This window comes from Amblyomma maculatum, chromosome 2 (assembly GCF_055883805.1).
Source record: "Amblyomma maculatum isolate TAMU_Amacu chromosome 2, ASM5588380v1, whole genome shotgun sequence".
Taxonomy (NCBI): domain Eukaryota; kingdom Metazoa; phylum Arthropoda; class Arachnida; order Ixodida; family Ixodidae; genus Amblyomma; species Amblyomma maculatum.
The window spans coordinates 165,532,155-165,676,333 of record NC_139345.1 but is presented as its reverse complement, the minus strand read 5'-3'; the positions used below and the strand labels follow the sequence as shown (position 1 = coordinate 165,676,333).

Below are 144,179 nucleotides of genomic sequence, written 5' to 3'. Positions count from 1 at the left end.
AATCGCTGTATCTCCGAATGACTTACACTTCTGCTCAAATCGAAAACAAATGGCTTGGGCGCGGTCAGGTATCTGTGTTACACTGCAACATCCGGAGTGCTAGGAAAAACCTCGATCATTTGGTTGCTTATCTGTCACATTACTCGTATCGTTTTGATGTTATTGCGCTGACAGAAACATGGCTCAAGCAAGGTGAAACTGTTGAAATTCCTGGGTACAATTTCCTCTCGCGACCGCGGGATAGTGTATCACGTGGTGGTGGCCTCGCACTTTTTGTTCGAAAAGGGATCGACTACTGCTGTAAATGCAATGCTAGTTATGAAGCAGGTGTAGTTGAAACACTGTTCATTGAAATGAAGTGTGGCATCATTATAGGTGTTGTTTACCGCCCACCTAGCGCTTGTCTAAACAAATTCTATTCCGTAATGGAAACTACGCTATTATCACTTGCGACGGGTAAATCGTCTTTGATTGTCTGTGGTGATTTCAACATTGATTTGTTGAAAGATTATTGCCGTGATTACCTCTTGCTAATACAGTCCTTTAACTTGACAAATGACCCCTCCGGGGTGGCACAGTGGTTACGACGCTCGACTACTGTTCCCAAGTACGCGGGATCGAATCCCGGCCTCGGCGGCAGCTTTTCGGTGGAGGCGAAAAGCAAGGCGTCCGTGTGCTGTGCGATGTCAGTGCACGTTAAAGAACCCCAGGTGGTCGAAATTTCCGGAGTCCTCCACTACGGCGTCTCTCATAGCCCGAGTCGCTTTGGGACGTTAAACCCCACAAACCAAACCAAACCTAACTTGACAAATGTTATAGATGAGCCAACTCGAGTCACTAACCAATCCGCCTCTCTGATTGACCATGTGCTTTGCAACAAGGACATAAATGTGTTTGCTGGTGTGTGCGACATTGCCATCTCAGACCACAATCCCATCTTTATTCTTTATCCCTGTGACCCTTTGCTTTATCCTCCCAAGCAGTTTAAAAAACGTACCACCCGAATCGATTACGCTCAAGTGCGATCGCTGCTTCAGTGCACTGATTTCGAAGGCGTGCATGATGATGACATAGATATTGAGTATCAATACCTGGTAAGGAAAATCACAGACGTCATTGACCGATCCACTTACACATACACTAGGCGTAACTACGACCATGGTATATGCCCTTGGATGACAAAAGCTATACTTGAAGTCTTGAAAAAGAAAGATTCATACTATCATAAGTGGAAAAACAATCGGACTAATAGGTATTACCGGGAACAGTTTCGATGCTACAGAAACAAATCGGTCGCCATGATGAGGAACTCAAAGAAACAATACTACACTAATCTAATTATGAGACAGGAAGGAAATTCCAAAAAGTTATGGGGAATTGTGAGCGATGTTGTTGGATTAAAGAAAAAAGAACATATCCTTCCAGACTTAATCTCAGAGGAGATGGCTGATACCTTCAATAATAATTTCGTCGATCGAGGAAGAAAACTGGTTAATGGCTTTCCTTCAACAACGCCTCACCTAGGAAGACCTATTGCAACAAATGATACCTTCGCTTTCCGGGAGATAACTGAAGAAGAAATGAGGTCAGTAGTTAAAAATCTGCGAGAAAACAAAGCTTGTGGTTATGACGGAATACCATCGAAGGTGTTAAAAGACAATATCGACATTCTTTGCACCCCCTTATGCAACATAATTAACCATGCGATGGTTAGCTCTCAGTATCCAATAAGCTTGAAGATTGCGAAAGTTGTGCCAGTCTACAAGACAGGAGATCCCAATGACCCCAGTAGTTACAGACCCATATCTGTGCTTAGCATAATCAATACTGTCTTTGAAAAATTAATATCCTTACAATTGAACAAGTTTCTGCTTGATAATAATGTAATCTGTGCTGAGCAGCATGGCTTTATCTCAGCCAAATCAACAACCACTGCTGTCACATCACTTTCTCACCATATTAACACTGCTCTTCACAGAAATCAAGTTGCAATAGTAATATTCCTCGACATAAAAAAGGCATTTGAGTGCGTCTGTCACTCAGAGTTATTGGAAAAATTAAAATCGTGTGGTATTGCTAATGCCTCTCTCCAGTTTTTTGATAGCTACCTTTCCGCTAGAAAACAAAAAGTAGTGCTTAATGACAGACACTCCACACTACTACCCGTGACTTGCGGGGTCCCGCAAGGATCTGTATTGGGTCCTGTTTTGTTTTCCATTTTCGTGAACGACCTACCGCAGGCCGTTCAATTTTCAAAAGTCTTTATGTATGCAGATGACACTGCTCTTTTGTTCACATCTAAGTCACTCTTGGGCCTAGAAAATACGATAACGTCCGAACTGTTTAATGTTTCAGAATGGTTTCGTGCTAATAAACTAACAATAAATGTAGATAAAACTAAATATGTAGTATTCCACTCCAAGAGAAGAAACATTGACCCTAGTACGATTCACATATCTCTAAACAACGATTGTGTTCAGCAAGTTTGTTCTTTCAAATACCTTGGTATCATCTTTGACCAACACTTGCACTGGCAAGAGCAGATAGATAAGCTATCTAAAAAGCTAGCTTTCAGTTGTTACGCGCTTACCAAGGCGAAAAGGTTTTTCCCGTACACCATACTACGTTCCCTGTATTTTTCGTTATTTCACTGCCACATCAGCTACTGCTGTGAATCTTGGGGACAAACGTACAAAACTTATCTACTTCCCTTACAGAGACTGCAGAAGAGAGCATTGCGTATAATATACCGCGTATCTTTCAACTGCAGCAACAATAATTTATTTCTAGAAAATCGAGTACTTTCATTAGAATCAATGCTTAAATACAAAATCTGTGTATTGGTAAATAACATCATTAATACTAGTATTCCTCTGCCACTTCATATTTTCTTGTGGCCATCTCGCAATACAAGACACGCATTAAATGGCAATTTCAACCTCCCTGCCTGTCACAATGTGTACGGAGAACGTTTAGTACAATTTTCTGGAGCAAAACATTGGAACACGTTGCCTATTAATGTGAAACTTGCAGGTAACTTTAAAATGAGTTGTAAAATGTTCTTTATTAACAGCCAAGAAGAGTTATGATCCCCTCCCCGCCCCCCCCCCCCCCCCCCCCCCCCATTTTTTTTTTGTGTGCGCTTGCGTTTTGTATTAATTGCCTATGAATTGCTTGCTGAAAAGTATTTTTCTCCGTGCCTGTTGATTCTTTTTGCTTGTCTGTTTTAGTCGTTTTTTTTTGTATGTGTGTGTGTGTGTGTGTGTTTGTATGCGCTCATTACGGCTGCCTGACCAAGTTTATTCTGTACTGGACCGTCTACTAGCCCCGCGGCTATCGGTCCAAATATTCTTTATGTATTTCGTTTCCTACAAATAAAGATCACTTTGATTGATTGATTGATTTTTTTTTCGCTGTGCATCGGGACGATGCTGCTTTCGGAAGGGAGGCAGTGTAACGCCCGAAGATGAAGAAGCGCGATCGCTTCTTGCTTCGACAAAGTCGATGCTGCTGCTGGGACCCGCACGCGTGCTATTTCCGCTGCGACTGTGTCTGTGATGAGTAATCAGTTTCGGCGCTTATTGGGACGCAAAGTGATGTTTGAATATGACCGTGCTTCAACGTTTTGTGGTGTGCCCAGGCAGCACCAGCCATCGGCCCAATATTGGGGATTAATTCACCCATATCCGTTATTGGCATTCAACTGGCTAAACGTGGTCAATAATGCATATTGAACAGCTTGCCATTATTGTATACACAATGAGACAACCTGGTCATTATTGGCCAACCAGCTACAATGGTTTGCCAATATCTTCCACACCATGGTATAACCTGGTAGATATTGTCCGGTCAATAACAAGTGCTTCTCAATATTGAATTTTTCTAGGCATAGAGTGGTCAAGAATGTCCGACCAACTTTGGCGGCTTACTAATATTGTAATATCTTGGTTTCTATGTGATTCGGCTAATGATTTATGCATTCGTCATATTGAGGGTTTCGCGTTCCGACAGCCCATGGACAATGCCTACTGCGACAACTCCGTCTCAATCCACCCATCGCCACCCCAGCAAGTGCTACACCTTTCATGATCTCTCCGGGCACGCAGGATCACATATACCAGAAGCCACCCTACCACGCAACATGGGCGCTTGCCTTTATCAGGGAAGGCGGAAAGTTAGAGCCAGCACCAAAAGATACTGCAACCGCTCTGATATCCTCTATGCCGACGCGGCAGGCAATTCTAAAGTAGGATTTTTCACTGCAGCCGCTGCCTACGAAGATGGCAGAGTGGGGCCGCCGCCACTATCCGAACCAATTCACCTGCAGAAGCGGAAGAAGCCGCCATCGCACTCGCGCTGGCCCATTCAGCCATTGACAAAGACATTACCGAAATTTGCACAGATTCTCAGGCGGCATACCGCCGCTACCTAAATGGCGTAGCGACACCGGCCGCGCATCATATTCTTACCACCGCCACCTTTCTCGTCCGAACGGTTAATCTAACATGGATCCCAGGGCATGCCTCGATCCCCGGTAATGTGCGCGTTCATGCGATGGCTCGAGAACTCTCTACCCGAGCCCCGGATGATCAGGCACAAACGACACTGCCACCACCCCACAGCACCTTGTCACCCTTATGCAGTGCTACATGGCGACAATTGCAGACGGATTGTTTCATTTCCCCCTACCATCTCTCATGCCTTCACCCTGGCTTGCCCCCTCACTGCGACACCTGTGGCGAGCCAACATCCTCACTTTTCCACTACCTGTGGGAATGTCCTTCCCCCCAGGCAGTGCCCCCATCCCCCATCCCACCTTTTCTTCCTGGGAGGCTGCTTTGCGGACAGCTCAACCCGCCGGTCAGAAATGGCTGGTGGATCGGGCTCTATGTGAAGCAAAAGCCCGTGGACTCCTGGACTAGTAGGAGACCACCCTGGAAGACTCTTTTATTAATAAATAAAGTTGCTTCCATCCATCTAACTTGGTTTCTACTGGTCGATATTGTATAATGAGCCTTGATGGCTGGCCAGCATTGCACATATCATGCCATAGGTTGGGCAATAATGTTCTGCCAATATGGCTGTCTTGTCAACATTGAATATATATTGGCATGCATTGGTCATACTTGTTCTGACAGTCATGCTGGCATGCCAACAATGTATACAGATCGGCCTTTAGTGGTCAATATTGTTTGATGGACTGTGATGGCTGACCAGCATTAGACATAATAAGGCATAGCTTGGTTAGTATTGTCCGGCCATTATGGTTGTCCCACCAGCTTTGGTGGCATCCCAACATTGCATATATCTTGGTTTATAGTGGTCAATATTGTGTAATGAGCTTTGATGGCTGGCCAGCGTTGCCCATATGATGGCATAAATGGGTTAAAATTGTCCGGCCATTAAAGTTGTCTTTGTCAGCTGTAAATAAATCGTGCCTGCCAACAATTATTGTTCAATATTGTTCGATGGACTGTGATGGCTAGCCAGCATTGCAGCCTAATGGCATAGGTTGGGCAATAATGTTCTGCCAATATAGATGGCTTGTCAACATGAAATATATCTTGACATAGATTGGTCAATATTGTCCCATCAGATTTGGTGGCATGCCAATATTGTATATATCATGGTTTCTAGTAGTCAATATTGTCTAACGAGCTTTGATGGCTGGTCACCATTGCACATTTCAGGCTGCGGCGGCGCTAAAAAAACAGTAGAAGCAGCTCTGACCGACACATACATTTTTCAATGTGCATGTATCCCAATTTGAACTAATTTCGTCCCAACTAAATTTTTCGCTTGCCCGGACATCAGTTTACGTTCAAATGTAGAAGATATTCATACACCATACGTAATTTGGGCCACCATATATATATAATGTTTTTTGGGATTAATGTACAGATTCTTAAAATTGTTTGACTGAGCTGACCACACAAAATGCACAGAAGCGCCCATCGCGGAAAATGTAGAATATATTTTTCTGAATATAATTTCCGTGATTCACTAATTGTTGCGGATGACCTGCGATTATATTTGACAATTTTGGTAGAGTAATCTTTTATTTACGATTTCAGGCACAAATTATTGTTATCTAAAATTCTGCATATAAGATCTTCGAGACAATTCCTGCAGACTAGAGGGCCGGATGTCGATAACGCGTGGACGTAGCTAATACAGATAGTGTTCCAAACTTTAGCCAAGTGTTGAAAAAATTCTGACAGCACGTGGAATCTACACTGCAGAAATTTGCGAAGGCGAGAATAATGCTGCTGTATACGGTGCATCACGTATCATTATCGTTATCAACTAAACGCAGCGTCATTACCATTGATACTGCCATCATTGTCATTATCACTAATTGCCGCGTCATTCTCGTCGCTATCATCACGGTAGGCAAGGAGAATTACGTATGGTGCTAGTTTCGCGCTAGCTAGGCTAGGAGTCCGATTCCCGGTGGAGGCGATTTGTTTTTCTGATCTCGTCAAACCAGGATGATTGAAAGTGATAGACACATCAGTGCACAAATCCTGAACACATCTGGACAACTCTCGAGCATGGACAACTCTCGAGCATGAGAGAAACCCTACATATGTTCAAGCGATAGCAGAGGTGGGAGAGATCGATTGCGCTAGCCAATCAAACACTGCATGATTCGCCATTACGCTAGCTGTTTCCGGCATTCAGCATCAGCACCGACTATAGTACTAGCTGTTCTTAGAGACAGATATGTTGGGCTGCTTTCAAGGCCTTCGAGTTCTAATATCTACTAAACACAAATTTGCATCTTATTCCTGTACTCTTTAGCGCTCTGCTGTGGGCTTCAGCAATAGACAGATAAAGACTGAACGACTTTGGCCATCGGTATAACTGCGCATAAAATATTTCAGCTCAAAGAAAAAATAAAAGCAACATATATTCTACGCTATGTCTAGCTAATTCACTTGACAAGAAAAGAAATCTGAACTGTACTGGAATGGTTCGTATTCTAATGCGATGTAGATCGCCCACTGCCGAAACGTTGTGCGCATGTGGATGATAATAAAAAACATCAACAGCACTACATGTGGCAAGGCAATCGAAAATAAAAATTTAAAAGAATTACCTACAGTGCAATGAATGCGCGCTGATGTGTCGCCAGCATATATGGTAACAAAATTGAAATTGCATAATAACGATGCTCTCTATGGAAGTTATTTCTGTTCGAAAGCTGCAATACAAGGCTCATAATGATGCTTTTGACTCCAGCATTTCACAGCGTTCTCCTAAGCACGATAACCTAACGATAACGATAACCTAAACATGATAACAAAGAAAGATGTGTACCCTCTTCCAAGGATAGATGACGCCCTCGACTGCCTGCATCGTGCCAAATACGGATATTGGCAGATCTCTGTTGACGATAGAGATCGTGAAAAGACCGCTTTTGTCACCCCGGATGGCCTCTACCAATTCAAGGTGAAGCCTTTCGGCTTATGTAATTGCTCCTGCGACCTTCGAGCGCATGATTGGTTGGTTGTTTGCACGACTTTTAATTCCATCGGAAACGGGGAGTTGTGCGCCCGCGGATTAGAGGCTGGCAGGTAGCCCTTGGCTTGTTGCGGCCTCTTCCGCCAGATGGACGGTGCGGTGCTGGATCGCAGGGTCCGCGCTTCGCAGCAGGGTATCTCTACTTGTAATATTTTGTCCTATCCCTGGAGATTGTGGGGACTCCCAAATTATGTGATCGAGGATCCCTCTCGCCCCACAGTGTTTGTTGGTACATTAGTACACCCTAACTACACCGCTAAAGATCAACAGCTATGGGTGGTGATTCAACACGACACGTCAGCTGGTGCTACACATCAAATTAGCTCGAGGAATCCAGACTCTGGGCGCTCCGACAAAACGAGGGCTCCACACTGGTAAATGAACCGTAACAACATACGCGTATTGACAACAGTGTGCAGCGAAACACTACTCCTCATCTCACACTTACGAAAAATCTCACACAATGCTAGTGGTCGAACCCGCAGACCTCATTAGGCAGCGACCACTACATTATCCAAACTTCCCTCTTTTAAGCTCCATCACCCATATGTCAGAAAGCATCTCAAACTAACAGATTGGGACAAGTTCTGAAGCCTCCGAAACGATGCCCCACTCGAAAAATTTCAACATTATATAAGCAAGACGGGCGAGTTGATGGAACATATTGAATGAATAACAGCCCAAGAAACAGACACCAACGCAAAAAAACACAGGACGAGTGGTAGTGTTGTGTTTTTGTGCGTTGGTGTTTTTCTCTTATGCTGTTTTCTATTCAATCAAATAAATCACCTCGTAAACTGGATCAGTGACCTAACCAGCGACATAGCCTTTGACCACTGATTCGGGCCTGAACCCTGGCCTCTCGTCGAATTTTGCATGTGCAAAGCCCAAAAGATGATTCAAGGGGAAGCCGCCCGACTGTTTGCAAATTATGTTTAACTTTGCGCAGAGCGGCGAAGGACCCGCTTCCCAGCATCGGGGTTCCCTCCTCCTTCATATCTGTATACGAGCACCACAGCTTACAGGACAAACGAGGAAATAGGCACATGGACGCTGTAATTTCTCCATGATGACACCAATATTATAAGCTTATGCAGCATGGGAAACTGTAAAGAGCCAGACAAAGTGGTGAAGCCGTGTATTAGTCATGCGGCAGAGACCAGCGCAGTCAGTGCTCGTGTACGGCTGTGTAGTAGCAATTCCTGGAGGACGGCGGCTAACTTAGATCTGTGGCTACCCGTATCCTACCAGAATTCTACGAAAAGGCAATTGTCCTATCGCGAGTGTGGTCAGTCGCACGGTTTATGGCGCCGGCAATCCGAAGATCCGCGGTGGCACTCGGCGCGGAAAGGAGGAGAGAGGTGTAGAAAAAGGAAGCGCATTTCTGGAGAAAGGGAGTAAGAGCAGTTCCAGCAGTTACCATGCTAGGAGGCGTCCTGATTGCACTGGGCTATCCGGGCCGAGGTAGCACCAAACGCCAGAATTTCCCGGGAGACTCCGAGATAAATTTGGGTAACGATTCTTCAAAGTAACGCTGTTTGTCAGCGATAGTGTTCTGTTTGAGCTGAGAGCTAAGCAAACTGATCTTTTGTTCCAATTCCGGAGAATTACTAGTTGCTTTTTTCTTTTTCATCCGTTTCAGTTTTCTTTTTAACTGCAGTGTCGCCCGAGAAATCCATGAGTTTTTTGTTATCTTTTTAACAATAACCGGCACGTGGCAATCAATGCATTCATGTATCATAAGCTTTAAACCGGTCCCAAAGTTTGCGAACACTGTCAGTGCTATTACAAAATGTGCCAAAGTTGAAGGAAAGAACATCGACAATGGAAACATCATCACCTCGAAAGAAGTTTCTAAAATGCATTTCTGAGCAATTTTTATCAACAGTTAAGCCGGAAAGAGTAAGTAGAACGGCTTCGTGGTCAGAGATAGAGTATGACTACAAATTTAGCTGTATCTAAAATTGTGCCAGAAACAAAAAAAAAAGTTCTAGTGTGGATTTTGAACTCCCTTGTATTCGGGTTGGCTGCTCTACAGTTTGTGTCAAGTCATATGAGAAGATGGCCTCACTTGATTCAAGGTCCGGATCTGCGGTTACTACTTGTCCTAAGTAGACATAATCGCCTACTACTTCCAGTACTTCGCTACCTAATGTAAACTGCTGTTCCTTCATGAGGCTGTTGAACATTACCTTAGTCTTCTGCATATTGATTTTCAAGCCCACCTTTCTACTTTTCCTGTCTAGGTCATCAATCATTATTTGCAGTTCATCTCCCGAGTTGCTTAGCAAGGCAATGTCATCAGCAAATCGCAGATTACTGAGGTATTCTCCATCGACCCTTATCCCTAACTGCTCCCATTCCAAGTCTCTGAATACTTCCTCTAAACAAGCTGTGAATAGTACTGGGGAGATTGTGTGTCCTTGCCTCACACCTTTCTTTATGGGAATTTTGTTACTTTCTTTATGCAGAACTTTCACTTTCACTTTCACGTACGGCTCGTCTACCCCCTGATTTCGCAATGCCTGCATCACCGCCGATGTTTCAATTGAGTCAAATGCTTTTTGTAATCAATGAATGCAGGGCTGTTTATATTCCGAAATGGATATAGAGGCACATAAATTGCAGCTCCAAGTAAGGCTCATAAGGTGGCACAAATCCTTATCCTCAGCCATCAGTGAAAGTCGAGATGACCATGATGACAATTTGAAGAGATATGACCATGTAAAAGATGGCCAAGAGAAAAGTGCTGTATTTTGCTGGGTTTATTGGCGCATAAGCAACTGAGGCTATCATTCCCCAAGCTCGAGGTTAAAAAAAAACTTTTGTGTATTTATGGACTGTAACTTGTTTTCGGTAATACTGTGTGTATGATATTGGCACTTTTAAAAAAAACGTATAATGCAGGATAAGTTGACAAGGGCATTTTCACCTAGAACCAATGCTGGGTGAAAAGGAAAGTGTTCGTTGAAGAACTGTGAAATGTTTTTTCTTAGTTTTTCAAATTTTATCTTGTTTTGTGAGCAGGAACTTGTGTGTGAGATGTGTGCGGCCTATACGAAGGCGGCACACATCCACTTCTTTCCTAGTGAGTACTTGATTTCCATTCTCCGAACATAGGCTTTATCAAATGAAGTTTGTTATTTACGGCGTTATTTCAAGCGGACTACCATTTATATTTCTTTTTACAATGTGCTAACTTCATGCAATCTTTAAAATGGTACGCGTACTTTTTTATGTGTTTCTCTGGAGCTTTAGCCGCACATTCATCTGCTCTCTCGTTCTCTTTGATTCCCATGTGACTTGGTACCCAGAGTTGAAAGTTCAGTCTTGTGGTTATAGTTAGTTATATGGAGTTTTATGGCGCATACGCAACTACGGTTATCATGCGCCAAACACAGGGTTATATTTCTTGATTACTAAAGTTGGCGTAAAAACGTTGGGTTTCCTGAGAAACGTTAGAAAAGTGCTGGATGAAATGGGATGCGTTGCCTATAAAATAAAGTAAAATATTTTTTTCTCACATCGAGATATGTACATGCACTTAAAATGTGATTCACAGTGAGCTCCCAACCACAGAATTCACATAATGGCTCATCTTCCTTTGTTAGTAAAAAATTGTGCGTTCGATGTGCGTGCCCTATTATAGCCGACGTATGACTACTTTGATAAAGCGTTGTTGATGCTGACACGATTCATTCTCGTCATATTGGCCTAATAGAGTGCAGCTTATTGCTTGTTTCATTTCTCCAAGCAGTCTGCCACTTGGCTCTTGTTTTTTTGTGCCCTAATTCCTCGTAATCTTTATGTGGCATATTCACCTGTTTTATTTCCATGATTCTAGCTCGCACAGCACACACGTCTGTTCTCTCATTGTCCCTAATGTCTACGTGACTGGGAACGCAACAGAATTTTATAGTATGTTTTTGTGTATGATGCTTCTTATCAGTGGCTCAACAGCACGTTTGGAGTTTTGATGTTTTCATTTATTATTGTTACGGAGCACAGTATGGACACGACGACGACGTGCTGATGTGAAGTAGGGAAGAAGACGACGCTCAGGCCTAGCTGACTTCGTTCTGTGGTGTGCGGTGTGTCGTGTGCGCCTAACAGTGAACTAGCGTTTACCACTGTGTACTTTTCCTTGACATTTGGTGGAGGATTGCTGGAAGTACGCAAGTCGCCAAACCTGGATATCCGTAGTGGCCGCCATATTGGTGCTATCACTATGCCATCCGACGCGGCACCTCCAGAGGCACCATCAGCTCCCACCGTCGTCATGACGAAGCCTCGCGATCCAAGTACCTTTTGCGGCACCGACCACGTCGACGTAGAAGACTGGCTCGCCATGTACGAGCGGGTTAGCAAGCACAACCGTTGGGACGCAACCCTCATGCTCGCCAACGTTATCTTCCATCTGGCAGGCACGGCGCGCGTCTGGTTTGAGACGCATGAAGACGATATCACATCGTGGGAAATGTGCAAGGAGAAGCTTCGAGACCTATTTGGCAAGCCGATCGGACGCAAGCTTGGCGCACAAAAAGACCTCCGAGCATCCCGTGCCCAGTCTTCGACGGAATCGTACTTATCTTATATTCAAGACATTCTAGCCCTATGCCGAAAGGTGGACCACATTAGGTGGGCCACATATTAAAGGGAATTGCAGACGATGTTTATAATCTGCTGCTTTGCAAAGATTGCCCGATGGTCGACTCAGTTATCCAAGTTTGCCGCCAGTTTGAACAAGCAAACCATCGCCGTATTACTCACCGATTCGAACGCTTGCCAAACACAGTCCAACTTTACAGCAGCCATCTCATCCTCTCAGCAGCCAACTTGACCAGGATTGTTCGTCGAGAGATAGAAGCTATGACACCCGTTGCGTTCTCTCCTCAGCCAGCGGATGCTACAATAGCCTTAATCCAATCTGCCGTTCGCCAGGAGTTCGCAAAAGTGGGCCTCAACGCGAACGTGGGCTTCAACTCCGGCCAACCTTCCGCACAGCCCTAGCTACAGCCTAACGTTCCAGTCGTAGCTGCTGCGGCTCCTACCACGCCCTTTCAGACGCGGTACCGCTACCGCTACCGCAACCCGGAGGAATGGCGAACCTCGGATGACTGCTCACGTGTCGGCCACATTTCTCGCCATTGCCGCAGCCGTTGGGTTCCGCCACCTCAACCTCGCTACTATTGTGACCGCAGCGCCGACTATGTTCCACACCCAACCTATGTTCTTGATACGCGCACTCGTGACTTTAACTCGCCAGCCTCGCGCATGTCCAGCCGCTCACCGTCTCCTCAGACCCGGCGGTCCCGCTCGCCCCAATCTCGCCGTTCCTCATCTCCCCACTTCTCCGGCTCTCATCCGGAAAACTAACCAATGCAGCTCCCGGAGGTGATGCTGCATTGACGACGACCCGGCCTGAAAGTCCTCTGCTGACCCTCGCTCATCGCCGCAACCTTCTAGACATCTATGTGGATGGTGCACCTGTTACTGCCCTCATTGACACTGGTGCGCAAATTTCAGTCCTCAGCTCATCCTTTCGCCACCGTCTCAAAAAGGTTCCACCGCTTCATCCGCCGTTCGTGTTGCCGATGGAAGAGTCGCTGCCGTCGTGGGACTGTGCACTGCGCGCATGAGTATTTCCGGTCGCACTACCCTTGTCCTCTTCACTGTTATCGACCGCTGCCCTCGCGACGTGATCCTCGGCATCGACTTTTTAACGGCCCATTCTGCCCTGACTGATTGCTTAGACCTGCCCTACTATTCCGAAAACACCGATGTCAAGCCCCGCCTCCGATCCGCCGATTTGTTCGTTTACCACCCGAAGCTGCTATTTATGTCCCGCTGGCCCCGATCCCCGCAGTTCCTGAAGGCACATACGTCGCTTGCCCAATTACCGATGTTGTTCTCCGTCACAACGTCATACTCCCTCATACCGTCGTGACTGTCACTGCTAACCGCCCCTATCTTCCCGTACTGAACTTCTTCCCGTGCTGAAGCTGTGCCCTGCGGCTAGTAATTCGATCCTGCTGTGCCCGAACTACTGGCAGCGCTATACGTTCGACCAAACTATTAAATACACATTTCACTTAGTGGAGGTCAATCTGAGGTTCTCTGTACACATCTCGCCCTGTAACTTCGCAGCAGAACGTTGACTACCCCAATGACGGAGCCGACATCATTGCACCTAGCTCCGCCCGTCACCTGCACAGGTGCTCTTCGTCAACGGGACCCCGCTATCTCCAGTGGAAGCAGTGATGACGATGTCAACGATTGGTTGTGCACTTACGAACGTGTCAGCCGTCACAATAACTGGACGACAATCGTAAGCTCAACAATGTCATCTTTTACTTGAGCGACGTAGCTAATATGTTGTTTCGAAACCACGAGTGGGACCGGCCCGCCGTCCGAAAACTCCGCGCGGAATAGCGACCTCGGTCGCGAGTGCAGCTGACCGGTGAACGGTTCACCAGTTACACTGAGGACACTGTTGATTTGTGTCGCCTAGTTGACCCGACCACGACCGAGGCCGTTAAAATATGTCATGTCCTCACAGGAATTGATGACGGCGCCTTCGACATGCTCATCGCCAAAGGCCTCACGACAGTCAAGGTAATCTACGACCTCTACCTCAAGGTAATCTACGACGAGCTCCGCAAGGAGCGTATTTCGATTCGCCAGCCTCACGCATCGCTCGGTGGACTAGCCGCGGAGAGGGAGAGAAGCTTGGTGGCACCAAGCTTCTCTAGGTCGCGCGGCAACTGTCCCTGCAGCCATATGTTGAGGAGTCACCAACTGGCCTTGCTCCGGAGCTTCGCCGTGTAATTCAGCAACATCTCTGAAGTCGTCCCTAACCCTGCTCCTCAATCAGCACCGGTCGCACCCTCAATGCCGTTCACCATGCCCACAGTTTCATCGTCCGGCGTTGCGCCACTGAGCTACGCTCCAGCAATCGCGCCGGCTCCTGCTCAGATATTGTGCGTCGCACGTATGCCGAAGTCACTTCAAGTCTACCTCCTGCGCCAGCATATGCCTATGCTTCGCCCCCTATGCTTTCGACACCAACAGCTTTTGCTCCCTCCTTGCTTTTAGAGATCATCTCCATGGCGCACTTCAGACAACAGGCCTATTTGCTACGACTGCGGCGTCCCGGGGCACACTACACGCTACTGCCGGCGCCTTCCTACACGGCCTGCGCCACCTTATTTCGTCTCCTGCTCCTAGTCCCATTGGGCCCTCTAACAACATCGCCTGATCTTCCGGACTTCCTCGTCATTCGCAATCCCCACGTCACCGCTCCATTTCGCCAATGCGCCGACGACCCGCTACCCAGCCGGAAAACTAACCGCCACAGTTCGCGAAGCACGAAGTACGCATTCGGTAGAATTTCAAAGTCCTCATCTTAATCCCGCGAATTTTATTGCTGTCATCGTTGAAGGTGTTCGTACTCTTGCGCTCGTCGACACCGGTGCCGCTGTATCAGTTATCAGCCAAAAACTGCCGCTCCCTCCGAAAGGTGACTACGCCTCTCGAGGGACTCTTGCTTCGTACCGCATCCGCTCACAGTATACAGCCGACAGCTGCCTGCACTGCTCGCGTCGTCATTGCTGCAGCCTTGCACATCATCGAGTTCGTCGTTCTCCCCACATGTTCTCATGATGTCATCCTCGGCTGGGATTTTATCTCGACCTCGACCCAGCAGGTCGCCCGAATGATAGCACGGGTGACCAGCAAAAATATGGGGATGAAGGAGCCCGACACACTCAAACTTGTCCGGAGCCTCGTTATTAGCAGAGTAGCGTATGCTCTACCCTACTTCAATATGACCAAAGGAGAGGAAGACAGAGCGGACGCCATCATCAAAATGGCTATCAAGACCGCACTCAAGCTCCCCAAGAACACACCGAACCACAAACTAGCAGCTGTGGGTCTGCACGATACAATACAAGAATTAGCAGAAGCCCAAATCAAGTCACAGCTAAACAGACTTCTACAAACGAGGACGGGAAGACGGGTGTTGGAAAGACTGGGATATAGCACACACCTACAGGTTTATAACAAGACAAGAGAGGTATCGCGGGAAGTCAGAAATTGGTACCGAGTTCGGCCCATACCTAGAAACATGGACCCCCGCCTACACACGGGAAGAAGGCAGGCAAGGGCAGAGTATTATGAAAAAACATTTGGCCAACAAGACACGTCAAGGTTCACCGACGCAGCCTTATACGAAACCAACGCAAAGAGGGCGATAGCCACGGTCACAGACTGCGAAGGCCGGGAGGTAGTTAGCGCCTCGATCCAAAACTGTACAGTCACGGAGGCAGAAGAAGTGGCTATCGCACTGGCCATTAGGCAAGGAAGAGAAACGGGAGAGAGTCTGACGATACTGTCCGACTCTCAATCCGCATGCAGAAATTTTCAACGGGGTAAATTATCTAAGGTAGCGCACCAAATCCTTTCTTCCACAAGCGAGCCAACAAAACAATGCACTCAAACACTAGTGTGGATTCCGGGGCATGCAGGGGTCACGGGGAATTTGTACGCAGACAGGGTAGCACGAGGACATGCAACCTACCGTGCGCCCAACAGTCTCGGGACAGAGGACCTGATTCCGCTTGACCCTGACTACACCACAATACTACAACACTATAGAGGCTTGCGGAAAGTATATCCGGAGCCGCATAAAAAGCTCAGCAACGAGGAGGCCATAGATCTGAGGCGGCTACAGACGGGCACCTTCATTAATTTACACATATTACACATGATGCATCCCACGACATTCAGAGACGAGTGCCCGTGGTGCGGGAAGACCCCTACCCTGTACCACATAACATGGGAATGCAGCTCACATCAACTACAAAAAATTGAAAACCCAAATGAAAGACAGTGGGAGGCTTTGCTGGCCAGCTCTGACCCGGAGGCTCAGCTCTACCTGGTCACAAGAGCTCGCAAACTGGCGAAAGCCAGTGGTGCCCTGGACTGGGGGCGCCAACCGCTCGTCAGCCTCGGTTGAAGAGGCGAAGAAAAAGATCCCCGAGCAGTTAATAAAGTTCACTCACTCACTCACTCACTCCTGCTCCATCAGCCGTGTCCTCCTTTTGCGGCCAAACTCCTCGTAACTCATGACACAACCATTCCACCCGTTAGCGCTGTTCTGGTTAACCTCACTGCCTCTTTTACCACCGCCGCGACAGTCCTATTTGTGCCCTCTAACGTTGTCTGCCGCCGCCGCCCCTTAATGCTGCCGTTTGCCGTCCTTGAACAACGGCGCTTCCACACTTCTGGTAGCCAATCCTCTTGCGTCTCCCGCTATGTTGATCGAAGGGGACTGCGTCGGCCGCATCGAGCCCGTGGACCTTCTGTTCGCCTTTAATGATGTGTCATTCCCTGTTTGCCAAGTTGACGCCTTGACTCCAACTTGAATGGCTTCCGTTTCGCTACAGCCGGACCTTTTTGACCATTCTGTGGACAGCGCTGTAGAGCCGCGCCATCGCGAGCACTTTCTTGACCTTCTACACCAATTCCGCTCCTCCTCCGACATCCCGTAATCTTCCTTGGGCCGCACGACGACCGTATCACACCTCATCGACCCTGGCGCTCATCCCCCACTCTATCAGCGGCCGTATCGTGTGTCCCTGACTGAGCGCCGTGTTATTGCCCAACAAGTCGATGACATGCTGTAACGCAGAATAATTAGAGTATCCTGTAGTCCATGGTCGTCTCCAGTGGTGCTAGTTAAGAAGCATGGCTCAATACGATTTTGTGTTGATTATCGCCGCCTCAACAAAATTACTCGCCGTGATGTGTACCCCCTCCCACGAATCGACGATTCCCTAGACTGCTTGCAAGGCCAGAGTTTTTTTCCTCACTTGATTTGCGCTCCGGGTATTGTCAGGTGCCCATAACAGAGGCGGATCATGCTAAACCGCCTTTATATTACTCCAGACGGACTATACGAATTTTATGTTATGCCATTCGGACTCTGTAACGCCCCATCCACATTTGAAAGAATGATGGACACTGTACTGCGCGGCCTGAAATCGAACATCTGTTTATGCTACCTCAATGATATTGTCGTCTTTTAAACCGACTTCCCGACCCAGCTAACTCGACTTCGCCAGGTCTTCGCCTGCCTAACCCATGCCGGTCTTCTACTGAACCTCAAAAAGTGCCGCTTCTGTGCCTGCCAGCTCACAATGCTCGGACATGTGTGCAAAGATGGAGTTCTGCCTGATCCTGAGAAGCTGCGCGCCGTTGCTGACTTTCCGAAACCGACCACTCTGAAAACATTGCGTTTCTTCTTGGGCCTCTGCTCGTACTTTCTTCGTTGGTCCTCGTACCTCTCCTGTTGGTAGCCAGCCTGCAATGATGCATTCGCGATGTTGCGCAATGTTCTGACGTCACCGCCAATCCTTCGGCATTGCGACCCTACTGCACCTACAGAACTTCATACCGATGCCAGTGGTGTCGGCCTTGGCGCCGTCCTCGTCCAAGCGCAAGCCTGGCTTCTCCGAATACGTTCTCGCCTACGCAGGCCGTGCCGTGCGCAAGGATACGGGTCGTCACGCTCTCAGCTGGCTCGCGTATCTCAAAAATCCGTCTGGCCGTACCGCGCTGGGCTCTCAGGCTTCAGGAATACGACATTCGTGTAGTGTACCGCTCTGGCCGCAAGCACTCTGACGCCGATGCTCTTTCTCGGTCACCCGTGCGCTCACCTAACTCACCGTCCCCTCCTCAAGCATCCGCATCCTCGGGCACTCCGCCGACAGGCCTCCCAGGGACGGCCATTTGGGACGGCCTCCTCTACCGAAGGAACTGCAATTCAGATGGCAGAAAATGGCTTCTTGTCATTCCGCGCCACCTCCGCTTCGAGGTTTATGCCCAACATCACACTGACCCGCAAACCACTCATGCCGGCGTCCTGAAAGAATTCGTCAGAGGTACTACTGGCGGGGAATGTACAATTTCGTACGTCGCTACATTCGCTCTTGTACCGCCTGTCAACAACGCAAGATTTCTCGCCACCCCGCTGGCACTCTCCAGCCTTTACAATGTCCAGCTCTCCCGTTTGATTGCGTGGGAATCTACCTTTATGGTCCGCTACCATGCCGTTACGCGGAGACTGCTGCACTCCCCACGGCGACAGCCCGAGAGTAAGCCAATTTTCTTCTGCACCACTTCATTCTTCGACACGGCGCCCCTCGCGAGCTACTGAGTGATAGAGGTCGTGTCTTCCCGAAGTAGTCCAAGAGTTCCTGTCTTCTTGCAAATTAATACATCGGGCTACAACCGCGTACCACCCGCAAACAAACGTCCTCACGGAGCGCTTCAACCGTACGCTTGGGGACATGCTCGCAATATATTGCCACGTACATAGCGCCGCGCGGTCGCCGTGCTTGTTGCCGACGACGACGAAGCAGTTGTTGGCTCGAGAGGCGCGCTGGTGCTGGACACTGTCATCGGAGCTAGAAGCAAACCTGACTCCCGGGTCTTACCTTCACGGTACCGTGTATCTTCATGGCTCCCTGTGGCTTGAGTCGTGACAGTATGTTACATCTGAATCTAGGAGCTCTAACTGGGACCAGGTACTGCCATTCTTAACATTACAACACTGCCACCTAAGCAACAACTGGGTTTTCGCCCTTCTTTCTCTTTATACGGCCGAGAGCCATCTTGTACTCTGGAGTCTGGACACAATTTTGCCATACCATCCAAATGCCTCTGAATACAGTGCTCTGTCAGATATTGTACAGAAGGCCGAGGAATGCCGTCAGCTAGCTCGCACATTTACCTCCAATAATCAAGGCTATCACAAAGATCAGCATGATAGCAATATCCCTGTTCCGATGTTCCTGGCCGACAGCTTCGTTTGGATATGCGTTCCTGCCACCAGCAAACTAGAAACCAAATACCACGGACCTTGTCGCGTCTTGGAACACACATCCCCTGTAAACTACGTCATCTAGCAAGTCACCCTTTCTTCCGACCACCGCCGTCGCGACCGCGAGGTTGTCTATGTTAGCCGCCTCAAGCCTTATTACAACCCTCTGGTCGTCTTTTCCCCGTAAGTCGCCAGGATGGCGACTTCACGCACGGCAAATGTAATGAAGACAAAGAACAGACAACGCTTCTATATCGCCATCACCATCGCTTGTCTCCGTTGCCCATCTCTCGCGCTGCAGCTGTGCCTGTCGGCTAGTAATCCGATTAGGACCCTACGGCGACAGGCTGGAACACCTACGGTTAGAAAGACGAATTTTTTCACCACCACACAAACAACTTCCTTCCTCGGACGCTATAGACTGGAGAAAAATACAAACAAACACATTCCCTAATCTTCACATTTTAAATAAGATACGCCCAACAAAATACACGAGCTACTATCACTATCACATCCCTTGGGAATGCCAGGACAAGCCTGACCCAACGTTACTAGTGCCATGCCCGACACACGAGCAGTGGGAGGCGGCCCTGACCAGCGACAACCTGGACCAGCAAGCTTGGATTATCCAGCTAGTACGCAAGTCAGCTGCTGCCACTGGAGCCCTGGAATAGGGGCACCGACCACCCAGCTCCTGCGAATTCTTACTGATTATTACGCTCATTAAAAGTCCTCTCTCTCTACTGTGCGTTCTATTAGAAGAGGCAGAAGTTGGCTGCTGTCTCTCGGTGCTCCGGACCTGCTCTCCTGTGCTCTGCCTGCTAGACCAACCCACCCTTAAAAACCAACCTTCTGGTTACGGGCCTAAACGGCTACGTGACACTGGTGGAGGTGAGGCCTTGAACTCCATGTCTCGGGACTCTTGCAGCCGCTCAACAGAGTCCTTGGGCTTCACCTGTTGTCCTCGTTAAGAAGAAAGACGGAAGTTTAAGGTTCTGTGTGGACTCAATCAGGTCACAAAAAAGAGCCGCTGCCGCGCATTGATGACTCATTAGACCGGCTGCGCCACGCGCGCTACTTTTCATCGCTTGATCTTAAGAGCAGTTACTGGCATATCGAAGTCGATGAACGTGATCGCGAGAAGACAGCGTTTGTCATGCCAGATGGACTTTATGTATTCAAAGCCCTACCTTTCGGATTGTGCTCCGCTCCAGCGACATTTCAGCGAATGATGGACGCAGTTCTATCTGGTCTTAAATGGCAGATGTGTCTAGTCTACCTAGATGACGTTGTTGTGTTTTCGCCAACGTTCGAGGAACACCTTCAGCGTCTCTCCGCTGTGCTACGGGCTATCAGATCTGCCGGCCTCGCGTTAAAACCCCAAAAGTGTCACTTTGGCTATGAATAGCTCCTGTACTTGGGCCACGTCGTCAGCCATCGAGGAGTTCATCCCGATCCAGCTAAAAGATCAGCCGTCACCAAATTCCGTACTCCATGTAACAAGAAGACAGTTCGCCGTTTAATGGGCCTCTGGTCGTCTCTTCCCTGTGAGTCGCCAGGATGGCGACTTCTTCACGCGGGGCAAATGTAAAGAAGACAAAGAACAAACAAACAAACAAACAAAGGAAACGAACGCCTTGCCATCCATTCCGGGCTTCAGCGGCTACGTGTCTCCTTCAATGACCGACCGTCGCGTGCAGACTGCTTCTCCCCCGAGAAAGGCGGAGGTATATGTTGAAACGCGTATTCTTTATGTGCGCCTTTCTCTCGAAAACTGGTGCACATCATACCAAGAGGTAGTAGCAGTTACTGCGAAATGTCTGAAATGAACCGTTGTTCCTTTCAGAAACATAAGTGTTCGTCAGCCACACCACGGGTGTCCAATTTTAGTCGAAGCCGACTTTAACGCCCCTCACTCGGATTGGGGGTATCCGACTGCAAGCCCTCGTGGTAGGCGTGTGGGAGACGCCTTCACTGATGCCCTCTTTGTTCTTGCTTAATCATCCTGGGACAGCAACACGGCCTGTGCGTCACATACGTAGTGCTTGCTGCCTATGCTCCAGACGACATGGTGGTTGGAGTTGGGCGCAGGAACTCCCTCATGGCACATGGAGCCAGACTGCTGGGGAAGTGATCGCCACCCCATCATCGGTCTCCATCACTCCCGTCTCCGCCCTTTACTCCGCAAATGTTCTGTGTGATCAATTGGGACAGCTTTCGCTCATGTCTTGACAGTATGTCTTCAGATTTGCACCAGATCTCGGCCTGCTTAACATGTGGGCAGCCCGCCGTCAAGCTGACCTGGCTGCTACGCGAGACCCTACTTTGGGGCAGGCACGTACACGACTGAATTATCTTACTGCGAAGGCTCGGAGATATGAACGCGATCTCTCGCGACACCAGTTGCATGCATGGTGTGAACAATTCTCTGATAAATCATCGAATCCCTCAATCTGGCGAACGTTTCGTGCACTGGAACACGGTCGTCGTTCTGCTGACGCAGCAGCAACAGCATGCTTTGCGGCTATTCTGTCGCCGGGCGATTTCGCCAAAGAAGCTGCAGACGCATGGAAACTACCATCTGCTGCCGACGCAGATGGTATTGCGAGCCCCTTTTCGATGTCTGAGCTGCTAGCTGCAATTGACGATGCGAAACGAAAAACGGCGCTCGGCCTGAACAAAATTCAGTATGAGGCTTACAAGAACCTCAGTATTGCTGAACTTCCTGAACTACTAGACACCATAAATAAAATGTGGCGTGATGGTGTCGTGCCCAATAGCTGGAAAACCGCTGTCGTGATCCCTATTCCCAAACCTGGTAAGCCTCCAACAGACCTCGCCAGCTTACGACCAATCTTCTTAGCATCAACGCTTTGCAAGCTTGCAGAGAAAATGCTAGCCAAGCGGCTTTCTTTGTGGCTTGAACAGCACGGATTTTATCACCCTGCTCAATCAAATTGGATTTCGTCCATTCATAGGTACAGAGGACGGTTAACTGTCTTGGCATCAGCAGTTCTATCATCTACCTGCAACCGCAATGTACGTACCATATTAGCAACGCACGTTGAAAAGGCATATGACAGCATCAGTCATGCTGCAATCCTGAATGCCATTGGCATTCTTCATCTCCCTCCGAGAGTACGCACTTAAGTCGCATCATATTGGAACAGAAGAAAATTTGCAATACGCCTCAGTGGTGACACGGTTGGTTCATTCGTTTCACTACGTGGCGTGCCCCAGGGATCAGTATTGTCTCCGACGTTGTTCAATATTACTTTCATCACATCGGTGTGGCGCTTACATGATATCCCTGGAATCAAGCTTTTGCAATACGCACATGATATCACGGTATGGCAAGATGCCGCCCTTTAGTCAGCATTAGACGTAACCTCTGATTACGCATCCTCCATTGGTTTCCAACTTTCTGTGTGTAAAACTTCATACACGTCAGTCGCCAACCGCTGGGGCGCCGTAAACTTACTTCAAATCCAATTCGTCTCTCTCTATCAGGACAAGAAAGTTCGAGCCTGAAAATTCTGGGCTTAACAATTCACCAATCAGGATCAGCGACTGCTTGGCTTTCTCAGGCAAAAAAGCAAGCACTTCAAACTATGATTTTATTAAGAATTGTACCTAAAACGGGTGGCACTGGCTCGTCTGGTGCACGCCAGTTAGTGAGGGCGGTTCTGCAGCCACGTATTGTTTATCAGGCCCAGTTCCAGCATCTTACAAGAGCACAATAGTATCGCCTTGAAGCCGTAAATCGAGATGCTGTGAGGACCATAACATGCCTTCCACGACTCACACCGGTCGTAGCCTTACAGGAGAATGCGCAGCTCAACACCATCGATGAACTGTTGCCGCAGCGCCGTGATGCTCGCAGACTCAAGGCCACTTTGTCACATTTCACGCAAGTACTGAGGTCGTATGCAACGTCACACATTATTCTTCAGCCATCTGCGCCAGTTCTCCCTCCCTGGAAATTTGTACAGTTAGGAAACAACAACTCATATCCGCAGACCAACGTCTGCCAACTCGGCATCGTTGCTTCGCCAGAAATGTGAAGAGCAAGATACTCACCTGCCTCAAGATTCCATAGTAGTGTATGCCTGCAAGCCTGTCAAGCCAAAACGGCAATCTACTGTCCACGGAGACCGAGCCTGAATCAGACTACTACGTTTCAGCTTTCGGAACCACTTACATCTTTCTGCGCTGAGCTCGTGACAGTTCAGGAGGCACTCTGCTCCGTGCCTTCCATAACCGTGCTCCCTACAGCCCACATTGTCATCCGCACTGACGCACTTCAAGCAGTACGTCTGCTCCGACATGTCCGCCGGTGTCCTAAAATTTGCCAAGACATCCACCAACTTGCGACGCGCATCCCACAGTAAATACGCATTGAGTGGGACCCACGGGATCTCCTGCCTTCCCACAGTCAAGCTGATTTAGCAACCCGCCTCGTGAACCAAGACGCATCAATCCCAAGGCTCCTCGAAGTGGACGACGCTACCCTTCTTATGTCAAGAAAGGAACACCTCCGGCGCCGCACACGTGCACTTATCCCTCCGTGTGCGATATCTCTTCCCCGCGGTCTCACCCGTGCATAGGAGGTTGCGCTTAAGAGGATCCGGGTCGGTGTTGCCCTTACACCAGCTGTCACTAACTAGGACGTGGTCATACTTCCAGCACTTATATTCCCGCCCAGGGTGCCCGATCTGTAAAAGCGAAGGTGTTGAGGCCGACATCCACCACTTGCTGTGGGACTGCCCAGCACTCAAACCAACACAATTCCGGCACCTGAGCATAGCTGGCCTTTCAGCAACCAATCCTGCCTCATATGTCACTTGGACGCAGGGACCACATCGCTCACTTCTGGACTTCATAAAATCAGCCAACCTTTTTCCATTCGTTTAATTTATTCATCCTTCATCTCATACCCTACTAATGCCCTGAGGCAATAAATATTTATTAAAAAAAAACTCCCTAACCACTCGGGACAGTTTTTTCAAAGCACTCAAGGACTATTTCGGTGACCTAGCTGCAAAGAAGATACAGGCCGAGCGTAGGGCCCAGGCAGCAGGGGAAACGTGCACCACCTACATCGGGGCCGTACTCAAGCTGTGCAAGACCGTCAACAGCAAAATGATTGAGGATGATAAAGTAGGCCATCTGCTTAAGGGCATTAGGGAAGACGTCTACCACTTCCTCATTGAGTTCGGTCTCTGACGTTATGCGACACTGCCCGACATTCGAGACCCTCAAGACTCGCCGCATTACACCGAATTTCGGACGGCTTGCAAATGTCACTACAGTGGCTAGTATTGAAGAATCGCCATTTAAAAGCCTCCTGAGCGCCATCCGTGAAATTGTTGGCGATGAGATATCACAACGTGAGCAGCTTGCCCGGCCCAATAGCTTCGCAGGTGACGTATGTGCCCATCCAACCTATGGGGTTATGTGCCCGCCGAAGTCAGCTAATGTCACCGGCTTCACCTGCCGCGACGACCCGCACACCCAGCGCTGAAGACCCGACGAGAGTTAGCAACAATTATCTTACCATCAGAGCAGAGATCCTCGCTCTTACAGCAATTGTACATCACGCCGACCGCCGGACAGCTACATTGTCCCTTAACCAACATCTGGATATTTATTCGTCGCGTTCTACTGTGCAAGAACCTGCTGACACGCCCCTTTTTGATCAACCTACTCCGGTGTGCTACCGGTGTGGTGTCGCGGGTCAAATTTCCCGCCACTGCAATCAGCGCGGATCGCTCAGGAATCCTCCGACGGCATCGAACTGACGCGCCGTCCAGTCGTACACCGACACCTACTGGCCAGAGGCGCAGTTTGCAAAACGATGGACCCCGCAGCCATTCTCCAGCGTCTGGCCATAGAGTGACACCGCGTCCCTGATTTCGTGCGCGCCGTTCCCCGTCACCACGGCGCCGATCTCCGCCACACTGGCAGGAAAACTAGCCACCGCGGCCGATGGAGGTGAGGTTGCCTGACAATGTGCTTTGCTGCCTAGTATTCCTCCGCGTTTGTACATGTTAAAGAACAATTTTAATGTGGTATTTGACGGTTTGTCTACAGATAGATTTTGAAAACATTTTGAAGACCGAATAGGTTTATTTAGGACAAAACGTCTAATTTTTATGGAGTGAGTGGGAAGTTATTGTATCCGGTTGAGGTCTGCAACATTAAAGTTTCTTTGGGGGCACAGTATTTCTGGCGGAGTTTGCAATGCTACCCCAATCTACACAGACGTAATCTTGGCAATTGACTTCCTGCGTATGTGCGGCGCTACAGTCGATGAAGTCGTCGCACTGCCACATTCTGCAGCGTGCATCCAGGTATCCTGCTCCCATGTCATTAACGACTCATTTGAGGCTAATGCAGCGCCTCTTCATTCACAGTGCGTGAAGAAAAATGTGTTAGTGACGCATAGTTTCGTGTGTGTGAAAGAGGGCCTGTAAAGGGACTGTAAAGCGCTCACCAGAACCAGTTGTTTTTCCAGTGAGCTTCAAACTAGCTTCATGTAGCGCAGCTATACCGAATTATGTAGCTCTCGTCAATCCTTTTCCTTAAAACCTCGCTTCTCACTCACCCGCTGATCAGAAGCTTGTTCCAATGATCAGTGAACCTATTTTGTCAGCACGTCTCAGTCTTTGAATTTACACAGTCCGACAACTCGGAACGTTTTCCTCTGTCTCGCGCAAGCCATAGGATTGTCACGAGATTTGCCCAACCGATCCAACAAAAGCCGTACCATGTGTCGCCATCAGATCGTAAATTATCACCGAGCAAGTCCAAGACATGTTGAATAGGGGCGTAATACAGCAGTTCTCCAGTCCGTGGGCTGCTCCTTTGATATTGGTAAAGAAAAAAAACGGAACATGGATGTTCTGCATTGACTACCGTCGCCTCAACTTCATCACTAAAAACGGTGTGTATCCTCTCCTGCGCATCGATGATGCCATAGACTCCCTTTTCTCCGAGTCTTAATTCGTTCGTTTGGAATCAGGGTATTGGCAGAGTCCAATGGACCATGCTGGAAAGTAAAAAACCGCATTTGTTACGCCGAACGGCCTATTTGAATTTAACGTGATCTTCGGCTTATGTAATGCGCCGGCCCCGTTTGAAAGATTTATGGACACAATAGTTCGTCACCTCAAGTGGGAAATCTGCATAATGTTATTTTTGGCCGGACTTTTACTGAATATAACGCGCGACTCGCTATTGTTTTAGATTGTCTGCAGAAGGCTGGTGCTGCATTCTGAAAACTGCCGCTTGGCGAATGTCAAGCGCTGGTCCTCGGAATCTCGTCGACAGCAATGCAGTTCGGCCAGATCCACAGACGACTGCAGAAGTTGCAGCGTTCCAACGACCACGCACTCGAAAGGAACTCCACAGTTTTTGGGGCTGTGCTCTTACTGTCGACGATTCATCCTAAGATTTGCCGGCGTCCGCTACCCTCTGACGTCCTTTCTCTAAAAGGAAGTCCCTTTCGAGTAGACTACGGCACTTCAACCACTCCGCTTCGACGGACGTCCACACTAATGCAAGTGGGAGTAGTGTCGGCGCTGTGCATGTGCAACGTTCGGAGCCTCGCTGTAGTTTTCGCTGTTTAGTGGTTTCCGTGCTACCTCTATGGACGCTATTTCACAGTTGTGACGGGCCATCATGCCCTGTGTTGGCTGGTCAACCTTCGTGATCCATCTGGTCGTCAGGCACGCTGAGCCCTTCGCCTGCAGGAGTACAACTTCATTGTTTCGTACAAGTGTGGGCGCAAACACGCTGATCCATTGTCTTTCTTCTCTTCCTCTTCCTACCACAGAATGTAATTACTGACATCGATCACTATATCACCTCCGTCGTGCCCTAGTTTCCCGACGCCTCGGCTCTGTGGACTGCGAAAGGGACCGACATAAGCCTCAAGCCACTGCTTGCGGCGGCGCGGGATCCTACAGCTCCCAGCCTATTTTATCTCCGTGATGACCTTCTCTACAAAAAGACTTACTCAAGCACCGGCACGAATTTTCCTCTTGTGGTTTCCGAGAGCCACCGGTAGTGCATCCTGCGTGCTGTGCACGACAACCCCACTTCCGGTCATCTGGGCTCTGCATGAATGCTCCACCGTGCCCACGACCGGTTTTATTGGCCGACGATTCGCCAGACGACTGAGCGATATGTGGCGAGCTGCACTGAGTGCCAATGACACAAACATCCTATGTCCAAGCCATAGGGTCTGCTGCATCCTTTGACTTCACCATGTGGTGCATTCGAGAAAGTAGGAATCGGCCGTATGGTCCCTTTCCGAAGTCTATCGACGGAAATCATTGGATCGTAGTTTGCGTGACGACTATATGACGAGCTACTACGAAACAACCTCTCTTTCTTCAGCCACCGCCCACCACTTGTCCCTGTTCTTGCTCCCTTCTGTCATCCTCTGCGATGGGCCTCCGCGATTTATCATCAGTGATCGAGGGCGCCAGTTTATTGCAGATGTTGTGGAAGAGCTTCTCTGTGCGCGTGGCATTTTCGAAATTGCACACCATATCACCCCAAACCAAAGGCTTGACGGAGCGCACAAATCGCACACTCGGCGGTCTATGTACATCGCATCTGACCACAAGAACTGGGATACCATACTGCCGTTTACAACGTTTGCATTCAATGCTGCAACACACGAGACTACGAGCTACAGTCTGCCCTATCTTCTAATATACCTGTCCTCCTCGTTATTGTCTAAACATTATTCTCCCTTACTCAGTCCATGATGAACCGTGCAACTTCGAAACTCTTTGTTGGGCTGAAGAAGGTCGCCGTCTCGCCTGTTTGCGTATTCACGCTTCGCAAGAGCGTTCCAAAGTTCGGTACGACAGCCGGCATAACCATGCCTCACGCCACTGGAGACTTAGTGTGAGTTTGGCGACCTCACCGCAAGCGTGGGTTTGATCAGAAACTGCCGAATAGCACGTGTGACAGCAAGTGGTCTTTGCTCAGTCACAACTGAAGTTGCAAATGACGCCAGGATAAAACCGTGTCACTACCGTGGGAACGCCCTCAACCGGTGGGGGGGGGGGGGGGTTTCGTCTGCCCAGAGTAAAATGTAACAGTCCTGAAGAAGATGAAGCTGATAGCACAAGTCGAAGGGAAAGACGTCGGAAAAAAGACTCGCGCCGGACGCGCTGCCGTTGACCAACTGAGCTCCATGCCCTCTCGACCTGTTGTTCAGAGCTCCGGCGTCAAACCCCCGTCTTAACATAAGAAGGAAGGTGGAGTTGCCAAGATTCCGATATGTAGATGATTTTTTTCGTTTGCCTGCCATATAGAGAATACAACAAAGGAAAATTGAAAGGACTGAGGCACTATATCCTAATACACATCCGGGGCTTGAGTTCACGTTTGAACTACCATTGAATGCAGATTCAGTACTTGGATATATTAGACTTGTGCTTCACTAAGATTATACGCGTTTGTTTTATAGGACACCAGGACCAAAGGCCTTCTTCTTTACGACTCCGGTCATACAAATGTTTGCGGCAGGCATTGATCAAATCCTGTCCACACTTGATGGGCGAGAGTGTCAACCTACAGATTTAGCGGGTGAATAAAAGTTGTTATTCGAAGAGCATTTTGATATCTGCGGCTGAAATATGTTTAAGGAATATGCGACCCCGAGCAAGGGAGCATAAAGAGTGAAAAGAGGAGACAGGTTGTTGCCCTGCCCTACGTACATGGCATCTCACATTGTCTTAAGATCCCGAGTCGTTTTAAAATTAGGGTCGCGCTATCTGCACCGAACAATTTAAAGTCTGTGCACGAAGGTGAATGGAACGAGTGAGCCCAAGGAAGAATGGACATGCTGCATAGGGAGCGCTTTGTCACCTACCGCGAGCGTGTTGTGTACAAGGTTCACCTGACATGTGGGAAGGCCTATGTGGGGCAGAAAAGGCCGATGCCTCAAAGACAGGTTAAGAGAACACAGAAATGCGCGTGCATCATTGTCGGGTCCAGGAAACCTGGCCAACCATTGCTCTCGTTGTCAAGCGGGTGACGCTCAACAAGACTCGAGGGGCAAACAATATGTAGCAAGGTTCACAGAAACCAAGGCACTGGCTCGGGCAAAAGACACTTAAAAGTCAGATTAGTGAAGCATATAAGATGATATCGGGTCAAGAAGAGGAATGCATGAGTTCCGTCTGGGGCGCTCAGCAAGAAGGAGGTGATACTGCTTCGTTCGGACAACATTGCCACGAACTATTTAAATCTTTATTTGTTCCTGTTCGACAGCCGCTGGCATGCGGCCTTATCATTGTTATTCTCGGCGCACTTATCAATTATGTATCCCGTGTTTGTTCATGCTCGCTGTCGCGATACGACGCGTTATCATTTTCTTTGTCGCGAACGATGCACTGAGATCTGTCTCGAAGATTCCGATCACTCGCGTATGTTTCTACAATGTTCCAGGTTGTGCTACTAGCAGATCGCTCTGAGCAGCCTTTAAATTGAGCGTTGACGAGTGCGACGGGCATTCTTTGTTCGACGATCGACGAGCACGTTTGTTGCTATCGCCACCGTCGAGTTGCTTAGTCTTTTTCGGGCGCAAATAAGCCCAGTAAAGAGTTCATTCAGTGCAAGGTGGTGCCATTTGGCCTCTTCTCCCCACCGACCACGTTTCAACGAGCAATGGACACACACCTGGCAGGCTTGAAGTGGCAAATTTGTTTGGTATATTTGGACGACGTTGTTGTCTTCCCGTCAAACTTTGAAGACCACCTAAAACGACTGCAGACAGTGCTGGAAGCCATCAAGTTATCGGGACTAACGCTAAAAGCAGAGAAGTGCCACTTCGCCTACATATCGTTAGTAAGGATGGTGTTCGCCCAGACCTGGAGAAAACAGCTGCAATCACACAATTCCCACCGCCTGTCGACAAGAAAGCTGTTCGCCGATTCCTTGGGATGTGCGCTTATTATGGACGATTTGTCAAACTTTTCGCGCATCGGCGACCCGTTGACGCAGCTTGCAAAGGCTGACGCACCTTCCTTTTTATGGGAAGCGCCGCAAGGAGAAGCCTTTGACGAACTCAAGCGCCGCCTGCAGTGTCCTCCTGTACTTGGCCACTTTGATGAAAACGCCGAGACCGAAATTCACACCGACGCGAGCAGTGTGGGCCTAGGAGCCATTCTCGTCCAGAACCGGACAGGAGAAAGCAATCGCCTACGCTAGCAGGTGCCTAACAAAAGCCGAAGTCAATTACTTGACGACCGAGAAGGAGTGCCTTGCGATCATGTGGGCCACTTTTAAGTTTCGCCCATACCCACACGGCCGACCATTCAAGGTGGTAAGCGACCATCACGCGCTCTGCTGGCTGGCTAATTTGAAAGATCCCTCCGGCCGCCTTGCCAGGTGAAGCCTACGACTTCAAGAATTTGACTTGACTGTAGTCTATAAGTCGGGCCGGAAGCATTCCGACGCAGACTGCTTATCACACGCTCCCGTCGACGCTCCCCCGAAGGACGATGACGACGACGCCTTTTTGGGACCGGTAAGCGCCAGCAGTTTCACAGAACAACAGCGATCAGACCCTCAGCTAAAAGCGCTAGCCGATTACTTAGAAGGAAAGACCACTTCCCCTCCTGGTGTGTTCAGGCGACATTTATCTTCGTTCGCGGTAAGCAATAGCCTCTTCGTGAAGAACGCCATACTCAACAGGACTGCGCAAATTCTTGTAGTGCCTAAAAACCTCAGGCAGGAAATTCTGCAGGCGTTGCATGATGAGCCCACAGCAGGCCCTCTCGGATTTTCTTGCAACATAGCGCTAAATAAATAGGGACACACGGGACGGGCGTTAACGGAGCCATTTAAGGAAATCAGCCAAGGCACCGAAACAGCAGGCGACGCAGTAGTACATGCAGTCGGCCCGCGAAAGCGACATGTAGTCGTTGTGGTTATTTCACCTACCGTGGCGTAACATGCCCGGCCAAAAGGAAGGTCTGCACAAAGTGCGATGGGCGTAATCACTTCGCCCAAGCATGCAAAGCATCTGCGCCCCGTCATAACACAGGTTCGAAAAAGGAACTGCGTGAACTGCAAGGTGACGATGAGGGTGATTTTATTTTACAAAATTGACCGTCGGCACTCTAGCATCAGACCATTGGAGCGCAACAGTTGACATTGAAGGACGCCCATTCACATGCAAGCTGGACGCAGGAGCTACCTGCTGTGTAATCTGGAATAAGGATGTCGGCAAGCGGCCGAACAAGCCAAACCAAGAATGTCGCGTAACGTTAACGGCGTTGTTCGGCCACAAACCTTTGGTTCAGTAGCTGAACGCCTTGGTTTTATTTGTCGCGTAGAAACTTTTCATGTCGACCAGTTGTACCCAGCAGCGCAATCGTTTGCAGATGTTTTCAGTGGACTGGGACCGTTAAAAAGTGCTGAGTACACGATTAAGGTAAAGACCGAAGCCATAGGAGTGGTCGTCCCGGCGAGGAGAGTTCCAGTGGCACTTCAAGAAAAAGTCAAGGAGGAGCTCCAGCGCATAGAAGAACAAGGTGTCATATCCAAGGTAAATGAGCCTACAGAATGGTCCAGTCACATAGTCACTATAGTTAGGAAAGTGTGAAGACGAAGATGAGTTTCGGAGGAATGCGCGCCGCAAGCGCACGGCGCGAGATCGGGTTGTTGAAGAAGCCTCGGACTGACGCTTGAGCAAGATCTCTCTCTCGAATCCCCAGGTTAAGAAACCTCGTTACAATTTGGTGGAGTGTGCTGATTCGACCCTTCATCTACCATCCTGGAGCTACGCAGGCGCACCATCGCACCTACAATGACAACCGATATGAGCCAGCCCCTTTGCTTCTTCTCCAACCCCCGTCGTTTGCCCAGGCGCGCTCCGACAGCGGGACCAGGCCATATTCAGCGGGACTGATGATCATGATGTGGAGGATTGGCTTGCCTCTTACGAGCGGGTAAGCGGCCACAACCGTTGGGACGGAGCCCTGAAGCTCAACAACGTCGTATTATACCTGACGGACGTTGCAAGTCTCTGGTACCACAACCACGAAACAGAGTTCACCACCTGGTCAGTCTTTAAGCGGGCCTTGTCCGATATCTTTGGCCGCCCTGCTGTCCGAAAGCTGCGCGCCGAACAGCACCTGAAATCTAAACACCAGCAACACGGTGAATCTTTCACCAGCTACATAGAAGATGTTGTGAGTCTGTGCGCACTTATCGATCCGTCCATGAAGGCAATTAATTCGTATCAGGAATATTTTAAACGGCATCGAAGCAGACGCCTTTCATATGCTTGTCGCCCTCAACCCCATCACCGTTGCAGAAGTCTTCACGCTTTGTCAGACATACGATGAGCTCCGCAAGCAATGCATTGAGGCCCCACCACCATCCATACAGCCCGATTCACTATCAAGCTTGGCTTTGTCGGCAACCAGCAGCTCGCTGCTCGACCAGATCAAGGACTTTGTGCGCGAGGAGGTCGCCCGACAATTATCCCTTCGTCAAAGCGTAAAGGGCCCTCCTTCTAACCTAGCTCTAAGCCTTCAAGCTATGATTCGGGATCATGTGGCTGAGGCACTACCAATCACTCCTCAGCAGATTCCAGTCGCAGAGGCTGCTACGTACGCCGACATCCTCAGACGCCCCAGCACTGAATCCGCCCTCCCCCACTCGCGGATTTCTACGGATGCCTTTTGGATTTGCCTCAGCCCCGGAACTGTTTCAAACAGCAATGCATCGCGTGCTAGAAGGTTTGCCAAATGTCGCAGTAGTAATGAATGACATCCTCTTATGGGGAAAGATTAAAGAACAAGACTACCACTTGCAACATCGTTTAACACGCGGTCGCGAACATAACCTGAAACTGAACTTGAAGAAATGTTAATTATTCCAGCCACAGGTACGCTACCTGTGACACGTGCTCACTGCAGAAGGACTGCGAGTTTACCCACAACGCGTACAAGATATTCTGGAAATGCCAGCACCTAAGAGTAGTGAGGAACTGCAAGTTTTTCTGGGCACGATAAACTTTGCGCAATGTTTTATCCCTAACATGTCTGTGGTGACCGCCCCTCTTCGATCTTTGCTACGCAAAGAACTCGCACGGGCATGGACAGAAACGCAGCAAGAAAGCTTCGAAAAATTACGCGAGGATCTGATAACAGCCCCAATTTTCTGTTATTTTGACCCCAAGAAAGCAGTTACCTTGCATTTGAGGCAAGGAAGTACGGGGTAGGCGCCGTTCTGGGGCAGGATGCGCACCCCGTTGAGTTTTCATTGCAGTCACTCACAGATGCGCAGCAAAGATATGCTCAGATAGAAAAGGAAACTGCACCATATTTCATGACTATATATTTGGACACCATGCAGTAACAGTGGAGACAGATCGTCGGCCATTGGAGGCCATTTTCAATAAACCACTGCACCAGTACCCGCTACGCTTGCAACGCATGCGGCTGACGTTGCAACGTTACCCCATCTTTGTCACGTATAAACCTGGCAAAGAACTGTTCCTCGCAGATGCTTTATCTCACTTTCCCAGTAAGCCATACATGGAAGAAGAACAGCAGGACTTTCAAGTCAATGTTCTTGATTGCGTTTCAGCCTCCGAGCACTGCCTGAAAGACCTGCTTGCAGCAACCAGTGACAACAGCAACCTGACAGAGCTGCGCGAATACGCCGTGGCAGCATGGCCTCTTCACAAGCACGATGTCCCAGAGCAACTTCGGACCTACTGGGGGTACCGAGACGAGATACACGCGCAGGAAGGCTTCGTATTTCGCAGCAAGAGTCAAAAAGATACGAATTGATCCGCTTCCTTCGCGGCACGCGCTAGCGTAGATAAAATTAGGGCGGGACCAGGAACGGGATGTACTTGCCGAACATGGCGAGCGACATCGAACAGTTTTGCAATGGGTGCAACGTGTGTATGAAGAACCAGCCGCGAAACGAAAAAATGCCTAATTTAAGTCAAGATGTTCCAACCCTACCCTGGCAGGTTAATGGTATTGACTTGTTCTTTTATGAAGGTCGCGAATTTGCCGTCATCGAGGACGTTTCCTGATATTTTTGTTGAGATTCGAGAACTTCGACCCGCCACAGCAACCTCGCTGAAAATCTGGTGTTCTGAAATCTTTTCTGTCCATGGCTTGCCTTTGAAGCTGTTCTGTGATAATTGACCGCCTTTTAAAAGCTGGGAACTTAAGGACTTTCTGAACATCCTAGGTATGGCCGCGTCACGTCAAGCCCCTACCACCCGCGATCTAACGGCATGACAAAAATAGCGGTGCAGGGAGCAAAGAAGCTTCTAAAAAAATGCTGATTTAAAATGCCTGCATTTCAAATGGCTTTGCTTGATTGGCACAATACTCCGCGTGATGATGTGTTACAGTCCCCTGTGTAGAGGCTGATGGGACGCCAAACTCGGAAACTTCTCCCGATGCCTAGAAGCCAATTGGAACCAAAGGCAATAAATACCCAGCAATGGTCCACAGCCGACTTCGAGAGATACGCCAACGCCTAAGGACTCACTACAACCGCGGCAGGTACCTGCCACATGCGACACCAAAACAGCAGGTGACTGTGCATAACACAATCCAGCAGAGCTGGTCTCCAGGTGTCTTTCTCAGGCCAGCTAACGAACCTCGCTCAGCGATCGTCAAAACTGAGGACGGCAGTGAAATTCGACGCACACGAGAACATCTACGACTGATAGGACCGCAACCTGAAACAAGCCCCGCCCCTATAGAAGGCCCTTGCACAGAGCCCAGCCAAGAGCTATGCCGAAGCACAAAGCAGCGACGCGTACCCTGTCGCAACCCTCTACCCGAGTGACGCTAAACATTGTTTTTCAGTAAAAAGGAAGATGTAGCAGATCTGAGTAAGGCTGATGTCACTCGCTCTAGCCCAATCTGCGTATGACCCAATACGTCAGCACACTGTATATGCCTATACACATTCTTATATAAAAGTTGTTCATCCCCCGACGCGGGGCCGTGCACACAGACGATATCGAGTTTTTTGCGGCTGCATCGGATATTGAATCCCTTTATCCCCGTTTGCAAAGTTGCCGAAACTCCATTCAGAATTGGTTGTGTGGCTTACGTCTCACAATAAATACTACCAAGAGCGCTGTCCTTGTTTTCAATATAAAAGATGCTGTAAGTCTGTCTGTAATGTATCAGTAACAAATAACCCCTCAGGTTAGATCATTACAGAATTTAGGGATCACTTATGATGATAATATTTCATAGCAGCCCCACATTAATCATATCGCAACGAAAGGGGCTCGGGCAGTGGGCATGTTCCGCCGAATTAGTGGTCCCTGATCTAAAATGCGGAGAGATTTGCTCTGGACGGTTTATGTTATGTATGTGTGTCTAATTTTAGAGTTCGGTTCAGTGTTGTTTTCTGGTTCAACAGCTAATATAATTCACCCGCTTGTTCTCTTGGAGTGCTTCAGTTGTGTCTTTGACTTCCAAAATCTGTCGCCAACAATGTGCTCTACCTTGAAGACCGGATGGTCCTTTGGTATGTAGATTAAGACGTCTAACTGTTCAGACGTACCTAAGGATATATGAATCAGAATTTCACCGATCTATGCATATATTTTGCTGGAAACCGACCTCTTTTTTTCGGTGTTCATTGGCCTAAACTTCACATCCCGCCGGTAGTTACGATCCAAAATTTGCTAGACCCTTTAAATGTTTCCCCTCCCTAGTGAAAAATCCCGTATCGCGCCAAACGGGTTTGAACCGGTCCTGTAGTCCGTATAAATTTCATACCAGCGTGACCTGTCCTGTATGAAGCTTAAACGGGTTTATAAATCTCAATCCGGACGGTCCGACCGGTATAGAGTTAATACAGGGCAGACCATTTCCAGTATGCATCTCCTTCAGAACATCCCAGTACAATATGGATATGAAACAGGGTTGACCATTCCTGTATTGAGCTCATATACAGAAACAGGTCATATCCGGTTTAACTGAAACCGGTCAAACCCGTCATGAATGAAACTGATACGGGACAGAGTATTTCCGCTTCTCAACACAATACGGGTGGATCGTGAAGCTCAACAAGGATGACCACATCGGAACATGCCTTGACGCTAAATAAGCATGAAACCATACATATTATATGTTATAACTTTTCTTATATGTGGCGTACGCGCTGTTTCGGAAATACCTAAAAATATGAAGCCGTGGATATGTGCGCTAGCAAGTACATACACGCATCGCGTTTTGCTTTTGCGTGTGCAACAGTCGCTGCAGCTTGTACGATCTTGCGGTGCATCTGCATATCTGCGATTTAAGATCTGCTACATTCAACGCCAAAGTGCAAACAAGAACGTAGCGTTTCGTTAGTGAGGATAAAATACTGCTACATTAGGCGGTGCGTGCACTGGTATCTGCATAAGGACGGAAGAACAAGAAGCTCGTGAGTTTTGGTGAAGACGACGTGCGAGCAGTGTCGGTTGGTGCCCGGTTAACGCAGCTGTGTTTCTGTGTGCTGTGTGGGGAGTCATCTTGGACTAATCTCATGGCCTTACCTTGCCACGTATCATCCTGGTGGAGGTGACTCGTGTGCTCAGAACAGAATATAAGAGCAAAATAGCACAAAAAAGCTGGATTTGCGCAGTGGCCGCCACCTATCTGGGCTCACAACGACGTCAGCAACGACCACTATGACCTCCGAGGCAGCCCCTACCATCGCAGCAACATCGGCTCAGCCAGTGGTACTCACGAATTTCCGCCACTCTCCCATCTTTAATGGCGAAGACAAGCCGGACGTTGACGACTGGCTAGATGAGTACGAGCGCTGCAGCAGAAACCACCACTGGGAGGCGACCCTTATGCTGGCGAACGTAATCTTCTATTTGGCGGGAACAGTTCGGACGTGGTTCAAAAATCACGAGCGAGAGCTAGTGACCTGGGAAATCTGTAAAAAAAGCTAAAGGACGTGTTCGGAAAGCCGATTGGACGTGCTCGCGCAGCAAAAACAGAACTTTCCACTCGCACCCAATCCCTCACGGAGTCCTACCTTGCCTATATTCAAGACGTCCTTTCGTTGTGCCGCAAGGTGAACAACTCCATGCCAGAAAGTGACAAAATAGGGCATATCCTCACGGGTATAGCGGATGATGAATTCAACATCCTCTTCTACACGGATTGCGCTACCGTCGACTCGGTACTTCAAGTCTGTCGAAAATTCGAGCAGACTAAACAACGCCGTATCGCACATCGCTTTGACCGCCTTCCAAACACGGCGGCTACATCCTCCTACGCTGACCAGCCGCCTTTGCAACAGCCTTCTCATCCAGCGAACATCACTCGGATCATCCGGAGAGAACTCGAGACTTTGTCTCCTGCACCACTCACGTCTCTGCCGCCCGACACTATAGCCAAGATACAGGCCGTTGTTCGCCAAGGACTCGCCAACGTCGGCATCTCATCCAGCCCCGTGCCGCCACCGTCACCAACGCACCCTGTTCCTGTAGTGGCTGCTGCTACCGCGAGCCAGGCTTTCCCACGTCGCTGCCTTAGCCGCAATCCTGCAGAGTGGCGCACCTCAGACGGCAGGCCAATATGCTTCATCTGCTGTCGCGCCGGCCATACATCTCGTTATTGCCGTACCTTCTTCGCCCCTCGCTCTTATTACAACGCCGACCGTCGATACTACAATGGACCTCGACGCTTCACTGCCAAACCTGAGGAGCCCCACCCATGATGGACCTGGACATTATCTTCCTCAAACAGGTCAGTCTCGCAACGAAACCGTCCCCCCTGCCCGTCGCGCCAGCCAATCTCCATCCCCACTGGCTCGTCGATCCCGCTCACCTTTCCCTCCTCGCAGCTCTTCCCCATCATACGCCGGCACCTACTCGGGAAACTAGCGAGTGCAGTGCCAGGGAGTGACGCTGCATTACCGACCCGGACTGTCAACTCGGAACCGACCCCCACACCCAGACGTAACTTCATTGACATTCTTGTGGACGGAGTCTCCGTTTCTGCCCTTATTGACAGCGGAGCCCATATTTCAGTCCTTAGTGCCTCGTTCCGCCAGCGCCTCAAAAAAGGTCTTACGCCCGCTAACACCTCAGCAGTTCGTGTTGCCGATGGAAACACTGCTACCGTCATCGGAATGTGCACTGCGCGCGTCAACATTGCCGGCCATCACGTCCCTGTGCTCTTCGTCATCCTTACTACTTGTCCTCAATACGTGATTTTAGGCGTAGACATTTTAACAGCCCATTCCGCTCTCATTGACTGTGCCTCCGGACTTCTGCGCCTAGCCCTGCCCCATGGTGTTCAGGACCCTAGTGCTGACCAATCCCAGCCTCGCCTACGCTCTAGTACATTTACTCGCCTACCTCCCGAGGCGGCAGTATACGTGCGCTAGTCACCTTTTCCCTCCCTTCCTAACGGCGACTACGTTGTCAACCCCATCACCGACGTCACTCTACAGCACAACATCGTCCTACCTCATAACATTGTACACGTCGAGAATAACCTCACCTACATTCCCGTACTCAACTTCACCATGTCTTCGCAAGTTCTCCCGAAGGGCATTTTCCTTGCCGAGCTGCCACCTTTGTCCAGCTTTACTATTTCTGCAGCGCTGTCCGACCGTCACGCCAAGGTACCTGCACAACATGTCCCGTCACATAGTCCGGAGGACCGCATCTCAGCCATGATTGCCTCTTACCTGCGTCCCGAATATGCAAGCGCCCTTGCTGGTCTTTTGCGGTCATAAAGCTACATTTTTTATTTCGGTCACGGATCCCTGGGCCAAACGTCCGTCATCACACATCGCATCGATACTGGAGATGCCCGCCATATTCACAGACGGCCTTACAGAGTTGCTCTTTGGTCAGCAACATAATGTTGGCCAGCAACAGTATTGAGCTGTCGAGAAAGGCAACAGCTGGAGGTCTTCCGTAGATTACCGACACCTAAATAAGATAACCAAGAAAGAAAGACGTGTACTCTCTTCCAAGGATCGATGATGCCCTCGACTGCCTGCATGGTGCCAACTACTTCTCCTCCATCGATCTCCATTCTGGATATTGGCGTTCTGGATATTAGATCTCTGTTGACGAAAGAGATCGTGAAAAGACGGCTTTTGTCACCCAAGATGGCCTCTAGCAATTCAAGGTGATGCCTTTCGGCTTGAGTAATGTCCCTGCGACCTTGCGCGCATGATGGACTCTTTACTATGCGGGTTCAAATGGACCGCATGTCTGTGCTACTTCGATGACGTCATCGTATTTTCATCAGCCTTTGAGGGCCACCTCCATCATGTTTTGCCTATTCTTGGTGTCTTCCGACGAGCTGGCCTTTAGTTGAACTCCAAGAAGTGTAGCTTTGGTCGCCGGGAACTGAGGGTTCTAGGACACTTGGTCAGTACCCATGGCATCAAGCTGGACTCCGACAAAATTCGCGCTGTAAGTGATTTTCTTATACCGAAATCTCTATCAGTGACGTGCGTAGCTTTCTCGGACTTTGCTCATATTTACGGCGATTTGTACCACACTTCGCGGAAATCGCCCGCCCACTCACGCAGCTTCTGAAAAAAGGTGTCTCCTTTTCCTGGGGGCCACGAACAATCGGCCACCTTCGTCGCTCTTATTTCCCACCTCACCGGTCCGCCAATGTTGGCTCACTTCAATCCGTCAGCGCCCACAGAAGTACGCACCGACGCAAGTGGTCATGGAATTGGTGCCGTTATCGCACGTCAGCTCGGTTCCCCTTGCGTCATCGCCTATGCCAACCGACTCCTCTTTGCTGCCGAACAGAATTATTCCATCACAGCACGTGAGTGCTTGGCCCTAGTTTGGGCCATTAACAGTAGTCACAGACCACCACGCACTGTGTTGGCTTTCCACACTCAAAGACCCTACTGGCCGCCATAGACGTTGGGCCTTGCGCCTTCAGGAGTACAATTTTGCAGTAGTTTATAAACCTGGCCAGTTGCATCGAGACGCCGATTGCCTGTCCTGTCATCCAGTTGACCCGCCAAGCCAACTTGTATGTGACAATGACGCCTGCGTGCTCTCTATTTCTGACTTTTCCAACATTCGCCGGGAGCAAAGCCAGGACCCTCAGCTTCGCGAAATTATCAATCTCCTCAGCGCTGATCGCCATGACCCTTCCCTTCGTTTGTTTGTGCTCCACGACGGCACCTTATACCGGCACAATTTGCGACCTCATGGCCCCGACCTTCTACTAGTAGTCCCTCAGCACCTACGCACAGCCGTCCTTGAACAGCTTCACGACTTTCCCACAGCGGGTCATCTAAACGTCTTTCGCACATACGACAGTGTGCGCCATCGGTTCTTTTGGCCTGGCCTATACGCGCAGTCCGCCGCTACGTGGCTGCTTGTGACCGCTGTCAACGCCGGAAAAAGCCATCAGTTTTACCAGCTGGACTCCTGCAGCCGATCTACATCCCCATAGACTCATTTTCTCGAGTGGGTCTGGATCTTCTAGGGCCTTTTTCACTGTCCGCATAGGGGAACAAATAGATTGCGGTGGCCACTGATTACACCACACGCTACGCGGTCACACAAGCAATACCAACCAGTTGTGCAACTGATGTCGCTGCTTTCCTCCTCAACGACGTTATACTCGTCCATGGAGCTCCCCGCCAACTGCTCAGCTACCGTGGCCGTTGCTTTCTTGCGCGTATAGTCAACGAGATCCTACGATTGTGCATTGTTCCTCATTCCTTCACGACTGCCTACCATCCACAGACGAGCGGGCTTACTGAATGCCTTAACCGGACATCACCTGACATGTCTATGTACGGTACTAATGACCACCACGACTGGGACATAATGCCACCGTTTGTGACATTTGCTTGGAATTTGTCGCTTCATGACACTACCGGCTACTCCCCATTCTATCTTCCATATGGCCGTGAACCTCTGCTTCCTTTTGACAGCCTGCTCCCTTCGACCGCCACTGCCAGCTCATATGCTCGTGACGCCGTAGCCAGAGCTGATGCTGCCCGCGTTGTTGCTCGCAACTGACTCGCAGGCTCTAAGCACTCCCAGAAACCTCGCTATGATTCCTGTCATCGCAACACACAGTATTTTTTCGGCTCTCTAGTGCTGCTTTGAACCCCAGCTCGCCGCGTTGGCCTCTCGGAAAAACTTTTGCCCCATTATACAGGTCCAGTGACATATGAAATTGCGCCCTTCCACCCCGCAACGCATACCTCTACACCACGCACCGAGACGGTCCATGTTGCACGCCCCAAGCCGTACACGGACCCTGGTTTGGACGCTAGTACGCACCAGGACGGTGCTTTTCAGCCGGCGGGTAGTGCTACATTAGGCGGTGCATGCACTGGTATCTTCATAAGGACGGAAGAAGAGCTCGTCAGTTTTGGTGAAGACGACGTGCGAGCATCGTCGGTTGGTGCTCAGTTAACGCTGCTGTGTTTCTGTGTGCTGTGTGCGGAGGCATCTTGGACTTATCTCTTGGCCTTACCTTGCCACGTATCAATACGCTCGAGAATAAATGAAACACATTGCTGACCATCGAAATATGTACAGGTCAGCCGGACATCGGGAGTCGCTTCACGACGAAAACATCCTCGAGGTGATCACGCGCAAAATAGCGAAGAAGGCCCTCGACCTCCCTATAACCACGTCAAACCTGAGACTCCAAGGTCTGGGTATGACGAACTCGTTCGAGGAGCTGAGAGAAGCCCACCTCACGAGTCAATACACGCGACTATCGCAGACACCGTCGGGGCGTCGGCTATTAACCCGTTTACACATACAACACACGACTGTAACCGAGGAAAGAGTAAGGCCTCCCCAGGAGTGGCGATACGCCCTGCACGTAAAACCACTCCCCACTAATATGTCCAAAGACGACCATGAGGGTAGGCGCATGGCCAGGGCAGAGGCCTTAGCTCATGACTACGAAGACAAACTCGGAGTGTACTATGTGGACGCGTCCGGCCCGCACCAAGGCGGGTGGTACACGGCGGCAGTGATCCACGACTCCAAAACGGTAAACGGGCTCACAGTTAAAGCCCGAAGCGTAACACAGGCAGAGGAGGTCGCCATCGCGTTAGCAGCAACACACTCTGATTCCAAAACAATCATAACCGACTCGCGAGGGGCGTGTAGGAACTTTCAACAGGGCTGGGTTCCATACCTGGCCTACCGGCTACTAAAAAACAGCTCGGACCTGGCCTACCGACTACTGCAAAACAGCTCGTACGTCGAAAGTCCATCCCGCCGCTTCATAGTCTGGGCTCCGGCCTATTTTGGGCTAGAAGGAAACGAGGCAGCAGATGCCGCCGCCCGCGCGCTTTCTAACCGGGCAACCTCGTCTCCTTCCTCCTCAGAAGAATTCACATCAGCCTACACTTTCAGGGAAATTACGCAGCTGTACCAAAACAGACACAATATTTACCCCCATCCGTGTAAAGGGTTAAGACCGGAGGAACGCGTGTTTCTTCGCCTCCTTACGAATACCATGATGTGCCCGGCGTCACTTAAACACTTTGACAGTGCCTTCTCCGGGGAGTGCCCGCACTGCGGGGAAATGTCCTCGGACCTTTTCCACATGGTGTGGGCATGCCTCTCCAACCCTGCCTTTGCACCTAACCAAAACACCACCCGGGAGGACTGGGAGGCGACCCTACTCGCCTGCTCCGACCTGAAAGCCCAAAAGGCCTTGGTCATAGCGGAAGCCACTGGGGTCCCGTACTAGGGGCTCCACCTAGTGTTTGTGAGGGGAAGGGCACTAAGTCTGACCCCAAAGCAACCTTCATGTAACTTCATATTTTATTAAACGTTTTCACCACCACCCCCTCGAGTGTTTACGTATGCAAAACACTTGGTCGGAAGTAAATTCATTGACGTCGCTGCTCCGCTGGCAGCAGGTGAAGCTACAAGCAGTATTACAAGTGTTGGTGCACCGCATATATTTATATGTAGCAAAAATTGCATGCGTTTGAAGACGATGACAAAACACATTAGCACTAGTAAATTGTGACAATTCTGAAGTTTGTCTGCAAGAAAGCGATGCATTGTAAAGATGCGGGACACGGATAACCCTGCGTGATAGCCAGGAAAAAGATTCAGCATGTTTAGAGGTGCGATCGTTCAACTACCACCACATATTCTACACCCTACAAAAATACACAAAGTACGAAAAAGCAATGTTGACTACATAAGTACCAGTAAATTGTGACATTCTGAAGTTTGCGTGCAAGAAAGCGATGCATTGCAAAGATGCGGGATGCGGATCACCTTTCGTGATAGCCAGGAAAAAGATTCAGCATGTTTAGAGGTGCGATCGTTCAATTACCACCACATATTATACACCCTGCAAAAATACACAAAGTACGAATAACCAATGTTGACTACATCAGTAGAAATATAACCAGTGCACCCTATTCTGCCGTGGTGTAGTGGTTAAAGAGTGTGCTTGCTGGCCGAGAATTGCGAGGTTCGAATCACGACACGTCAATATTTTTTCTTTTTCAAATGTTGCAATGTTATTTTATAGCTCTGCATGCTTTTTTCAGCCTGCGTCAAGTTTTTTTTTTCTGAAACAAGGGCCATGGACCATACAGGAATTTCCGGAATGAGAGCTCCGCGCGGTTTCATTTCGGATCCGCCTGTATCAATCAACCAGAAACCGGACGAACGTGTCATTGGTGGAACTGATACCAGGCAGAGTATTTCCGCTTCTGAACTGAAGCCGGGCCGATCGATGAAGCTCATCCAGAATGACCATGCCGGACACGCCAGCGCACTAAATAAGCATGATACCAAACATATTATACAACTATTCTGTATATAAAGAGCACGCTTCATTTCACAAATACCTAGAAGGAAGCATATACGCGCGTCGCGTCGCTTTTGCGCGTACAACAGACGCTGCAGCTTGTACGATCTTGCGGTGCGTCTTCATATCTGCGACTGAAATTCTGGCGCCTTCAACGCGAAAGTGGAAGCACGAACGTATCATTTCGCTAGCGATGACAAAACACTGCTCGATAAAAAGGAAACAAACGCCGCTGACCATCGAAAGATGCACAGATAGCCGCACACCGGGCGACGCGTTCTCGAATGTTTACTTATCAAGACCGCTAGGTCGGAAGTGTATTCATTGACGTTGCTGCTCCGCTGGTAGCACGTGAAGCTAAAACGCCCAGTATTACAAGCAATAATGCACCGGACATCTCTGTATGTAGGAAGACTTACAAGCGTTTGTAGATGATGACAAACACATCAGCACTAGTAAATTATGATATCTTGAGGCTTGCCTGCAATAAAGGGACGCATTATAAAGATACGGGACATTTGTGAACCCTCGTGACAGCCTGGAAAAAGATTCAGTGTGTTTAAATGGCGATCAGTGAATTACGACCACAAATTCTACAGCCAAGGGAAATATACAAAGTACAAAAGAGCAAAAGTAGCTACATATTGTCACCAACACACGTAGCAAGCAGCACAACAACCGAGCTGGCCCTTTTTAATCAAGCGAAAAACTCGAGAGAGACGAGGAAGACGCTTAGCCACGTGCCAAGACATTCGGCCACTTGGTGGCGCCAGAAGATGGTCAGTGGTGTGGCATTGCCCCCCTTCGAAGGGGCATCGACCCGATGCCGCAAGCGTAGGGGCATAGTCGAAAAGCGGGGCAAGTTATAGGGGAAAGTCTCTGGCTCTGGTTTGGACCCTGAAATGGTTTAACGATTGTAGTATGGCTTCATTCTTGCAACGTGAACTATTTCAGATTTCGGCTGCCGAGAGGAGCGTACAGTGCCTTGTGGTAGCACCTCGTAGTTCACCGCGCTGAGGCGGCGGAGCACCTCATAAGGTCCAAAGTATCGCCGCAGAAGCTTTTCAGAGCGCCCTCGCAACCGTATTGGGCTCCATACCCAGACTTGGTCGCCGGGCGTGTAAGTCACCTCTCGGTGTCGCAGGTTGTAGCGCTGGGCGTCGTGTACTTGTTGGTGCCGAATTCGCTGTCGGGCAAGCTGGCGTGCAGCTTCTGCGTCACGAATAAATTCATCAGCCCCCACGACAGTGGAGGGAGCAGAATCTGGAAGAAGCATAGCATCCAGCATAGTCAAGGGTTCGCGTCCATGAACCAAATAAAATGGAGTGAAGCGTGTTGTTTCCTGGAGTGCAGTGTTGTATGCGAACGTGATGTACGGCAAAATTCGGTCCCAGTTCCCATGATCGTCGTCTACATACATAGAAATCATATCGGCAATTGTCTTGTTAAGCCGCTCAGTCAGTCCATTAGTTTGAGGATGATAGGCTGTTGTCTTGCGGTGGGTGGTGCCACTGAGTCGAAGTACCTCACTCGTGAGTGCCGACGTAAACGAGGTTCCTCTGTCAGTTAAGACGACTGTTGGCGCACCATGACGGAGTACAATGTTGTGAATGAAGAAATGCGCAACTTCATCTGCGGTACCACGGGGAATGGCCTTGGGCTCACAGTAGCGGCTAAGGTAGTCAGTGGCAACCGCTATATACCTGTTACCCATGGAGGACTTCGGAAATGGGCCCAGTAAGTCCATGCCGACCTGTTGAAATGGGAATTTCGGGGGATCGATAGGCTGTAAGAGCCCAGCTGGTTTAATGGGTGGTGTTTTTCGCCGCTGGCACTCACGACAGGTACGGACGTAGCGGTGCACAACGGCAGCTAGCCTGGGCCAGTAGTACTTTCGGCGTATCCGTGCCAATGTGCGAGAAAACCCGAGATGGCCGGAAGAAAGGTCATCGTGGCACGCACGAAGAACTTCGTCATGTAGCGTTGTGGGTACTACAAGCAGATAAGCAGTTTCTGTTGGACCGTAGTTCTTCTTGTAGAGCACACCATCACGCAGGCAAAATGACGACAGTCCGCGCCTGAAGAGCTGAGGAGGAGATGACACGGTTCCTTCGAGGTATTCAATGAGGGGCAAAAGTTCAGAGTCAGCCCGCTGCTTTCGGGATAAGGTGGACGTCGCGATAACACCGAGGAAAACGGAATCGTCGTCGGACCCGTCCGCGTGGCAGGGAGTAGGGGCGCGGGACAGACAGTCAGCATCACTGTGTTTCTTGCCGGACTTGTGCACGATTGTAACGTCAAATTCTTGCAACCGAAGGCTCCATCGAGCAAGCCGACCCGATGGATCTTTCAGGTTTGCCAGCCAACACAGAGAGTGATGGTCGCTCACTACACGAAACGGACGACCGTACAAATACGGACGAAATTTCATGACTGCCCACACAACAGCGAGGCACTCCTTTTCGGTAGTTGAATAATTAACTTCTGAACGGGACAAAGTGCGACTGGCGTAAGCAATGACACGTTCTGCACCGTCCTGCCACAGAACAAGGACCGCACCGAGGCCAACGTTACTGGCATCCGTGTGCAGTTCCGTGTCGGCCTCTTCGTCGAAGTGGCCAAGTATTGGCGTACATTGGAGACGGGACTTGAGTTCCGTGAAAGCATTTTCCTGGTCGGGGCCCCAAAAGAACGGCTCGGCGTCTTTTGTCAGGCGGGTCAGGGGCTCAGCGATCTTGGAGAAATTGTTAACAAAACGACGATAGTACGCGCAGAGGCCGAGAAATCGACGCAAACTTCGTTTATCCGCTGGTTTGGGGAATGAACAGACAGCGGCCGTCTTCTCTGGATCTGGGCTAACACCTCGAGCGCTGACAATGTGGCCGAGAAATTTCAGCTCGTTAAAAGCAAAGTGGCATTTTTCGGGTTTTAGAGAGAGACCGGCAGATCGGATTGCCTCGAAGACAGCGCGCAAACGTTTCAGGTGCTCGTCGAACGTGTCCGAGAAAATCACAACGTCGTCGAGATATACGAGGCATGACTGCCACTTCAGACCAGAGAGTACAGTGTCCATCATTCGCTGAAATGTGGCAGGGGCCGAACACAGGCCAAACGGGAGCACTTTAAATTCATACAAACCGTCCGGCGTAATAAAAGCGGTCTTCTCACGGTCTCGCTCGTCAACCTCTATTTGCCAATATCCACTGCGGAGGTCAAGGGACCTTGGAGGTTGATGCAAAACAATCTCGAAACGAATTGACAAGATTCTCTATGCAGCGTTTCTCACTGGGCAAGAGGTTCGGGTTCACATCAGTCTGAATGGCTGTAGGCGTCGCATTGTCGGGGTCTGACGTGTTGGATAAAGCGTACTGGCCTGTACATTCTCTAAGTTCTTCAAAATAAGCGACCGTCGTGTTCGCCGTCAAATGTTGGGGTTCACATGTGAAGTTTGTCACTAGCACGTTGGCTTGGCCACGGACAAGTTCGACAAGGCCCCGAGCTACACAAACTTGTCGAGTTAGAAGCAGTGACATGTTAGCTTCAGCAATGCCACACGTGTCAGTGCTGTGATCACATTCGACTGTGACGAACTTGCTCGCACGCGGAGGGATCGTTATGTGGTCGTCACAGACGCGCAACATCGTTTTAAGGAAGTCCGTGTTGCTATCAACGGCTCGCTTGGTTGAAAACGATACCATGAGCTGCTCCCGAAGGTCTATAACAGCACCATACTCTTGAAGAAAATCCATGCCGAGAATCAGATCTTTGCAGCACTCTTGTAATACGGCAAATGTGCCAGTGAAAGTAAAACCGCAGATCTCTATGCGGCAAGTGCACATGCCAATCGGCGACATTACATGACCACCGGCGGTACGCATCATTGGCCCAGACCAAGGCGTTAGAACCTTACGGAGTGCCGTGGCTAGCTGGCTGCTCATGACGGAGAAATCGGCGCCGGTATCCACAAGTGCGGTCACATCACAACTGTCGGCGGTTACAAAAATTTCCCCGGAAACAATGCGTTCGCAGCACGTCGGTAAGTTCATCGGATCGGGTCGTCGCCGCTCGGGCCGTCGCGTCAAATCGTCGGGTGGAGGCTGTTTAATCTGAAACGTAGCGGCGGCCCCACCCCCGGAGGTCGCCGTGTTTAGTTTTCCCGGTGAGGGGACGTGCCTCTGAATTGCCCAGAGGAAGAGTACCGACTGGGCGAAGCAAAACGCTTCGGAGATGTCGATCGCGACCGCCGTTGTGGTGACGTTGGCTGCATCTCGTTAGCAGCCAGGTACTCCTCAATCTCCTGTGGCCTTTCGCCATAGCGCGGTCGAGGCGCGTTTGGTGGGAATCCTCTCAAGCCCATTCTCCGGTATGGGCGATTGCGAAGAATGTGACCAGGTTCGCCGCAGTGATAACAGAGCGGCCGTCTGTTGGGCGTGCGCCACAAGTGCGCCTTGCTAATAGCGGGACGCTGGTATTGCTGTGGCTCGACGGGGCGCAGATCTTGTTGCTGCTCGACGGGGCGCATGTAGCGAGGCGGTGGTCCGACAACGGGACGGAATGGATTTGGCTCGGGAGCAGGTCGTCGTAAGACATCACTATAAGTCATGATGCATGACTCCGGTTGTGGTGCTGGTGGTGGTGGTGGCTGCACCGCTCGCCGAATTTCATCACGGATGACGTCCACGGTAGAATAATTAATTGCAGAGGGAGCATTCAAATGGAGGTTTTGCAGCTCTTCGCGGACAATGCTCCTCACAAGCTCCCGCAATGCCTCGTCCCTGGCTGCTGGCACGGACGCGCAGCAGGGTGTGGCCGCTACGCTTGCCTGGCGGCCGTATTGGGTACTCCGTTCCTGCAGGGAACGTTCCATGCTGGTAGCTTCTCTTGCGAAATCAGCGACAGTTCTTGGGGGGTCGCGAATGAGGCCAGCGAACAACTGCTCCTTCACCCCGCGCATGAGGTGCCGTACCTTCGCTGCCTCAGGCATGGTAGGGTCGGCCCGATTGAAAAGCCGCGTCATGTCCTCGACAAACATGGCCACACTCTCATTTGACTGTTGAGACCTTGAACGAATCGCAATCTCTGCATTTTCTTTGCGCGCACTCGAGCTGAATGTTGTAACTCACGGCGAAAGGCTGCCCAGTTGACAAAGGACGCCTCGTGGTTCTCGAACCACGTCTTGGCCGAGTCTTGCAGCGCGAAGTACACATTCATTAGTTTTCGCTCGTCGTCCCATTGGTTAAATGCAGCCACACGGTCAAAACTGGCCAACCAGTCTTCCACATCCTCTAACCGGTCACCATGAAATGATGGCGGTGATCGCGGTGCGAGAAGGACGAACGGTGGGGCGTTGCTGGAAGGCTGGCTTGTCTGGCTGCTCGTCGTGGATGTCATGGTTCGTAGCGGGGTGGACAGCGGTTCAAACTCAGGTTGTAGGCCTCGCAGGCGACGGCTGGCTTTATGGACAGGAGTCGCGTCCACGCGTTGATGAGCAGCGTCACTGACGTCCTCGGGGGCAACGTACATGGGATCTTACCCAGCACCTCCACCAAATGTCACCAACACACGTAGCAAGCAGCACAACAACCGAGCTGGCCCTTTTTAATCAAGCGAAAAACTCGAGAGAGACGAGGAAGACGCTTAGCCACGTGCCAAGACATTCGGCCACTTGGTGGCGCCAGAAGATGGTCAGTGGTGTGGCAATATACTGAATAAAAACCAAAATAACCATAACCCGGCGTGGAGTAGTGGCTAAGACCATGAAGACCGAAGTTCGACTCCAAACTTGGCATATTTCGTTTTCAAACGTAGTGGTGTTATTTTATATCGTTGCATGCTTTTTCCAGTAGGGCGACGTGTTTCTTTCCGGAAACGAGGGCTATCAACCATACAGGCCATTCCGGTATTAGAGCTACGCGCGGTTTCTTTCCGGACTTTCCAAGGCAGTGCAGGAATTTCCTGAAATCCACAATCCTTATCCCAGATCCTGTACAGTAAACCTGTGTGCAATTTCCTGTACGAATTTTACACGGGATTTTTCAGTAGGGCTCTTAGTATACTTCCCAAGCAAAACAGAAAATCGTTGGTTGAAATTGTCTTTGACGACATTTTCCGAAATAATGCTAGACGTATCATCCATTATTCTAAACGGATTATTAGATGTTTTAGGAAGCCTTTCTGCTAGCTTAGCAATAGCAACTGAATCATCTGAGTGTAATGAAAAGGCAGGTGTGGGCATATGTAATGTCCGCATTTAGACTGGTCTTTTTCTGTTCATCTTCCGGACTTCACAACAATTTTTGAAGCGGCGTTTCTGGCGGTGGTACTTGCTTTACGGAAACTAGACTCCTCTTTTTCTAAAGTGGCTGTAATTTCCGACTTTCTGTCCTTGTGTCCATCCCTCCCTATAGTGGATTCTGCAATTGTAAAAACCTTTCTTGTTTTGCCGCCTCACTACGTTGAGAAGTAAGTTGATTGTAAGGCGAATGCAACAGCTTGGCCTCAGTTCAAGTAGTCCAATATTGTTATCATTTGGCGCCACCATCCTTGGACACAGCCACAGGTCTGTTTTTACCGCATGTAAATTTTATTACTGGAATCGAATCGTTTGCCTTGCTGAATATTTCAACATCACTTGTTCTACAATTCTAGTGTCAATATCCCATGTGTGTTACCACTATTCATTTTATATTTCATTTATTTCATTTTTGTTTCCTTTCCTGTACCCCTCCAATCACACTTTTTTTTATTACATGAAAGTACACTTCAAAGACTTTCTTTGCTACTCAATTCTTGGCGGATACAACTCTGTGGGTATGCGCCATATGTTATTTGGACAACAACAACATCTCTGGCAGCTAATGCTTTCGCTCCACATTGGGTACAGCAGCACTAACTTTTCTCATTTATATGTGGGCTGGTAGCTTACGCTCTCGCGTCATACTCTTAAAGGATGAGCTCTTAACTTAAAGCTCATTCACGCTGGACATAAACCTGTAATAATAACTTACGCGTATTAAATGAGAAGATCCAGGATTTTAGAGGCAGACACGTCTGTGCTTAAACCATAACGGTTGTGCAACACTATGAGTGAAGTGCCATACGAACGATGATGCTCTTCCGTCACCACATTCAGAGCCTTCAGGAGTCTCCTGCTATTGACTGCCGTTGTTATAAAGACAGCAGTTGAGCAAGAAATGACAATGTTGCCAGAGCAGGAGCACTGTCGCTCGCTTCCTCTCGAAGGAAAGATGCCAGCGATGAACTATGCAGTGCGTCAGAGGCACAGGTGAAGCACGATGGCTGACGTTGGTTGATGTTCAAATCTTCCCTAGCGAAGTACAGTCCCCGCGAACATTGCAGATTGTCAGCGGCGAGGCGCCTGATCTCGTTGTGTACGCAATTGTGGCAAAACGCGAAGGGCATCGAGCCGAAATTCATAAGTGAATGCGACTGAAGTTGACGACGCGCATGATGTGGCCTGAAAGATGCCCGCGATGAATCGCATGCTCTTGAAGAGACGGGTGATTCGAAACCTCACTATAAACACTCGAAGACCACGGGCGCGGAAAAAGTGGGGCAGGTTTGTTATAAAGGGGCCATTGGTCAGACGGGCCCGGTAGCCACCGTCAACGATGAGGATGGTCCTGAGTCGCGAAGACAAGGCGAGTCGAGGTTGCAGATGAGGACCTAGCATCTTGTGATGTGGCTGCGATATTGTCTGACGGCGGGGAGTTCGGTAGCTGCAGGAATTGTGTCTGTCGCCCAAACAAAACAAAAGAACGCCAGCAGAGTTGACGGTACATTACGAATCATTCTGGGATCCCGGCGCGTATGTGCATGAGAAGGAGCACGACCAGTGGATAGCAGCAACTAAGCTGTTCAAGCTGGCAGTGTCACGCACGGAGTTGCTCGTCGATGTGGGGTTGTAGCATCTGCGGTTTTGTGCGGTTGGACTGCACTAACAACTTTCAATGGCTTGCAATCAGAGCGCGCACGGTATGATCGGGAAGCTCATCTCGAGCAGATGGCTTGCGCCACAGGTGATGAATGTTTCACACGCGAGGCACGTGTATTTAATATTGATGGACGCGCCGATTTGTTGGGCACGCTGACAGGGTATTTTCCTTGACGGCCTAGGATTTTCCTAGAAATTTATCGCTAGACATTTCTTTGAAGAGATTTTTGTCTCTCTCAACAACACCTTTTAAAATGTGTCGAAAATTAGCAGAACGTCTCAGTACGCGTGGATGCAGTAGGTGCAATTTTATAGAGCATGAATAGTGTTCAAGCTATAACACTCTTGGCACAGAACTGAGCAAGTTGTGTGGAATTTGTCATCTCAATGCTTATCCTTCCATGACATTTAGGATGCCCATGCGAAACTTCTCTTGAAGGTTGTTAACTGGTTTAGGACAGCAACAACCACTCCGTTCTGTGTTTTAAGCTGTGAGTGACATAATACTAATAATTTTGAGATCTAGAGTGTGGTTGTGTTGTATCACTGTCTGTGAGTTGTGTCAAAAGTGATGATGTCAAGGCTGTGTATATTGAACTTCGAAATGCGACTCGGACCTTCCAGCGTTGAAGTCACCAGATGGTGCCGACGAAGATCAACGCCGAATATGTTTAGAGGGAAGTGGGACGAAGCCCAACAAACAAGACCTCCGTGCCGTGGAGCAGGGCTCCAACGAGCGATGTCATCCAGACAACTTAGTGAGCCCTTTCTCTTAGTGTACCACGTCATCTGAAAGCAGAGCAAGTTGTGCCACAGCCGAAAGCTGGAGAGTGGGTGCTCAGGTCTTCGACCAAAAAGCACCGGTCCCCGTGTACATCGTGCAACATAAATGAGGGTCTCACGGCAAAGATGAAGCTCAAGCATATCAGTAACGACGTTATTACTTAGCGGCATTCGCTGGTCCTGCTGAGGATAAAGAGGTGCGACAGATTCCCAGAAGAAGGCGACGCAGACGTGTGCTGAGACCTGTGCTGTGATCATCGTTAGTGGTGCGAACAGCTCTCAGACTGCGAATCTTCCTCGTAAAATCTCTTGGTGGAGGTGAATCCTTCGGTCCCCTGTGAAAAGCTGGATCTCCGCAGCGGTTGCCACACCGATACCACCGCTATGACTACAGACGCCGCTACGTCTACGGCCGCCGCACCTGCTGTCGTCACGGCCCAACTAAGTGACCCCAGAACGTCCTGAGGGACCGACGAAGTTTATGTAGACAAATGGCTGGCCCTCTATGAACGCGTCAGCAAGCACAATAGGTGGGATCCCACACTTATGCTCGCGAATGTCATCTTTTACTTAGCTGCGACCGCGCGGGTGTGATTTGAAACCCATGAAGATGACCTCACATCTTGGGATATATTTAAACAAAAGCTCCATGACCTGTTCGGAAAGCCTATTGGCCGCCACCTAGCCGCTAAACACGCGCTTGCCTCTCACATCCAAACACTACAGAGTCATATCTCACTTATATCCAGGACGTCCTATCCCTGTGCCGCAAAGCCGACCAAGTCAATACGGCAGCACACTGTATATATACACCTTCTTATCGGGAATAAAAGTTGTTCGTCACCCGGTTTTTTGCGGCTGTATCTGATATTCAATCCCTTTATCCCCGCTTGCAAAGTTGTGAAAATTCTAAGGAGAATCGGTTGTGTGGCTTGCGTATTACAATAAATACTGACGCTTATAGAAGAAGACGCAAAAGATGACATCTGAGACGACAAGCGCGAGCCTGGAAAAAGAAAGAAGCTTGAACGCAAGACTCGTTCTGGTCGACCATTGAAACGATCTATCGCTAGGCCCTCCTTGGCGTTCTACCGAGACGTGACACTGGTGGAGCGCGCTGGGGTATGCATAAGACTGCGTCCGGCAGTCCACAGCGGATCCCAAACATCGACACGCCTGTCCATCGTGCTAGCCTCCGCCTTCTAGGCCTAGCGCCGGAGTACAGCCATCTGCCGAACGACTCCTCAAACGCCCAAGTTCCTCAGACCTTCCAAGCCATGGCACATAACAACCCTACGCCGGTGACTCTACAGAACACCAAGGTGCCAGAGTGCTTTTGTGGGTAAGCGTTTGAAGATGTGGAGGACTGGCTCGACCAGTTTGAGCGAGTGGCAAAGATCAACCAGTGGAGCGCAGACCAGAAGCTTTGTAATGTTTATTTTGCCCTTCAGGATAATGCTAGAACGTGGTTTGAAAACCACGAGGCCAGCTTATCCACATGGGATGACTTCCGCTGCCAGCTGGTGAACAATTTCGCTAGAACTGACCGACGAGACAATGCGCTTACTGGATGGGCTTGATGGGCTTACTGGAAGATTATGCTTACTGGATGGGCTTGATAGTAATCTGAGGACGTCTTGGAAGAAGGACCAGGTACCAAAGGAATGTACTGCAGAAGTGGTGAAGTTTTTTGAAAGGAATAATCTTCGATTACTTCAAACGGACAAACAAGAGGGTTTTGCTGTGATACCGGCTGGACTCTTTGAAGAGAAGGCGACAATTGCAATTGAGAAAAATTTCGTTAAAGTGAAGAAGAAAGTTTGCAGAACAAAAGCTATTGCGTTATGTAATGATATGAAGCTAACCAGGTTGGCAAAGGGAATCAGTGAATGCAAGAAGGCTTGTTTGGATGTGTTCTTCACTGTTAAGACTCATAAACCGGACTCGCCTTTCAGATGTATTGTGAGTGAACGTGATGCGTGGCAGCAGCAGATCAGCCGGTATCTTCTTAAACATTTAAAAGGTTTGGAGGTTCATGATCCCTTTGCTACTAATAATCCTTTTGAAGTGATCAATTTTTTAAAAGATCAAACCAATCTTGGGTACTTTTTTTCCATTGATGTAGAGGATTTGTTCTATTCGGTGCCACATTTAGAATTGTTTGAATCGGTGCGGGAATGCATTGAAAGTAATGGCACTATAGACTTTCAGAACTCTGCTGGTGTAAATGTGGACAATTTTCTAGCCCTACTCGAGTTTTACCTTAAGTCCACTGTTGTGTCGTTTGGGTCCGATATGTATGTGCAGAGAAGGGGCATTTGTATAGGGTCATGTGTTGCCCCAGTTCTATGTCACATCTTTTTATCCTCTGTTGACAGAGCAATTTATACATCCCTTAATGGTTCAGGTTTTAAAATATTCAGATATGTTGACGATTTCTTAGTCATTGTGGATAAGGGCTCTGCAGTGAATCAAAGTGTGGAAAGTTCTTTCTATTTTTAAGCTACAAGGAAAAGGACTTACGTTTACTCATGAGCTACTGGTGGACAACAACTTGCAGTTTCTTGATTTAAATATGAGAATTTGTAATGGGGAAGTGTGTCAGAAGTATTTTCCCAGGGCTAAAAAAGAGCTACTTCTATATGGTTCAGCCCATTCAAAGACTGTTAAAAGAGGGATAGCTTCCCTTTGTTTGGAGCCGGCCTTGTTAAAATCATGTGTACATATGGCAGAGGAAAGCTTCAATAATCAATTACAAAGACTTGAGGTGGCTGGTTTCCCGGTTATGATTATTTGTGGGGTAGCAGAGTCTCTGCTTCAGAAAATGAAAGGAAAAAAAGAACGGCAGATATGTTGAGAAATAAACGACCACAAGTGATCCCCTATATACATAGATTTGCACACTGCCTGAAAAAGGTGGCAGGTAGGTTTGAGGTGCCAGTTGTGTTTTCTGCCCCAAAAAACTGGGTGGGTTATGTGCATTAATAGGGAGGAGAAAGAACGGACAATGCGATAAGAAGCACGTAAAGAGTTTTATTGGATGTCGGGTGGGAGTGATTTATGAGATTCCTCTGAAGTGCGGTAAAGTATATATAGGGCAAACTGGAAGATGTATCAATGATAGAATGAGGGAACACGAGAAGTCCATAGAAAATGGCAAGGGTCAAATTTACCCTTGCACTGTCAGAAGTGCAAGTGTGAGCCATTATTTAGCAAGCTTAACATTTTAGGAAAGAGTGGGGATAAGATGGCGCGCGAAATTTTAGAGGCATACTGGATACAGAAGAAACAATACAGATGTATTAGTGAAGCTTCGTTGAGTTTACGTAGAAAATAATCTACTTTTATTGAGCAATCCTCTTGAGTAATGCAAAGGAGGAGATTATTATCGGGCCTCAAGCTGTTATTCTTGGCCTAAAGCTGTTATTCTTGGACTCCTCTTACGTTTTAGGGCCATGTTAGTTTAAACAATCTTTTTCCCTCAAATACATGGCTTCGTGGCTTCGTAGACGTTGGCAGTTTTTCAATACATAGGGACTACACAAGTGATGTGGTGTGGATAGACATGTCCTACTGTATGTGTGGCGGTGGTTTGTAGTGTGTGACTTTGTGACTATATGGTGGTATTTGCTTGTCCAGCGTGGTATGAATTACTGGGCAAAGCAGAGGTGTGGAGTAACAAGACAGTGTAGAATTGGTGACTGCCATGCTTGGACGATGTTTATGGTCTGCGAGGAAGAAAGTGCCACTATCCCCTTGGCAGTGTTTGTTGCGCCACATTTCTGAATACTTGAACGCCGACTCTGCCCAAATCGAGGACGACCCTCCAGTCAGCAGGGAAACCAAATCCTCGGGCTTTCGCCGCCGCTCCTCCCCATCACCACAGCGTTATCCTTCGCCGATGCATCGTAGCATTGCTGACGTTAGCGGACAGCGGTCCCCGAGCCCTCACCGGGGAAACTAACAGCCGCAACCTCGCGAGGGGAGGTTGCAACCAGTCGAAAAGTGCCAAACCCCTCACCACCGCCGCAACCGCCGACAACCTGTGCTTCTGACGCCGCTGTTAACATTAACATTGACATTGCCGCACTACCGCCGAAAATGCCGCCTACATTATCACCGAAAATGCCGCACCAGATGAGCAGCCCCGACGATGAAGCTGACAGCGCCGACCTAGCCGCACTTCCGCCGCAAATGCCGAAAGAGACGAGCAACCTGGATGAAGTTGTTAGTGCTGACCTCACCGTTTCTATTGATGGGCTGGAGGTACATCCTCTAGTGGATACCGGAGCGGATTTTTCAATTATTAGCCACAAACTGGCTGATACGCTGCGTAAAGTAAGAACCGAATGGACTGGGCCAGTAATTAGAATTGCTGGGGGTCAGCTACTGGCACCGACAGGGAAGTGCACTGCCCGGATAGGAATAGGAAACGCGGCGTTTGTTGGCAGTTTCGTTATTCTCCCTGACTGTTGCAAAGACCTCATCTTGGGCATGGACTTTCTGCGCCTTCATGGGGCTGTAATCAGCATTCAGGACAGCGTCGTTGCCTTCACCAAGAATCATGGAGACCTTGGTTATGCGGAAGTACCACTGACGCCCTTACGCGTCGCCAAAGAGACGGTGACATTACCTCCGCGATCATGCTTTCTTGTTCAAGTGAAGTGCGACGTGGCGCATACCCTGGTACTAAGCCGAAGTGTTTCTATAGCTCGAGGGCTAGTCAACTTGACCGATGGACAGACTGACGTGCTGCTGACAAACTTCAGCGACAAGCGTCAGCAAATTCCGAAAGGCACAACTGTGGCCTCTTTCGAGAGCCTCCCAAATGCGCAGCACTGCTTCTCACTGCAACAGGAAGGGCCAATTTGCAAGACGCCCGTAACCATCGTCGATGTGAGTCCAAATTTGTCTTCTTCAGAACGGGACCGCCTTTTGGATCTCATAGATCAACTTTGAGACTGCTTTGCTTCCGAATCGCGGGTCGGCCAAACGCCCTTGACAAAACATCGAATCATTACGGATGACTCGATTCGCCCGATTCGACAAAATCCTTACCGTGTGGCTCCGAAAGAATGTGAAGCCATTCAGCTCCAGGTGGCCGAAATGCTTAGAGACGACGTTATCCAGCAGTCACAGAGCCCCTGGGCTTTCCCCGTGGTACTTGTTAAAAAGAAGGACGGCAGCTTACGATTTTGCATAGACTACCGCAAGCTTAACCAAGTGACTAAAAAAACGTGTACCCTCTTCGTCGCATCGACAATTCCCTTGATCGCCTACGAAATGCACGTTGCTTCTCATCAATGGACTTGAAAAGTGGATATTGGCAGATAGAAGTAGATAGAGAAGACAGCATTCGTCACTCGATCCCGACGGATTGTATGAGTTTAAGGTGCTTCCGTTCGGTTTATGCTCAGCACCAGCAACATTTCAGAGGCTGATGGACACTGTACTCTCGGGACTTAAGTGGCAAACATGCCTGGTGTATCTTGAAGACGTGATTGTGTTTTCGGCCACATTTGAAGAGCATCTACGCCGCTTGCCAGCTGTGTTTCAGGCCATACGATCTGCGGGCCTCACCCTTAAACCCGAGAAGTGCCACTTCGGTTACGAGGAGCTGCAGTTCTTAGGCCACGTCGTTAGCCAAGACGGTGTCCGGCCTGATCCTCAAAAGCTCTCCGCAGTCGCCAAGTTCCCAACACCTACGGACAAAAAGACAATGCGGCGCTTCCTCGGTCTTTGCGTCTATTACCGTCGGTTTATTGCTGGCTTCTTACGAATTGCCTGGCCATTAACTTCATTGACGCGTGACAACGCTGCCTTTAGCTGGGGTGAAGAACAGGAACAAGCTTTTAATGAGCTGCAGAAGCGTTTACAGACACCACCTGTCCTGGCACACTTTGATGACGACGCCCCTACACTGCTTCATACGGATGCCAGCAACGTGGGCTTAGGTGCTGTGCTGGTGCAGCGCCAGGATGGTGTGGAAAAAGTAATTGCCTACGCCAGCAGGACCCTATCTAAAGCGGAAGCGAACTACTCGACAACCGAAAAAGAATGCCTTGCAGTGGTATGGGCGGTTATGAAGTTCCGCCCTTATTTGTGCGCTCGCCCCTTTGAAGTCATTAGCGACCATCACTCTCTCTCTGTTGCCTGACGAACCTAAAGGACCCTTAAGGGAGACTAGCGCGTTGGAGCCTTCGATTACAAGAACTTGACATGGCCATTATTTACAAATCTGGAAGGAAGCACACGGATGCTGATTGCCTTTCCCGAGCGCCGGTCGAACCTTCCACTCTGACCGATGAAGCCACTGCGTTTTTAGGAGTCATAGATGACGCAACGCTTTCCCAACAGCAGCGAGAAGACCAGCAATTGCTCCCTCTTATTGATTTCTTGGAAAAGCGAACTGCGGTTGTGCCTAAGATTTTTGCCCAAGTAATGCCTTCGTTCTTTATTCGCAACAACGTACTTTACAAGAAGAGCTTCCGATCTGGGGGAAACAGACATTTACTCGTCGTCCCATCAGCTCTCCGCAGTGAAGTTTTGCAAGCGTGTCACGACGAGCCAACCGCCGGTCACCTAGGCTACACCCGCACTTTGGCTAGAGTGCAGCATGGATATTACTGGCCAAACCTGCCGGCTATAGTGAACCACTATGTACGTACGTGCATAGACTGCCAGCGCCATAAATCACCCCCTGTAAAACCAGCTGGCCTACTCCACCCTCTTTCAGTGCCAACGACACCTTTTAAACAAATCGGCATGGACCTCCTGGGACCATTTCCGACGTCCACAGCCGGGAATAAATGGATAATTGTCGCCACCGATTATCTAACCCGCTACGCGGAGACCAAGGCTCTGCCAAGGGGTACCGCCGCTGAAGCAGCTCGGTTCTTCGTTGAGAACATTGTCCTGAGGCATGGCGCTCCGGCACTCATTATAACAGACCGAGGAACTGCATTTACGGCCGAACTTTTGGAGACCGTTCTCCGCCTCAGTGGCACCAGTCATCGTAAAACTACAGCCTATCAATCACCCCGAAACCAATGGGTTGATGGAACGCCTCAATAAGACCATCGCAGACATGCTTTGTATGTACGTCAACGTGAACCACAAGAACTGGGACAAAATTCTTCCCTACGTCACGTTCGCCTACAATACGGCACGCCAAGACACCACTCGTATGACACCATTCAGCCTCCTTCACGGGCGACCAGTAACAACTATGCTGGATGCAATGTTGCTCCCGAATGCCCACACCGATGATCTCGATCAGGACGCCGAGGAATTCGCTCAGCGTGCAGAGGAAGCTCGACAACTAGCGCGTGTGCGGATCAAAAATCAGCAAGAGCATGATGCACGAAGCTACAATCATAGACACCGGCATGTCATGTACAAACCTGGCGACAAAGTGTGGGTCTGGACGCCTATTCGCCGCCGTGGACTCTCCGAGAAACTATTGCGGCGATACTTCGGGCCTTATGTTGTTCAGCGACGTTTAACCGACGTCACTTATGAGGTGGTGCCAGACGAGGTGTCGACATCAAAGCGTCGCCAGCAACAAGCAGACGTCGTCCACGTTGAGCGTATGAAGCCGTACAACTCGGACTGACCTCATCGAGACGATGCTTCCTGAGGAGGGGGGCAAATGACGCATATGGAAGACGACGCAAAAGATGACATCTGAGACGACAAGCGCGAGCCTGAAAAAAAAGAAGCTTGAACGCAAGACTCGTTCTGGTCGACCACTCAAACGATCTATCGCTAGGCCCTCCTTAGCGTTCTACCGAGACGTGACAATATTAAGAGTGCTGTCCTCGTTTTCAATATAAAAGATCCTGTAAGTCTGTAATGTATCCGCAACAAATAACCCCTCAGGTTAGATCATTAAAGTATTTATTGATCACTTATGATGATAATCTTTCATAGCAGCCCTACATTAACCATATTGCAACAAAAGGGACTCGGGCCGTGAGCATGTTGCGCCGAATTAGTGACCCCGGTCTAAAAAGCGGAGAGATGTGCTTTGGACGGTTTATGTTATGTATGTGCATCTAACTTTAGAGTTCGGTTCAGTGTTTTTTTCTGGTTCAGCAGCTAATAAAATTCGCCTGCTTCTTCTCTTGGAGGCCAAGTCTGAGGAAGGTATAATCGGCCACATAGTAAAAGATATTTCCGATGATGCCTTCAACCTCCTGTTGTACAGGGATTGTTCCACCATGGACTCTGGGCTGCAAGTGTGTCGACATTTCGAGCACGCGAAACAGAGGCGCATATCTCACCGTTTCGACCGGCTGTCAGCTCCTCCTGTGTCGATCTTGCGACTCCTCGACCGCCTGCTAATGACAATACTTTGACCCGCATCGCCCACCAAGAGCTGGAGGCAATGCCTCCCGCAGCATCACTATCGCATAAACCCGACAACACCCTGGCTGCAATATCACTCATTCAAGCTGTTGTTTGTCAAGAGGTTGCGAATATGGGCATCCCTTCTACCAGCGCCACCAACGTCGTGGGTTTTGGACCTGCCCCTTCAGTGATTGTAGCTGCCTCATCCAACGTCGTTCTCGCCCCGATATCGGTACCGCTATCCGAATGAATGGCATACCCATGACAATTGCCCCATCTTCTTTACTTGCTCGCGCGTTGACCACATTTCCCGTCACTGCCGTAGCCCTTGGTACACGCCATCTCGTCAGTTCACCGACGTCGACCGCCGCGGAGACTATGCCCCTCGCTATTCCTCCTCTCTCCGCGACGAGATCCCTGCTGACACCGCTGTCACTGTTCGTGCTGCCAACCGTTCACCATCCTCGCAAACCCGACGCTCGCGTTCTCCTCTTCCACGCCGCGGTTCGTCACATTCATACTCCAGTCACATACCCTACAACTACCCAAAGCAGCTCCCAGAGTTGACGCTGCATTTCTGACCCGAACTGAAAAGCCTCTGCTGTCCCCTGCCCTGCAAAATAATCTCATTGACGTCCTTGTGGATGGTGTTCGCGTTTGTGCTCTCACTGATACCGGCGCCCAACTGTTCGTTCTCAGCTCCTCATTTCGCCGTCGCCTCAAGAAAGCCCTTACACCTGCAGTCTCGCCCACAGTTCACGCCGCCAATGGCAGCCTAGCTGCCGTGGTTGGCATGTGTACGGCGCGAGGCGCGAATTACCATTGGTTGTCGTCATGCTCCAGTGTTGTTCACCGTCCTATACAAATGCCCCCACGACGTTATCCTTGGCATTCACTTTTTAACAGCCCACTCTGCCCTCATCGACTGCTCTACCGGCCTACTTCGCTTGTACCTTCCGCTCTGCTCAGAAGACCCCTCCTGCTCACCCCGCCTTCGATGAGCACAGTTCTGCCGCCTTTCTCCCGAAGCTGCCGTTTACATTCCTATGTCGCCATTCCCTCCCGTCCAAGACGGTGATTATCTCGCGTGTCCTATTACTGATGTCATCGTTCCGCGGGACGCCACCCTTCCTCATCTAATCCGCATTTTTCACAAAGCAGCTGTTGCAATACGCGTCTCTTCCCTAGTTGAAACCAAACCACCAACCCCAGCTGCGCATGCGCAGTTCTTGGCCTCCGCGATCGGCGCAGTAAGAGGCCATGTGTAGAGGCCATGTGTAGCTGATATTCGTGACTGGCATATGCGATAGATGGTGGTAGCTGTCAAGAATACACACCGTCATTTCGCTGGCGGCTGCATCGCCAAAGGACATTTTCAACCAGTAGCAGAATTTTCAACCACTCCCAGAGGGTGCCACATTTTGGGAAAAGGCGGATTGTGCATATCTCCCAGAATCGTACTACTCTCCCGGTCCTTAACTTTAGCCTGACTCACAAATTATTATTCTTTTATGATAGGTATGGCAAACAGCCCTGCATGTACAAACTGTGGGTGCGACGAGACTATAGGCCACATTTTTTGTGAGTTCCCCATACACAGGGAGTAAAGACAGTGTCTATGCCGTGCGCTGGAGCGTCTACATTGACGCCCATTGACTGAAATTAAGATTTTAGGTCCCTGGCCACGGCGATAGTCAGCTGTGAAGGCCTCTCAGGCACTTCTCCGCTTTATGAAAAGCACAGGCATAATCGAAAGACTATGAGTTTACTGTTAAGCGATATGACTGAGACGTGATGTGATGTGACATGTCTGTGACGTGACTGTACTAACTTCACCCATCCTTCTCTTACAACCTTTATCCAATCACCCCTTTCCCCCGGGCAGGGTAGCAAATCGGTTTCCTTTACGGGTTAACCTCCCTGCCTTTCCTTTTCATCTTCCTCCTCCTCCTCGACTCAAGTTCTGCCTGAAGGAATTTCAATAGCTGCACTGTCCCCGATAACCGAATGTATAATTTCAGCTCTGACTACAGGTCATCCAACTTCCGTCCCTGCAACCCATCCCTCGTCCTCTACATCGCGCCCCAATTCAGTTAACAGCATGGTTGCAGCTGATCTCCAACCTGAATTCGCGGCGGAGCTAACAAGCTTTTGCTCACCTACAGTGACCTTTTTGGCTTCGGTACCCGCCCATTGGGTGAAACTATAGTTGTCAGTCACCGCATTGACACCGGTGACACCAGTCCTATTCACAGGCGGCCCCGTCGGGTTTCGCTTGCCGAGAGACGCGTCATTCAAACAGAGGTCGAGAAAATGTTGGCTAACGACATAATCGAGCCTTGCAGTAGCCCCGGAGCAACCCCGGTTGTGGTAGTCAAAATTAAGATAACAAATAAGATGTCTATCCCCTTCACTTATTGACGGCGCGCTTGACACTTTGCACGGAGCCAGCTACTTTTCGTCCATCGACCTTCGTTCCAGCTACTGGCAGATCTCTGTCGACGATAGAGACCGTCAAAAAACATCATTCATCACCACTGACGGCCTCTATTAATTCAGTCCACAACCTTCGGACGCTAGATGGACTCTTTGCTCTACGGCTTTAAGTGTAATAGTTTTCTCCTCTACGTTTGAAAGCCATCTCCTAAGCCTTTCTACAATCCTTGCGCTTTTTCGCCGCGCTGCACTGCAACTAAACTCCAAAATGTGCAGATTTGATAAACGAGAATTCAGTCCTTAATCACTTGGTTAATGCTACCGGTGTTCTGCCTGACCCCGACAAGATTCGTGCCGTCAGAGATTTCCGCACTCCACGTTCATCAGCGATGTTGAAAGCTTTATTAGTCTATTCTCCTATTTCCGACCATTTGTCCCAAATTCGCAGCCCTTCCTCGTCCTCTCCCCCATCTCCTCATGAAAGGAGTTTCATTTTCTTGTGGGCCTGAACAAGTTGATGCTTACTTGGAGCTTACTGCAGATCTAACTAAACCACCCGTCTTGGCCCATTTCGACCCATCCGTCAATACTGGATTCCGCACCGACTCAAGTGGTCATGGCATTGACGCTATACTCGCCCAGCGATAGCACGGCCGTTCAAATGTGATTGCGTATGCAAACCGCCTCCTATCTAAGTCCGAACAAAATTATTCTATAAGAGAGCGAGAGTGCCTGGCGCTTGTTTGGGGTATTGCAAAATTATGCTCTTATTTGTTTGGCCGCCATTTCAATGTTATAACAGACCATCATGCCTTGTGTTGGCTTTCCTCACTCAAAGCGCCTACTGGCCGTTTGGGGCGCTGGGCACTTCGATTCGTAGTGTACAAATCCGGCCAGCTTCGCCGCGATGCAGACTGCTTGTCCCGTCATCTCGTCGACTCCCCCAGTCTTACCGATTCTGACGATGGCGCATGTGTCTTGACTGTCTCGGCCTTTTCTAACACTGCCGACGTAAAACACTTAGATACTTCGATCCATTCTTTTATCCTCTGGCCGCCCTGATCCACCTCTCGCCTTATTTGTACTCCCCGAGAACACCCTATAGCGACGCATTATGCGACCAGATGGCGCAGACCTTTTGCTCGTCGTTCCTCAACATCTGCGTTCCACCATCCTTGAACGGTTCCATGATGCTCTCACGGCTGGCCACCTGGATGTCTCTCACACATACGACAGCCTGCGCCGTCGTTTTTACTGACCGGGGATCTACTGCTCCATCCAGCAGTACATTGCCTTTATTTTGCAGTATTTTGCAGTATTGCACTATTTTGCCTTCAGGCCATTTGCAGCCAATCACCATAACCACTGACTCGTTTTTCCATATAGGTGTCGACTTTCTTGGGCCCTTCCCACTTTTCGCCTCGGTGAACAAATGGATCGCCGTCGCCGCCGATTACGCTACGCGGTACGCTATTACTCCTGCCATCCCGACCAGCTGTGCGACCGACATCGCTGACTTCATTCTAGAACACGTTACTCTTCACCATGGTTCCCCTCGTGAACTACTAACTGGCCATGGCCGCTGCTTCCTGTCGCGAGTGGTTGACGAAATTCTCCGTTCGTGCTTCGTCCGCCACAAATTCAACACCGCCTATCACCCCCAGACCAACGGCCTCACGGAACGTCTAAACCCTACCCTCACAGACATGCTGGCCATGTATGTGTCTGACGACCACCGGGATTGAGATGTTTTTCTACCCTTATGACATTCGCCTACAATTCATCTGTCCATTCTACCGCTGGATACTCTACATTTTATCTGTTGTTCGGCTGATACCCGGTGCTACCATTCGACACCTCACTACCCGAAGCAGACGCCACCAGTACTTACGCCAGTGATGCCGTCGCCCGCGCTCATGATGCCCGCCAATTAGCTCGTTCTAGGCTCTCTGCGTCTCAAGACTCCCAAATATTCCTGTACAACAGTCGCCATCGTAATGTCCAACTACATTCCTGGATCCCTCGTCTTGGTCAGGCTCCGGGTAGTGCAAAAAACGTTTGCCCCGTTACACAGGCCCATACCGCGTTTTGCGCCCCGTGAGCGACGTCACATACAAAGTTGAACCTGTATATCCGAAATCCTCGTCCAGAGCGCTTCCTCCGAAATAGTACATGCGTCCCGTCTGAAGCCCTATTATGCACGCTGTATTTCACTAACGTACAACGCACCGGGACTGTGCTTTTCCAGAGGCGGAAGGTGTTACTTAGCGGTATTCGCCTATCGTCCTGAGGATAAAGTGCGACAGAGTCCCAGAAGAAGACGATGCAGACGGGTGCTGAGGTCTGTGCTGTGAGCATCGTTAGTGGTGCGGACAGCTGTCGAACTGTGAATCTTCCCCGTAACAATATATTGAGCAGTTACAACTAATAAGGTGGACCACAGCACGAGACTGGAGCAGATTATGGACGAGCGCAATCAACACGTATCGTGGCCACTCAGCGCGAACGAATCAGCTCATTGAATAAAATGTGGGCTACTGTGCGCGATTCGAATCTGTGCTGCGCGCCCATACAGATTCATCCTGTTCTGCATTGTTGGTGTCCAACTGTTGGTATTGGAAATTGGTCTTCGCAGAGTATATAGCGTCATCATTGACGAGCTTGACGGGTGAGATGTACGCACCGACTACATCATAGGTGGGCATCACACATCATTGTTGTTACTGTTACAACTTTGAGCTACGTCTCACCTCAGGGTGCGGAGTGTGTTGCAGATTCACACTCATCTGCAAGCGGAACGAAGAGGAGGAAGAGGTTTTTCAAGCGAGAGCGCGTGGTAGAGACGGGGCGCTATGTTTGCATTTTGACAGACGTGGGGACAGCGGACGAATAAATGCAGTGTAGAGACGGTCTGGGGTCTGCCCTGCTTCTTATATAGTTTCTACGCAGGATACATGTTATTCAACAATACGGAATTGTTTGGCGCTCGTATGTTCAGTAGTTAAGTTCCGCATTTTCTTTTGTGGACGAATATTTACCATTCAGACAGGCCGTCAACAGCTGCAGTATTTGACGCAGGCCAAAGCCTTGAACATTCATGTGCCACAGGGAGTCTTCTCTTACAAGAGTACTCATTCAAGGGCTCATTTAATGTTGGCGCAGACTATTACGACAGCTCATCAGCGTTCGTCTGCCTCTATTGGCATCTTCCGCGTTCGATTGATGTTTTTTCTGTGTTTCTATGTTTGTATAACCAGCGCGTTTTCGCAACGCTATTTGTGGATATGGCCTTTATAAGCGTTCTAGGTGTACAACTCCTGAGGACACTCGTAACACTGATGGCCGTCTTACGGTGTATGTGATGGCCGAGATGTGCCGTGTTTTGTGCATTGATAGCCGAGAACACCGTGCCCCACGCTTTTTGGGAAGTTGTTTTTCTATGGAAGACGTTTCGACAAGAGGGCATTTTGTAAACAGCTAGCGCCACACGGTATCTAACTCTAGGCACGAGGGTGAAAGGGAGGAAGAAGGCGCGAGTGTGGGGCATTCGAGAGGGAACACAGCGGCGCGTAGAAGAGAATTCGGGTGAGCAACACTGTTAGGGAAGAGTGGCCACGGAGCTCCTGCTGATCGCATCCCGCCAGGCCCATGACACAGGTCACCAGACTTGAGAGTGGCCGGCTCCTGTCCTGCTCCTAGACGGGAGTATGTAGCCGGCAAATGCGTTCGGCGCCGGTGCTGGATACGCCTGGCGCATCTGCTGCTTTACGCAACCTGAGACCTGAGGCCTTTCACCTCTACCGACCCCTTTCTAGCTGCTTAGCCGCCTGATTGCCTGACTCACACGCCTGTGGACACTTGGCGGTCCTTCAGTCCAAGCCCACGCGACCGGGAGCGTCCGTATCGGCTTCACTCCTCCAGCGCCCGGTGATTGTTAATAGGTTGTGTTGGTCTTTGCCTTATTTGTTAGACTCGCTCGTATTGTCTAATGTTCATGCGCAAAATACATGCTCCCATGTTAGCCGGTCTGGTCGTGTTTTTGATTGATCCTACCGAATTAGCCCTTCGATTGGCGGGTTGTGAAGAACCTCCTCAAATACTGAAAGCCGCACACGACTGCAGTGGCAAATTTCCCGCCCCTCCAGTTATGGACGTTGCCAAATTTTCAGCTCGTGGTGCTCTGGGATACCGGCGCTCTTTAGTAGCAGCAGCTGTGACCGGAGGTGCCCTGAACAGCAGTTGGTTTTGGCGTTATGCATGTTGGTGCTGTTTTCTCGGTTTTCGCCTAGACATACCAGTATCTGCTTTACCACATTGCTGCTACAATTGTCTCTTGTGTGTGGTGTTCGTTAACTGGCTTGTGTTGCCGAGTGCCCATTGAGAAAATGTCCGGCCATGGAGAATACCTGCTTGGCTTGTAACGCACAGGGTGCGATAATGAATATCGCCTCGAGAGATGATCTGAAACTACAGAAGCTTCATTTAGGTCAAAAACGGACTCTATCGCAAAGCACTGCAAATATCTTACGTGCTCCGCTGCAACATTACATGGTAGCGGCTCCAGGAAACGCTGCCTGGCGTTTGATGTAAGTACTTGCGGTAGTACTGAGTATAGGAAGAAGTTAGAATGCAAATAGATGGCATTGAGGTAGCTATTGCTATGTCAGATAAGTATGATGAGATTCTAAACATTACAAAACATCATGACGATGGAATCAAGCAGCCTAACAGGAGGGTGCAATAATTTGAAGACAAATCATAGTCCAGCGAAGAACCGACGGCATCAAGAAGCTTAACAGAAGGGGGCAAAATATTGAAAGAGCAATCATATCCCGGCGCAGAACTCCATCAGCTTCGCGCAGCTGTGAATTATCCTGAGTGAGAGGGAGGCGCCTAAATTTTGACGTGCATGTTCTTGGAAATATGGACCACGATCGACAGGGTCAATAAGGTAACCCAAGGGATAAGTATTCCTTGCCTAACTTTGAGCTCTATTCACACCCAGCACAGGCTGCTCTGCAAAGAAGGTAAGGTACCAAGAACTATTGTAAGACCCAAGCAGCAGTCTGTTCGTCACAACTGACTTTTTTAAGAGAAAGGCATTAAGAAGCCTGACTCTTATATTCACAGAAAATCTCAGTCATGCCAACAGAGAGCTAGCTGCTCTTTACCGCTAAGATACAGGTCAACCAAAATGAATATAAAATGTGTGCATTTGCAAATTTTTCATGGGAAGGCATAATCTGCACGATTCAAGTAGGAATTACTAATAGATATGATAGGGAAGTTCGAAACTATTTTAACACTACTATGCTAACAGAGACTTGGTTTATAAATATTAGTGATGTTATAACAATACCAATTGAAACTATGGCATGAATAGAGAGTAACCAACTCACAATAAATGCAGATAACACGAAAGCAACTCTCTTTACTACTATTAGTTAGGCTGTACAAATTGTACCAGAATTATTTTTGCGCAATACAAGCACACACTGTGTAAATAACATTAAATCGCCGGGAGTAAATTTAAGTGCATGCTTATCCTGGGGCACTCGAATCGACCTAAAAGATTCGAAGCGATTGCTGAGTTCTAGAAAAATTCAAGCATCCCTTGCCTCACCATAGAAACTTTATTTGCAGACCAGTTTCATACATGTGCTTGATAACCCTTTTATTCCCGTTAATGTCTTTTTCATGACAAACCTAATTCTTTGCAATAGCGCATAACTAATATTTTAGATATTACAGGAAACATTGTCTGCTTCTACCATACCTTAACCGAACTTCATGCTTTTGCACGAAGCATTCTTTTCTGTGCAGGGTTTGAGAGCATACTTCGACGCTACAGTTGTGGAAATTCAAATTGTGATTTGTTTCAGTGCGGGAGGACAAAGTGTTTGTTCTCGTGTCCCGACTCTTGTTCTCTTTCTCGTTCGTTCTTACTCTACTAATGCACAGCTCGATGTTCAGTAGTCATGTGACTTAGGCCCATTTGGCATGGGTAACCACATCATATGCAAATATAAACACAACAAACATATTTCAGCAGAAAGCCCTTCGTATTATAGCTAACCTTCCTTATGACTTCACTGCTACACATCTATTTGCCGGACTCAAAAATGTACAAGTAAAACGGCTCTATGAATACATGCTCGTGATTCGGTTGCAAGACAATACACTTCGTCACATACCGCCCTGGCGCACTCCGGCAAGCTGCACGAATTATAGACAAGAAAGAACTGAACATATTCTGAGCTAAATATATCCCGCACATATTCATCCCCATTCCCTCAGACAAAAAAAATCTAAACTGCCTTGCATTATATCTATTTCAGTTTTAATTTTAAATATCTTGCTTCTATTTTGTCGTGACGTTCCTACGTCATATTGTATTTGGCGACACCAGTTTTGATGGCGGAAAGCGTCCGCCACAAAAAAAAATGTGTGACTGGTGAATGTCTGTATCACTCGTATAATTTTCTGGCGAGAATAGTTGTTCCTACTGCATCTCTAAACCTTCCCTTTCTTTTTAATTTCTAAGCCATAGTGCCACTAAATATGGGACCTGTGGCGCTGCCCCTGATGTTTGCAATGGGTGTGTAACGAGTGTACAAAGAGCAACCAGCAACCCCTGAGGTCAACTTTATGGACAAAAAGGGGCCATAAATCAGAGAACACAGCAGCGAAGCAGAAGGGGCATCTAGTAAATACCTGCGCATTCCTAGGTATCGGGTACCAACCGAGGACGGCATGGTCCACTTTCCCGGAACGACCAGCGAGTGCGCGGCTGGGAACAACTAGAGTCGACGTGGCACCCCGCTGTGAAGAGAAACGTGGGGCCCCTGGCCGACAACGACGTAGCTGCGCGCACATGCGGGGTGCGAATTCTTGAGAGGAACGTCTGGCCGAGAGAAAGTGTGAGAAGAGCAGACGGTACAATGCAGAAAGAGGCTTCATCCGAGAAAGACGTGTGTAAACTTGTCTGGACATATCCACGGTTTTTGTTACCGTTAAACAGTTTTTTCCGCGTTTGATTTCCTCCAGTTCATTCGAACTTCCAAAAGTTTATAGTTGTAGTAAGCAAAGTGCAGTACTAATACCAAACATCATCCACATTTTCTACAGAGGACGCGGCGCGGGTCCCGTCAAGAAAAAATTTGTGTTGACTTTTTTGCTGCGCGCCCAGTACCACGTTAGACTGAAATTGATAAAATCTTACAATCCTCGTCAGCACCTAAATAACCATATAACCACATAAATGACATCGCATTCTAAACACAAGAATTCATTCCATTTTTAGGGTGAGGCAATTTTAAAAACGCTCTATGAGTCACTGCTGCCCTGGCAGTTTCGGTCTGACACAGGATCGGTCAGTGAGCCTAAGCACAGATATAACCAGCCGACGGTGTAATCCCATCGCTTGGTGTTAGCCATCCCAGTGCTGGTTACCTTGCCCACGATAACACAGTGAAGTCACGATCTAACCACAGCTCTCTTAGAAACATGACGATGCGCTCTACTGCGTACCTCCCTTGAGGCACTGGTTTTTGTTTTCAGCAACATTTATTATTCTCTGAACTAATATATAGTCCCTATAGGCTGCTTAAAGAAGGACCATTCAATATTAGTGACTGTAGGGAAAGCCGGCAAATTAGAAATAATTAGCAGAATGAGAGACTGGCACAGCAAAAGCAGAAGACATTAATGAAGCGTCGATACTTATCTAGGCCCTATTAGGCAGATCAAAACATCGAATGCTGTATTTGCGGTGGAATTCACTCCGCAAATTCTTTGGGCTCTCTTTCTAAGGTTCTTAAAGTGCAAAGTCTGGACATAGTTCACCGAAAGCGCTGCTCGCGACGTGAGGCAATTCTAGAAATTAAGAGAGAGCTAAAAGATATGCAGCTGTGTCAGCCCGTTCTGGAGCCACATTAATTCCTCGCTTTTTAAATAAAGCCATAGTAACTGCTGTGGAAGCGACCATAGCCAAAATGCTTGATAAAATTGTGGCAACTGCTACAGAGTGCGTACCCAACGTTCTGATAGCTCAGGTTACTTAGGCTATGTAAACTGCTACAGTCACTCCCTCGATACCTGTGCCTTCATTAACAGCGCAGCACTCCTTAGCAATAATTCCTTGCTTCTAAGATGAATTTCTTTCCGCATCTCATATGCAAAATTCTGACAAGTTAGATGACGCTCATGATGCAGAGATGGTGGAGACAGATACGCGCTTCCTAAAACGCAGTGGATCCCCGATGTCTAACCCGTCCTCACCTCGTCCTCAGGCAAAATCAAAAAGCAAGAGCTCGACTCTAAACCAAAGGATACCATTTTGGGATAGCCTGTCGCTGCTGCCAGGATTACACAACCATAACAGTGTTAAAATTCTTCTGTGGAACTCCAGATCTCTTCATTCAGCTTCTACCGATTTAGTTTATCTTTATCTTTCTGGCCCGAGATGCCAGCAGCCAGTGTTACCGTAGAAGGCTTGCAGATTTTGATGATCCGCGGGGTCATGTAGCTGCATGGACAAGTGGGTTCTGTGAAGCTGCGCTTGGCGATGACATGCCACCGCAAGATCTTGCATATCCTTCTGGAGTGCCCAACAGAAGAAACAAAGCCCCCGAGCACGGTGATGACGTCCAGCGGAAGTACGAATGCAGTAGGCAAGCGAGCGTGCTCTGCAAGTCACTGTACTGATGAGGGCACTGTGGCACTTGGTGAACGTGAAACATTGTAAAGGGGGCCCAATGAACTGGAGGAGGAGCAAAAAACTTTATTTCACGAGTGAGTTTGGACCCTTCAAGGTCCCAGGGCCACCGCACGGCCCTCACATTACGTGCATGTGTCCAGGTCACATTTGGTTTGGTTTGGTTTTGTTTGTGGGGTTTAAGGTCCCAAAGCAACTCAGGCTATGAGAGACGCCGTTGAGGAGGACTCCAGAACTTTCGACCAGTTGGGGTTCTTTAACGTGCACTGACATCGCACAGCACACGGGCGCCTTGCTTTTCGCCTCCACCGAAAAGCTACCGCCGAGGCCAGGATTCGATCTCGCGTCCTTGGTAACCACTGCGCCACCCCGGCGGGTTAGAAACAAAGTTCAGAAGGGTGGCAAATCGGACTAGTTTGTGCAGGTTTTACATTTTTCGAAAGCCCTAAAACAACATGCACGGAAGGAAACAGACAAGCACAAGTGCTACTTCCAAATATGTGTTTCGTGAAACCACATGTGCTACCATTTGTGCTACCACTACCACTTTTGCCATATCCTTGAAGTGTTTGTGAACTGCATATAGCACTTGTGGTTTCACTAAATAGTCAGAAGTAGCTTTTGTCCCTGCGTGTTTCTTCTCCGTAGGATGTGCGATCACACTGAAGGATTTACGATCACAGGTCGCCGTTCGAGCACAAAGGGCACCCTGCATAATCTTGAAGGATTCCGTTTGCCAGAAGTTGTCAAGAACGTCTTGATCTTGACCACAAGTTCTTCTACGAAACCAAACAGTCAAGTCATGAGCTTCTGTTTATAGTACGTGATGTTTCCAAGTTAACTCCACCTTGGAGGGCATTGACATCCTCAACCGCTGCAGACCGAACCCCTCCAAACTTCCCCTTGTCGTGACGCTGGGGCTATGTCGACCCGGCCTTCACTTGGTAGCGTGCAGAGACTCGGGGTTGATGAAGGATTGAATCTTCGAAGTTGGTAAAATATATACAAGCAGGTTTAATGGCACTTTGAGAAAACTTATTTACATGATTATTTACATGAAAAAGAAGGTTGGTTGGTTGGTTGGTTTGTGGGGTTTAACGTCCCAAAGCAACTCAGGCTATGAGAGACGCCGTAGTGGAGGACTCCGGAAATTTCGACCACCTGGGGTTCTTTAACGTGCACTGACATCGCACAGCACACGGACGCCTTGCTTTTCGCCTCCACCGAAAAGCGGCCGCCGAGGCCGGGATTCGATCCCGCGTCCTTGGGAACAGTAGTCGAGCGTCGTAACCACTGCGCCACCCCGGCGGGGGATGAAAAAGAAGGGTATATTAACAAAATGGCAAGCGTTAAGAGTTCATAGCGAGAAGCTTCTGGATGAGCCGTTTACCCAGGGCTCAGAGCGTCTTTTCGTGCTCTGCAATGTCCTTAAAACCCTCTATGTCCAGCCCCTCTCTGAAGATGCTGACCAACCAGTTCCAGGGCACGCCCCTCAGATGTCGGCATCCAATCGAACACATCACTGCACTGATGGTCTGATGCACTGACTGGTCCGGCATTGTTTCGTTGGGCGTGGTCACTTGTTGGCGGGAAGAGCTTGGGAACGGCGAGGAGGTACATTTCTATTCTTCAGCAAAGATTCGATATGCTGGTTCCGGTAAGTGGATTTCCTTCTCAGAAACCCAAGTGCACGTGCGCGTCGCATACTGCTCCCAGCATTGTCCCTTTCCAGCAATTGCAAATCTTTCCTGCATGCCCGGGAAATCCTCTAATGGCCGTAATCACCTTGCTCCTTTCTTGTCCTGTACGTCAGCGGACGTGTCACTCTGTCGTCTCCTTTGGACAGTAGGCATTCCTCACTGGACGAGAGCGCTTCTCGATGGGAAGGGTGAACAATTGAACGAAAGCACTTCCGGCTATTTCCCACAGGGGGACATTTCTTAGTATTTTTCTAGACGTTCCCTTGACAGGGCCAATTTGGCATTTGCAGGGTCTCAACAAAGCAAAACAGGCTTACACAAAAGGATTCATGGAAACAGGCTCACTTAGAGCCTTTGTACCAACAGCACATATCCACAGCACTTATCCATGCCCACACGTGAACAATAAAACGCACAAGTGCGGATGATGCACGGTCATAACACCCTGCAATGCGTTGCTGCTATTTAATCTGAACAGTCCTTCTGTGTTATACCGGTAGACAAGAAAGCTGCTTTTGCTGTCTTCTTCCACGACAATTTCAACGCCAAAGTGCTGAAGGCTATCTTTGCTACCTTCAATTTCCACAATTAGATCTCGCTCTATAGACGCAAGACCGAAGCAAAAAATTGTGATGTGATGTGATGTGTGTTAGGTTTTATGGCACATAGGCAACTAAGGCCTTCATGCGCCAAACTCAAGGTAAAGTAGCTCTTGTCAAAATACCTCTCAGGTTGTTTATTGGCTTTATTTCTTTTATAAAATTAAACAATATAAGAAATTTCGACAATGGCATTCTCTCCTAGCAAAAGACTTGGATGAAATGGAATGTGTTTAATATAGAAACAAAATGTTTCCTCCTGATTTCCTCATATTCGTGCATGATATTAAAATGTGGTTTACTATCAGTTGTTCATTGCATCTCTTACATGTAGGTTTTTCTTGTCCGAGGAGTATGAAGGTATGCGTGAGATGCATATGTCCAATGCGGAGGCGACACAGGATCACTTCAAAAAATCGCTCTTTATGACTCGATGACTTCTATTCTTAAACTATAGGCTTTACCAAGTGTAGCTTGTTATTTGTTTCATTATCCCATTAATCCTGCCATTTAGCTTTTAGTTTAGTCATTATAAATTTTGTGCAGTCTTTACGGGGTGTTTTGACGTGATTTATTTCAGTGTTATGTGCACGTGATGCAGATTCTTCCGCTTTTTCATTGCCCCTGATCCCCACGTGGCTGGGGATACAGCACATTTTTATAATCTGTCCTTTTTTATTGGCTTTTGCAAAATTGTAGATGATATCTCCAACTAAGGGCTCCGTTTCATTTTTGTTGTGCAGTGCAGTAATTACACTTAAAAAGACAGAGTAAATAACACTGTTTTTTTATGTTTTCTTTCATAATTTTTTCAATCGCTACAGAGACTGCATAACATTCTGCAGTGAAAATTGATGAACATTCAGGTAGTCGCACTGTTTGTTCCCATTTGTCGTGAACTACTGCACTTCCAACGGATATTTTTTTTGTTTTAGAACGATCAGTATAAAATGCTCTATATTGCTTCCATGTTACATCTACTGCTAAAAACTCCTGTAATATGTGTTCACGTGGGGTTTGCTTTTTATGAAAGCTTGTTAGCGTGAAGTTGCATGCATCAGGAAAGCTAGCTGTACCATTGCGGAAGTGGGTTAGGTGTCTGTGCATCATTCGGAAGAGTATTAGTATGTTCAAATCTCTGCATATTTCTTCAAAGCGAAGGATTAGTAGTCTGATAGCATGAGGTTTGTTGCGAATAGTGTTCTTGATGGTGCTCTGGTAACGACACTGTAGCAGATGTGTGTCGGGAGGGACCTTATTTTTAATACGTACGCGCGTACTAGGCTTAGTATAGACAAATTGGCAGGGCATTCAAAATAGTTCATAGAACCACCTGGAAATATTTTTCAGTGCGTAACAGCATATGATTGACGTACCCTTAAGTGTGATTATTTCAGAGAATGGGGGCGTGGCAGAAGAGCATTTCCTTGTTTCTGCAAGAAAAGCTGAACCTACTAAGCAATGCCGAACTTTTTGCAGTTAAATACTCAAATGTGCTGGACTTTATATCGTCCCTTCCCGATAAGAGCCTTCAGGCTTTCTCAATCGATGTCAAAGGCGTACTACGCACTCCCGCATGCCCCTCTGCTTGATTATGTTTAAGACATCATCGACCACTTCGGTATTGTCCCCTTCCGAATTGAGTCCGGCAATTCATGCGGCGGCTGTCTAGAGCTTTTGCTGTTTAATTTAAAAATACATTTATTTTGTGGAATAACGAACACTTCCTATAAAAGGAAGATATGTGTATTGGTTCCTGTACAGCACGCGTGTAAGTGATCTGTTTTTAAGCTACCGTAACAGAGCGCTCCGGCGTTACTTTGAGCATTCAAAGGTTTTAAATTTTATTGCGATAGCAATACTGCGCCAGGTATCGAGCCATCGCGTATCCCCGGCGGACGGTACGCTTGACCTTGAGCAGCTGAGCCGAGCAACCGCTTCAGCCGAGCTGCGCCAGATGGTGTCACCATCGGCGCGCCGCCCTAAAGCCCCGCGCGCTGCAGCGGCGCCGCTGCCGCGCCGAAGAGATGGTTCTCCGTTGCTTCGGTCTCGCCTTAACTGTTCTGTTATGCAGGCTGATAAGGAGAGGTATCGACGACAAGCTGCGGCAAGGAAGCGACAACGTGCACAAGAGACAGTGGAAGAACGTCGTGCTAAGCGTCGTGCATAAGATGAAGCTCGGCAACTACGTTCTAGCTCTCCGAGTGCTTCTACCTCGTCGGCTACTGATGAATACACGACTGCGCAGGAACGCCGCAATGCCACCAAGCAAAGACTGCGCGCTGAATAATCTTCGGAAGAACAGTCGTAACATTGTGTGTCATGCGTTACTCTATAGCAAAACTATCAAACCACACAAGCTATACCACAAGAGAACACACAAGCGTAGCCATGCGGCCATTGCTAACGCAATTTACCAGGCTTAACCAGAGCTAAGCCACTGCAAATGTTTAGATTGGTGGACAACTTTTTAGTGTTTATTGACTGCGACCGAAACTCCCTTCAGCATGAAGCTAGCCAGAGTTTAGTAGGCTTCCAGAATAATCCTAGCCAACTAAAACGAACCCATGAACTACCATCGGACGGGGAAATACGATCTCTCTTTTCACCCACCGAAAACCATATTTGCTGGAGCTACGAACCGCAAGGCAATAAGCCCCTCTTAGCTTTTCGCTCCGCCCACTCTAAGCTGTTAAAGCGTGGAGTCATTGCACTTTGCTTCAGAAACGTCTTGACAAACTCTTGCCACCACTGCATGCCCATTAGTTTCCAGAAACAAGTGAACCGATTATCCGCCGCGGGCTACCCTGTTCCACTCCAGGTCCTGGTAGCAGAACGCAATCTTAGAAACCATAGCGCTAGTCCAGAAAATGCACAGAAATCTAGAGAAAGGAAAAAGTTGGCTGTGCTCCTTCATAAGCTAAGCAAGCTTTTTGGGCTGGCGCAGCCGCACCCTTCATTCAAGCAAGAATGTGGCATTAAATACCAAACAGCGTATGTGGACTGTATTGATTGCGGTGTCTCTGGCATCCCTCTATCTTGTGGCAGAAAGCATGTTGTACAAACAGGTTGTTGTCTCAAGGACTGGCTACGCCAGCACAAGAATATTGTTAGGAATTCTTCCGGAAGCAACCTAGCCATTCACTGCAGTAAGTGTAGTAACAGTGCTCCAATGTTAAATAAGTGCCATATGATCGGCCGTAGTCGGGGTTAACTCACCCGAGGAATTGTAGAAGCCCCTAAAATAGTATCACTGGGGAGCACCTGTGTTAGCAAACCTGGGATTTCTTGTCAAAAAAAGAACCCGCATTCCTTAGTGTATCGACGTAATCTTGCACATGTCTTCTTTGTATTCCGTGAATACCGGCAGCTACACGTTGTTATCGCGGGCGGAAGGATGAAGAAGTGGAGGTTTCCGAACGTCTAAGCTAATGCTCTTCCACTTTGCGCAGGGGCACACGACCGCTGCGCCCACCCGCCACCATCGAACAGGCTGCGGCGTACTCTACGGGTCACCTCAACGTCGCGGAGGTGGAGCGTCCAGACTCGGCAGACGACTCCACAGTGACTGAGATGGATTCTGACAGCAGCTACAAGCCTGTGCAGTCGCGCCGCTTGAAAAGAAAGCTGCGCCGAACATCAATAATGAGTTAGGCACCAAAGAAGAATGCTGAAAAGCAAGGGATATTTTCCGTGGCCTTCGTACAAACAACAGCGACAGCGAATCTGAATGTTATAAACAGACAGCACGTGGCAACGTTTTTTCACCAGCTGGTTCCAGGTGAAGTTGACGAGATCATAATTAATCCCTAGAAGAATCTCCTGACCGCGGATGGCCAATCCCAGGCTACAGAGGACAAGCTGAAATAAATTGCGCGCTTGGCAACATGCCGGGCCGTTCCTTTCTTGCACATGGGAAAAAGACTACTGCAGGTGTAATCACCGACGTTGACCCCGAGATAAGTTAAAGCGATCTCAGCGCGCTGATGAAATCTACGGCGCGCATTGTGGTTGTTCATCATTTCGGCCGCTCAAAGTGCACTAAGTTAGTCTTTGAAACTGAGTCCCTCCCATCCCACGTTAAGGTGAGCGATGTGAGACAACCAGTTCGGATGTATGTTTCAAGACCTGCTCAGTGCCACAAATGCAACAAGATCGGACACGTGAGTGCCGTTTGTTCAAACGAGGTATCCTGCCGTCGATGCGGCGGTGCGCATCCTTATGACACATGTCGGATGGAGACTGTCAAGAATTCGAACTGCTCGAGTGCCCATGAAGCGAAGGCTAAGGACTGTCCTAAAATTCGGAACGAAAGACGTATACTAAAGAAGATGGTGCGAGATAACTCGACTCATCAAGAAGCGGCTGCGTCTATTCGTCGTCGCAAGCACCGTTCTCGACGCCGACACAAGGAATCGGAAGGCAAGCCTAGCCTGGATAAGTCAGCTTCACAGTTAACGTCAGCTCAGGTTCCACAACAGACTGAGCCTAATCCCGTTAATAATACTCTTGCTGTAATGTCACAGCCAATGTCACGGGCCAAAGATGAGACAGAAGCTGCTGTATTACCTGCCGCCTGTGATTTTGAGTGGCCTGCTCTACCATCAAAGGCCATCGCCAGGCTTCATCCCAGTTTGGTTGCCACACGTGCTGAAAATTCGGACAATCCTGACTGCCAGCAAGAGAAAATGCTTAAACAGCTTGTTCGTTCAATGCGGGTGCTGCTCTCTAGCATCAACACGCAAACAGCAAAGTTTGCTGTTCAGTTTTTGGACGCATTTTAGCCGCTCTTGGCGGCATTGCAATAATTCACAACAGCGCAACGAACTATCGCCACCTCTGTGACGATGCATATTCGCCGCAGTGTAGTGATGCAATGAAATGCCCGAGGCCTGCGTGGTCGGCTCAGTGACTTCCGACAGCGGATACAGAAGTACCGCTTTCCTGTGATTGTGATCTGTGAGCCCAGACATTCCGGCTGCTTTAAGCCTTTATGGATATCTTCTGCTATGGTCTCGAGAAGCAGACGAAACAAGCGAAGTCCTGGTGCATATACGCCAAGACATTGTGCACGTCTGCAATGCTCTACAGCCCCACAACGCGAACCACTACATTTGTTTGACATTAGCCCTGAAAGGACGAGTATGTTCTGTATATGGCGCTTATATTTCAACGAGGGATGGCTTGGATAAGTCACATCTATTTTCAACAATCCAATGTTGTGCAGTTCCTCGTATTATTGTGGAGGACTTTAATGCTCACCACCCTCATTGGGGTTGTGCCATAATGAGCAATCGAGGAAGAGACCTGGCAGACTTTATATGCATACGCAAGATCTCGTCAATATAAACGACGGCTCACCGACGTTTCTACGCGGAACAAGCTACAGCAGCGGCTTGGATGTGGCGTTTGTTTCCAGAAGCCTTCATCCCTCTGTTTCTTAATGTAGTGGTGTGGAAACACAAGGGAGTGACCACATACCAACGTACGTATGCATCAAGTGGTTTGCACCTGCCACTTCGTCTCGTGTGCAACTTCCAGCGGGGACCTCCAGTCACAATCTCAAATAGAGAGCCTCATTACTTCCTCTCTCAGTGAGAACACTCGTTATTTTTCTGTACCAGTGTCAGGTCCAGCATCGACATCGAATTCGAGCGGCTTCGCATGATCCGTCGGCGGGCTGAAAGGAAGTACAGAAGAATGAAATCCGCACAAGATCTCGCACTTTTTCGCCGAGCTAGACGACAAGTTTTGCGCCACCTGGAGATGTTAGGACGACAACGTTGGAGACAGTTCTGCTCATCACTGGATCCCCGTAAGCTCCTGTCGCGTATCTAGCACGTTGCGAGAAGCTTGCGCACACCTCCGCGAGAAAGGCACTCGCGGCCACGCCGAGAACTGTTGTTCTTTGAAGCATTCTGCATTTTATGTCATCACCGCATTTATAAGGTTAAGACTTCATGTTTCGCAGTCTACAGGCCATTGCTGCCGCTCTAATAATTACAACTTCTTGACCATTGGAGCTTGCTGCCTGCTCTAACGATTTGCAACTAATGTTTTGGGGGCTTATGCGCGCTATTTTGTGCACTGGAATCATTTTAATATGTGGAGTTTGACATCGCTGGCAAATTTACCAACGCCGGCTCTTCGGTGTTGCACTGCTACCGTGGGCGTAATCTTCACTGAACACGGAGCTTTTGTAAAAACCTTCAAGGAAACAAGTGCGACCAAGCTTCAATGGTGGCAAGCGCAGCAGTGACGACACTATTTTGCGTGTAAATAAACCTTATTTGTATGTAAACATTTCGGGAAGCGTTGCCTTGACTGACGGCTCGGCTGCTTTATACGCAGAGTAAGAAGGAGCGCAAAAGCTTGAGAAACACGCAAAATATTATGCATTACAAGCGCTGTATGTTGTTTTTTTTTCCTCATGAGCCCATCCCTCGGTAAACTACTCTCTTCCTCATTTTATTTTTTCTTTCTGCTGTTTATACTGGGCCGTGGTGCAGGCTACGCAACCTGCGATTGTGCCCGCATTGAACATTTTTGCAGTAATCATTTTGTTAGAGTGCCCTTAAGATCAGCTGTGAAGTTTGTTATGCATGGTAGCCTACATTATTCAATTCCAGTTTTAGTTGTGCGTTAATCGTCAGTGTGTCATGAGATATCAGAGGCGCGGCGGTCGTGGTCTCTCTCGAAACGCTCGAAACGACATATCGAAACATGGAAACTCTAGAAAAAAGATACTGCCTTTGTTTCCTTGCAGGTGCGCAACGACTTCGCAGCAAAAAGCACTTGCTTAAACCATATTTTTCATATGCGCCCCGATGGTCGATTGTGAGTACGCTGTTGCCATGTTGGCCCCTGAGGGATGTTACTCCGGCTGACGCCGCAGGCCGCACCGACTATACTGGGGCACTAGGACCAGTGCGGCCCCAGCGCACATACAGTGCTTTTCCCAGTGCATCGCGGATGCCAGCAACACACCCAGCGTCAGAAAGCTAATGCCAGCGTTTTTCTCCCATCGTACAAGTGCAACCAGTGCCTTCCCGTTACTGCTCCAATGAATATTGCAGACGTTCAGCGTTCCCAGCAGATACAGTGCAAAACCAATGCGAAATTCTTACTGGTTTCGCACTGGAAGCCGCTGGGAGACGCTGGTTTTTGCAATAGGGTTGTAAGCTATCTCAATGGCCGCTCAGTTTACATGCCTACGCCTGAAGGAGATACTACCCGCGTTCAGATCGGTCGTGGAGTTCCATAGGGAGGAGTCCGCAGCCCAACTATATTTAACGTTCGCTAATTGGCCTGGTGAGTGAACTGCCAACTAACATCCCCATAATTGCATATGCTGACGGCATCTGCATCTGGACCTCTGGTACGACGCACCCACAACTACGTGCGAAATTGCAACGAGCTGTGTCATCGACACCGATGTACTTACGGCGTCAAAGTTTATTATCAGCGGCAGAAAAGTGTGCAGTAATCGCATTTACGGGAAAATGTGTCAGCCGCTACCCGATTACTTTTCATGGAGTTGTGATACCGTACGTCTCCAGGCACAGATTATTGGGAGTAATTATTTACCACCGACTATCTTGGTCGAAACATATTACTATTCTGAAGAAAAGACTAATTAATTTTTGCCATGTACTTCATTTCATAGCTGGCATCAAATTGGGTCCAACTGAGCGCTCCTTAATACGGCTTTACGAGAGCCTGTTGGCTACATCCGGTACAGTCTCCCAGTACTCTCTAGTATGAGCATTTCCTGCTTGCGGACTTCAGAGAGCGTGCAATCGCAGGCACTGATAATATGCCTTGGACTGCCCAGATGCACCTCTAACGAAGGCACAATGAAGAGGCACATGCTCGCCCAATATCCATATACTTGCCACACGAACCACTTCGTGTATATTTACGAGCACTTACAAGACGCCGTTTTCCCCCAGCCATCAAGATTCTGGATGAGCGGCCGGACTGCAGTTTTACAAGTGCACACCACTGTTCCGGGAATATTAAACAAATAAATGGTGCCAATTAGTGGACTCAAACAACTTACACTGGCGCACATCTGGTCAGAATATCCTAATTATATTCACGTATACATCGATGGATCTGTGCCAGCACAGGCATCCGCTGCAGCTGTGGTCTACCAGCGTAGAAAACGACTGCATTTCCTTTCTGGATACACTTCTACATCAACCGCTGCTGAACTTGTAGCCATTCGCGAATCTATTCGCTACATATGTGGGGAACCACCTCAAAAATGGTGTATATTCACGGAATCAAAGACTGCATTGCAAATTTTGAAAACTTCTTACGCCACACTGCCTATCAGTCCCTGGCACTAAACATTATGGAGCTCCTCACATCTGCCCAGCTGCAAGGCCACAGGATAATGTTTCAATGGATCCCTGACAATTGCGGGCTCCATGGGAATGAACAAGCCGGTGTGAAGCGAAAAGCGCACTTATCAATGGCCTCCAAACAGCTGTGCCTTTTCAAGAGCGGATATGACGTCCCTTCTTACGAGTTGTATAAAGAGCGTATTACCGTCATCTGGGCTCTGAGTAAGTTCCTACCATGCATTTACGGACGACCGTTTCGTGTTGTCAGCGGTCATCACTCGCTATGCTGGATGCCCTTGGCCGGTTGGCCAGATGGAGCCTCCGTTTGCAGTAGTACGAGGTAACGGTTGTCTATAAATCGGGTCGGCAGTACCAAGACGCGGACTGCTGATCACAAGAGCTCGTGGAACTGGCTGCGCAAGACATCATCGACGATGGCCCTACTCTTTGTGCCAGCATCGTCTCTTGCATGGCGCAGCTTCAACGGGCTGACTCGAGTTAGCGCCACTTAAGTCTCTGGAGGGCTTTAATGCTATCGTACCTCGTATGTTTCGCCCTGGACTACAGTCCTTCGTTCTGTGGCGTGGACGTTCTCTACAAACGCAACCTTGACAGCAAAACACAGACGTTTCTGCTTGTTGTGCCAACACAGTTATGCTCCAAAATCTTGAGCGCTTGTCACGATGAACCCTCCACCAGCCACTTGGGGATCAGTCGCACACTGGCAAATATTCTGCTGTATTACTGGCCCAGTTTACTACAATCAGTGCGTGCATACGTAACAAAAAGCCGCTATTGCCAATGGCGCAAATCTCCTCCTCAGAAACCAGCCGACTTTCTGCAGCCTATATCCTCGGCCCTTTTTCCGAAGTCGTCCACGGGAAAACGGTGGATTGTGGTCGCAACAGATTACTTGACACGGTAAGCCGAGACCACGCTAGGCCTATAATGACGCTTACGCTGAGGTCTGCCTATAGGAATGCTGAGGTCTATAGTGGGAAACTATAGGCGCAGCACCTGTTTTACGGTGTTACTGTTAGGCAGAGGTGGGCAACCTCATGAGGTTTCGACCTCATGAGGTCGACCTCAACCTCAAAATGACCTCAACCTCACGGAGTGAGGTGAGGTTGAGGTGAGGTCGGTGACAGCTCGAAATTTTTTGAGTGAGGTCACGAAATTGGACCTCAACCTCACGCGTGAGTTTGAGGCTGAGTGAGGTCGTCATTGTGTGAGGTCGAAATTGTGAGGTCCAGGCTTTTTGCTGTTGCCGCGGCTTTCTTCGAAGAGCGCCCCTTTTGACGCGGAGCTCGAGCGTACTGCCGCGGTGTGCCCGCCGACTCTCGGTGTTTGGTTACCCCCCAATCGGACGACCGGATGTGGCAGCCCCTGCCCAGCTTTCGGCATTCCACCGTAATGTCCGCAGCCCGAGACCGCTTCCCTCTGGTCTACTTGGAAGGAGATATTTTTTTTTTACTTCACGAACTCCTCATGCCCCCCGCCAGCCACCCCCGTTTCCTCTGACTTGCTTGTGCCAATGCTTGCGGCAGGCTCAAACACCCAGGAGCGCGCAAAGCACATAACTCACGTTGACCTGCGGTGCTTCTGTCGGAGGCTGCAAAGAAAGCAGCAAACTAAAAAGCGAAGCAAATTGTCTTTGCGCAGACGGCGCGGAGCAGAACTGTGTCTTGTGCATGCCCGTTTCCAGGCGCTATAACGGCTGCTGCCTTACATTCGATAAAGGACCCTGCTTTACATTACACGGAAGCTTAACAGAAAATGGTGCAGCGAAATTGTTAGGGGACGTGATACTGACAGATAAAAAACAAAAAAACAAAACATGAACAAACCAGAAAAACCGGCACAATACCATCTGGGCATTTTATCGAAGTCCTCCCTTTCGAATTGTACGTCATCGTTCTATATTTCGGTCCTGTAAATTTATATTCTTGTATTTTCCAGAACAACCTCTCTTTGGTCTTGTGCAGCTTGTTTCTTATACAGATTCACAGGTGGCCCCGAACAACTGCAATGGGATGAAATGGACGGCACATCTTATAAGACGCAACTGGTATACAGGAAAACGCATGCGCATGTTAACCATTTGCCGAGATAGAACAGACAAAAAAATATATGGGGCTTGTATGCAGTCAAGCGCAATGAAAAAAAAATGATTTCGCTCCACTAAGGCCCTTTATTTCTCTCTCAAATTCTATTGAAATCAAGCAATGCAGGAGGAAGGAGGAGAGTAAGGGATTCTTAACTTCATAATATCAGGTTTTTCTTGAAATCTCTTATTCAGGCGCAGAAAAAAAAAAAAGAGAACAGCGTTCTCCTACATGTTTTTATGAGCTAGAAAGTATTGAGATGGTTTCCGGCTGGACATTTTGGTGTCTAGACGGACGAATTGGTGTGGCGAACTGAACGTGTCTGTTTTGTGCTCCCGTCTGCTCGAGACGGACAAATCAATCGGATGAAAATTTTTGTGGCCAGATGTCGGAATAATTTTTTCAGATATTTGTTTTTTTCTTTAAAAAATCAATTTTAATGTAAAGGGTCCTTCAAAATATGTGCGAACACGGCGAAGCGTGCCCGCGCTCCGTGAGCATCAGCGCATCCGGCGCGGTCGCGCATCGAAACAATGTGGCGCATGCGCACGCTATGTGCGCATGCGAACGCTTCGAATATGTGCGAATATGCGAATATGTGTGAATATGCGAATATGTGCGAACGCTTCGCCGTGTTCGCACATATTTTGAAGGACCCTGTACGTGATGTGAAGCCAATTACATGCTAGCACTGAGGAATGCCATATTAAGTCGATGTCTCAAACCTTCTATAAGCTCTGGGAAGCGCAGTTCTCTTCTGTTTTTAGTGTGCGATATTTGTTATTATTTCGTCAACATGGTATTTATTTATATATATTTTCTTGTATGTCAATTTAGTTCGTACACTGCCGAAAAGAGAACAGGCTTCTTCCCTCACATTAGGCTCTTTTTCAGAGGCCCATAGCCCAGCCCTCCTTTCCACTTACCCGCGCGGTCATTTAGTTTTTTTTTTTCTTTTTCTTTTGCAAGTATTGGAAAGCGCGATCTAGTCTCTGAAAGCGGAGCTGGCACACATACGCCATTGCCGTTTGGTGTGTATTGGTGACAGTTGGGCATTCACCGCATGAGCAAAACCAGATGCCTACAGACCATGCATGGCAAAATTACTTTTGAAGAGGAATTAAATTACATTACTAATTACTTTGCTGAAAATCTAACAAAAGTAATTAAATTACATTACTCATTACTGCTCCTAAAAAGTAATTAAATTACATTACGATTACTTCTACTGAGAAATTAAATTACTTTTAAATTACTTTCTAGTTTCCATCCATGCAAAAACTAATCAAAGCTAATAAACAAAACAAAAGCTTGTTCATCGGACGTGAAGGACACACGTTCTTTCGTCTTCCCGCCAAATTCTGTCCCAGAGAGCTATTCCTACCCTCTCTCCTACAGCACGGGCCATTACAAAAAAAAAAAAAAAACACGTGGTCGAACAGTCGTGAAATGACCGGCGAGCCCAGCGTCTTGCTGGCACGGAGCTGTCTCCGCCATTTGAAGGGCCCGAAGAAGCTAGCTTATTTATTGCTTCCGCAGTCCCAAGAATCGACGTCGGCACATTTGTGCTCACTGCTCAGTAATGCTCAAGCCACGGTGCCTCACGTCATGGACCCTTCCGCCTATCTCCCCCAGCCCCAATCCTCCCTCGCACCGTGGTGTTGAGTGTAACCAGGCACCACTGTGCACTAGCCGAAGCAGCAGGGAGTGCCGCTGCGCCGCGCTCGCAACTAGTTTTCAGCTCCAGCCTTTTTGCACCATTTCTCCCTTCGAGATTCCCTTGACGCCTTGTATCCTGCTACTTGGAGAATGGTTGCCCCTGCTACACACGAGGTCTCAGACGCACTGTTATGCTTAATCTGTCCCCCTTTGCCGATCCGTTACGCTGGCTTCGCTTGCCGCACGTCGTTCCTGCTTTCGCGGCACTCTACTTCGTTGACTATTGAAGGAGTAGTGGCGCACTTTAGTAAAAGTAATTTCGAAAGGAATTAATTACTTTTGCTGCGAAATTACTGCCAAAAAGTAATTCATTACATTACTAAATTACCAACCCAAGAAAGGAATTCATTACATTACAAATTACCGAGAAAAGTAATTCAATTACAGTAATTTCATTACTGTAATTCAATTATCGTCATGTCTGCTACAGACGGACTGCGAAGGGAGGAGCGCGTGCACAGCGGGGGGCGCGGTCCCTCCGGGCTGCTTGCTCGCCTCCTTTCTGTTGTTCTTGCCTTTATTTTACGTTTATGTGCTGTAACTATACGACAGTAACGGGGAAACGGTTTCTCTAGATTCACCTACGGTGCATGCGGCGAAGCAGCTTCGGAGACACCACCGTGCAATTTATTAGTTCATTCTTCAAAGGAAAACAAGTGAATACCACGAAGAAACTCGTCTCAGAATTGTTGGCGAAATGGCATCCAGTATTCGGTTCGGACGTACAAGTATTTATATCGTGTGTGTGTGTGTGTGTGTGTGTGTGTGTGTGTGTGTGTGTGTGTGTGTGTGTGTGTGTGTGTGTGTGTGTGTGTGTGTGTGTGTGTGTGTGTGTGTGTGTGTGTGTGTGTGTGTGTGTGTGTGTGTGTGTGTGTGTGTGTGTGTGTGTGTGTGTGTGTGTGTGTGTGTGTGTGTGTGTGTGTGTGTGTGTGTGTGTGTGTGTGTGTGTGTGTGTGTGTGTGTGTGTGTGTGTGTGTGTGTGTGTGTGTGTGTGTGTGTGTGTGTGTGTGTGTGTGTGTGTGTGTGTGTGTGTGTGTGTGTGTGTGTGTGTGTGTGTGTGTGTGTGTGTGTGTGTGTGTGTGTGTGTGTGTGTGTGTGTGTGTGTGTGTGTGTGTGTGTGTGTGTGTGTGTGTGTGTGTGTGTGTGTGTGTGTGTGTGTGTGTGTGTGTGTGTGTGTGTGTGTGTGTGTGTGTGTGTGTGTGTGTGTGTGTGTGTGTGTGTGTGTGTGTGTGTGTGTGTGTGTGTGTGTGTGTGTGTGTGTGTGTGTGTGTGTGTGTGTGTGTGTGTGTGTGTGTGTGTGTGTGTGTGTGTGTGTGTGTGTGTGTGTGTGTGTGTGTGTGTGTGTGTGTGTGTGTGTGTGTGTGTGTGTGTGTGTGTGTGTGTGTGTGTGTGTGTGTGTGTGTGTGTGTGTGTGTGTGTGTGTGTGTGTGTGTGTGTGTGTGTGTGTGTGTGTGTGTTTTAGGCGGGTGGGAGTAGGACATTTTGCTCCTGCGAAATTTGACGGGCGAGCCGATGTTCGCGACAGCAAAGTGGTTCACGTTTACCCTTTTTCCTAGCAGTTCCGACCCTTGTAATTTTTTAATGTAAGCGTGGTGTTCGAAGAAGCAATTTCGCCAATTCTTGCAATACGCCACGGGATCACAGAATTATGAACTAACGCCCAGGATTGGCCGGTTGGGACCTCATAAGATAAACAGCATTCCTCTTCGAAATTTTCTGAATGTTTATGCGGCGTTGGCCGAGTTTTATGATTAATTGGTGTTTTGCTGTCTTTTCCTCTTTTTTTTTTTTTTGTTGTTGGGGAAAATTTAGTCTTCACAAGTTGTTTCATGAGTGGCTTTTACGGAAAATTTGTGCCCCGTTAATATGACATCCGTTAATATGGAGGACCCGAATTATGGACAGTTTTTCTAGGGGCGAAGCATTTTCAATGTATTTATGTCTCGTTAATATGGACATCGTTTGAAAAAAGCAGAAGAGTCCGAACGCAAGTTAAAGAAGGGTGCGCAAGTCGGGAACCTATGCGACAGCCGACACGGTCGGATGCCTGAACGAGTCCTGTTGAGTTGGAAAGAACCAAAGCGGGCGTGTCGTCGTTTTAGGAGGGAAGGGGGGGGGGGCGCAAGAGCGGGAAGGAAGGGAGGAGGAGGAGAAAAGGAGGGTGCATGACAAGGATCGTACACAGCAAACCGAGGGTCAGCTAACTAAGAAAGACCCCAAAAGGAGGGAACCGGGAGATTTCTGGGTGCAGCGGCAACGCTGCAACTAGAGGCCGCAGTCGGGAAAACAGCAACATGTGGTCGCAAAACAGAAGAGAGGCCGGTAAAAGCGTAAGAAAGAAACAATAAGAAGAAAGACAAGCGCCAAAATTGGAGGTGGGAACTGAAGTTTTTCTATCCCAGAACACAAAGTGTGTTCCATGAAGCCGTTAACTCTTTTCGGTCAGGCTTAAGACACACTCACGAAGTAGAGCGACAAAAGAAACGCAACGACCACGCAACCAGGACCGGGCGTCCCGTCCTGGACGCCCTTCCTTCTCATGCTCCTGGTTTTCGTCACTGTTACGCTGCCGAACTACCACATTTTGCACCACAACGATCCGCATGTCAGCTTCGCCTTGAGCCAACGATGCGGCCTTGACAAGGTCTGAGCTCTTCGTAGTCGGCTAGTCGTCGTTCTAAACTGTACTTCATCTTGCAGTGTTTGTTTCATAGGAACACATACAAACGGCACAGGAAAGGGCTGTTTGATAGCCCTCTGTATAGTAGCCTGCCAACTTGACTCCCTCGCTTCCTTACAAAAACAGTACAAGGCAAGAAAGAGAATCAGAAGAACGGAAAGTCGGGGAGGTTAACTAGGGAAAAAGAGTGCAAAGAAGCAGGAGCCTGTAACTCTCAATTTTAGTCTGACTTTTGGCATGGTGGGAGTTAAACGCAAACGAATGGAGCTGAACTTAGGCGCGAAGCGGGAAATCTGTGAATACAAGCGGCAAAAGCAATCTCAGTCAATCCAAGCCGTGAAAGACTGGACCCAAGTTCAACTAGGCCTCAGCCTCGTCAGGTCGACGGTATACCATCTATATATACTACCGGACTCCGATAAATGGCTCAACGTCGGCATCACAGCGTAAGCCACAGTCCGACAGCGCCTAGCACAGTTCGAAGAAATGGAGTCAGCCTTGTTAATGCGGTTCGGGAATGTGCTCGCGAATGGTGCTGTCGTGAGCGACAAAATGCTTCAAGAGAAGGCTCGCTGCCTCGGCAACATTATGGGTGCTTCTTCTCCTCCGTCTTGATAGGTTTTACCTGTGATGACTTACGGAATTTTTGTTCAGTAAAACAGGGAGATGTTTACTGAGAAATATTATTCTACGCTCTGTCTAGGCGTTACTGACTTCAGCTACTCAAGAGGATGGCTGACAAGGTTTAAGAAAAGACATGACGTTTCGCGTCGACGGATTTTTGGAGAAGAGGGTAGCATCGACATCTCGGCGGTGTTTATATACCCAAATTAATTAAAACAGCAGCCACTAATTATAAATTTTTTCTCAGTTATATACTTTTCGTTTTTATTCATGACTCTTTATTATGGATGACTCGCCTTATGGACAGTTTTGGTCGGAAACCAAAGCGTTCATACTAACGAGGCACGACTGTATTCCTATTTTTTCTTACTTTAATGTATTCTGTCGCAAAACAATGTACAGTGTATTAAAAAAACGCTCGGCAATAATCAATTTTTTTTTCGAATTAAGAAAAAGAGCAAGGATGAAAGCTTGGGCGCGTTGGTGTCGATTTTCTTGGCTCATAGCGCTAAACAGACAGGGACACACCCAGACATACGGGATGGGCGATAAAAAAAGTGCCCGTCCCGTGTGTCTCGCTGTGTCCTTGTCTGTTTAGCGCTATGTGGCAAGAAAAGAAAAAGAGCATATCGTCATTGTTGTCGTCGTACTAGGGTCAACAGCATTTGTCTTTTCAGTTTATAGTAAGAACTGGCTTGTTTTATTTCTAATACAAATCTTATTCACGTGGCTCAGATGGGATAAACTCTTTGTATTGCATTTTGGGCCTATGCGTAGTAACGTGGCACCCATGTAGGCCTTAGATTGAAACCGACCACAAAAGGGTAGGCGAGGAGGGGGAGAGGATTGCCACTTTAGTGCAGAGTTGGACATGTAGTGTCCAGAGTTTCTATGCTTTTATCCAGGATATTAATTGTAGTATAAAATTAGGAGTAAAATACAGCCCTTATACGATTAAATTCTGGCTAGCCTATATATACCCCAGGATTACCGAGAAATGTATATTTGCTTTAAGTTACGGTTTAATTTAATGATTCTTTTTTTTTTTCTTTTTGAGGTCGAGCGCCCGACCTCAACCTCACATTTTGAGTTTGAGGTGAGGTTGAGTGAGGTCGCCAATGGTCACCTGAAAAGTGAGGTGAGGTCGCCTGGGGGACCTCAACCTCAATTGATGAGGTTGAGGTTGAGTGAGGTCGCCAAATATTTTTTGAGTTTGAGGTGAGGTCGAGGTTTTTGAGGTCAAATGCCCACCTCTGCTGTTAGGTGATCAAGAAGACAAAAGCAGAAGGAAGCAGCTTTTTGTAATCCTGATTATTATGATTTTCCGCGTCCCCAGGGCCGTTTCTGCAAGTACGTTTGCTCGGAGGGCCCTGTCATCTTTCAGGGAACCTCCGGAGGCTTCTACTGGCGTATTGTCGCTCTGTGGATACGTTTTGCAGCTCTCAGTGTTCAGCTGGCAGCCTGGCTAGGCCTGACAGTGGCTCGCTCGGCCATGGCTGACATGCTGCTGTTGCTGGCAATTTTCACCTCCCTGCTGAGTCTACCATGCACCCTCCAACCACAGCTGTCTCTCCGGACAGTAACGCTGATCTTTCGGACGTTACTCTTTGTTTGGAGGATTATACCCCAGAAGCGAATGCTGGTTCCGATTCACAGTCGCCTATGGGTACACATTTTACTGGACTGACTGCCATACAAGGCCTCTCCCCGCGTCCTGCGACTACTGAGCCGTCAGCAGATTTCAGTGAACTCTCGCTGGGTTCAGACGCTGCCCTTTGAGGCCACGCGAGCAACGGGTATCTCCATCAACGCCAGCAAAAGCAAGATTGGCCCTGGAGTCCGCGCCGCCCTCGTCTCCCTGGCTTCATCTCTCAACTCACAGGCAACGCACCTTTTTGGCTGCGCTGTTCGTGACAGGGAGCGTATACGTTCCTTAAATAACCAAATATTTTCTCGTGACCATTAAATAGGGGTTCTTGATGCCCACATTACGGAGCTTTCTACTAGGACATTGGTTTGCCAAGATAATCTGCTGAGAAATGGACTTAATGTTTCTCAGACCATCGCGGCACCTTTGCGAGACAATTCAGGCTCCGTTACACCTCATTATGCAATTGCCGGATCCCTGGACCATATTGAAAACTTTCCAAGAACTTCCGAACATCATAACTTTCGTCGAGACCAGGAGCCTCACCAAATGATTCTAAGGTCGGCGGCCGCTACGAAAAATGTGGGGCAGGAGGTCACAACTGTTTGCAGCATTCATAGACGCCGAATTCGAGGGCATTAGAGCTCTCTACCTCCGACCCACGCGCCCTGCCTTGGTTGTTACTTGCAAGGGCTCAGGTGACCTTGAGCGTTCTCGGGCAGACATTACCCGCACTGAGGCCACCAACGCCTGAATTCAGGTCCGATGTCCCCAAGCGTTTGGTTCTCTGGTGTTAGCCCTTCTGGTGTTAGCCCGGTCGTCCTTCCGGAGAATCTGGCGGCGGTCGCCAACCGTAGCAACCCCGGATTGTGCTTTTACCCCGAAACTTGTAAAGTCAGACTTTCTAATACTCAGTGCTCTGGGCAGCGGGTGCACGTAATTGAGGTTGAGCCTCCCGCACTCTCCCGACTTCAGGGTCACGATTGGTTAGACTTCAGTAGAAGTCGAAGAGGATCTTCATGTGCCTTCGTGTAGCTTTGGTGCGCTGTATGGTCATGTCCTTTGAGCGTGCACACAGAAGATGTCGCCGTATAAGGCCTGTTGTACCCGTTGTGCCGGGTCGCACAACCTAGCACAATGTCCCATTCCGATCAAAGTGTCACATGTAACAGGCCAAATACACAGGCTTTTTGCGAAAGCAAAGAAGATAACGACAGCGATAAGGATTATGTAGACTAACGAACGATTAAGAAGATGAGGAAGTAATGAGCGACGTGGCAAGCGCTGATTGGTGAGCAAAACAAGATGAAGACGACGATAAGGATGACGCGTATCAACGTGGAGGTTATAGAAAGGCGCGATATGGAGAGGCAAGGGGGGAAGCCAGAGAAGCGGAGGCTCCAGGTGAGGGACGCCTTGGCTGAGAGTGAGCAACGTCGGCCGCTGTACCGGTGGCCTTATGTTCTACGGCAATGCACTGTAGACTTCGTGCTGTTCTCGAACCGGTTCCGGAGATTGAGCGACTGTTCATCCACCTGCTACGTCCAGAGGCACCACCAATACTCGTACCAACGTCCACCAGCATCGCTCAGGTGGTTCACCTACACGCCGCAGCGAACACCAACGTTGCTTCAGCCCACGCTCCAACCAGAGGTCATTCATTGCGGCCAACAACACCAGCTCAATGCAACCCGAACGCCACCTCTACGCCGACGCCATTGCCTGGACCCACGAAACGCGTCGTCCTCTGAACTCTAAGTTCGAAAGTTAAACGCTGTCTCTTAGTGTGAAGCATCGTGTGTATCAATAGACTTTGTGGGTTGAGTTAGCTTTTCTTAATTTTTTTTTGCCTGTTAGCGTCGGTGTGTGTGTGTATGAAATGTACGTCCGTGTGGGTACGGCTGGCGTCTATTTCATGCTTTCGGCCTGAGCGTTCTCCGGAGATCCGTGACAAAGAAACAAGTGGTGAGCCTGCCAGGATACATTTTCTTGTTTATTTTCTATTTGTCACGGATATTTCGGATTTCTCGACGACAGGCAGTATCAATTTAGCGAAGATATTAGAGGTGGCTCTCAAGCTAGGGCTAAGCAAACAGGAGGCGACGAGTCTCTATGAGCAATGAGTGAAAAGGCTAAGAGATGAAAGAGCACAGGCACGTGAAGACGCGCGTAAAGTCGCGGAGCGACAAAACGAAGCAGCGCGTGAAGTCGCGGAACAAGAAGCAGAAAAAAGAGAAAGAAGCGAAGGAATCGGAGGAACGTGAAATAAGAATTAAACGAGAGAAGAAACTTTTGCTGTGGAAACAGCAGCAGTTGAGCAGATAACGCGAGGGGAGCATGGATGACAATCGGGGCTCCGAGGTAGGAATAGGAGCGCTTAGATCGACGAGAGTTCAAAGGAAGCTGATGGCTCCTTTTGATGATGAAAGAGATGACGTAGACGCATATTTGCAACGATTTCAGCGGATAGCTTAGGGACAAGGTTGGGAGCGCTGTGAATGGGCAACAGCGTTAAGTATGCGTTTAGTCAGAGAAGCGCTGATAGTGTTTGGTAGGATGTCTGCGTCTAATTCCATGGATTACGATAAAGTCAAGAAGGCACTTCTCCAAAGAATCAGGCTAACAGCAGAGGGTTTTCACGAAAGCTTCTGCACCGCGAAACCTGAGGATTCTGAAACCGCTCATTTTTTGTCGGCTAGCCAACTATGACAGGTGGCTTGAGATTTCGAGCACAGAAAAGAGTTTTGCAGGCGTCCGTGAGAAGCTGGTGATAGAACAGTTCCTAGTATGCTGCAGTCTAAATCTAACGGTATTTCTGAAAGAAAGTTTTGTTCATTAGAAGAGGTCGCCGAGAATGCAGACCAATTTCTCTGAGCTCAAGGTGTAAAGAATATGAGTAAGGGGAAGGACGAAAATCAGGATTCAGAATTAAATTCAGCATTCAGCAAATCTAATCTTCTGGCGGGGCGTTTAAGGTGCCAAACAGATGTTTCCTCGGAAACAGGGTGGAACACCGTGCAGCTGACTGTAGATATAGCAGTGCTGCCCGGAGGATGCAGGTCATGTGTCGAGGTTGCAACAGGACAGGGCATACTGTGGAAGAATGCCAATATGAAACGCAGGACCGAGCTGCACGTGTCGCTGGTTCAAAGAAAGAAGGACAATTAAATATGGGACCGCCACACATTGGTACTTAGAGACAGTGAGGCCATACAGTTTTGGCTCGGAGCAGCCTAGTGAGGAATGAAGACCTAACAGGGGAAGCGTCCGCTGTCACCCTGGTGGGCAGCACGGTTATAGGCACCTGCCGAAAGCCAGGATTCAAGTATCAACCCCCTATTATACCGGAGAGCTGTTGGCAAAATGCGTAGAGCAACCAATCTACCATCGCATCTTGTGAAATATTCCGAGTGCAAGAAGCGTCAATGACCCTAATCCTGAGTGGAGGATGCTCGATGTTCAGTTCAGTTCAGTTCAGGCGTTCAGTCGTGTCCGACTCTTCGTGACCCTATGGACCATGTCACGCCACGCTTTCCGGTCTCTCACTATCTTCTTAACATCACATAGCTTCATCTGCAATGCCTCGAGAATGCCATCTAACCATCGCGTTCGCTGCCTACCCCTTCTCCGGCGACCTTCAACCTTTCCCAACATCAAATCTTTCTCCAGCGACTCCTCTCTTCTCATCAGATGACCAAAGTAGCTGAGCTTTAACTTTAGAATTTGACCCTCCAATGAGCAGTCAGGGTTTATGGTCGACAATATCGACTGATTTGATCTTCTAGCATTCCAAGGAACTCTTAAGAGTCTTCACCAGCACCACAATTCAAACGCGTCAATTCTTCGGCGGTCAGCCTTTTTCACAGTCCAACTCTCGCATCCATACATCACAACTGGAAAGACCATAGCACGGGTTATACGGATCTTGGTTGGCAGACTAATGTCTCTGCTCTTTACTAGGCGGTCAAGGCTAACCATTGCTCTCTTTCCCAGAAGCAGGCGTCTCCTAATTTCATGGCTGCAGTCTCCTTCCGAGGTGATCTTGGCGCCTGATGTTAGGAAGCACCAAAACGAGGAACGGCGACCTGCCGGCCAGCAAGGAGATGATGCAGTCAGGTTCTCGTCGGCAGTAGAGACACAAGCGCAAGAGACAGCCAGAGCGACGCAGCGGCCGCTCTCTACTTCCGCTGCGATTTGTCTGAAAGTAACACCTGGCGAAATGTCAATTAGGCAAAGAGAAGATTCGAGCTTGCAAGCCTGCTTTGAGAAAGTAGGGGAAATGCAGAAAAGGAGACGGAGTCGTACCTCGTTTCAGTTTCAATTGACAGACGGTCTTCTTCACAGGAATTGCATATTTAGCCCAGGAAGGCAGGTCCAACAGCTTGTGTTACCGTAAGATTTGCGAGAGACGGTTTTACGCTTAGGACATGACACTATCATGGCCGGGCACCAGGGGGTTCAGAAGACGGTGTCCAGAATCACCGAGGAGTTCTTTCGGCAGGCGTCCAAAGCGACGTTAAACGCTTTGTTAGGTCGTGCGACGTTTGCCAACGCACAATCCTAAAGGGCAGAGTTAGGGTCGTACCACTGGGCAAGATGCCACCTATCGCCTACCGTTTCAAAGAGTTGGTATTGACATTGTGGAGTGAATCTTCAAGATCTACTAAAGGCAATAGATATTTGCTTTCCTTTGTCGGCTTGGCTAGTCGTTATCTTGACGCCGCTCCATTAAAAAAACATTGACAGTATCCAAGTTGCTGAAGGTCTTTTTGAGATTTTTACTCGCTATTGGATTCCCAACGAGATTTTAAGTGATCGTGGATCAAACTTCATGTCGGATCTGATGAAAGGGCTTAACCGCCTTCTGTCTATAACGAAGTGGACAATCTCTGGGCACGCGGCACGACTTCATCGTAGAGCCTCGTGAGAAAGAACTCTTGATAGTTGAGAGCGCCAACGCGGCGCAGAACTCTGAAAGGACCGAAGTAGCGCCGCATGAGCTTTTAGCTAAGTCCGCGTCGTCGAACTGGAGACCAAACCCAGACAAGATAACCCGTTTTATATTCACCCTCGCGGTGCCGCAGGTTGTAGCGTCGCGCATCCTGCACCGGCTGCGCACGGATGCGCAGATAAGCGAGCTGGCGGACTTCTTCAGCATATTGCAAAAAGTACGCAACGTCATCATTGGGGTGATCGTCGACATAGGGTAGCATGGCGTCAAGTGTTGTGGTGACTTGGCGGTCATAAACAAGGCTAAACGGCGTCGTATTGGTCGTTTTTTGAATGGCTGCGTCATACGCCAACGTTACGTAAGGTAGGACTGCATCCCACGTTTTGTGCTGAACGTCCACATACATGAAAGCATGTCGGCAAACGTTCTGTTTAACCTTTCAGTTAATCCGATCGTCTGGGGATGGTAGGAAGTAGTCCTGCAGTGACTCGTGTGACTTGAGTCAAAAATATTGCCGCAATGTTACCTTACTGGCGCCGCCATGTGGCGAGCTCGGGAGACTGCCATGCGCTCGTCTTCTTCACTCTCTGTGCTCGCCCGCTAGTCGGTTCTGTGCCTGATCCGGTGCTTTTACTTAGTTCTAAGTAAACCTGCTGAACCAGTTTCACTGGCTTCTGCGACATTTTTGGTGGAGGTGCTGGGTAGACCCCATGTACGAAGAGCCTCTGGCTGCCTCCTACGCCCATCTACACACCGTGGACACGACACCTGTGCACAAGGCGAGCCGTCGCTTGAGAGGCTTAGCACCGGAGTGTGGTCCTCTTGTTTCCCCACCGCGAACCACGATGACTAAAGCGGCAATTCAGACAAGTCAGCTTCCCGTGAGTGCCCAGCAGCTGATCTGCCATACTCCACGTGTGCCCACGCCGTTTCATGGCGACAAGTTCGAAGACGTTGAGGACTGGCTGACCAGCTACGACCGGGTCGCTGTGTTTAATGCGTGGGACGAGGAGCGGAAATTGCAAAATGTTTACTTCGCACTAGAGGATGCCGCCAAGATGTGGTTCGAAAACCATGAGGCTACCATTTCCACCTGGCAGAAGCTCCGGCGGCAGCTGCTGCCAACATTCGGCAACGATGCAAGAAAAGAGATTGCCGAAGGCCGAACTCGCTGTACAGTCCCGAGCACAGAGGCCTAATGAAAGCATCCCCATGTTTGTGGAAGAAATGACTCGCCTTTTCAACCGGGTGGATCCGTCCATGTCGGAGGTAAAGAAGGTGCGCTACCTTATGCAAGGCGTCAAGGAGCAGCTGTTCATTGGCCTTGTACGTGACCCTGCACGTACTGTTGCTGATTTTACGAAGGAAGCAACAAGCATCGAGCGTGCCTTGAATCAGCGATTTGTACATTTGGACCGCTCTGCGAACATCGCTGCCGTAGACTTCCGCTTGCCAATGGCCGGAAACGACAGGGAAGCCCTTCGCGAACTTTTCCGAAGCATCGTGAGCGAAGAGGTGCAAAAGCTGCCCTCTCTCGAACAACATCCACGTGTTGGGGGCATCTCGGATATTGTGCGCGAAGAGCTCCGCCAAGCAGTGCCATCAGTACCGTCACCACAGCCGCCTGCGCCACAGATCATGACGTACAGCGACGTGTTGCGTACCCCTGCGCCTGAACCATTGGCACCCTGCAACCCTGCTCCTCCCGCTCGTCCTCCACTCCAATATCCAGTTTCGACTGGTGTGCCTGAAGCTCGACCAACCGTTCGCAAAGCACACGCGTGGGGCACGCCGAACAATCTGCCTTTGTGCTTTCACTGTGGCGAAGCCGGCCACGTTCTGCGCCACTGTCCGTACTGTCGAATGGGATTGCGCGGATTGTCCCCGGATGTCCCTCGGCCGCGCTATAGCGAACGACCTCGGGACATCGACCAATACCTCAGCGACCACGTCCCACTTGCGTCCCTCCAGCGACGCCAGTCCAGGTCACCACCGCCGAGACAGTTTTCAACCGGCCGTCGTTCTTCCCTCAGGCAGTCCCCAGTCAAAACAAATCAATCAAATCAGATTTATTTTCCAACAAGTGGATGGTCGCCTGGGTTAAAAGCTGTACAAACAGCTTGACAGAGGCCCAGGAAACCGGTACACAACAGAGCAGGAGCAAACAGCAGATTCCGAAAGTTCATTAACGATATGACCACGACATCAAAAGTATTATATAATGTATATCTCTGCAACACGATCTGAAAACAAAACAAAAAAGTTGATCTCGCACTCCCGCACCGGGAAAACTGAAGACGGCGACCCTCGGGGGTAGGGCCGCCATCGATGGACACTACGATCAACGTCCTCCGCTTACCGATTCGATCACACAGACCGACCTCTGACCCTTCGCTCCGACCAACAGTTCGACCACTTTTCGACGATCGACCAAGCTTTCCTCCGACGCCCCTAATCGACGCACCGCACGACCAACTGGTCCGACGACCTCCCGACGATCACAGAAGCTTACATTCGAAGCCGTAATTCGACGCAATGAACGACCCATCAGCCCGACGATCCCTGACACGCCGCACTTTTTCGACGGTGAGCTACATTCCGCCGAGATACCGATCGTCATTGATAACCACAACACGACTGCCCTTGTAGACACCGGCGCTGATTTTTGCGCGTTATGAGTCATGGCCTTGCTACCACTCTGCGAAAAGTCCTGACTCCTTGGCACGCAGCCCCGATAAGGATAGCCGGAGGGCATGTGGTAACGCCGCTCGGAGTGTGCACCGCTCGCGTCGAGATTCACCGCGTAACTTTCTTGTGTGGCTTTGTTGTGCTAGCAGAGTGCTCCAAGGACCTGATTCTCGGCCCTGATTTTCTTAGAGAAAACGACGCAATCATCGACCTCCGTGACTTCATGGTGACTTTTTCCACTCACCGCGCAATTTCCGACGAGTACAGACAGCACAGCGACGACTACACAGACAGGCCAGTTTTCCAAGTGTGCGACGACCATGTCACTCTACCTCCACGCACCAGCTTGTTTGTTACAGTGCAGTGCGACAACCCCCCCGCCTTGCAAGGCCTTGCGGAAACGAACGTGAATTTCTTGTTGAGCCTACAAGTCTGCGTCGCTCGGGAGGTCTTTGCCTTGAGAAATAAACGAACTTTAGTGCCGAATACCGCCATTTACCACTAGGTACAGCTATCGCTTATTTTGGCGAAGTGCGTGCGCCATCCGCTCATTGCGCCCTTTCGCTGGCCAACGAGAACCCTCCCGAGAGCACTGGACATATTGTTAAAACTGACGTGTATCTAGCTTTGTCTCTTACCTAGAAACGCCGCCTTCAAGCAATTCTGGACACTTACCGTGACTGCTTTGCCGTCACTTCCAAAGTGAAACAGAAGTCAGTAACCAAACATCGAATTATAGTTGATCCCACCGAGCGCCCTATCCGCCAACACCCCTACCGAGTATCGCCGAAAGAACGAGAGGCTATTCGGGCGCAAGTTGATGAAATGCTGCGCGATGATGTGATCCAGCCGTCCACAGGTCCATGGGCCTCACCAGTTGTGCTGGTCGCTAAAAAGGACGGAGCACTCAGATTCTGCGTCGCCTATAGGAGGCTTATCAAAATTACGAAAAAGGACGTCTACCCATTGCCTCGAATCGATGACTCATTCGACCGACTTCGCCACGCCCGATACTTTTCATCGCTCGATCTACGCAGTGGGTACTGGCAGATCGAAGTCGATGAACGTGATCGAGAGAAAACCGCATTCATTACTCCTGACGGACTGTACGAATTTAAGGTGCTTCCCTTCGGTTTGTGTTCCGCTCCCGCAACCTTTCAAAGAATGATGGACACTGTCCTAGCCGGCCTGAAATGGCAGACGTGCCTCGTCTACCTTGACGACATTGTAATTTTCTCAGCGACCTACGAAGAGCACCTCAAACGATTGACGGCCCTGCTAAGTGCCATCCCCGGGGCGGGACTCTCAATAAAACCAGAAAAATGCCACTTTGCATTCCAACAGCTCAAGTTCCTGGGTCACGTCGTGAGTGCTGAGGAAATTAGCCCTGATCCAGAGAAGACGGCTGCCGTAGCTGCTTTCCCGACGCCCACTGATAAAAGTTCCGTGCGTCAGTTTTTGGGCCTCTGTGCATATTACAGGAGATTTGTGCACTTCTCCCGAATAGTGGAACCATTGACTCGTCTAACAAGTGAAACCATTGACTCGTCTAACAAAGGACGACCAGCCTTAAATCTGGGCTGACGAGCAGCAAAGGGCCTTTCGAGGAACTTCGCAAGCGCCTTCAAACGACGCCCGTACTTGGCCACTTCGACGAGGAGGCCGACACACAATTGCATACTGACGCCATTAATGTTGGCCTCGGTGCAATTCTCGTTCAGGGGCAAGAAGGCGTTGAGCGGGTGATTGCTTACGCCAGCTGCACCCTGTCTCGTTCCGAAGCGAATTATTCTACTACTGAAAAGGAGTGCCTTGCAGTTGTGTGGGCGGTAACAAAATTTCGGCTGTATTTGTATGGTCGACCGTTTAGAGTGGTCAGCGACCACCACTCACTCTGTTGGTTAGCGAACCTTAACTCCGCTTACAGGAGTTCGACATCACTATTGTGTACAAGTCCGGCAAGAAACACAGTGACGCTGACTGCCTATCCCGAGACCTTTTCCCGTGTTCTTTAAGTGAAACAGATGACTCCGTCTTTCTCGGCGCTCTCTCGACGCCAGATCTCGCTCAACAGCAGTGAGACGACACCGAACTGCGGCCCCTCATCGATTACCTCGAAGGAACCGCCTTATCGCCGCCTCGCCTTTCACGCGTGGCCTGTCGTCGTTCTGCTTGCGTGACGTTCTCCTCTACAAGAAAAACTACGCTTCCACAGACATTCAGTATCTGCTGGTTGTCCCAACGCCGCTCCATACCGACGTTTTGCAGGCATGCCACGACGAGCTTTCTGCCGGACATCTCGGTTTTTCGCGCACCTTGGCACGAGTACGACAAAAGTACTACTGGCCCAAGCTTGCCGCTATGGTTCAGCGCTATGTTAGGACGTGCCGTGATTGCCAACGTCGGAAGATACCACCTGTCAAGCCGGCCGGCCTGCTGCAGCCTATTGTTCCTCCGCGAGTACCATTTCACCAAGTCGGAATGGACTTGATCGGGCCATTTTCTATGTCATCATTGCGCAACAGGTACATTATAGTCGCCACAGATTATCTAACCTGCTTTTGTGAGACGAAAGCTCTTCCCAGCGGCATGTCTACTGATATTGCGAACTTTTTCATCTTTAATCTAATCCTTCGTCACGGTGCCCCTGCGATCGTTTCAACTGACAGAGGCACAGCATTTACTTCAACTCTAACCCAGGAAGTGATGCGGATCAGTGGCACTTGTCATCGCAAAACAACAGCTTGCCACCCTCAGACGAATGGCCTTACTGAGCGACTCAATAAGACCATCGCCGATATGCTTTCTATGTACGTCAACGAAGATCATAAGAACTGGGACCAGATACTACTGTATGCAACATTTGCTTATAAGACCGCAGTCTAGGAAACGACCCGCTTTACACCGTTTCGTTTGGTGTACGGTCACGAAGCTGTCACCATGCTGGATGCAATGCTACTGCCAGATGTTGCCCACCTATCGAATGCCGGTGCCGACCAATTCGTCCAGATGCCGAGGCCGCTCGCCAGCTGGCTAGACAGAGTCCGAACACAGCAAGTTAAAGATGTTCGACGTTATAACCTTCGTCACAGGGATGTAATTTACAACCCTGGCGATCAGGTTTGGGTGTGGACACCAGTTCGCCAGCGGGGTCGCTCCGAGAAGCTTCTGCGCCGCTACTTCGGCCCGTACGAACTACAACGCAAACTCAGCGACGTCACCTACGAAGTGACCCCGCAAGGAACTGTTCGCTCATCCTGATGGCAAGCACAATCGGAAGTCGAACATGTCGCCAGGATGAAGCCCTTCTACTCCTACTAGGTCAAGCTACATGTGTTTTTTTTTCTTCTTTGCTTCCTTTATTTACTTTATGTGAACGCGCATCCTCGCCGACTACGGTTATCTTCGACCTCGCCACTTGGCATCGAGACGATGCCTTTCCTACCGGGAGGGGCAATGCCGCAATGTTATCTTACTGGCGCCGCCATGTGGCGAGCTCGGGAGACTGGCACGCGCTCGTCTTCTTCGCTCTCGGTGCTCGCCCGCCAGTCGGTTCCGTGCCTGATCCGGTGCTTTTACTCATTTTTAAGTAAACCTGCTGAACCAGTTTCACTGGCTTCTGCGACAATATGCTGCATAAGCTCAGCTGAAAAGGTAGCACCTCGGTCCGTGATCATAATCCGAGGAGCACCGTGGAGCAGGACGATTTGCAGTACAAAAACTTTTGCAACTTCAATAGCACTTCCACTCGGAAGAGCCGCTGTCTCCGCGTAACCTGTCAGGTAATCGGTGGCGACTATTATCCATCTTTGTCCGGAGCTTGATGTAGGGAATGGTCCTAACAAATCCATCCCTATTTAATGAAACAGCTGGGAGGGAGGCTTTATGGGTTTTAGGAAGCCGGCTAGCTTGAATCTTTCAGCGCTGACAGTAATGGCAAGTGCGAACGTAATTCGTAACGTCATGTCCCAGACAAGGCCAGTAGTATTTTTCTCGAATTATGGCTTGTGTTGTAGTGATTCCAAGGTGGTCGGAAGCTGGTTCGTCGTGGCAGGCATTAAAACATGTCGGAAGAGCGGAAAGTGCGATTATTGATGAGAGGTGTGAAAGAACAGCTCTTCGCCGGTCTCGTTCGCATTCCGCCAGTAACCGTAGATGCTGGTCATGGAAGCTACTTCCATCGAGAAAGCGCTCGAAATGCGGGCACGGCAGCACGAGCGCATGACTGTGTCGATGCTGTCCACATATACTGAGAGATCCACCGTGTCATCAGGAGACTCACTGCGTGAGACCATTCGAGCCATTGTGCGCGAAGAGCTGGCGAAACTTGCCTACGCCGGCGCAGCCGCAAGTTGCATCGGTTGCCGATGTTGTTCGCGAAGTGCAACAAGCTTTGGGTGCCGCGCCGCTTCTTTCAAGGCCTCCATAACCACGCACAATAAGTTACGACGCCGTCGCAAGCCGTTTTCTGCCGCCTTGAAACCCACGTTGCGAACCGCCTGTGCCGGCCGCTCCCCGAATGCCCCCAAACACATTCCCTAATCTTCACATTTTAAATAAGATAAGCCTAACAAAATACACGAGTTACTGTCCTTAGTGCGGTGCAAGCCGCCCACTCTATCACATCTCTTGGGAATGCCAGGACAAACCTGACCCAACGTTACTAGTGCCATGCCCGACACACGAGCAGTGGGAGGCGGCCCTGACCAGCGACAACCTGGACCAGCAAGCCTGGATTATCCAGCTAGTCCGCAAGTCAGCTGCTGCCAGCGGAGCCCTGGACTAGGGGCACGGACCACCCAGCTCCTGCGAATTCTTACTGATTATTAATTAAAAGTTTTCTCTCTCTCTCTCTCTCTCTCCCCAAATGCCACCTTCCCAGTCCACTTTCCTCTACCAGCGACTCAGGCGGCGCCGAAATGGCACTTGGCGAACCACGGACTACCAGCCGTTGTGCTACCATTGTGGCGAAGCTGGGCATGTCTGGCGTCGCTGCCCGTACAAAGAGATGGGTCTTCGAGGGTTCCCTTTTGGTGATCGCTGTCCGCAGCCAGCAGAGCGCCCACGAGAGATTGTCGACTACCTTTCTAACTCGGAATCAGAGTTCATGCCCTTTGGATTGAAGACTACATTGGCTATTTTCACGAAATTGATGACGAAAGTTTTGGATGGGCTCGAAAATGTGGAACATTATATAGATGATATCCTGGTGGCGACCGATAAATGGGAAGAAGACGTTGTTACGCTAGAGATGCTCTTTGACAGAATTCAGCAAACCAAGCTGACGGTCAAACCAACAAAATGTGACAAAGGCTTTCAGGCTATCTCTTTTCTCGGGCGCGGGCTAGATATGGGCCGCATCACGACGAAAGACGATATATGGGGGAAAATACAGGCAGCCCAGACACCCAGTACTAAGAAAAAAGTACAGTTGGTTTTGATTTACCTGGGTACTACAGGAAGTTTATTACCGATTATGCTCATATAGCCTAACCACTTGTAGAGCTCACTAGGAAGGGTGCCAGTAATAAGCGGAATTGGACAGCTGAACACGAACATGCCTTCGTGACTTTAAAACAGCATATGGCAAAGCCGCCTGTTCTGCTTGCTCTGAACTTGGACAAAGAGTTTGTTCTTCGCACTGATGCATCCGACGGAGCCTTGGGAGCTGTTCCCTTGCAAGAGAATCACAAATTATATCCAGTATTCTTTCTTGTAAAAGAGTAACTGCTTGTGAATGCAACTATTCCACCATTGAAAAGGAATGTTTGGCTGTGGTATGGGCAGTGAACAAATTTCATATTTATCTTTACTGGAGGCACTTTCGAGTTCAAACTGATCATCAGCCGCTCGAATATCTAACCAAAGCAAAAATGAAGAATAGCAAAGTCACGAGGTTTAGCCTTGCACTGCAACAGTACAAATTCCATGTGGAGTATAATAAAGGCAGAGATAACATTGGCGCAGATTTCATGAGTACCGAACAGGCTTAGTTAGATTTGAGTTATGTTTTCTGTGTGCTTGTTTCTCGGTTTATTGATGTGTGTTTATAATATCAAATGTGTTGTGCGCGTTAGTATGTTTCTTAAGGACACTGTACGGACAAGGACAGTGGTGGGATAGTGTTGTGATAGTGCTCTACGAAAACAGTTTTGGTGTGTTGTATCAGCGGTGTGCTTCGAGCGCGTTCAAGACAATGAGGTGTTTTAAGTGCTGGGTCCAGACTGGCTAGAGAAGATATTCGCTTTGCTGGAAGTCGTAATGGCAACGAAACTGTGAGCAGTTTTAAGGGAAAACTATTGAGAGAGGGGGGCCCTTGTCACATGTAAGAGGCCAAAGATCAAGACTTTTTGAGGAAGTAAAGAAGACATCAACAGCGATAATTATGACGTGAACCAACGAAGGATTAGGAAGATGAAGTAGTCAGCGACATGGCAAGCGCTGATTGGTGAACAGAAGACAATGAAGACGACGATAAGGATGACGTTTATCAACGAGGCTATAAAAAGGTGCGATATGGAGGGGGAAGGGGGGAAACCAGAGAGGCGGATTGGCGAAGGCTCCGGGAGGTGAGGGACGGCTTGGCTGGGAGTGAGCAACGCCGGCTGCTGTACTGGTGGCCTCATGTTCCACGGCACTACACCGTAGACTCCCTGCTGTTCTTGAACCGATTCCAGGGATTGAGCGACTACTCAGCTACCTGCTACGTCCATAGTCACCTCCAAAGCTCGTACCACCGTTCACCTGCATCGCCTAGGTGCTTCACCTCAGCGCCGCCGAGAACACCAACGTTGCTTCCGCCCACGGTTCAACGGGAGGTCGTCCGTTGCGGCCAACAAGACCAGCTCATTGCAAGCCGACTGTCACCTCAACGTCAACACCATTCCCTGGACCCACGAAACGCGTCGCCCGCTCTGAACTGTTGGCTCGAAAGTGGAACGCTGTCTCTTAGTGTAAAGCATCGTGTCTGTCAGTAGTCTTTATAGGCTGTGTTAGTTTTTGTCAATTTGGTTTGCGTGCTAGTGCGTGCGCGCGCGCGCGCGCGTTTCTGTGTGTGTGTGTGTGTGTGTGTGTGTGTGTGTGCGTGTGCGTGTGCGTGTGCGTGTGCGTGTGCGTGTGCGTGTGCGTGTGTGTGTGTGTGTGTGTGTGTGTGTGTGTGTGTGTGTGTGTGTGTGTGTGTGTGTGTGTGTGTGTGTGTGTGTGTTAACTGTGAGTCTGTGAGGGTACGGCTGGCATCTAGTTCATGCTTTCGGCCTGAGCGTTCTCCGGAGATCCATAACACAAGGACCCAAACGTAAAATGCGCCTTATGCGAAACGGCAGGTTGCCCGTGTGCCCACCCTGCTGGGCACGTCTCCTGCACTACCTTTCGGGATCGAGTAGCTCGAATTCGAGCAAGCACTATGGCTTTTAGTCGCACAGCAACCTCTCGTTCCAAATTGAATATTAAGCTTTTACAAGCAAACTTGGATCGCACCCGTTGTACGAGTGCCCCGATGGTTAAATATATTCAAGACAATATCACAGTAACTGCATTCTGCTATCTGTACATTACCCCTAAAAAAGAATTTGTAGAAATTCCCCCTTCTTTTCATAAAATGTACTGCACTGAAAATCCCCGCTGAGTTGTAATGCTGCATAATCCTAATTTTATTATCTTCCCTGTTTTCATTTCCTCTGAGCTTGCTGCCATTCTGTGGTCGACACCGTATCAATTTCTTTTTATAGCAGTATATCTTCTACCTCTTGCAGCTATAGAATGTTTTCTTGCTTTGCTGACAACTTTTGCTCAGACTTCATCTACAGATAACATGATCATTTGTTGTGATTTTAAAGCAAAAAAAAACATTCTTTGGGGTGGAATGTTACGGACCAGAGAGGAACTCGCGTTCAAGCATTTGCCGCATCCAATAACATGGTTGTTATTATTAGTTCAAATTCCTTGCCAACATGTGCAGCTCCGTATGTTTCAAGTTGGATTGGTATCACATTGGCTTCACCAAACGTGATTAACAGGGGCTATTTTTGGGATGTCATGCCAGATTCATCTCTTTCTGAGCACAGATTTTATTTTTAAAATCATCATATATATCCTGCGCCTACCCTTGCTAACGTCCTCTCAAAATTAATCAGGTCTTTCAGAAACTATAACGAAAACTTGCGTTCTGTTAAACCTACATTTCATGAGCGGTCTATATGGTGGACGGCTGGCTTGCGCATTGAGCGTTCCCGTGTGCGAGCTCTTGATGCCATTTCATGCGCACTTCTTATTCTCCACAGAGAACTTACTGCTGCGTCATGAAGCGTGCCTCGTCAGCAGGCAGCCTACCCATGACATCACCTCGCGCGACAGCATGCTGCCTATTGATAGCACTGCATTAATAGAAACGGCCTACGTCCTAAACGCGATAGCATCACAGCGCTGCTCGAAGCCCCACGGCCTATCTCGGTGAGTCAGCTAAAAGCATTTTGGGGCTCCTGAATTACGACGCACGTGTCAACTTTACTAGCGCCCTTATACTCGTTGTTAGCCAAAGGGGCGAAGTGCTTCTGGGGCAAAAAGCAACAAATAGCTTTCGAAGCAGCCAAGGAGGCAGTAAAGAACGCAAAACTTCTGGCGCATTTCGACGCAAACAAGCCACTTTGCTTAGAATGTGACGCATCCGCAGTAGTTCTGGGAGCAGTGTTATCGCATCGAGTAGATGTCGTTGATTACCCGACAGGATTCAGATCACGAACGCTGATGAAAGCCGAGAACTATTCTCAGCTAGAGAAGGAGGCGCTGGCTCTCATGTTCGGCGTAACCCAGTTCAGGGACTACCTGTATGGAAACCACTTCGAGCTGATAACGGATCACAAACCACTGACGGGACTGTTCAGCCCAGACAAGGCGATTCCGCCGATGGCCGCGGCACGAATTAAGTTAAGGGGTTACGTGTATGCCTGGCGTGTAGTAAGGGGTCCGAAAACAACACCGATGCGTTCATCCGCCTCCCGCTTCCGCTGGGGCAGCCCGACGAAGAACAGGAAGGCGCGGCCGAGTATGTACTATATGCGGAGGCTGTAAATGTGACACCCATCAATGCCCAAAGGCACATTAGTGCCCAAAGGCACACAGGGCACATCCGTGCCCTGTGTGCCTTTGCTACAGAAAGTGTGGAAATGGATCCCGCATGGCTGGGCAACCTACCTGGCAGAGACGGAGGAGCGGCTCCGGCCGTACTTTCAAAAGAATTGTGAGTTGAGCGAAAGTCACGACGTCACTTACTGGGGACATAGAATAGTCATGCCGTCGGCGGCCGCTGTAGGCCTTCTGAGGCTCCTCCATGAAACACCTAGGAATGGCTGCGATGCAAAAACCTGGCGTGAACCATATTTTGGTACCCAGGGATAGATTCCGATATTGAAAGGATGGTACGCGAATCTGAGAGATGCGCACAAGCCAGTGCAATGCCTCCTGCACAGATACCGGCACCATGACAAGAAACAGGCCAGAAATAGTCTCTAGTGCCATTGACTACGCAGGCCCCATTGAGGGATACATGCTGTGTGTGTGTGTGGTCGATGCCGAGACCAAGTGGCTATAGGCCATACCGATGCGAAGCACGACGTCAAAGGCTACCGTCGAAGCATTAAGGGCCATATTTTCCAAGTTGCCCCATACACTGGTTTCAGATAATGGTCCTCAGTATGTCTCGGCATAGTTTAAGAGATTTGCAAAAAGGAACGGGATCAACTGTCACGACTGCCCCTTACCACCCGCAGTCGAATTGCCTGGCGGTACGCGCGGTCCGCACGATCAAGGAAGGCCTTCAAAAAGCTCAGGAGGACACTCTAGTTAATCGCCTGATTCTGCTTTTATTCCCCTACCGGTGAACACCTATCAAGGATGGGAAGTCTCCTTCCGAGCTGCTGTTGTGTTACCGGCTATGGACCAGGCTGGACTGTTGCCTTCCGAGTGAAGGCGGTTAACCACAATCTGAATGAAGCATGCTCGTCTACCATGCCGGGCTTTGCAGGACAGCCGGTGTGGTTCCGGAGTCTCCACCGTCGGCCCACGTGGTTGCCTGGAGTTGTCACAAGCACACAAGGGGCTCGGATGGCCACTGTGTCCTCGCCAAACGGCCAGCAACGTAGTCATGCGAACCAGCTGCGACCACGCACCCCCAAGAACTCCGACACAAAGCCGGCAGCTTGCGCCACAGAACCTGACACCACAGATCCAGTCTCGCCCAGGCCAACCTGCATGGCGAACCCCGCTCAGGAGGGATCGCCCACCAATGAACAGCTGCTTCGCCGGTCCACCAGGTAACGACGGCCACCTCAAAGGCTCAACTGGTAAAGGGGGAGATGTGCTGCGTCATGCAAGCGTGCGTCGTCAGTCGCCGGCAGGCAGCATACCCATGATGCCACCTCACGTGACAGCATGCTGCTAATTGCCGTGACGTCATCACGGAGCATATAAAAACGACGCAAAGGAAATAAACCACACTTTTCCGCTTGTGTTACCGAGACGTTCACTCGAAACACATTTACAACCGCTCAGTATATTATAAGGCTCCCGCTGCCTATAGAGCTAACATCAGGCGCACACATTACAATTGTATAAAGAAACGTTGCACCAATGCCACAAGGAAATTTCTTTTTGGCAAGGCATCCAAGCATGCGTTTTGAAAGCTATTTCAGTAATTCCTATGTTGAGATACCTTAACGGAGCTTATACAGAGACGTTTCACTTCACCATAAAGCTGCTGCTGAGCGCACATACCGCCGTGGGCGGTTCTTCTTTAGATCTACTTTTCCATACTCACGTTAGGGATATTATTGAGCAGCCTATAATAACTCTGTCAGGACCCACCTTTCCTTCTTGAAGAAACTGAGGCTGTAATTAATTCGATGGATATAATGTCTTCCGCTGGCCTTGATCTTCCCTCCTCGTATTGTCGTTGACTTGTTTCATGCTCACACCTCCTTCTGTTGCTCTATTTTCAATTCTTTATTTTGGGGTCACTTCCCTCGGGCTTGGAAAATTTAAAAGGTTATATTTATTCCCAAGCCAAACAGGCATCCGAAACGTCCGAGTTCGTACCGGCCGATATGCATTAATTTTTCATTTGGTGAAGTACTCGAACGTTTGCTTTATGGTCGCCTGCATTAGTTTTTATAGACAAATAACTTCAGAGGAATCAGTATGGCTTCACTCACGGCCAGAATTCTGTCCAGGCCCTTAATCATTTGCGGGAATAATTGCAGGATTACAAAAACAGAACCACCCTGTGGCTTTAATTTCTCTGGACTTCAAAGGCGCATTCGATAGTGTTTAATTTTACGTTTTCTAAAACAGCAGCGGGTCCAAAAAATATATATTCCCTTATAGCTTCCTTCTTACATGAGCGGCAAATAAAATGTCGATCACCTTCTTGTTCTACTTCGGTTCCTCCTCCTAGTAGTCCACAATGCTCGCCTCTCATTATTACTGGGGAACATTATCCTTTACGACCTCCTAAATATATATGTCTCTTCACCAATTCATATTCAGGCATGTGCTAACTACACAATTATTCTTGTACCTGGTAAGACCAGTAGCGTATGTACAAAGGGATCCAGTGTCCTAACTTTAGTCCAGCATTGATGCATCGAAACTCGTGTTCAGTTAAATGCACAAAAATGTTCTTATGTTTTATTTCATTATGGAATTTCAGCATTACATGAGCGTACGCCCACCATCCGTCTTAGATGTCACTGTCGTAAGTGCAACCCGAATATTGCACTTTTAGGGGATGTTTTTGATTCATACCTTCCCTTCATTCCCCATGTTAATCGCTTCCAAACTAAAACACACGCGATGTTACGCGATAACGACGACGAAGTGTGTCCTTTTCTTGCTTCCCGGAAGGGACAAGGTGATGACGAAGAAGTGGGACTGGTTCCGTGTTGCTTCTCGCTGCTATTCTAATTTAAGCTGTGCTGTAAATATACCGTAAATACATTGCATTTCCACGTAACGTAACATCGTAACGTACAAGACTCATGAAGACCAGCTGACCGGTTAGGATATGTGCAAAGAGAAGCTCCGCGAACTCTTTGGAAAGCCCCTTGGTCGAGAGCTAACCGCACAGCGAACACTCAAGACCAGTCTCCAGACAGCTACCGAATCATGCGTGGAATACATCCAGGACGTCCTCGCCCTTTCCCACAAAGTAGATTAGAACATGCCGGAGTTCGCCAAAGTTGGTCATATCGTGAAGGGCATCGCAGACGATGCATTCAACCTACTTGTGTACAAAGACTGAAAGACAGTTGATGCCATCATCAAAAAATGCTGCCGTTTTGAAGACGCAAAAAGTTGTCGCATAGCCCACACAATCGCCCGCCTTCCAAATGCTGCTCCGACATCTTCGTATCAAGATTGCCGTCACAACACCAGCCAACGTCAACCGATAATGTAGCCCGTATCATCCGCTGCGAACTCGAGGCCATCTCTCCCGCTACCTTGCCGCCATATTTGGGCGACGGCCACCACCCGGACGTTTCCCTAATTCAGGCCGTTGTCCGCCAAGAGCTCGCCACCTTGGGACTCACCTCCGTTGCTGCCGTCACCCCACCCCGTCGCCGACGTTCGCTAAGTGTATCCTGGCCGACCTCCTTATGACACCGACGTTCGCACAGGTTATCCATACCGACTTGCTTATAACCCCGACGCTCGCAACCTTTATTCTGGCCGACCTGCCTATGTTACCCAGCGTCGACGTAATCCAAACGAATGGCACACATCCGATAACCGACCTATTTGTTTTACTTCCTCCTGCGTCGGACATATCGCCCGTTATTGCCGAAATCGTTGGTTCCAGCCACAAAGGTCCCGCCTGCCACCCTCCTCTATCTACAATGACCACTCTCGTCCATTCTGACCTGGTCGTGACCCCTCAAGCACAGCCGCTAATACCGAACCTTCACGCCTCAACCGATCACCCTTCCCCCACCGCCGTCAGTCCCGTTGGCCCAAACGCCGTCGCTCTTCATTTCCCAGTCCATATGGACGCTCTCCGACGGAAATCTAGGCGCTGCAGCATCTAGAGGTGATGCTGCAGTAGGGACCACCATCTTAAATCCTCGTCTAGGTCTTCGTGCGTGCCGTAATTTGCTCACCGTGCTCATGGACGGCACAGCCGTCCACACCCTCATTGATACAGGTGCCCAAGTTTCTGTTCCCTGCCCCTACACAGGTTGTGCGTGTTGCAGATGGAGCAACGTCAAAGGTCGTTGGCATGTGTTCGGCCCGCGTAACGATTTCTGGTCGCCATGCTACCGTTCTCTCTACAGTTCTGCAGCATTCTGCAGTTCTACAGTTCTGCAGCAGTGTCCTCACGACATCATTCTTGGCCTCGACTATCTGACCATGCAGCCATCATAGACTGTGCTACCAGCGTCGTTGAACTTCACCTGCCCTCTCCTTTCGACCCACCCTCTCCTGTTCTTCAGCGCCTATATAGTGTCGACTTTGTCCGCCTACTTGAAGCCGCAACTTATGTTACGCTCTGCTCTGTACCCTCTATTCCCGATAGACACTATATCGTTACCCCAACCCTTGATGCTCCCCCAACCCGGCGCGTTGCCCTTACTCATACCATCGTCACAGTGACTGCGAACCAAACATGCCTCCCTGTTCTGAACTTTGCGTCGCAAAATCCAGCCCCTCCCGCTAGGCATCTCGCTCGCCACTCTGTGCCCTGTACATGAATGTGATCCCTCTGCTGTGACCGCCGGTTTACCGCCCTCCTCCGACTGCTCTTTATCTGAAGTTTCCAATCTTCAAAACTATGCCAAGATGATCGCTCCGGACCTTTCTCCTCCACAAGCTCATGCACGCAGTCGTCTGTTGGCATCTTTGAGAGACATTTTTTATTTGGATCAGTGCCCATTGTGTCGAACTGCTCTTGTGCAACATCGCATACACACCGGCGACGCTGCTGCTATTCATCGCCGTCCTTATCGCTTATCCGGTGCTGAACGCTAGGTAATCGAGAAGGGTGTTGGCAGGATGCTCGCTCAAGACATCATTGAACCCTCGACGAGCCCGTGGCCGTCCCCAGTCGTTCTGGCTACAACTACAGATGGCAGCTGGCGCTTTTGCGTCATTATCGCCATCTCAACAGTATCACTAAAAAGATGTGTACCATCTTCCCAGAATTGATGATGCCCTAGACTGCCTCCATGGAGCTAAATACTTTTCTTCCATCGATTTACGGTCCCGTTATTGACAGATCGCTGTTGACGAGCAGGACTGTGAAAAAAACAGCCTTTTCACACCAGACAGCTTGTACCACTTTAAAGTCATACCGTTTGGTCTCTGCAAAGCACCGGCGACCTTTGAACGAATGATGGACTAAAGTCTTCGCGGATTTAAATGGACAACGAGCTTCTGCTACCTCCCTTCACCGAAATGCCAGTTTGGTCGCAGCCAACTCACCATTCTTGGACACATGGTTGACGCCTCCAAAGTACGACTTTATCCGACTAAAATTCAAGCCGTCAAAGACTTTCCGCGTCCTCATCTTCGAAGTATAGCTTTGTCGGCCTCTGCTCTTACTTTCGCCGCTTTATCAAAGACTTTGCCCGTATCGCTCGTTCTCTCACCGACCTACTTAAGAAAGACACCGCTTTCACGTGGGGCCCTGACCAGCAAGGTGCGTTTTCAACGCTTATAAGCTTACTGACGTCTCCCCACGTCTTGGCTCATTTCGATCTCTCAGCTTTCATTGAAGTTCGAACAGACGCCTGCGGATATGGGATCGGAGCAGTGCTGGCTCAACGCCAACATGGCAATGACCGCGTCATCGCATATGCTAGCCGCGTACTCTCCAACATGGAACGCAATTATTCGATTACTGAGCTCGACTATGTCGCCCTTCTATGGGCTGCCGCTAAATTCCGACCTTATTATTCGACCATTCTTTTTCAGTTGTCACTGACCACCACGCGCTTTGTTGGTTGTCATCTCAGAAAGATCCCTCCGACCGTCTTTGTCGCGGGGCTTTGCGCCTTCAAGAATATTTCTACAACGTCGTTTACACGTCGGGGTGCCTTCATCTAGATGCCGATTGTTTTTCTCGCTATCCTGTAGAGCCCCCGGATCTCGGTGACGCAGAGGCGATTCCCTGTGTCTTCGCCCTCTCCAATCTCGCCAACATAGAAGGTGAGCAGCGCAACGACCCACCTTTAAAAGCCATCATTGAAGGCCTGGCATCTGGAAGAACAGATTCTTATCTGCAGCTTTTTGTTGTAGAGGATGGTATCCTCTACCCCCGTAACTTTCATAATGATGGTTCTCCCCTCCTGTTGGTGATTCCCAAAAATCTCCGCTGCTCTGCTATTGAAGAACTCCACGACCTGACCACAGCTGGCCACCTCGGTGTGTCTCGCACTTACGACCGCGTATGGCGTCGTTTTTGATTTTGGCCGGGACTATACCGCAGCATCCGACACTACATCGCAGCCTGCGACACTTGTCAGCAAATGTCCTTCCACTGCCTATTCATAGACCAGTTATGTGCTGAGAGAGATATTTTAATGGCAACAGAGATGTCTGCCTGGTGGTAAGTCTAGCAGGCTACTCCTGATGAGGGTTGAGGGATGAGGGTGACAGAGTGTGGGAGGGGAAGGGGAAAAAAATGAGAAAAAGAGAATCGGTGTCGCACACTTTCACACGCACATAATTTCACACAGATGAGTTTTAAAGGGTATTGATCAACCCTGTGTCCCTAAGGAAAGTTAACTTTCACACGCACATAATCACACACAGATGAGTTTTAAAGGGTATTAATCAACCCTGTGTCCTTCAGAAAAGTTATTAAGGCCTTGGTAGCTCGCGCAGCAGACGATCCGTCGCACCAAGGACCCAGGACATGTTCAAGGCGCAAGGTTGTGTCTTTAGGTAAGCTTAAATTATTGCGCAGTGTCCTGCAATGTGCAGTAAACCGTTGACAGGAGGTCACCAAATGTTCAAAATTTTCACACACATCACATGTAGAGCACAGAGGCCTGCTCGCTATGCCTATTTTATGTAGGAAGTAGTTTGTGTATGACACATTCAAGCGGATTCGGTGTAGACAGTTTCGTTGCCACCTGTTCAAATTGTGAGGAATTCGAAAGACGCAAGTGGGATCTATTCGGTGTAGAGGTCGATATTGATGGTTCTGGTCACACCACAGAGAGCGTTGCCATCGCCATGATTCAGTTGCTACAAGTCTTGCTGCATCTCTTCGTGAGAATGGTACTGAAATTGTCCTTGTGGAATCTTAGTTCTTTTGCAGCGGCGTCGGCGAAGTCGTTGCCCGCGATGCCGCAGTGAGCAGGTAACCACTGTAGCACAATGCTGTGATTCAGGTCATAGGCCTCTGTGTGTAGCTTATTTATGTCAATGACGAGCTCTTCCTGAATTCTTGATGAGTTAAGCAATTGTAGTGCAGCGCGACAATCCCTGAAGATAACCCATGCTGCAGGGTGTTGTTGTAGAATATATACAATTGCTTCTCTCGGAGCTGTTAACTTAGTAGCCACAGCTGAAGTGCGATGACTGAGTCTTGCCGAGATTGTGGTTTGCATTGATTCTATCCACACGCTGATGGATGAAGAAATAGCTGTGACAGAGCCGTCAGTATAGATGTGGCAATGATGACTGTAGCGTGCACAGATGTGCTTATATTTAAGTGCGGGTCCTGGGGTATGGGCTTTTCTTTTGATGCCAGGTATAGTTGTCCAAATTTTCCATGAAGCAAACCTCCATGGTGGGAAAGATGACGGTACTGCGCGTTGATATTGCTCATGCAGTAGATGGGAGAGTGATGTCATACTTTCCTCTGAAAACGGGTGTGTAGGTTCACGTGCAAAGCGCAGCTGGGCGCGAAGCAGCTCCTGCGGTATCAGTACTGTTACAGATAGACGTCTGCTCTCCGCCAGAGTGCCCACTGTGGAAGTGTTCTTTGGAAGACCGAGGCACTCTCTCACTCTCACACTCTCAAAGCTTTGGCCTGCATGGCTTCAAGTAGTTTAATGCTTGACTGCGAGAGGCCTTGAAGAACAGGTCGGCTATAACGCAGAAGACCTTCACAAAGTTCTCCATAAAGCCGTAATAAGGAATCGGTAGAGCAGCCTCTTCTGGTCATTGAGAGCATACGGAATATAGATACGTATGAGGAGAGTTTGGTCTTAAGTTGTTGAACGTGTGGTGACCAAGAAAGGGACCTATCAAAGGTCACACTTTGATATTTTTGATGGTTGACATACGGTATAGGAGTGCCAGCAACGTTCAGTACATAACGGGAGAGATCACGTCGTGAAAATGAAATTGCTGCGCACTTTTCTGGAGATATAACAAGACCTCGCTTGTTTAAAAATAATGCAATGCCTACTATTGCTTTTTGTAGCCGAGCATGCACAATGCGCCTGTTTCTTCCGGAGCACCATATGCAGATGTCATCTGCGTAGAGGGAGATTTCAACAGTAGGTGGCAAGGGCCTGTCCAAACCAAGAAGAGATATATTGAAAAGGGTTGGACTTAAAATAACTCCCTGAGGAACGCCACGAGACATGATGTAAGGACGTGTCACCTTGATCTGTTGACATGTAAATGTTCCTATCACGAAGATAATCAGAAAGCCAGTTATACATTCGTCCAGCAATGCCAATTGAACGCAAGGCTGAATGAATCGCCTCGTGCGTGACATTATCAAATGCTCCTTTAACGTCAAGGAAAACGGCAATAATTAGAGACCGCTCAGCTTTGCTGCGCCTGACACAGTTGGCAAGAGCAATAACATTATCAATACTGCTTCGGCCTTTTCGGAAGCCAGACATTGATGGAGGGTAAATTCTCCTATTCGTCAAGTCCCAGGTAAGGCGTGAATGAACCATTTTTTCCATCAATTTCCCAACACAGCTTAACAGTGCAATAGGACAATAAGCGTTTAGATCAATTGATGGCTTACCAGGTTTAAGGACGGTTATTACGCGCGCAGTCTTCCATCTCTCTATAAGGCTGCCAGCTATCCAAGAGTTGTTATAGATGGTAAGCAGCTGAGTTTTGGCTTTTCTTTTAAGACGCGACAGCGAAATGTAGCTAACACGGTCAGGCCCTGGGCAAGATCTCTTGTTGGTAACTGCTAGCGCAGCTTGAAGTTCTTCCATAGTTAACAATTCGTCTAGGAAAGAAGGGTTGGGCGACGGGACAAAGGTGGGGAGCACATTTTGCAGTGAAGGAGCTGCTAATGGAGCAATTATCTTTGAACAAAAAGTCTCTGCTACATGAAGACAAGTAGTATTGGCATTTAGAGCCACGCACTCGAAAGGATGTAGTTGTGAAGGCTGACTTCTTAAGCTTCGTACAATACTCCATACTTTAGATAGTGGTTTTCTAGGATCTAATTTTGCACAAAAAGATGTCCATTTCCTTCTTTCTAGCTTGTCCAAATGGCGTTGAAAGTGTTTTTGTGCTCGCCTAGAAGTCCGGATATCGTCTCTAGAAAGTGTCTTGCGCGCTCATCTTTCTGCTCTGCGACGTATTGCTCGAAGTGTTTCATATTCGGCGTCAACAGCTGAGTACATCTTTGGAGTGTGGAGGACTCTCGTGTGCGATGTTTGAGCATGTGCTACTGCAGCAATGAAGGAGTCATAATTTAAGTTTGACAGATCCTGCTTTTCTACGGCATCAGCGAAAGCTTCCCAGTTCGTATAGCGAACTTTATGCCGCTGAGAGGCGAGAGAAAAGCCACAAACCTCAATACATGTAGGTAGGTGATTGCTGCTATGAGTCTCGATGTCCACAGACCAGGTTGTTGAAACTGACAGATCAGCAGAGATCATGGAGATATCAAGAGCACTGGACCGTGCTCCTTGATAGTAAGTTGCTTGGCCGTCGTTGAGAAATAATAAATTGTTGGAAAGTGCGAATAGCTGCCGGCCTCTGGCTGTCGATCTGACGCCTCCCCACCCAGCATGATGTGCGTTGAAATCTCCCGTTATAATGTGTGGCACAGGGGTACTTCGCATGATATCTTGTAGGCGTTCAATATTGAAATTAGCACGAGGTGGTATGTAGGCAGCAATTACTGTAAACTGCATGTTCATGCAATTTAAAGTGGCTGCAACGTATTCATTACGTGGATCAGTTGGTATGGGATGCTGGATGAAGTTGACATCTTTCTGGATAGCCAGAAGAACTTTACTGAGGTCTGTACCAGTTGTTGATTGCAGTACTGTGTAGCCTGGGAGACGGATTGTAGTATTAAGCCGAGATTCTGATATACCAATTATAGGGAAACGATGCTTGAAGACGAAGTGTCGAAACTCAGAGAGACGGGGGCGGAGGCTGCAGGCATTCCATTGAAAGATGGTGGCCTTATTTCGGATGGCTTGCACGCTGGGTGGAGCAGACGACTGATTGTCTGCTACCGCCATTGCGCGAGGAGAGGAGATATGAAATCAAGAATTGTAAGGATGGCTTTCGCCACCGGCGAGGAGAGTGGTATAAGAAAAGCGCGAACAGCCTCAACAAGTGAGCACAGTTGGGAACTAGAAATGTCAGAGTTTCTGCGAATAGAGGTTTCGCATGAGCGGTTCCGGGATGCACACCTCGAATGAGCTGCTGTGCAGTAATGTTTTGTGGGCTTGGTACAGATGGTTGTTGAACCTCTGATTGTTGTGGAATAGGAGGAAATTCAACCACGTCATCAATTCTTGGATGACCAGCAGCATCTTTCTGTGACTGTCCTTGTGATTTCTTTCCCGTCAATGGTTTTTTTCTGTGATGACTACTCCTGATTCGATTTTGGTCAATTAAAGCAGATTTTGCTGACTTGTAGTCGGTATTGTTGGATATCTTGTACTTATAGATTACTTTCTCCTTTTGGTAGGCAGTGCAGCTGGAAAACGTTGCCTCATGCTGCTTTCCGCAGTTGGGACAAATGGGGATGTAACTTGGGCACGTGGTACGGTCATGATTTCCCCCACAGCGTGGGCAGCGCAAGGCTAGTCGGCAAGCAGTAGTCACATGGCCGAAGCGCTGACATCTACCACATTGTCGTGGTTTTTGGATGTATTCATGCACACGGTATCTTGTATATCCAAGAATAACGTATTCTGGCGCAGATTCTGTCACAAAAACAATGCGGATATTTTCGGAATTTCCCAATCGGCGCACTGATGTTATTGGAACTCTCTGCAGTAGTGCCGAGTAGATATCTTCTTGAGAAAGATCCAGGGGCACACCCTTGATTTCTCCTACGCCACAGTTGTTTGGTCGGGGCTCGTATGCTTGCACTGCAATTCCTGCTATTGATTGTACTTGTAAAAGGCGTTCAGTAGGGACCGCGGTTCGGGTGTCAACTGCCAGAAGATTAAGCCGCTCGTTTGGCGAACTTGAAGGACTACATCTGGACCCAGAGATTCAAATGCTTGCCTCGTTGCCAGCGGATTAAAGCGAGTAATACGGTATCCGGTGTTTACTGGTTTTATGATTACTGTGAGGTTGCACTTGGTCGCTTTAGAAGCATTAGTTGCGTCGACACTGAAATTCGACCGCCTCGAGCTGCGGCGACGCTTCGATGGCACTTGAATAAATTTGTCTGGCTCTTGAGCAGACTGCGCCGCAGCATCTATACAAGTAATGGCAGACGAAGTATCTGAGCTATCAGGAAAATCATCCTGACCTGTAGGCATCGGCCGATCCCAGCTTGCGGTGGAAGGACCAGATGCGTGTTGTAGATGAGCATCAGAGGGTGAGAGTCCTGAAGTACCTGGTGATGACAGGTGACCGCATGATACACAGGTTGGGATGACGGGTGACGATTGCAGAGCTGGCACAGTCTGCAGAGGTAGGCCTGACGCGACGCCAGAAGAACACTCAGGTGATGATCCAGGGTGCGGCATCGGTGGAGCCGCACCCGCCGCTGATAACATGTCAGGATCTTGCAATATAGGCTATCTGGGACACACATATCGAGTATTAAAGGGAAATCAAACAGATTTCGCAGAGACGAGCAGGCACAGCCTGACAGCTCCCTGACTTCTTCGTCTTCCCAGTTATGCGCTGAGTTCAAGCTTTTTACACTCCGACAAAATATAGTATACGGTAATATTACATACAACCCCTATGAAACACAAGCCGGGTTTTATCCCTGCATTGATCAACCCTCACAGAAGTTTAAATTTCATTTTATTAAACTCACATATCGGGAAGGCATGTTCTGTTCTTCTCAACACGCATTACATATCTACGCTGATCGGTCGTTCACACATCACTCCGCGCGCGCAGCTTTCGTTGTGCTTAACTCAACTCAAAATATATTATTTGTTACAATTCTTTGCAGCCGCCTTCCAGTACATATGAAGCGGAACTTGTAACTTTTCATTCTTCTATTGATTATGTACTCAATAACCCTTCCTCTGCGCCTATTCATTTCTATACAGATTCTCTATCCCTCCTCTCTGCCATTTCTTCGGTAAATTTATTTAACCGCACAATTATTACCATTAAAAGAACCTGTCGCGCTTATTATCTCACTCCATTCCTGTTATTTCATATCCATGGCCACTCTGGAGTTTATAGTTGATTTAGCCGACCAAGCAGCTAGTAGCGCAGGTCAGTATTGCCGCTCACAACCTTCTACGCTTCACGATGTTGTGTCCGTTCATGCTTGAACCGTTCTTCCCTTGTTTTGGGGAGCACATTTTGGCACTAACGTAATTGTGGAACAGAATTATTTAATTGAATACCTGATATTCTTAATATACCAAATATTTGTCCACCCCGTAATCCGCTTGCAACTCTAATTACAGGGCATGGAGGCATGGCAGACTTTTTTATTTAAAGAAAAAGTACGTCAGTCCCCCTCTTCACTTTGTTTATGTGGAAAGATGTACAGTGATGTCCGTCGCTACTTGTTCCCTTACTGCTCCTTTTGTTTCTCGCCTCAAATATTTTTGCTCACCTGATATTACAACGTCTCTTTACTGGACTCTTCTTAGGAATATTGCCCCTTGTGCAATTTTAATTCAAATGGTCCGTCACATTTTCAGCACTATACCTGACTACTGTCGCTTACTTTCTTATTTGATGTGATCTATTTCCTCTTATCTTTTCGTCTTTAAAATTTATTTAGGCAGTTTTATTTCTGTATATATCTCCTTTAAAATGTTATATATGTCTTTTTTTTCTTCTCTCTCTATGTCCTAGTACCTTCTATATTTTTTCGAGTGTTCTGCCCAATTATATTCGTGATAATTTATAGTTTTCAATTTTTTTACCATCTAATGATGACCTGTGAATCTATTAATTCTATTAAATCCTTTCCTTTTTGTTCTTTCTGGCTGCCTTTTTACCTGGGTGTTTTATGACCCGTTTCCTCACGTGGCGCGCACGATGCTGCAACTAACTCTCCATCCTTGCCCTTACAATCACCAGGGGATGTCCTTTCCATCCTGTACGTGAGTCTGGCTGTGGTGGGGATTAGGTCTCCCCGGAGTGTCCTCTTGCAGACTTCCTACCATGCTCTGTACAAAGGAGGAATCATGCTCCTTGGTTGAGCTTGTCTGTTATTTGGCACGCCCACCTGCTTGCATGGCAGCGCCGTCCAGTCTAGTAGGGAGATCTTTCATGCTTACCGGATCGTTTGTACTTGTTCATTAGCATTCTATCGTGCAGTGCCCATCGCTGCCGATTACTCTCCATCTGTTTTGACAAGCACCAGCCGATGAGCAGCCTGATCCAGTGCTTCAGCCTGATGGTGGTGGGGGCGAGGGTTTCGTCGGAAGGTCCTGCAGACCCCCTATCACGATCTGCACAGGGGAGGACTCCGTGCTCCTGTGTTGAGCAGTGAGTTTTAGGCTTGCCTTTCAGCTTGTCTGGAGGTGCCTGTGACTGCAGTCACTCTTGCCATCGGAGCCGGGTCCGCAAGGGCACCATGCATAATTTTATGAAATGAGTAAATTTTTCTTGTTCTGTTTTTACTCCTCTGTGGTCTATTTTGCAAGTCCGGCATAGTGGGGCTGTAGTTATGCTTGAAATATTTCCAGCGCTTCTCTTACCAAGCCTTTTCGGATTAATATAACTTGTTCCGTGACGGACGTCTTTTGCATCAGAATAGGTTATCTAGGCGTTTTTTTTCCATTTGTTTTGCTTAGGCTACACCCTTCTCTTATTCTCTCTCTCGTGTTTGGTGTATCAGCACTCTCTCATTTATTTTTAGTTCATTCTTTTCCTCCTGATTTGTTTTTCCTCTGTCTTTGTTGATTTATGGACCAACAATTACAATGTTATAGGCGGCTGCCAAATTCTTGTCACCCACTTTTTAGTTCTATTTAATTTCCTTTTGTGGTGGACTGTCCTGTTCACTATTTTTCTACGGTTTCTCTTTTTTTCTGTTTTGTGTTCTGTACGTCTATCTCTCTCACCGCATGTTTGTCACTTTTTTGCATATCTTGTTTTACTTCTGTTTTTTTGGTTTTTCGTTTCTGTTTCCTGTTTTTGCCTTATTTGCAGGTCTGGATGCTGCCTTCTGGTGTTTTTTTTTTTTTTTTTTGCTGGCCAGCGTGGACCTACTTGCGACTCGGATCTAGTTTTTTTTCAACTCCCTTTTTTATTGTTCTTCTAATTTTTATTTCCTTCTTAATAAAAAGTTTTTTTTAGCCTTTGCTCCTTTTTATTTATATTTAATTGTCTTGAAGCCCTGTAAAGCTTTTCTGGTCTGGGCTCCCGCTCTTTTTTTTTCTTCTTTTAAGCTGTTCGAAAGGGCAAATAAAATGGTAAATTGGGACATATGGCGCCAGCTGTGCAGGTTCGAGTGGCATTGTCCTTCTTTTAAAGGGCGTAACGTCCAGAAAAGCAACAAAGTCAAGCAGCCGCAGACTCGACTTCCAGCCGCATTTCATCGGAAACAAAATAAAAAAAATGGTCGTCAGATCCCTGAACCGGACTTCTAATGCGGAACCAATTACAGATTTGGGAAAGCACAATTATCTGTAAATTAGTTCTTAAGGTGCTGGAAAAGTACTGGCGGTGTGGAGAGGTCCGTACTCAGGGATACCGTGTACGCGGAGCAAGAACTTCGTTCTATAGTTCCGCGCCAAATATTTCTTGCATCGACTGATCAAGCTGCTCAACATTTTCTTGTCCCAGATGATAGGCCATTCGATCATTAGTAGCAACAGCTAAATATTATAACTACCTACCTCACTTATGCAAGCTTTGTCACAGAGTGCCAGTATTGCCCGCCGGCTTTCCCCACGATTGAGGTACGGAGGTACAAAATGCATGCCCGTTTTCGTTCATGACGCGCGCTACAACCGCACAGTGCTTGCAATCGCCACGACATCCTCAGCGGGTACAGAACCTGCCTTCCTATAACCATCTTCGCCCAGTCCGAAAGCTGCACACTGCGTACAAAAGTGTTCGTCATTCTATTGAACTATAAAGCAAGACCGCGAGAAAATTATTATGCTGCTATAATCAAACAGCAATAACAAAAGAGACACAGGCGACTAATCTCTTCTCAGACCCTTTCTGCACTTTCAATGTTTAGATACGAGGTGCGAACGTAAAAGGTTAAATGAAAAGCTGTGTTTACATCAGCCGACATTATCAATTCATTTAATCATTAGTTAGGTCTTCATCACATATTCCACTGATACCCTGAGGCAAGAAATATCATTGAACGAGAATCTCCGTTTACTCACTGGAAATTCTACATCTACGACTACAGATCCCCGATTTATTTCTAACCTCGACTTTAAGCACAAAAGTGCTTTTTCGAAGGCAAACCACGGTACCATTATTTCTTTGCAAATAAATACTTTGAAATATGCTGCATTATTGCGACATCTTGTCGTCCCTTTGCCCTGGTGGCTTGTTCATGTTTTTCCACATACCTCAGCTTTGTTTATTTATACCCCAAGATGTTTATTTTCTCTATCTTGGTATCTCACGTCCCTGTAAGCTTTTTATAGGTTAAATATTTGAATACTGTCTGACCCGACCTAATTGCACCGAAGGTGAAGTCGACAGCATCTCCCTCGTATCCACATATATTACTGTGAAGAACATGTGATAATTTGATCAAAGGCGAAGAAAGAAACGAAGAAAGGAGTAAGAAGAAGAGGAAAACGTGAAGGTTGGCTCGAGCAACGCGAGGCACGAGCAGGGAGAACAGGCGACCAGCGGAGCCGATTGGCTGTCCAAGGAGCTCGGAGTGGTGCGTCTTCTGCCAGGCCTGACCCGGGGATCCAGACCTGGGGCCTGCCGGCCGTATCCTGTCCTGTTCTCCGGTCGTCCACGAAACTCGGAACGGTGGTCGGGCCCGGGAGTGCCACAGCGCCAGCTCTTCACTGGCACGAGCGTTCGGCGCCGTGCTGAGCCCAGGCACGTCGGGGAGGCCTAACGCATCTGCCGTGGAAAGGCCACTCGAGGCCTCTTGCCTCTACTGGGCCCCGACCGGTGGCCTAGCCTTCCGCTGGGCTTACTGAGGCCCTACTGCACCGACCCTGCAGAACTCTGCCTACCCGGAGCGTCTGCACCGGCTTCTCCACCCAACGAACTAACTGGTGACTGTAGATAACTTAGTGTTAAGTCTTTGACCCACTTGTTTGTTCTACTCTCGTCCCGTCCATGTGTACATAAATTATTCGTTGTTAGCTTGGTCAGTCTGGTCGTCTATTTAGATTGCTGTCTCTGAATAAGCCACAGAATAAGGTGGCCAGAAGTGTTAAAGAAAAGAACCTCACAATTACCCTGTGCTTGTATCTTCCTAGTCATTGGCTAATAAAACAATGTGGTCCGCGTACATTTATCTTGGAAGCGTTTGTACCGGGTCTGTTTCACCTTGCTTATTCGAGATATTAAAGCGAAGGTTGCTTCCGAGGAGGCTATTTTCTATACACCTCATACGAATCATGAACAACAGCGATGATAGCGGATATCCTTGCCTTAATACTTTGCACAACTCGACAGTATCATGTAATGCCATTAAGGCTATGCGCAAAAAAGACAACCTTAATGGAATAGCCTTAATGGCATTACATGATTCAAGCCAACTAGCCCGACAACAACTCTTGTTGAGGTTCAACTCGATAGTAGTCCTACTTCCTAACCCATCCCATGCAATGTGAGCTTTATTATCTCTGCATATTTTCTTTAGTAATTCAATTATTTCTTTACCGACGCCTTCAGCTTCAACTATGTTCCACAGAAGTTTCCTATTTACGCTGTCGTATGCGCGGCATTTGTTCAGCAAGGCTAAATAAATTCTGCATCGTGCGCTCGGCTGTTCCATCGCCAGCGGCGCGCACTTCGGGGTGACGTCGACACCACTTACTTTCTAAACAATACCAATCTTGACCAGGCGGTGTACGTCATTTCGCTGGTAATGTTCTTCAGAGGTAGATCTAGACATTCGATTGTCATAAAACCGCAGAAAGTGAGAGCGGACATGCTTGCAAACGTACAACACGAATTCAACTCGACCACGCCGGCCACCTCAAATTACTCGGCGCCATTGTTGGAAGCGCTGAACGCCTCGGTCCACTAGCGCAGCCAAGCCACTGCAGGTTGCCTATACAAAATAAAACCGTCAAGATGTATAAACCAAGCTCCTATCACAAAATCTTTCACCTGCTGGGTGAAACGCGCAAATTGAGAGGGCATGCGTTGCAGAGATCCAACTGTTCACACACTATCATTCTTCTACTGACCCTCTTCAGCCAAGACACGCTAGTTTCAGCCATTGCCGCCCGGACTCAAGCCAGGGATGAGATGCTGACTCTGTCCAGCACACTGTACTAACGTCAACCATCTCTCTCTCACAACTTTTATATCCACTCACCCCTTCCTCCAGTGCAGGGTAGCACACCGGTTGCTGTTACGGGTTAACCTCCCTGCCTTTCCTCCTCATCTTCCTCCTCCTCCTCAGCAGTTTGGCTGTGCTGCGGCAGGAGCATAACGGTAAGGCTGTAGATAACGCTCGCAAGTGCGTTATAACCGATCGCTGAGGCTCCGGCCGTCGTCAGCAAGCGATTTGGCCGCGATGACGGGGACGTTAGCGATTTCGAGCAAGTCTCCGATTAACATTTCCAATGGCTGGCCACGATAATTGCATTCTACTCACGATCCGTTACACGCATACATGTACAGGAAAGTCCAACTGGATAGATGGATGCACGGACGTAGTATGTATGTATGTATGTATGTATGTATGTATGTATGTATGTATGTATGTATGTATGTATGTATGTATGTATGTATGTATGTATGTATGTATGTATGTATGTATGTATGTATGTACGTATGTACGTATGTATGTATGTATGTATGTATGTACGTATGTACGTATGTACGTATGTATGTATGTATATATGTATGTATGTATGTATGTATGTATGTATGTATGTATGTATGTATGTATGTATGTATGTATGTATGTATGTATGTATGTATGTATGTATGTATGTATGTACCCTAGCACCATCCCCATGAAAGCGCGGTGCTGATGATCACCCTGCTCAAACTATTTATGCTTTTTAAGAACACTTCAACTGTCACGACTTTACTTTTAGACCAGGGATATCTTTAAATACTCGTGTTTAATTTGGACTTGCCTTCCATGCCTGCCTCCCCTGCTATTTACCATCAATCTTTCAATTCTCTCTTGCATAACTTCTACCGCCAATTCGTTCGCGCTTTTTGTTACCGCTAAACGCCAGTAGCTCGGTCAGGCTGACTAGTCCGCATCAACATCTGGATGGATACTGCCAAGCTAAGGTATAATGTTGTGATGGAGCAACGAATAAGACGTAGTAGAAGGACAGGGTACTTACTGGTGGGGGAAGGAGTGCAGAAAGATGTGGAAGTGGCTCTTCTGAACACGACCAGTATCTCACTTCGCTGGTCTGGCGCGACTTCATCCTGAGTGAAGGTTCCACGCTGTATCATCTTGAGGGAGGTTTTCTGGGTCGTCCTAATTAACGAATCAACCCGAACTTCGTCGGAGTTGATATCTTGCCGGCCTAACAGTGCACGTGCCAGATATGTCCCTGGACGGAGAGCCAACACTTAGGCCTACACCCAGCAGTTCCTGGCTGCATTACCGAGAGCCCCGCTCCTTCGCGGAAGCAGCTGATGATGGCATGGGTGAATGGATCGCTAACTACCAAAGAGTAAGCCGCTAGAACAAGTGGGACAATAACGACCGGCTAGCGAACGTCGTTTTCTCGCTCACGGATACGGCTCTCACATGGTATGAAAATCACGAGGATACCTTGACATCAAGGCCTCGCTTCGTGGAAAAACTAACAAAATGCTTAGGTGATTCATTGGCGAAAAAAGAGGGCTGAGCCTTAGCCAGCCTTGCTAAGAACAAAGCTAGCGAAATTGATGGCATTCCAGCTGAGTTGCTTCAAAACCTCAACCATGACGCTGTTAACAACCTGCATACATTATGTCCGAAGATTTGGACAACCCTGCAGTGGCCACAAGATTGGAGGAGGTCAGTTTACATCCCCATTCCAAAGAAATGCAGTGCCAAAGATCGTTCCAACTACCGCACGATCGCGATTATTTCGCATGCTAGCAAGGTGATGTTGAAATTCCTCCAAGGTAGGCTGCAGCAGTATGTGGATCGGGAGCTTCCGGACGTACAAGCTGGATTTCGCAAGGGCAGAGGAACTAGAGACCAAATTGCCAACCTTTGCTGGATCATGGAAAAAGCAAGAGAGTTCCAGAAACTCATCTACTTCTGCTTTATTGATTATGCGAAGTAGATCACAGCAAATTGTGGCAAGCTCTCCAAGAGATGGGAGTTCCAATTCACCTCACCTGTCTCCTAAGGAACCTGTATGAAGGGCAAGAGGCCACATTCAGAACTGGGCATGGTCTTACTGATTGGGTTCTGATTGAGAAAGAAATAAGGCAAGGCTGCATACTGTCGCCCTGCCTATTTAACCTACATGCAGAGTGCATCACGAGGAAGGCCGGTCTGGACGAGTCTTCAGCTGGAGTGAAGATTGCTGGAAAACGTATCAACAAGCTTAGATATGCAGACGATACCACTTTAATGGCAGAAAGTGAAGTGGAACTCGAAAGACTTCTGATGCGCGTACAAGAGAGTGAGAAGTTTGGGCTTAAACTGAACATTAAAAAGACAAAGATCATGACGTCTTGCCCTATCAAGTCCTGGAGCATCAATGGACAAGTGGAAGCTGTGACAGATTTTCTGTTCTTGGGCTTCACGGAAGGAGACTGCAGCCATGAAATTAGGAGACGCCTGCTTATGGGAAAGACAGCAATGGTTAGCCTTGACCGCCTATTAAAGAGCAAAGACATTAGTCTGCCAACCAAGATCCCTATAACTCGTGTTATGGTCTTTCCAGTTGTGATGTATGGATGCGAGAGTTGGACTGTGAAAAAGGCTGACCGCCGAAGAATTGACGCGTTTGAATTGTGGTGCTGGCGAAGACTCTTGAGAGTTCATTGGACTGCCAGAGATCAAATCAGTCGATATTGTCGACCATATACCCTGACTGTTCTTTGGAGGGTCAAATTCTAAAGTTAAAGCTCAGCTACTTTGGTCATCTGATGAGAAGAGAGGAGTCGCTGGAGAAAGATTTGATGTTGGGAAAGGTTGAGGGTCGCCGGAGAAGGGGTAGGCAGCGAACGCGATGATTAGATGGCATCCTCGAGGCACTGCATATGAAGTTATGTGGTGTTAGGAAGATAGTGAGAGACCGGAAAGCGTGGCGTGACATGGTCCATAGGGTCACGAAGAGTCGGACAAGACTGAACGACTGAACTGAACTGAACTGAGCCGACATTGGCACATCGGGCTCAACTTCCCCTGAGACATGTACAGGGGTAGTCCAAAGTTCCCAGGCCGCAGGTTTTGCTTCTGGTCGGCATATTCTGGCACGTGATATCCCATAAAGCTATCAATTATCTAGGAGGTTAGAATAATGCTTCTTCTACCCTCCACCGGTATTTTGAGATTTGGAGCCGTCGTAGCTGCCCGACTATGCTGCTTTGAAGCAGACCATGTGGCCTGGGAACTTTTTACTACCCCTGTACGCAGTATATTGAGGCACTACTGAAGCTCTGAAAGGTCGCCTCGCCTCGTATGTCCGACGGGGACAAAGTGGGTCATTTGTTCAAGGGCTTCGATGAGAACATCTACAGGTTCCTTATCAGAATGGAAAGCCTGGAGTATGTCGGCGATATCGTATGGCATTGCCGAACATTTGAGAATCTGAAGATGTGCCGAATGACACCAATGTTTGGTCGTTTGGATACAGACAGAACAGTTGCTGCCACTGAAACAACTGCCGCATCTACTATCAGGAGCATAGTTCGAGAATTGTACCGCTCCCAGACATTCCCTTGACATCACACGTCCACGTTTATGCAATCATCATCATCATCCTCTGCCTGACTAACCCACTGTAGGGTGAATGCCTCTCCCATATTCCTCCAATTAACCCTGGAGAGCCTTTTAGTATCAATGCAGCGGACTTTGGTGCGCACCGCACGCTTCGTTTTTCTCGACGATTCAACGCTCAGAGGTCGCATCAGAACCAAAGCTAATATGACCGGCTACTGCCCATTCACGACCAGAATGCATGGCCTATTGCTTTCGCAATGGGGTTCGGCGCCATGAATATTACCAGCCACGAACCTTAGATCGCTCTGACGAAAAATGTCACCCACGGACCATTTATCTCCGAATCTGGATTATTTCCGCTGCAGGGATCCACGCCATATCGCAAGGTTCTGCCACCGCCGTCGACCTTACCCATGCGGGCCATCAATGGTCCCAGCGCAACCGTATCATCAGGGCGAATCCACCATGGCTGCATAGTCATCTCCTCCAACAGAACTTCGGCTCACTACTATTCGTAATTCGTTCCCGGCGTCAGGTCGGAGTGTAGCTGCTCCTACCTTGTTTCGCACGCGGCGATCTCCATTACTTCGCCGCCGGTCCTTGTCACCTCGTTCAGAAAACTAATCAGTGCTACCAATGGAGCTGAGGCCGCTGGAACTTCGCTCTGTTGCGATGTTCCTCATCTCGTCTCAGCGCTTAAGAACAAAGTTTATGTGCTCGGTAATGGCTTGTCTAAACTAGTTCTCGTTGATACCTGTGCGACTGCTTCTGTGGTTAGTATGAGATTTAAATGCCTGCTGGGACGCAAAGTGATGTTCAAGTGTGATGAAACCTCAACGTTTTGTGGTGGGAGTGGAGAGCCTCTGCGTCCTCTTGTAGTGTGTAATCTTGAAGTTCAATTGGGTGGAGCCATTTTTCTAGCGGAATTCATTGTTATCCCTAGTTCTACCAATGACGTCATCCTAGGAAGAGACTTTCTGAAGCTCTGTGGACCTGCGGTTGACTGCTCGAGTGGCTAGGTTTATTTTGAGCATATGAGTGTGACCAGCCCTATGGAAGATGCGTGTGACCTCAGAATGGTGCTTTTTGTATCTCAAGATACCATCGTACCATCGCTGCTGCAGTGTGTGTTCCGATGTTCGCTGTCCTTGGCAAAGGTGGAATGTTTGAAGCACTAGTGCAACCAGTGCATTCTTCCTGCTGAAAGTGCATTCTTATACCCTTGTCACACGGGCATGCTTAACCGCGGTTACGATAGCCGTAGTTATCGGTAACCTCGGTTACGGTTGTTCACACAGCGGAACCGAACGCGGTTAGCCCGCTAACTACGGTTGGCGCGAACCGAGCTTGGCAACCTCGGTTTCATCGCTCAAACCGTGAACCAGAGTAAAGATGGCGGCGTCTCTGAGTGGTACGTGCGTTGTGCCTCCTGCATCTCTGGCATCTCTGGCTGCAGCTAGGAGACTTCTGTGGTCGCATGAAGCAACGATGATTTTAATACGGCTGTGGGAGGAGAGGCTCCACGCTTTGCGGGCCTGTAAGAGAAACGCACGCATTTATGCGGCGATTGCTGCTGACCTCAACGCTGGCCTGCAAGCCATGGACGAAGGGCTCTATAGCGCATTCACGCGTAGCTGCACAACGTGCATATACCTTGTGGATCAAAACATTACCGTGTAGTGTTATGTCGTTTATTGTAAGAAATTAATGGATATTTGGTTGTCTATTTGGAAACCACGTGATCGCTGTCAAACCACCGAACGGTGGGCCTAATCCCCGTGTGGCAGCGGCGAGATGACGGTTTCCTGTAACCACGGTTCTTCCGGCTAACCGTAGTTAAGCATAACCGCGGTTAGCGTGTCCGTCTGACTAAGGTATTACAGTGCCGCACTGTCTGGTACCTGTGGTTAGCGCCAGCGCATGGTTTTGGGCAATTAATCTTCATCTAAAACTATGGTTTTACCAAGTGGCTTAAAACTTGCTTTATGTGAACCGATGTGCCTACAGCTGTGGCGTCGGTCCCGGCTGCCCTGGCTGAACACGTTCCAACGTCCAGCGCTGAACGCACAGTTCTTGGAATGATCACCAAAACTCTGAGCACCACTGAACGCCGCTCATTTGTACACATTCTGTTGCAGTACTGGGCTGTCTTCGAATTCTCCCAGCCCCGCCGAACACCATCTATTCCCAGATCTCGTGCACGCCACGCTATCGATACCGGTTCGTCTATCCCAATTCGTCAAAAGGCTTATCGTGTGTCACCGTCGGAGCGCAAAATAATCCTCGAGCAGGTCACAGAGATGCTTGAGACGAAGGTCATTCAGGACTCGGTCAGACTTTGGGCTGCTCCTGTGATTCTTGTCCGTAAGAAAGACGGGACGTGGCGATTTTGCGTAGATTACCGCTGGTTAAATACCATAGCAGTCTGGGTGTGTTGTTTATTCATGACGAAAATGTACAGTGCAATGAAAGACAAGGACAAAATAGAGGAGCGAAGGAAGGAAGAAAGCGTAGTAGAAGTACAGTGTGGTAATGGTAGAAGGAGTGGAGAAAATGGCTCTGCTGCACACGACCAGCATCTCACTTCGCGGGTCTGGCGGGACTCCGTCCTGAGTGAAGGTTGCACACCGTAGCAAAGTGTTATTGTTTATGGGTATCCACAACTCATAGACAAGTTTCATGTTTTTGATTAAAATTTCTTTTGTAGCTTCGGGTTTTAGACATCCCCTGTGTCTTGAGTTCTCACAGGTATCCCTCATGTTCAGAATTTCCAATTTCTATATAAGTGTAGGGTCGGCTTCGTATCCATTGAATTATTCCAGTTTTTAGCCTGTGTGTGTTCTTCCGAAATACTTTACTGGTTAGTTTTCTGGTCATTTTCGGCCGCTGCGAGTCATTGTCCTTTAGGTATAAGTATTTAAATACTTCAGCTGCCCACCTATTGTGGTCCATTTCTCTAAGACGTTCTTCGTACTTTATTTTTCTCTGAGCATCTCGTCCCTCGAAAGACGCCCAGCCAATATCTCTCCCTATACTGCTTCGTTTGTAGTTTTGCCATGGGCTCCAAGTGCTGTCCTTCCCACAGATCCTTGGTTTATTTCGAACCTCGACTGGACTTCAGCCTTTAAGCACAAAAGTGCTTTCTCGAAGGCGAACCCCGGTATCATTATTTCTTTACAAATAAATACTTTTAAATATGCTTCATTATCACGATATCTCGTCTTCCCTTTGCCCTGGTGGCCTGTTCATGTTTTTCCATATACCTGAACTTCGTTTATTTATACCCCAAGATGTTTATACTCTCTGTCTTGTTATCTCACTCCTTGCATTGTAAGCTTTTTATCGGCGAAATATTTCAATACTATCTGACCCGATCTAATTGCAGCAAATGTGAAGCCGACTGCATCTCCCTCGTTTCCACATATAATAACCAGTCCTTGTAAATATTCCTGATTATTGGCTAATAAAACAATGTCGTCCGCGTACATTTATCCTGGAAGCGTTTGTTATGCGTCTGTTGCACCTTGCATATTCGAGATATAAAAAGCGAAGGTTGCTTCCTAGTAGGCTATTTTTCCTACACTTCATACGAATCATGAATAACTGTGATAGCGGATATGCTTGGCTTAGTACTTTGCACACCTCCACAGTAGTACGTCCTAACCCATCCCATGCAATCTGAGCTTTATTATCTCTGTATATTTCCTTTAGTAATACAATTATTTCTTTACCCCTGCCTTCAGACTCCACTATGTTCCACAGAAGTTCCCTATTTACGCTGTCGTATGCGCGGCATTTGTTCAGAAATGATAAATACAGTAGTTGCTCTACTTTCCGCAGTGGCATGCATTCGTTTATTCCAAAAATGCTATCTCAATGTCCTAACGCTCCTCAACAAGTTCTGCAGTTAGCCCAGTACATTATTACTTTCAATGCAAACCTGCCTTCTTAGTTTCACTGCCTGCATTGCTAGTCTGTATGTAACTGATGTTAACGTGATCGATCTAAATGATTTTATGTTCTTGTCACCTTTCTTTTATAGATTAAATTTATCATACACAGTCACCAGCTGTCTAGAATTTACTGTTTCTAGTGCCTTCATTAAAGTTATCGTTGCTTTTTGGATGGAGCTCATTAATTAACCTGATTGGAATTTCATCCATACCTGTTGTACACGCAGCAATATTTGTCTCCGCCTTCTTCCATTTAAGATTTGTAGGCTTCTCTCCTTCATGCTGTCATCGAGCCTAAATGATTCGGCCATAACTGATGTAATATATCGTATGGCGTCATACCTCTGGGCATTTTTCCTTGCTTTCCTGAATCGGTTCTTGCTCCCTGTAATTCTTTTTATCCAGCCAGTTTATATAATTGCAATAATTGGTTCACAGGAATGGAAAGGCGTAGTATCTGTCAAACGTGTTCTATGGGCACCTGACCCGCGCTGTAAGGGAAGAGATGAAGGTGGAAGTGAAAGCGGTGAGAAAGACAGGAGTGCCGTAGTGGAGGGCTCCGGAATTTTTACAACCTGGGTATCTTTAACGGGCACTGAAATTGCGCAGCACACGGACGCCACTTCGTTTCGCCTCTATCGAAAGGCAGTCGCCGGCGGTCGCGATCGAACTCCGGCACAGTAGTTGAGTGTCTTACCACTGCACCACCGCGGCGGCGCAATTTGGCCCCAGAATTTCTTTGCGCCTCTTTAGTAGAATAGCGCACTTCGGTGTGTAGGGCCACTGAGCGGTAATTTCGATGACTACGTTCTGTGCACGCTGCAGGATCTAGACACTGAGAGCATGGTGAATACGTGTCTAGCATGAATGGAATGAAATGTAGCGCCATCTGTCAGCTAGGACGAGTTGGCGACAGGTTCATTGATCGTTTCACTCCACAATTACCCGTGAGCGCAGCCGCCATGACTGTTTCAAGTGCCAGAACGACGCGAATCTCCCCTCACATAGGAAAATAGTCTTTGTCAAACGTGTAGAGCCCAGGCGGTCTGCTTCTAAGTGATTTCGTGCGGCTTATAATGCATTTGCAGTGTTCTGAGTCTCTTGGTAGTAGGAAACTTTGTGGCTGTACCCTCTCCAGTACGAAATACCTCCACTAATGCTAGATCAGAGCCCCTACACGGCTCAGAAGCAGACGCCCAGGGCTCTACAATTTTGACAAAGGCTGCACATGCATCGCGTCATTTGCCACGAGGGCGCATACAACGGTCTCCAACGATGTCGTCATTTCTAGATGCTAGGACTGGACACGGTGCTGCGTAGCACAGATGGCAAGCAACACCAGGCTCTCCTACAACGGTCTCTGACGATTGGCGTGCGTGGTTGACTTATCGCAATGTAGGGATGCCCAACCACGGTATCGGTCTGGATAACGTCTAGTGGCCCTATAATCTGTGACTGTAAGCTCATGAAGCGCATGGAACTGAAGCATCTGAATTGGCTGGGTATGTGTACTTGTGCAACGAGCGGCAGACAGGTTTCGCGGGATACTCTGCACGGCTTATTTCATCTCGGATGTTTTGTGCGCGCGCGGGCACGACGAGGCAAGGAGGCTGGTAACCGTGCTTCTGTTATCAGACGTCTTTGGTGCTTAAGTAGCATTTGCCGGGCAGGGCTTCCCGCGATGTTTGATGATGCGATGTCAGCAAGCGGCTGTTGTGTAATATGTTCCGGGCGTTTTAGCGGGCGTACACATTATTAAAGTATTAAACGTTTTACATTCCTCGCCACTTGATTGGGATGCGCATCTCAAACAAGATACGCAATATTTGTAATATAAAGTATAAGTAAGCTGCTGTTTAGAAGAAAAATGGAGCAGCTCTCAGTCCAACATCGTACTTTTCTCTGTATGATGTCATTTCCTTGCCGCAGTTTATTATAATTAGCCACTAGCTAAACAATTCACATTGTCACGTGCCCAGCGCCTCCACCAGTGTCACGACTCAAGCCACAGGGAGCCCTGAAGGTACACGTAGACGAGGACCCGAGAATAAGGTCGGCTTCTAGTTCCGATAACAGAGTCCAGCGCCAGCGTGCCTCTCGAGCCAACGACCGCTTCGTCGTCGTCGGCACCAAGTAGAGCAGTCGCGCGGCGCTAGGCGCGTGACACAAATGGCCTCCTTTGCACAGATGGCCAGCGCTCTGACTCTCCTGACTCGATGACGCATCATTTTCCTGGGACGCCGAGCAGCAGATGGCATTCGACGAGTTACGACGCCAGCTCCAGTCACCGCCGATCCTGGCACATTGCGACGATGATGCCGACACAGTTACACACGGATGCGAGCAACGTCAGCCTTGGTGCCGTTCTAGTTCAGCACCAAGACGGGGTCGAGAAAGTAATTGCGTACGCCAGCCGTGCACTTTCCCGTGCTGAGTGCAACTATTCCACCACTGAAAAAGAATATTAGACGGTAGTATGGGTCGCTGCCAAGTTCCGCCCGTACCTTCATGGCCGACCGTTTCGTGTCATCACTGATTAAGTTGAGGACAACCCAGAGGGCTTTGGACCGAAAAATGGTAGGGGTAACATTAAGAGATAGAAAGCGTGCAGAGTGGGTCAGAGAAATAACTCAAGTTACCGACATTCTAGTAGAAATTAAGAAGAAGAAATGGACATGGGCAGGACATGTAGTGCGAAGAGAGGATAACCGATGGTCGCTAAGGGTAACAAACTGGATTCCAAGGGAAGGAAAGCGTAGCAGGGGGCGGCAGAAAGTTAGGTGGGCGGATGAGATTAAGAAGTTCGCAAGGGTCAAGTGGATGCAGCTAGCACAGAACCGGGTAAAGTGGAGAAATATGGGAGAGGCCTTCGCCCTGCAGTGGGTATAATCAGGCTGATGATGATGATGATGATGACTGATCATTACTCGTTGTGTTGGCTGAAGGATCCTTGCGGCCGCCTAGCACGTTGGGCATTGCGCCTGCAGGAGTTCAATTTCAATTTTATTTATAAGTCTGGCCGAAAGCGCACCGATGCTGATAGCCTGTCCCGCGCGCCCGTCAGCCCTCCTTTGTCAGATGCCACCGACGACGATAGCTTCCTTGGAGCAGTCACTACGTCCGACCTCGTTCCCAAACAGCATGCCGACGCCTAGCTGCGGCTGATCATTGACCATCTTGAAGGGGGGCACCCTACAATACCCCGGTATCTTGCTCGGGGCTGTCGTCGTATTACCTCCGCAATGGGGTGTTTTATAAGCAGAATTCTACTTCGAGTTCAAGAACATACCTGCTAGTCATACCGGCTGATCTAAGGTACGAAATCCTCCTGGCTTGCCAGGACGAACCAACTTCAGGTCATCTTGGCTTTACACGCACCCTACACTGAGTCCAGAAGAACTATTACTGGCCACATCTTTATCCAACCGTTAGACGTTACGTACTGACTTGTTGACAATGCCAGCGGCGAAAAAAACCCGCGCTCAAGCCATCCGGCATGTTACAATCTATCGAACCACCCCTCACACCCTAAGAGCAAGAGTGGGCATAGACCTTTTGGGCCCATTTCCTTTATCCTCGAATGGACAGAAGTGGATCGTAGTCGCCACAAACTATTTAACACGCTACGCTGAAACGAAGGCCCTTGCCCGAAGTACTGCCGGCGAAGTTGCTCGATTCTTTATGAACGACATTGTGCTCAGACACGGTGCATCGTCGACAATCATTACTGACCGAGAAAAGGCGTTTACAGCTCGGCTACTGCGAGACACCTTAACTCTATGCCATACCAAGCATCGCACAACAGCGTATCACCCTCAGACAAAAGGCCTAAGGGAATGACTCAACAAAACTTTGGCGGACATGATCTCAATATTCATCGACGTCGAACATAAAATGTGGGACGAGATCCTGCCATATGGCACCGTCGCCTACAATACAGCTCCGCAAGAAACCAGTCGAAGTTCACGCCATTTCGTCTCGTATATGGCAGGGAGGCCCGTACGATGTTGAACACGATGCTCCCGTGCGGGGATGAAGCGGTCGAACCCGATGCCGCCCATTTCGCAGAACAGGCCGAGCAAGCCCGTCAGCTGGCCCGCTTTCACATCAAGGAGCAACATGCTACCGACGATCGACGCTATAACCTTCGGCACAGGGAAGTCCACTACGAAGACAAAACTTTGTAACTACACCACGCATGAATCAGAGGGACCGACATTGCCACGAGTCGTCACACTGGTCCATCGTAACCTAACGGCTACAGACCACCACCTGGAATTAAGGGATATAGACGGCCACGTAGTCTAGCTTCTCTCGAGAACTCGCATAGGCAGCAAGCAGCCTATTTGTTCTAAATAGGTACAGCCCCGCCAAAGGCAATGCAGCCCCTCTATTAGCAGCCCTCCGAAAAGCCATTTCTATTAGCGGCAGGCACCCTTTAATAGTGTTCGGTGACTTCAATGCCAATCACACAAGTTGGGGTAACAAGAAGAACTGCAGAAAGGGCACTGCACTTTGGACGTTCATTCAGAATTAGGGCTTATCCTTAATGAATGATCTCACAACCCAACAAGGATAGGCAACAGTGTCCAAACTAACACCAGTCCAGATCTCACTTTGACTAAGAACATACCACACAGCCACTGGAGCAACACATACAACAACGTCGGGAGCGACTACTACATCGTAAATACAGAAATTCTGCTCAGTTCACTAGCTCGATATACTCGGCGCCCTATAGAAATTGTAAACTGGGATAAATTCCGCCAGATTCGGAATTCAGCTCCCAAAACCATTGATGATCTCGATAAATCGGCTCATTGCCTCTCCCAGGATGTGGCATCCCAGGCAGCACAAGACAGTGGCCCAATATTGTTACTGTATTGGCAAACGGTGGTCCTATAGAGGCCCAACTTTGCCGCTGTCTGACCAACATCAGTCAAGCCAGCTTACAACACATCCAACGATGGAACAAGATTCACGTGTTCACCCAATGTTGGTGCTACCGTTCTAGAACATTGGCGATGTTGGACCAGTTTATCCGACACTTCCCCCATATTGGTGCAACCGCCTTTAGAAAATGGCTACATTGGACCAATTTGCCTTACGTTCACCCAATATCGACTGTGCCACCTCTAAGAATTGGCTACATTTGGCCACTTTGTACTGTGTGCTCCCATTATGGGCCATGCCGGTTTTAAAAACTGTCTATATTGGACTACTTTCTCTGGTCTCATTTCAATATCTGCCAAACCATTCTAAAAAACAGCCGACAATGGACCACATTGTCCCTCGATATCCCGATATTGTTTGTGCCACGCTGAGGCCTGGCTATACTTAATTTAAAATATTTAGTGTTATTATTCAAATCAAAAGAGGGATCGATGTTCGCATACTTTAATACAGGCGTATTAGAACCAATTCAATAAAATTTGTCAGAAAGAATTTTATTTTTATTTGTTATTTAAGCATGTTATTTGTTATTTTATTTCTAATTTTTTGTCTCTATAGTCTTTTTATTTCACCATGAGCCGCAGGCCACAGCACACAGCAGTACATATATATTAACGGAATGTTCGGAGCTGTTTTTGGAGAAACAGATGGCTGATCTCCGCGATTTTCGCAGGAGAGTAGTAGCAGGGAGAGGTTATATATAATTAAATATGAAGTCAGGGATTCATATTTCTATACTTTATTGGGAGTATGCTAGAAGCCATCTCATGGAATTTCTGCAAAAAAACGTTGAGTCAAATTGCATTTAAAAGCATTCATAACATGGCTGTAGAAGCTAAAATTCGCTTTTGCCCGTTCATCTGCTGCACAACTGGTATTCTTATGCACGCTAATATATAGACACTTGAGGTCCCGAGAACAGCGCGTAATTTGTCTTTACACCGAATTGCGAAGGAAGAGAATGTTAAAAAAAATGGCATTAATAAGGTCTGTTTTGCATAGTGGCGGCCAGTGAGGTGATATAAAGTGGGCTGCACCCTGACGCGCCTAGTGGCGTATACGCATCTGTGTTGCTTACCACGAATAAAAGAGTTGACTTTTGCAACGTCGTACTGTTCAAGCAATACATATCAACACTGGGTGGGGCATTTGGCGCTCTATTTTGCCTAAGTTGCACAAGGAGTTTCACTGCAGCCATTTATGAAACACGCATATAAGCCACGAGAATGGCAATGTGAGTCACCCCGTGCACGCGATAAAATTCCATATGTCGCGCCATGTAACAACAGATATCCCCGCGTTCTTTGACGAGGTATTTCTTCCTTGCCTGCAGGTGATGATGCAGTAATTTTTTCTTTCCTGCGTAATTAATTGCACTCTTGCGGAATGTTTATCGATTAGCACTTGCATAGGCTTTTGCATCTTTGTAGTGTGTTCTGGCTAGTAAACGTGGTATTTATTGGACAAATGCATCACGAGAAGTTAATAGTTGTATTTGTGATCATTTTTGTTCGTTTTGGTTGTTTCTTGCAGGAAACTGTAATACATTTGGATTTAGTATCTACTACAACGGGTCACCCTATGTGGGTGTAGATTAGTGACGCGTGGACGAGCAACACAGTAATAAGATTCGGCCAACCTGCCAAACTTCTTGCCCAAAAAAAGAAAAATCTATGGTTTCTTGCATTTGCGAGAAAAAGAATGGATTGACGATAAGTGTTGGTTGGAGGTGTTTCATCCTAGTTTAACAAAAAGCCCACATCCGAGGGCATTACTGTTTTAATAAGCGTTTTAGATCTGTAGGTTTTTCTGAGCGGCCTTTTTATTCCACCATGAATCAACAGCCCATAGCACACTGTCGCACATTTAACAGTATTTAGAGCTACTCTGGAGAAATAAGTGGCTGAGTTCGTTTCAAAGTCGAAGCAAGAGGTTATATAACAAAAACAAAAAACAGGAAGAAAAATATTTGTGCGAGAGCGTGGGATTCGGGGCTGGTGGAATGAATGAGACAACTACTACTAAGAGATACTAAGAGGAAATACAGACAGATACTAAGAGGAAATAAAAGAAAGCAGTGATAGAATGAAGGAGCAGGTTAGAGGCATAATAAAATTATTATAAAGTGTGTATATGAGCTCGCGACCCACTCCCGTAATTGTTAGCAATTGCTGTAACCCAGCCCGCGCGCTCACAGCTCGGAAGTAGGAGGGAGGGAGGGGGGCGGGCGCAGTCACTCCGCGCACGAAGTTTTGCCAGTGACTGAACAATCATTGAAATGCCATCTCCAACACTCCCTTCCCGGTCGACCCTTTTCCCTGTAGATTTCTATCCCCGCCTTGCGAGGCGCAATTTTTTCTTTGTGGGTTTACATGCTCACCCCCTCGAACCTGTTTTCTCTCTCGCCCGACTGCATGCTGCATTATTAATATAAACAGCGCGAACACGAAGACAAAGGAAACGATAAAGGAAGCCACAGTACAAGCGCTGAATAAGTACCAACTCGCCCAACAAAGTATCTTGGTGATGCATGCTGCACCATTCAGTCGCCCTCTTTCTCTCCCTCTATCTTTGTGTGGGAAAATAGGGTTTTGTGAGTTGGTCGGGGTGGCTCTTCCCGCGCGCTGCTTCTTAGACACCTGTACCCCCCCCCCCTCCTTTACCTATTCTTGCGTTGATGTGCGCGGCATGGGGGGCTCTCGATGACCGGCGCTTCGGGACTCATGCACCTATTCGGCAGTGCTCGCTGCGGCGCACCCAAGATCCGGTTTCTTTATAAGCGCCTGGGTTGCTAGAGAGGAAGGGAAATGTACTCGCCCATCGAAACAGGCGCTCTTGGCTCTGAATCCTTCCTTTACACTTGCCTTGTGGACGGGAAAGAAGACGCTCGTGGAGTGTCTCTGGCCGAAGGCTTCTGTAATTTAAAAGTTAAATAGTTTTCGTTGTTTGTGTTAATGACCACGTCCCCGTGTTGTCACTGCATCCTCCAGCAAGATTCACCGTCCCGCGATTCAACTCAACATATTTGGAGATGTTCTTAACTGCGGAAACGAAAAGCCTCATCTGACATGTTGTGAGAGCGCTTACGGTCTCAAAAGCTCTGCCCGGAAGACCCTACATGTGAGTAACCTCGCATTTTCATCTCGTCATATTTTGAGACAGACTCTACATGTGAGTAACCTCGCATTTTCATCTCGTCAGATTTTGGGAAAATACTACAGTATATGGGACAATTTGCACTTTTTTACAGGAATAGAGAATGAGAATGCTGGGACAAGTTCTCGATAACTTTATGAGAACTCTCAATCTTGGCATGTGCGCAAAGCAACGCTGAATGAATGGTGAGAATTTTAATTTACGTCATTAGTACGGACCATTTTTGTCATGTCGTCTACCATCTGTTGCGATCGAGTGCACGTCGGTCATCCACTGGAAATAAGAAGCGCTTGCTCTTGCAATGCAGCAGTTCACATGCAAATGATCGTCAATTTTGTCATAAGCGGCGGCACTGAAGCCAAATATTTCGAAATTGGAACATTGTATTCTTCCTGCTTGAGCCGCCGCAGCCGCTCAGAATATTTTTTTTTTGTGCAAAGTAGCGGCAGAAATAGCGAGCGTTTTCATTTGCATTTAATCTCTCTAAGGAAGTGCGTAATGCTTGCGTACTGTTTTTTTTCTATGCCAAATTTTAGGCCCACATTAATTGCTCAAGGTGCACCATTCGGCAAGGTCCTTGCTGGCGTAGATATGTGTTTGCTTTAAATTACGCTGTACAAAACAAAGCTGCATTGAAATTTACGCCTTCTGCGGATTTCACCACCTATGCGAGCGTCTGCATGTAATTACAAAAATAAACTGTTCTAGAAAGGTATACCAAATTCTACCTTTTATCTCTTCAGAGCGAATGGGTACCAGGCAACAGCTAGTCTAATTTGTTAATTAGCGTAGATGTCAATTCCAAAAACAGCAAGGAATGCTCACTCTTTTTGCATTTCGTATCTTTTGCTACAATTTTATTTCCTGTTCTTTTTCATTTTTCACAACCTTTCCGTCGTTTTGTATGCGGAGATAAATATGACCTTGGTGTAATTAATTATGAAGTTATCTGAAATTTTACAGCTGGAAAGAACCAGCGAAAGAGAAGAGAAGATGCCCCTCAATGGCAGCCGAGCTCCGCTACCATTCGAGTCCATCTGTTATCAATTGGCTCTGTTGCAGATTTTCAGCCGCCTACAATGTCATTTTGCCATCATTGTTTGAAATGACATGCATGCTCATCTTTTATTGCTTGTGTATTTGAACAATTAACCGGATTTCTGCGTTGTTCAGTAACGCTTGTGTTTCGTCTTTTTTTTTGCAGATGTCATTGTGAGAGCAAGGAATGGCTGCTTCTGATTCCCAGGATTTCATCTTCAAATGGTTGCCGGATTTGCACGCATCCTCTCCAGATAGGCACTGTTCTTATCCCTGCAGAACTTCTGAACCACTGGGCGCGTCATATCGTGGCGTAACCTCCCCTCCCTGGATGACCCGAGCGCCCTCCGAAGAGCACATTCTCCAGGCATTTTACATATAACGAACGGTCTCCTGTTAGTATTGGGTTGCTTTATATCGCCAGCAGCTCAACAATGATACGAGAGAGGTATACAGTTTTGAATAAATGTACTGCGAATATTTAAAGGCTGTCACACTCTAATAAAATAGCCAGAAGTTGAACCTTCCCCTCCCGTGCGTGTGACAGGAGGCACTGAATGCATGCATCGAAGAGTCAAATAAACTTTTTTTTTCTCAATCATTTGGCTGCCTGTTTTTGAATACGTTGCTGTCTCTTGCGAGTAAAAAGATTTATTCCACTGGTTGCCACAGAAATATCGGAATGAGAGCTTTAAAAATGTGTGCCCTCCTTACACTTTAAAATAGAAAAATTTAGTTTCGTAATCATGTACAATAAACTGCTCCACGGCTTGTAAATGTAAATGTAAATGGAAGAGCCATTTATATGACAATATAGGAAATCCACTGTTTTCCCAACTTTTGGAATGCCAATGGATTAGAAGGCCGTTATAATTGGCTATGAATGGAAACGCCAGTAGTAAACGCATATTGGTAGTGATGGCAAGAAACGATGGTCCAATGTCGGAAAAAGTAGTAATTTCTTCGAGAGCCAACGTAGGGCTGATATTGAAACACCGGTTTTCCAACATTGGACCACCGATCGTCCAATAGTGGCGTGCTGCTTGGGATTAGCTACCTCCACAATCCCACTCACTATTGATATCGAAATCACAGACAGCCACCTCCCGCA

At 48.5% G+C, this 144,179-nt stretch overlaps 1 pseudogene; it reads left to right on the top strand.

The window, feature by feature from the left end:
• The first annotated feature begins 31,694 nt into the window (after positions 1–31,694).
• Positions 31,695–97,127, top strand: LOC146200352 (uncharacterized; annotated as a pseudogene).
• Positions 97,128–144,179: the final 47,052 nt, after the last annotated feature.